At 43.4% G+C, this 144179-nt stretch overlaps 2 protein-coding genes across 4 annotated transcripts; both read left to right on the top strand.

The window, feature by feature from the left end:
- Positions 1-58059: 58059 nt before the first annotated feature.
- Positions 58060-67191, top strand: glrx2 (glutaredoxin 2). 3 transcript variants are annotated; one of them, XM_084307734.1, is made up of 4 exons: positions 58060-58151; positions 60128-60194; positions 63393-63569; positions 66299-67191. In XM_084307734.1, exons 2-4 carry the CDS (start codon positions 60129-60131, stop codon positions 66461-66463), a joined length of 408 nt encoding a protein of 135 aa, XP_084163860.1. In that variant the 5' UTR covers positions 58060-58151; position 60128; the 3' UTR covers positions 66464-67191. The 3 variants fall into 3 exon arrangements, with proteins under 3 accessions (XP_084163860.1, XP_084163859.1, XP_084163861.1); XM_084307733.1 differs by lacking the exon at positions 58060-58151 and adding an exon at positions 58162-58396; XM_084307735.1 differs by lacking the exon at positions 58060-58151 and adding an exon at positions 58206-58239.
- A 12192-nt stretch (positions 67192-79383) lies between these two features.
- On the top strand, positions 79384-129566 carry uchl5 (ubiquitin carboxyl-terminal hydrolase L5). Its single transcript, XM_084336688.1, has 11 exons — positions 79384-79556; positions 81396-81459; positions 81573-81678; positions 85884-86009; positions 89123-89184; positions 107678-107808; positions 110703-110766; positions 111059-111161; positions 119363-119476; positions 122926-123024; positions 126916-129566. The coding sequence occupies exons 1-11, from the start codon at positions 79481-79483 to the stop codon at positions 126958-126960; spliced, it is 990 nt and encodes a 329-aa protein (XP_084192814.1). The 5' UTR covers positions 79384-79480; the 3' UTR covers positions 126961-129566.
- The last annotated feature ends 14613 nt before the right edge of the window (positions 129567-144179 follow it).

The raw sequence follows: 144179 nt of genomic DNA, 5'->3' as shown, positions 1-144179 counted from the left end.
GAGAGCGTTGCTGTCGACAGGCTGGACTTCTCCACCCACGTCTGCCCTAACAACCAGAGTCTGCAGGTTCTTCCCGAGCAACATTAAGAAGGATCTGCCACTTTCTGACAAAATAAGCCACCCAAAACTCGTTGTGTGAATCGACGGATATGTCACGAATTGACAAGTGCAAGTGCTCTGCTGTGGCTGGTCTATCGGCTTTTGCTACCAAGCCCCCTTTCCGACTGGGGCAGAACACAGCAGCCCCAACTAATCTACAAACCCACCGAAGTCAGTCCCATGTAACCCCTGCTCCTTAAAAAGAGTTGCAGTGGCTTCCCATTGCTGCACAAATCCGCTTCGAGGTTCTCAACTTGGCGATCCGCACAGCGGCGCCCCCTCTGACCTCCGGTAAATGGTCTCTAACTAATAGGCCTGTTCCTGACTATAGGGATTTGTATAGTCGACTTTGATTGGCCAAAATGTGCAGGTAGTCTACGCCCCTACTAGTCGAGGTCAGCCCTAGTAAATAGTATGATGGGAGCCACCAACCAACGACATTCTCTGTTTCCGGGTTCTGTTCCTCCCAGAGGTGTATGTATTTCTGTAGCTTTTTTGGTGTTTTAAATTTTTTTTGTGTAATCAAAAGGTGCAGATGAGGGTCTGTATGCTCTATCAGTTATATATACATATTGTGACGAGCCTGGTGGTGTTCAGACTCGTCACGGGTAGAAAACAAACAAATTCAATTGTCCACACAAGCACAATTTCAATCAATAAAATATATTTATTGAATAAGGCAAATATAGTCCGATGGGCAATTAGAGTAGTCGTAATAGAGCCCATGGTCAAAAACACAAAACAGGCTTTCGTACAAAAAAGGGATTGTTCAATAGGGGGTTTCTCAGCCAGTCTAGGGTCCAGTACACAACGAACACCTTCTGACCTTCACCTCTCCTCTCAACTACCTCTCACCTCACAAAACTCTGTATCAATAGCTCTCTCTCTGTACTCCTGCTCCTTCCTCACCTCCACGCAACAATACTCTCTGTCCTAGTGTTTTATGTTATGTGTGTGTATAGTGTGTGTGTGTGTGTGTGGGATGTGGGTGATCTCGTGGTGCACATGTGTGTTCTATCAGTCCTCATCAGCTGCCTAATTGCTTCTCCTCCTCCCGTGGCAGTAGTATCTCCCATCTGCCACAATATATACATTACTATAAATATGGGCAATAAAACACTTTGAATCGGAATATATACTATGAGTACGTAAAGTAAACACAGTATACACAGGTGCAGTATGCACCTGGCATGATAGACACCACACGCTATACGTTGTAGTAGTTTAGGTGGTAAGAGCTTCTTATCGTCCATGCCTGTTATGTAGAGTTTGGCCCGAGTTAAACGAATGATACCAACTCACCGTTGACCGCCTGGAGTGGCTTTGTTGTCTGCACATTATAAGTCGCTTTGGATGAAGGCATTGGCTAAATGACCGAATGTAAATGAATGTACCGGGTACGTATGCAATCTGCATCGGGGCTGTTTTCGTCTCCATGGCAACCGGTGATTGATCCCCGGAGTTGTGCGTCGGGGAAGAGAGCATCATTAGCGGAGATGAAGAGAGAGGGAGACGGAGAGTTTAATAAAAAGGAGGGAGGAGGGAGGAATCATCAAACAGTTGACGGAGGTGAAGAGAGAGGAGAAGAAAAAAAGGTAGTCTGAGAGGCGGAGGAGGAAAAAACATGAAATGACGAGAGGAGGAAGGGGGTGGAGGGGGGGGGTTAGAGAGAGATACCATACCCCCGAGGGGGAACACAAAGGCAAAGGAAAATGGTTGGGTTTGTTTGGTTGGGTGGGTTGAGTGGTGATAATTGAGTCACAATGTTGACTTTGACTTTGACTTTGAGAAATGGGGAGACGGTCCAAAGCAGTCCGAGCGGATGGGAGAAACGACCAATGAGAGGAAAAACAAACCATAACATTAGATTAGATTAGATTAAAATGTATTGTCATCATACAGCACAAGTACAGTACAACGGAAATAAGTTTGGCATCTAACCAGAGTGCAAATGTAACAGTACAGGATATTAAACTGGGTATAACATTATAATATTATTATGTATATATAACTGTTACGATGCAGGTAGGAAATTGAGTTCCAATTGTAGAGGAAGGAATGAGACTGATGTAAGAACACAGGAGCAATGAAAGTAATGAACAAGGAAGACGCAAGGCGTCAACTGAGAATAGACCTTAGGCTAAATACAAAATATAAATTAACAGCAACAAGCAAGTCCAGCACTTGTTCTGAATCCGTCTGCACGCAGGACTGTCTGAAGCTCCGACAGGGAGAAAGGAAACAGGAGGTCATTATAAAGCCACATTCCTGACATACCACAGGCATCAATTAGTGACAGCATAAGTGACAGTCAGTGACAGCAACCAGTGGTGACAGTCAATCAGTGTAGTGACAGCGAACCAGAAGTGACAATCAATAAGTGCAAATACCAACAACAAGGTGAAGTACTCCAGAAAGACAGTAGGGTTCCTAGTCCTAGAAACCCAGAACGTTACAGTACCTCCCCCCGACGAACGGCACCTGATGTTCACCTAGGGGCCTCGGGATGCAGCCGACGATAATCGTCAATAAGGCTGTGATCTAAGATATCCCTTTGAGGCACCCAGGAACGCTCTTCTACCCCGTACCCCTCCCAATCCACCAAGAACTGAAACCCTCTACCCCTCCGCCTACAACCCAGGATCCTCCGCACCGTGTAGACAGTTTGACCGTCAAGGATGCGGGGCAGAGGAACCGCAGGAAGTGGCGGGGACAAGGGCGATGAGAGAAATGGCTTCAACAGGGACACATGAAACGTCAGATGAACCCTCATAGAGGCCGGAAGCAGCAGCCTGTAAGCCACAGGGTTCACCCGACGAACCACTTTAAAGGGCCCTATGAAGCGAGGAGCCAGCTTCCTGGATTCCACCCAGAGAGGGAGATCACAGGTGGAAAGCCAAACCCGCTGCCCAGGACGGAAAACCGGAGCCGGACGGCGCTTGCGGTTAGCCTGCCACTGAGCCTTAACAGAGGCCGTCCGAAACCGGTTCCACGTCCTGCGACAGCGAGCCACGTGGGCCTGGACCGACGGCACTTCAGCCTCCTGCTCCTGTTCGGGAAACAAAGGAGGTTGAAAACCATACTGACACTGAAAGGGAGACATACCAGTAGAGGAGGAGAGGAGGGTATTATGCGCCCACGCCAACCTCCTACTCCACGTCGCCGGACAACCGGCAACGTAGCACCTCAGAACCCCCTCCAGATCCTGGTTGACGCGCTCCGTCTGCCCGTTAGACTGCGGATGAAACCCAGACTACAGGCTGACGGAGGCGCCGAGGCTGGAGGCAAATGCCTTCCAGAACCTGGAGGCGAACTGAGGGCCCCGGTCAGACACAATATCCACTGGCAGCCCGTGGACCCGAAAGACGTGCTGCACCACCAGGTCAGCCGTCTCTCGAGCCGAGGGAAGTTTGGGAAGGGGAATGAGATGACAATCAATAAGTGCAAATACCAACAACAAAGTGAAGTACTCCAGAAAGACAGTAGGGTTCCTAGTCCTAGAAACCCAGAACGTTACATATAACTAATATATACATTAGTACAACTGAGTAATAGTGCTAATCAGATGTATGTACAGAGTTGTAGTATTAATATGTACAGTGATACAGGTATAAAAACACTATGGTAGTAAGTCATACTGGCCAGCAGGGTAACTAGTAAGAGTAGGTAAGGGATATGTACAGATATATATATATAGTATCTACAGATATGTAAATGGTAAGGGTGAATCTGCATTTTGCTTTGATAACCATATAGATCATGGAATGAACTCCCAACTGTCCTTAAAGCTTGAGATTCTCCCCTGTGATGCAGTGTAAAACCTTGATCTCTAACTATTGTCAAACAAGTTGTACATGTTTTAATTGATTGTTATGCTTACTTGTCTTATTGTTGTGATTTAATATGCTGTGTGATTTGATATGCCTTTCTTTTGCTTAACTCTGTATGTACATTTGCCGTGACTGTAAATGAGGGAAACCTCAGTTGCCTTCGAGTTTAAATAAAGGTTTGAAATTAAATTAAATGTGATTATGAGTAACAGAGATACATGAATACTCTGGTTTAAATGATAATGCTATAGTCTACATGTTTATGTGTCATCTGTTGGCCTAATAGCACGTTCATCTGTGAGGCGTGTCTGTCCAAAGGTTCAAGTATGACTAGAATGACCAATATCACAGCGGTTTGACAGGCTACGTTCATAGTAGTGCTCAATTCTGATTTATTGCTCAAATCTGATTTTATTTTTGTTTGGCTGTTCACATAATTTTTTTTATTGTGGCCAATATCAGATTCCACGCTCCTGAACTGAGCTGCATGTGCAAAATGAAGAATAAAGAAGATGGACGTAAAGAAGAACGTTGAACATTGAACGATGAACGTTACAATAAAGAAGATGGAAGTTTTTTGAAAGTTTTCATTGTAGAGTGACGTAAAAGTTGCATGATAGTCGCATGACTGTTCAGACTGAGGTCACATTGCAGAAGGTCAGACCTGTATAGGATTTAGGACAGCATGTTATGAAAGTGGCCCAAATCAGAATTGAAAAGATCAGATGCCATGTAATCTGTGCTGTTCACACTGTTGTGAAAAGATCTGTCACATATCAGCAAAGAAATCAGATTTGGGCCACTTTCGTCTGCAGTCTGAACGTAGCGTAACATAGAACACAGAACTCAGCGTGACTTTGGTTCAAATCAAGCTATGTACACCGTCATGGTAACTAGTAGGCCACTAAGGATTTGTATAGTCGACTTTGATTGGTCGAAATTTGCCGTAGTCGACTACCCTCATAATTTGGGGGTGGGGGGTCAATCCATTTGGGCTGTGGGGGTCCTTAATGTCTGAAGGAGTCGACTGAAGGCTTCTTGTCCTTGATATGTCTAGTGTGTGAAATCCTCTTTCAGTGCCTCTGTGCACGTTTTCTTAGGCAGTTAGCCTCGCTGGTATGTGCGCCATTAGCGTTAGCCACGCTTCTAGGCCTCTTTGCTTTTGGAAAGAATGATGAATATATATATATATATATATTCTTATTATAATCTTTTTTTTAATTAATTTTTTTTGCATTTGACTAAGAGTTGGCAGTCGACTACGGATCCTTTCGATCGATTAGTCGACTATTCGACTAGTCGAGGTCAGCCCTAGAAAATGTCTCTGTTTCCCGGTTCTGTTCCTCCCAGAGGTGTATGTATCTCTGTAGCTTTTCTGGTGTTTTAATTTTTTTTGTGCTTCTCTCGCCACTTCATCACAGAGTCAAACTTCATCTTTATGTTTTTTCTATACCTCCATCGACGGTTTGATGATGTCTCTCTCCTCCCTCTTTCATTAAACCATCCATCGCCGACCCTCACCCTCCTTCCTCTGTCGGCGGAGATCCTCAAGAGGAACGCAGAGGAGGAAAAACATAGGCTAGTACTATCAGAGGACAGCAACTCCTAAATCTTCTGTAGAATCTGAGAGGGGGTGGGTGGGTGGGTGGGTGGGTTGGAAGGGGGGGGGGTATGTCGATCGTTGATCTATAAATAAAGACACGCTGCGAGTGATCAAAACTGATCAAGCGATGTGTAATCCCCCCGCGGGAAATCGATGGCCTCGACAGCCTGCGTACAAAACAAAAAAAGGGGGATGCAAACACAATTTATTGACAACTTGGAAGTGGAAGCAGTCAGTCATATTTGATTAGTGCACTCCGTCTGCGATAAATCTATCTACGTTCCTTTCATATAATTGAAGAACCGCTTAACGAGACATCTGTCATTCGAAAGAAAAATGTGACACCTACTTTCACAAAACGTATTGCTAGGAATGACAATAAAGCTCACTATTGAATATCTGTGAAATTATACAATTGTGAGACCAGGCGGCTTGTACTTTGTGGAAACACTGAGCGATAAACACGCAGGAGGTAACAAATCAATGTTTTATATCAAACAGGGTTTACCAGCACCTGTATTCTGTTGGAGCGAATCCCTTTCAAATCGGCCTAATTTCATGGTTATTCTTCCCCCCGTTTGCAGTGAGCCCGGGTAACATGCTGCAGCCACCGCTGTTTCTCTGCAGACCCCGACGGTAGATATACTGTATTCCCGCACCGAGACAACCTGCTGGCCCGCTGGTCACCGTTGTGTGATTTCTTTCTGCTGATGTGCTTTACTGTGAGGAAGATTATTGTGCTGCTGATAAAGAGTTTAAGTCGCCGCAAGGTCAACCGTAATTCCTGCTCCAGATAAAGGCACAGGGAGAGAGAGAGACCTGCTGGCACTCGGCTTGGGGGCTCTGAAGCCAACTGATAAAATTGCGGTGGCCGGGGGGAGTTGTGGGGAGGGAGAGGGGGGGGGGGGGGGGCTGCGCGGGGGGATTCTTGAAACGGATAAGAGAGGAAGAGAAGAAGAGGAGGAAGATGAGGCACCGGCAGGCTCGCCGAAGCCAGACTGACTGTGTGACTCGCAGCCAGGAGGCCACCGAGGGAGGAGCGGCAGGGCGGACGTCCCCTTATCTACGGTATCTCTGTGTACTGCGCTGTAGATAATAAAACCCTCTCTCTCTCTCTCTCTCTCTCTCTCTCTCTCTCTCTCTCTCTCTCTCTCTCTCTCTCTCTCTCTCTCTCTCTCTCTCATATCATATCAATATATCCACAGCAGGGCATGACATGTCACGTGACGGATCATGACATTATTCACGGTAATTTATTACGCAGCTAGGCTAAAGTGCAAAGCCCAACGCGATGAAATATTCAGGGAGGTGGTATCTGTCCGCCGAGTCGGATCAAATCAAAACAATTCATCCGTATTTACCCCCAAGCGGGCGGATGGGATGTATGTATGTTTGTCGGAATATATACAATATATAGGCTACCGGTGTTTCGGCGATAGGGAGCGGCCGCATGGTTTTTCAGAGTCTGATTAAAACTTGTTAAAACTAATTAAGCCTAGGCTATATACATTTGTTCATAATTGAAAACACGGTTATCTGTTCTTCGGGTAGAACTTCTGGGATGGCATTTTCTTTTTGTCGTCTAATAAGCTGAAATTCCAGGGAGGGTGTCAGGAATGTATTTATCAGTTCATCAATTAGGCTAATCCGGCAACGCAACTCTGCCCCCTGCAGGCCTCTCCTCAGTGCTCTAGCTGGGGTACAAAGATGGAGGAGTTCAGCTAGATACTGAGGGGCCAGACCATTTAAGGCCTTGAACACAAACATACCAATTTTAAAATCAAGCCTGAAGTGAACAGGGAGCCAGTACTGGTCTGATGTGCTCACGCCTCTTTCTGCCGGTCAAGAGGCGTGCAGGCGTTCTGCACTAGCTGCAGGCGTCACAGGGAGAGCTGGTCTAGACCCACATACAGGGCATTACAGTAATCCAGCCTAGACGATATAAAAGCATGGATGACCCTCTCCATCAGGTCATTGGGAGAGAGGTAGGGCTTTACCTTTGCCAAGAGCCTCAGCTGAAAAAAGGAACTATGGCCATACGATGCCTGGTCATACGGCATTATTCAATATGCACAACTATATTAAAACAACTACTAGCCACATTGTTACTAGATAAACTACTCTAACAAGTTGACGCTTGATGCTGCTGTCGGACGTCAGGTGGAACAGGAAGTGAAGAAGTCATTGTCTCAATTAGGCTAATCCGGCAACGCAACTCTGCCCCCTGTAGGCCTAAAGGCAAAATTACACTAGATATGACCGATTTGCCGTCTGTCTGACCATGTGTTAACCCTTTTACTACCACACTACAGAAGGTTAACCCTTTCACTACCACACTACAGAGGGTCAACGCGTTCACTATCACACTACAGAGGGTCAACCCGTTCACTACCACTACAGAGGTTTAACCCTTGTTCTGCACATACAGTATACATATTCACTCACACATGTGGACACGCATGAACACACCATTGTTTCCCATATGTTGATTTATTTGGGGCGCCCGCACACAATATCAACACTGACCCCCACATTTTTTTATTTTAAAACGGGTAAAATAGTATTTCATTGCAGAGGTGTGTGCAGTGAAGCCCCTATTGCTCTGCTCTAAATCTCTTTTTTTATCTCTCTCTCTCTCTCTCTCTCTCTCTCTCTCTCTCTCTCTCTCTCTCTCTCTACTGATTACAGTACAGTAGTATTGGTGACAGTAGTGGTTACAGTACAGTAGTATTGGTGACAGTAGTGATTACAGTACAGTAGTGGTTACAGTACAGTAGTATTGGTGACAGTAGTGGTTACAGTACAGTAGTATTGGTGACAGTAGTGATTACAGTACAGTAGTATTGGTGACAGTAGTGGTTACAGTACAGTAGTATTGGTGACAGTAGTGTTTACAGTACAGTATTATTGGTGACAGTAGTATTGGTGACAGTAATGATTCCAGTACAGTAGTATTGTTGACAGTAGTGATTACAGTACAGTAGTGATTACAGTACAGTAGTATTGGTGACAGTAGTGGTTACAGTACAGTAGTATTGGTGACAGTAGTGATTACAGTACAGTAGTATTGGTGACAGTAGTGGTTACAGTACAGTAGTATTGGTGACAGTAGTGATTACAGTACAGTAGGGCTGTCCCCGACTAAGGATTTGGATAGTCGACTATGATTGGCCAAAATGTGCTGTTAGTCGACTATTGGTATTTGTAATATATATATATATATATATATATATATATATTTTCTTTTTTTATCATTTTAATATCATATTAATGTCTGAAGGAGTCGACTGAAGCCTTCTTGTCCTCTGCAAAAGCATGCAATTGGTCCACTGATGGATACATCTTGATATTTGTCTAGTCTGTGTTCATTAGATGGGTGAAATCCTCTTTCAGTGCCTCTGTGCCTGTTTGCGTAGGCAGTTAACCTCTGGTATGCGTGCCATTAGCGTTAGCCACGCTTCTAGGCCTATTTTCTTTTGGAAAGAATGATAAAAAAATAAATAAAATTAAAAATATTCCGACTAAGAGGTTGGCCAGTCGACTATGGCTCCTTTCGACCGATTAGTCGACTAATCGACTAATAGGGGTCAGCCCTACAGTACAGTAATGATTACAGTACAGTAGTATTGGTGACAGTAGTGATTACAGTACAGTAGTGATTACAGTACAGTCGTGGTTACAGTACAGTAGTATTGGTGACTGTCATGGTCAGGGCTCGGGCCTTCCTCTGCCCTCATCCTGCCGCGCCCATATATGGGCAGCTTCCTGCTGGAGCGTTCCCACGCTGCCAGACGAACATCAATCAGCATTTCTGAATGTGATTCCTGTCTGTTTGGGGAGAACAATTAAAGCACCCTAAACCGCTCCATTCTCTCTCCTCCTGTGTTTGCTATTGGGCTCCGCAAAAATCCCTCTCCTCACAGAACACTGCGACCATGACGTCGGACCCAGCAACACAGGACGTCGGGGAATGGAGCAACAATATCCAGGCCGCCGTCACGGGACATGCCATTCTGGTAAACCAACACTCACAAATACTCGACAACACCATTGCCCAACTCAGCGCTCTCACGCTCAGCTCCGTGGAGCGAGACAGACAATGTGAGCGTTTTGATGCATACATCACTGCCCAGCTAGGCGCCCCACCTGTGGTATTCCCACCTGTTGTATCCCCGCACAGGCCCATGTTCCCGCCCCAGAACGTTATGGCGGAGACGTCACTAAGTGTCGTGCCTTTCTTTTCCAATGTTCATTAGTATTCGGGCAACAGCCACAAACCTTCCAGAGCGAAAGATCCAAAGTCTCCTACCTGTCTGGTTTGCTCACGGGTCCCGCGCTAGAATGGGCAACCGCCCTCCACTTCAGTAGTTCCCCCCTCTGCGATTCGTACTCTGATTATGTCGGCGACATGCGAAAGGTTTTCGACCATCCCCCCGGAGGCTCGGATAGATCTGCCGCCTTGTTTACTATCCGCCAAGGTCATCGCAGCGTGAGCGAGTACGCAATCGAATTCCGTATCCTGGCAGCTGGTTCCGAGTGGAACGACGCGCCGCTGCGAGGGGCTTTCCGCCAGGGCCTCAGCGACGTCCTAAAAGATGAATTGGCGTCTAAGGAGAAGCCAACTTCCCTTGACGAGTTGATTAACTTAGCCAGAGATTTGGACACACGCCTTCGCGAACGCCGCCGTGAGAAGGCTTGCGCCGTCAGTAGTGTGCCGCTGCAGAGCCGCAGAGCCGCAGAGCCGCAGACCCGGAACGCGCCGTCAATAATGTGCCGCTGCAGAGCCGCAGAGCCGAAGACTCGGAGCCTATGGAACTCGACCGATCTCGCCTCCCTCTCCGCGAACGCCATCACAGACTCAGGACAGGGGCATGTTTGTACTGCGGGCAACTCGGCCACTTCATGCTCGGTTCGCCCAAACGACGGGGCTCGACAGTGACGCTGGGCGCATGTACGAGCCTTAATTATGCTCCCAGCTCCGGTCCAAATATGCAATTCAGTGCCACGCTTTATCACAATGGTCAATCGCTCCCTCTGTCCGCGCTGGTCGACTCAGGCGCAGACGAGAACCTCATTGATGCTGGGGTAGTGTCCCACTTCCACATTGCCACCGACGCCTTGCCAATTCCCCACGATGCTCAAGGTCTAAACGGGAGGTTGCTCTCGCGAATAACCCGCCACACCACGCCTCTCCGCCTTCAACTCTCAGGGAATCATAGCGAGGACATCCGTTTCCACGTCACTAATTCCCCCCATAATCCCATCGTTCTAGGCATGCCTTGGCTAAAGCTACACAACCCTGTAATAAACTGGCCAACGGGCTCAGTCACGAGCTGGAGTGCTCACTGCCACGCCTCTTGTCTACGGTCGGCTCGGTCGCCACTGGGAGTCGCTGGTTCTCCCGTTCCCAACGAACCTATTGACCTTTCGACTGTTCCTCCTATTTATCACGATTTAGAGGCTGTTTTTTGTAAACAACAGGCTCTCTCCCTGCCACCTCATCGCCAGTACGACTGTGCTATTGATCTGCTCCCGGGAGCTACGCTCCCCGCTAGTCGCCTGTTTAACCTCTCACGCCCAGAGAGGGAGTCCATGGAGAAATACGTCCACGAGTCCCTGGCCTCAGGCATTATTACCCCCTCCTCCTCTCCTGTCGGCGCGGGGTTATTTTTTGTGTCCAAGAAGGATGGCTCCCTTCGCCCCTGTATTGACTACCGGGGTCTCAACAACATCAAGAACAAGTACCCCCTGCCATTGATTAACTCTGCTTTCGAACCCCTGCAAGGTGCCACCATTTTCTTGAACCAGGACCTGGGGTCCGCCCTCCGCTGCGTGATGACCCGGGACCCCTCCGGCTGGAGCGCTTTCCTGCCATGGATTGAGTACGCCCACAACTCTCTGTCCTCCGCGGCCACAGGTCAGTCCCCCTTCGAGTCCTCTCTGGGCTACCAACCCCCGCTGTTCCCTGCACAGGAGGTGGAGATCGCTGTTCCATCAGTGCAGGACCACCTTCGCCGCTGCAGGAGGATATGGGAGGACACGAGGGCCGCGCTGCTCCGCTCCGCTGAGCAGAACCGTCGCTTCGCCGACCGCCACCGGACCCCGGCTCCCGACTATCAACCAGGTCAGATGGTTTGGCTCTCGTCCCGGGACCTGCCGCTCAAGTCTTTGTCCCGCAAACTCACCCCCCATTTTGTCCATTATCAACCCCTCAGTCGTCAAACTCCAGCTCCCCTCCATCATGCGCATTCACCCCTCCTTCCATGTCTCCCAGTTGAAGCCGGTGGTCTCCAGTCCCCTGTCTCCTCCAGCTCCGGAGCCTCCCACTCCGCTGGTCATCGACGACCACCCGGCTTACATCGTCCGGCAGCTGCTGGACGTGCGTCGTCGTGGCCATGGTTTCCAATACCTCGTGGACTGGCTACAGCCCGGAGGAGCGCAGCTGGGTCTCCTGGATTGATCCTGGATCCTGACCTCGTCCGGGACTTCCATCGGGATAACCCGGACAAGCCTGGAGGGTCGCCAGAAGGCGCCCGTAGAGGGGGGGGGTCCTGCCATGGTCAGGGCTCGGGCCTTCCTCTGCCCTCATCCTGCCGCGCCCATATATGGGCAGCTTCCTGCTGGAGCGTTCCCACGCTGCCAGACGAACATCAATCAGCGAGGCTGTGAGGGATTCCCTCATCAGGCAGCTCCTATATCACCTGACGGATCCTGTCGTCCCTCGTCGCAGTGTTAAACTGCCTACCTAGGTACGACCCTTCAGTCCGAAGACCTGCTAGACACTCTCACGTTATTATTCCCTGTTCTAACCTTCCCTCTCTTGTGCTCAAGGACCTCCGTTCCAGCGAGCCCGTCTGGACCCCTGGAGCTTGACTACGGAGTTCCTGCTCTCACCCCCGACACAGCCGGTGTCTACGTTCTCCCGCACTGCACAAGGAGTGCACCTGCTTAAAGAACATTCTCCCGTACTGCACAAGGAGTGCACCTGTACTAACCCCAAGAACATTCATCCCTGTCTGTTGTACATTTCTGAATGTGATTCCTGTCTGCTTGGGGAGAACAATTAAAGCACCCTAAACCGCTCCATTCTCTCTCCTCCTGTGTTTGCTATTGGGCTCCGCAAAAACCCCTCTCCTCACAGTGACAGTACAGTAGTATTGGTGACAGTAGTGATTACAGTATGGTACTTGTAACGTGTCTGGCTGTGTGACGTCAACTTGTTCGCTTGGAAATAACAGCACCACTGGATAGCTTAGCACAATAGCTTAACAGACATTGTCTCTGTTTGGCATAAACCCATTTATTATTTACAAAAATATACAATAAGGTCAAGGTCAAGGTCAACTTTATTTATATAGCACATTTAAAATCAACCGAAGTAAAACAGAAATACTAAAAGAAATACAAAATACAATATACACACAAAGTCATATAACTACAATAAAGTTTTAAAAAAACAATCATGACACGACCAAGGGATGTGTGGCTTACCAAGCCTCAGAAAGCCAATAAAAACAGGTGAGTCTTCAGCTGTGTTTTAAAACTCTGTAGGGTCTAGGCAGACATAATTTGCAGTGGAAGACTGTTCCATAATTTAGGGGCAGCCACCGCAAAAGCTCGATCGCCTTTAGTTTTTAGCCTAGACCTCGGGACATCTTAGAGTAGTTTATTTGCTGACCTCAGTGCTCTAACTGGGGTACAAAGATGGAGGAGTTCAGCTAGATACTGACGGGCCAGACCATTTAAGGCCTTGAACACAAACATACCAATTTTAAAATCAATCCTGAAGTGAACAGGGAGCCAGTACTGGTCTGATGTGCTCACGCCTCTTTCTGCCGGTCAAGAGGCGTGCAGCAGCGTTCTGCACTAGCTGCAGGCGTCACAGGGAGAGCTGGTCTAGACCCACATACAGGGCATTACAATAGTCCAGCCTAGACGATATAAAAGCATGGATGACCCTCTCCAGGTCATTGGGAGAGAGGTAGGGCTTTACCTTTGCCAAGAGCCTCAGCTGAAAAAAGGAACTATGGCCATACGATGCCTGGTCATACGGCATTATTCAATATGCACAACTATATTAAAACAACTACTAGCCACATCGTTACTAGAGAAACTACTATAACAAGTTGACGCTTGACGCTGCTGTCGGACGTCAGGTGGAACAGGAAGTGAAGAAGTCACTGTCTCAGGTTAAATCAAATTAAACCTGTAGCTACATCAGGTACAAACAATGGAGCGCCACTTAGTCAAGTCAAGTCAAGTCAAGAGTTTTATTTGTTCACGGCATACGAGTATACAATGAAATGCGGGTGGTCTTGCCCGCAACGATGTGCAATACAGTGGGTACAACATATAATAGAATTCAATACAATTTTTTTTTTGCAATAACAGGTAACAGGTAACATGGTGTGACATCAAAATCGGTATCTGTACATAGTTATTTACAGAGCATATAGGACATGCTAGGTAGCTTTGGTAGTGCAATACACTGTTACTGTTGCTAATACTGATTTAAAGTGGCCTTTCCTTTTGGCAATAAGTGTGAGTGTGTGCGCATGAGTGTGTGCCCGCTCATGTTGAAGTGTTAAAGTGGCTGCTAGTGTGTGAGCGTGCACAGCGTGCGTGTCGTGTGTGTGCTCATGTGTGCTTATGTGTGGATAGTTCAGTGTTCTGTGGTACTCAATGTTCATTGTTCAGGACTCTGATGGCCTGGGGGAAGAAGCTAAGCCTAAGCCTCTCTGTCCTAGTAGCTGGGGTTCGCAGGCGTCTGCCTGACCTCAGCAGCTGAAACAGGCTGTTATTGGGGTGGTGGGGGTCTTTCATTATTCTGCAGGCTCTGGATTTGCACCTCTTGTTGTATAGAACCTGCAGGGGAAGTAGTGCAATACCCGTGGTACGCTCGGCTGAGCGCACCACTCTCTGTAGGGCCTTCTTGTCCTGTGCCGTGCTGTTTCCATACCAGGCAGTGATGTTTCCGGTCAGGATGCTCTCTACAGCTCCTGAGTAGAAGGACTGGAGTATCTTCCCCGATACTCTGAACTTCCTTAACTGACCAAACACTTAGTGACCAAACATGGCACTGCAACTAAATAACAACACAGAAATACAATAGGCACATTTGTGACAGTAGGGATTACATTACAGTAGTATTGGTGACAGTAAATTCCTCCAGAAAATAGTACCCAGTTTGTTATTGAATGTATTTACGTTGTCATTTTCAGTTGTCATTATGTGTTTGGTCGCATCTGTGAGTCTGTGATCTTTCCTGTCCACAGATAATTCCACAAACTAGAGGCCGATCTGGAGGAAATGTTGCTCAGCTGCTGCCCCCAATCGCTCGTAATTATGTGGGGAAACACTGCGCAGACACACACACACACACACATACACCCACACACACACACACACACACACACACACACACACACACACACACACACACACACACACACACACACACACACACACACACACACACACACACACACACACACACACACACACACACACACACACACACACACACACACACACACACACACATAGTCACAGTCAGTCACTAGTCATAAATTATTGTTTGTGAAACTGTCCTCTTTAGGTTTCTAACCACCAATCTGGCACAATGTGTTTTGGGTGATACGGTGTTGAAAAGGTGGCGTGAGTCATAAGGTGTTTTAGTGATAGGCTGTTTTAGGCAATACGATAAGGTTTTTTGGGTGAAAGGGTGTTTTATGTGATAAGGTGTCTTTGGTGATAATTAAGGTGTTTTGGGTGATACAGTGTTTTGGCTGATATGGTGATTTGGGTGATAAGGTATTTTAGGTGATAAGGTGTTGTGGGTCATACAGTGTTTTGAGTGATAGGGTGTTTTGGGTAATAAGGTGTTTTGAGTGATAATTAAGGTGTTTTGGGTGATAAGGTGTTTTGGGTGATACAGTGTTTTGGATGATAAGGTGTTTTGGGTGATAAGGTGTTTTGGGTGATAAGGTGTTTGGGTGATAGGGTGTTTTAGGTGTTAAGGTGTTTTGAGCAATAGGGTTTTTTGGGTGAAAGGGTGTATAATGTGTTTTTGGTGATAATTAAGTTTTTTTTAGGTGATAAGGTGTTTTGCGTGATAAGGTGTTTTAGGTGATAAGGTGTTTTGGGTGATAAGGTGTTTTAGGTGATAAGGTGTTTTGGGTGAAAGGGTGTTTTAGGTGATAATGTGTTTTTGGTGATAATTAAGGTGTTTTTGGTGATAAGGTTTTTTGGTGATAAGGTTTTTTGGGTGATAAGGTATTTTGGGTGATAAGGTATTTTGGGTGATACGGTGTTTTAGGTGATAAGGTGTTTTGAGCAATAGGGTTTTTTGGGTGATAAGGTGTTTTTGGTGATACAGTGTTTTGGGTGATAAGGTGTTTTGGATGATAAGGTGTTTTAGGTGTTTTAGGTGTTAAGGTGTTTTTGGTGATAATTAAGGTGTTTTGGATGATAAGGTGTTTTGGGTGATAAGGTGTTTGGGTGATAAGGTGTTTTGAGCAATAGGTTTTTTGGGGTGAAAGGGTGTTTTAGGTGATAATGTGTTTTTGGTAATAATTAAGGTGTTTTGGGTGATACAGTGTTTTGGGTGATAATTAAGCTGTTTTGGGTTATACAGTGTTTTAGGTGATAAGGTGTTTTGGTGATAATTAAGGTGTTTTAGGTGTTAATGTGTTTTGGGTGATGAGGTGTTTTGGATGATAAGGTGTTTTAGGTGATAAGGTGTTTTAGGTGATAAGGTGTTTTGGGTGATACAGAGTTTTGGGTTATAACTTAAGGTGTTTTAGGTGATAAGTTGTTTTGGGTGATAAGGTGTTTTGGGTGATAAGGTGTTTTGGGCGATTTTTTGTTGTCATTATGTGTTTGGTCACATCTGTGAGTCTGTGATCCTTCCTGTCCACAGATAATCCCACAAACTAGAGGCCGATCTGGAGGAAATGTTGCTCAGCTGCTGCCCCCAATCGCTCGTAATTATGTGGGGAAACACTGCGCACGCACACACACATACACCCACCCCCACCCACCCCCCCACACCCCCCCCCCCCCCCCACACACACACACACACACACACACACACACACACACACACACACACACACACACACACACACACACACACACACACACACACACACACACACACACACACACACACACACTCACACACACACACATACACACACACACACACACACACACACACACATACACACACACACATACACACACATACACACACACACACACACATACACACACACATACACACACATACACACACACACATTCACACACACACACACACACACATATACACACACACACATACACACACATGCACACACCACATACACACACATATACGCACATACACATACACACACAGACACATACACACACCACATACACACACATACACACACACAGACACATACACACACACACACACACACACACACACACACACACACACACACACACACGCACATACATAACCATTATCTGAAGTAATAATAACAAATTAAAATAAATTAAATAAATTTTTTTTAAATCTAACCCTAACTAACCTTACTGTCATGCACTTGTCCTAATAAACTAACCTACACTGTAACACGCAACACTTTGATGAATATTGTTACTCAGCTGATAGAGTTGTACCCTTCCTGATGACCTGTCGTACAGAACTTGTAAGTCGCTTTGGATAAAAGCGTCAGCTAAATTACTAAATGTAAATGTAAATACACACAGACACATACACACACACACACACACACATACACACACACACACACACAGTCAAAAGGATTGTAAAACAGTCCTTTTTAGACTTCTAACCACCAACCTGACATGCTACCCAATCCAATTTGTGTCAACTGCTACACCACACACAGAAAATAAAACAGCAATTCATGTTGACAGCAGTCAGGATCATTCTTACTTGGCACATTGAGGTAACCTTACTAAAAACAAATGTCACCATTGATAGCGTAGCCCATCACAACCCAAACAAGCCACGTCCAATCTTCCCAGAGACATTTAAAAGCTAAGATGACATAAAGACAGGAAGCTGGGTACAGAATCAAATTGAATCCCACAGACATATTGCAGATTCGTGTCTCAGGATCTCCCCTGTTATCTTTCACCCAAAATGTCACTGCAAAAAAAAGTCAAAAGAGCCTGTCGGTTGACTTTTTAATAGGCCTTCTTTCTCCCAACTTTCAAAAAGGCATCATGGTAGTTTGATGCTAAATTCAGTGTTACCACAGTACCAGCCATTGTATGAATCCTTTTACCATGATACTGCCATCATACTGCCATGGTACTGTCATGATACTGTCATGATACTGTCATGATACTGCCATGATACTGTCATGATACTGTCATGATACTGCCATGATACAAGTTCAAGTTCAAGTTCAAGTTCTTTAATAGTTGTCATACAGAAGTACAGAATACTTTCATACAAAATGCTTCTTACTGTTACGCTCCAGAGACTGTGCTAGACAAGATAGTATCAAATAACATAATATAGCATGTAATTTAGAAGAAGAAAAATGAGGTCACAGTGTTCGGTATAGACATATGTACAATGTTCTGAGTTACCATATAATATACAATACTATGCAGTGTACTAATGTACAGTACTATCTAGTGCAAAGCAGAAATGGGATGAGGTACAATTTTAGGTACAATTTACAGTAAGGTGTACGAGTTGTAGTGCAATCCTTCATCAATAAATATAAAGTGTGGGGAGTGGGTGCTACAGTGTGTTTGTTTAAAGTGGGTGTGTGCTATAAAGTGTGTGGAGTGGGTGCTACAGTGTGTTTGTTTAAAGTGAGTGTGTGCGTGTGGATGTGTGTGCTATGTGCGTTTGGTGGTTGTTGTTGTGTAGTGTTCATTCATTGTTCGTTTAGCAGCCTGATGGCCTGGGGATAGAAGCTTCTTCTGAGTCTTTCTGTGCTCGCCTTGAGACTCCGGTATCGCTTGCCTGACCGCAGCAGTTCAAAGAGGCAGTTGTTCGGGTGACTGGAGTCTTTAATGATTCTCTTAGCCTTGCCCTTGCAACGCTTGATGTAAATGTTCTGGAGGGTGGGGAGCCCCCCTCCAATTGTGCGTTCGGCTGAACGTGTCACTCTTTGTAGTCTGCTTCGGTCTTGTGCAGTGCTATTCCCAAACCAGGAGGTGATGTTGCCGGTCAAGATGCTCTCAATTGTACATGAGTAGAAGTTCTTAAGGATCTTCTGACTGACTTGGAACTTCCTTAGGCGCCTGAGGAAGTAGAGGCGTTGTCGTGCCTTCTTCACAACACTGTCAATGTGTGTGGTCCATGTCAAGTCCTCGGATATGTAGGCTCCGAGGTACTTAAAGCTGTTGACTCTCTCAACCGGTGCCCCGTCGATGCTGAGGGGGCTGTAGTCCTTGACCCCCGACCTCCTGAAGTCCACAATCATCTCCTTTGTTTTGCTGACGTTCAGGGAGAGGCTGTTTTCCTGGCACCATCCCGCCAGGACCTTGACCTCTTCCAGGTAGGCCCTCTCGTCGTTGGCAGAGATCAGGCCCACCACCACTGTGTCGTCAGCAAATTTGATGATTGTATTGCTACTCCGCTGAGCCACACAGTCGTGTGTGTACAGGGAGTAGAGGAGGGGACTCAGAACACAGCCCTGGGGGGCCCCTATGTTGAGGGTGATGGATGAGGAGGTGCAGTTGCCTGCTCTCACCACCTGGGGTCTGCCAGTCAGGAAGTCCAAGACCCACTGGCAGAGGTCATAGCCCAAGCCCAGGTCCCTGAGCTTGGCTATGAGTATGGAGGGGACTATGGTATTGAAGCTGTAGTCGATGAATAGCATTCTCACATAGTTCCCCTGCCTCTTGTCCAGGTGTGATACTGCCATGATACTGCCATGATACTGCCATGATACTGCCATCGTACTGCCATGATACTGTCATGATACTGCCCTGATACTGCCATGATACTGTCATAATACTGTCATGATACTGCCATGATACTGTCATGATACTGCCATGATACTGTCATGATACTGCCATGATACAGCCATGATACTGCCATCGTACTGCCATGATACTGTCATGATACTGCCATGATACTGCCATGATACTGTGATGATACTGCCATGATACTGCCATGATACTGCCATGATACTGCCATCGTACTGCCATGATACTGTCATGATACTGCCCTGATACTGCCATGATACTGTCATAATACTGTCATGATACTGCCATGATACTGTCATGATACTGCCATGATACTGTCATGATACTGCCATGATACTGCCATGATACTGCCATCGTACTGCCATGATACTGTCATGATACTGCCATGATACTGCCATGATACTGTGATGATACTGTCATGATACTGCCATCGTACTGCCATGATACTGCCATGATACTGCCATGATACTGCCATCGTACTGCCATGATACTGCAATGATACTGCCATGATACTGTCATGATACTGTCATGATACTGCCATCGTACTGCCATGATACTGCCATGATACTGTCATGATACTGCCATGATACTGTCATGATACTGATACTGCCATGATACTGTCATGATACTGCCATGATACTGCCATGATACTGTCATGATACTGATACTGCCATGATACTGTCATGATACTGCCATGATACTGCCATGATACTTCTTTGAAAATACCTCTTTGAAAATACCATGATACTTCTTTGAAAAACCATACTTCTTTGAAAATACCTCTCTTTGAAAACACCATGATACTTCTTTATTATTATTATTATCATTATTATTTATTATTATTATTATTATCATTATTATTTATTATTATTATTATTATTATTATTATTATTATTATTATTATTATTATTATTATTATTATTATTATTATTATTATTATTATTATTATTATTATTATTATTATTATTATATTATTATTATTAACTCCACCAGGCAAAATGCCCGGGGGGAGATATTATAACATATGTCGTATGACATATATCATGCCAGTTAGGGTACCTTATTGTGTATACTGTTTACTCATAGTATTCAGATTATTTTGGCCATATTTATTGTAACATATAATATAACTAATACAGACCCTCAGCTGCACCTTTGATTACACCGTTTACTTGCTCATAATATTTAGCTCTTATGCTCTTATATTCAGAGTTAATTATATTGTTTACACTGCTTATTTTTATCTTTACTATAATTGTATTGCCTATATTTATGTCTTTCTACTATTACCCTGCCAATACCTGTACCTCCCCTCCCCCTTCCCCCATGCTGCTATGACACCCGGATTTCTCCAAGGGGATCAATAAAGGAATATCTTATCTTATAATCGGTAGCACGTGCGTGTGCATGTGTGTGTGTGTGTGTGTGTGTGTGTGTGTGTGTGTGTGTGTGTGTGTGTGTGTGTGTGTGTGTGTGTGTGTGTGTGTGTGTGTGTGTGTGTGTGTGTGTGTGTGTGTGTGTGTGTGTGTGTGTGTGTGTGTGTGTGTGTGTGTGTGTGTGTGTGTGTGTGTGTGTGTGTGTGTGTGTGTGTGTGTGTGCATGTATGTATGTATGTATGTATGCCCAGCATAACAAGGCTGTGGTGGAGGAAACCTGCCACGTGATGTGACCCCTGGAATATTTCATTTGCATTAATTTCCATCATTGCTATTGAAATACTTATTCATATCTCATAACTGTTTGTCGTAAAGACTTATGCGAGGTGTCAATGAACACAGTACAGACTACTACTTTCATTGGTTGAGGTTAGTGTTATTAGCATTAGCATGCTAAAGCGAGAAGGTAAGAATGATTCCGGCTGTGTCTCTTTGTCTCTCACTCACTTCTTGTTTATGCGTTAGAATGCTATACGCACACATAATAATGGTGATTGTGGGTGATAAGGTGTTTTAGGTTATAAGGTGTTTTGGGTTATGTCTACAACATTTGTAACATGTGATGAAAAAGTAAACAAATAATTAACTGTATTAGACATTTGTTAATGATGAATAGGCTTCACTTCAGATTGGCCCCCACAATAGCATCTGCAAATGATTTATAGATGTTTTATGAATGTCTTAACAAATAATTTGTTGAACATGAAAAATAAATGGAGATACAGTATAGTCGTTTTTTCATATCCATTTTTCAAAGCATCTACAAATGTGTTACTACACATTAAACAACATTATTTAATGATGAACAAATCAAGTACAAACAATGTTGATAATGAGTTATAAATAATGTAGAACTAATCTGTAAATGTTATACAAATATAGTTATAAATGATTTAATAATCATTTATGAATGTATATAAATGGTTTGTTCATGATTAGTTCATTATCCACTAATGCGTTATAAATACTTTGTAAATGTTATACACATATAGTTATAAATGATTTAATAATCATTTATGAATGTATATAAATGGTTTGTTCATGATTAGGCCATTATCTACAAATACCTTATAAATGTATTATAACAGGGTGTTATTATAAAGTGCTACCGTATTCTTTTAAACAAACCTTGTTTTTCGCCCATAAAAACTCTAATTTTCCAAAAGGATTAGGTTCATTGATAAAAAATATGGAAAGCATAGCCCCAGCCTCAGAGTTCGCTATCTTTCATTATGTAGCTAATACTACAAAACAGCCCCAACAAAACACTCTGACCCTAAGGAAATTAATGTTGGCAGATAACCTGAGAGGGCGGCGAGTGGCCAATCTTTTTCCTGCCAGCTTTACACCGTGTAACAACAAGAGCGGAATCTAAAAGGCGCTGAACCCTCCTGTATCCATACAGGCCCGGCCGCCGCAGTGATCAGTCATGAGTCATGTGTGTAATCACGGACGATGTGGAATCTGTCACACTTCGGCGCTGAACCATGATTGTCCACGGCGAGGGGGGTGAGGGGATGGGGATGGGGATGGGGGGCTACAAGATTCATGGGGGGGGGGGCCTCTGGCACCGCGGTACCTTCTGTCCTGATTACGCGTCCGGGCAAATGTATGCAGCAAACGGATATTAAATCAACACAGCTTATTGTCATGCCCCGCGCGGCCGGGAACCAAAGCCTTGTGGCGTGGGCAAAATATATCTGCAGCCTCTCCCTGAGCACTTGAGGGGGTTGGGTGGGGTGGGCGGGGGGGGGGGATTACATTTCTATAGGGCCTGTGGATGAGTTAGCCAATATCGCTGTCCGAGGCGATGATTAATGGTGATGGTCCCATGAATTGTACTGTCCGGGAAATATATTGCCACTGTGTAGTATCTGTTGTTTTGCTGTTTGCCTCCGAGGTCAGCACTTGGATAAGCAGTCGACGAACGATGGAACCAGCCTCCCCCTAAATTAAAAATTGATCCCAACAGTTCAATTAGCCAGAGTCTATCAAAACTGTTGGCTACTTATCGCATATCGATTATTGAAGACACACGCGCTTTGATGTGAGATGATGAAGCCGCTTTCGGACGAAGACAAAAAGAACAACCTTAAGGGGTGATCTCCAAACCGCGTGTTATCTCATCGCATTTAAACTAATCCCGTCTGTCCCCTCCCCGGAAAGCCGGCTCCGCTCGACGCAGCTGACTGAGTAATGAGCGTTTGAGCGCGTACAGGTATAGGTACCCTCCCCGGTGGGACTCAACGCTTGACTTGTAGATGAAAGCCGCGCTGTGAGAAATCACAGTGACACGTACCTCGCTTATCTGCATGGTAAGAGCTATAGATTTTAGTGTTAGCTTATTGAAGAACTGACTAATAATGAATGATTATGCACTTTGCCAGTTGCCTGCTGTGCAGAATCTCCACACCGCCACTAGATCAAACACTCCGGGAGAGCTGTGCTTTGATCAATGAAGAATGCGATTGAGAGTTTTTTTTCTTCTTCTTCTTCTTCTTCTTCTTCTTCTTCTTCTTCTTCTTCTTCTTCTTCTTCTTCTTCTTCTTCTTCTTCTTCTTCTTCTTCTTCTTCTTCTTCTTCTTCTTCTTCTTCTTCTTCTTCTTCTTCTTCTTCTTCTTCTTCTTCTTCTTCTTCTTCTTCTTCTTCTCCCTTTCTTAGCCTCACGCTGTGTGGCCTGAAGCGACTGGCAGCCGCGGACAGGAAGAGAAAATGTTACCAAAATATTTAGGAGTCGGAATATGAGGAAACAAACCGCCCCCAACCCACCCACGTCTTCCCTCTAAACACATTAGATAACCAGCTACAGAACCGGCTATATATATGCTATATAAGCACAAATTCAAATGTATTAAGCAATGTCAGCGCCTTTTCCTGTTCTGAATAAAAGGGACATCGTGCCTGGAGGGCCAGTACCACATCTGGGGAATAGTCAACTCCACTGAAAATACCAAAGCGTGTCAAATTAAATCGAAAGTAAGTTTGGTTTTCGGGATGTGCTCCACTGTAGAACCGTATTGGAATTTCACAACAGGGGTAGACATTTTAATTAAATTAAATAAAGAGTGTCCTTTGTGATTTATAATGCAATGAAGTTGAACAAAATACTCAACAGTTTTACAGAGCGTGATACATCTTTTACAGAAATTATTCACGCAAGGCACAGAAGACGTGTTGCGACCACAGGGGTTTATCCTTGGGATGTGCAAACCCAGTGCCCACTAATGAAAGATTTATAAGGTTTTTCAGCCCCCCTTCATTGTCACTGAAACGTGTATTCCTTGTGCAAGTATTCATTAGTCATTTGTATTTAAGTATTTTCTTTAGAAGGCTAGAGTTTCCATTATGAGTTTAAATCAAAACAAACCCCAGAATAGATTGAACGTATTGGTAAGCTACCTCCTTATACTACATTATTATTGGAATCATTATTGGAATGGAATTTTGGAACCTATGGAACCCGTTCTAGTGACTGTCTGGTCCTTAATGTCCCCTGGGTTTGCTCGGAACAGGGTGAACTCATGGAATTAACTCCAACAGTCCTTAGCCCTATCACTAACGTCATTTAAAATCACACTACCACTAACGTTGGGTGAATTTCACCCAATGCAATATACCCCATAAAACATACTTCCCATCAAAATATCTTAAAGTACAACAATACATGAGGTACAAATTGAGGTACTCTTCTTTTATTTTTCAATGTGAAATACCACAAAAAATACAAAAATATGTATCGTGTGGGATGCTATAAAACTATGTAAAATTGGTGAAAAATGTAGTCATCATTACTAAAATAATTCCTAAAAAGAAATGAAAGGAGCTGTCAACTTCTCATTTGGTCCACCCATTTATGGGACTTGTGAGCCTTCTCTGTTGAAGGCACAGTCTCCATACATTGGGAAAGATAAACAAAAGATTGCTTTTTTCGAGAGGGGAAAATTGACCAACTTGACTATAAAATATGTTTGACCATATGAATTCCATTGAAAATGACCACTAGGACAGCCGGAGGTGTAGCAGGGACAGCAGGAGGTCTAGCAGGGACAGCAGGAGGTGTAGCAGGGACAGCAGGAGGTGTAGCAGGAGGTGTAACAGGGACAGCAGGAGGTGTAGCTGTAACGCCTTGGGTTCTCTGGCCCCGCCTGAGAACCACCCACCATTCTGACATCTGTCACTTGGCTTCCCTGTCACTTGTCTCCCTGTCACTTGTCACTTATTGTTTGGGTCTCCTGATTGGTTGTCACGGTGGTGCGCTTGGTATGTCTGGAATGTGGTCTTATTTAACCCCTGTCTTTCTGCTTCCAGTTGTCAGATCTTCTCATTCTCCTGCAAGGTACACGGCGGTACCGCAGACACTGGACGTTGCTGTCATTATTGTTATCATTATTATCTTCTCTCCTAGACGCCCTGCGTCAGTGTTACTACCTGTTGGAATTACTCTAGGTGTACCGTTCTACAAATAAAGAGAACCACCGTTAATGAGTAAACACCCTCTCTGCTTCTACTTATTGCTCCACAACTGGAACCTACCTGTCTCTGCCGTAACAGTAACAGGAGGTGTAGCAGGGACAGCAGGAGGTGTAGCAGGGACAGCAGGAGGTGTAGCAGGGACAGCAGGAGGTGTAACAGAGACAGCAGCAGGTGTAGCAGGGACAGCAGCAGGTGTAGCAGGTACAGCAGGTGTGGCAGGGACAGCAGGAGGTGTAGCAGAATGTGTTTGAAATACACAAACACTAATGTCGGCTGAAAATATTTGACCCTCTATCACTAACGTCGGGTGAAAATCACCCGAATGCGTAGCCGGTAGAAAAAAAACATGAATGGGAGCAGGGAACCACAACAACATTCAATGACCTCAGTGAGCATCCTGAAGGTACCCAAGGACCCGCCCTCCTCAAGCAGCAACACAATGAGAATCACATGAATTAAATTGTCAATGTTAGTGTACTAGGGTTAATGCTTGAGATTCTCCCCTCTGTTGCAGAGTTTAAAACCTTGATCTCCAACCTTTGTCAATCAATTAAGTTGTATGTGTTTTAACCTCTTAACAGGCACCCAGAAAATTGGCCATTTTAGTTTTAGTTTTTGAGGACTGTATACTTTTTAGCTTTTTTGAAAAGCGTATCTTTATACTTTATACTTATAGCACATGCATAATAAGCCTGGTCTCTGTTGAAAGATAACATTCGGAAGTTTCTTACACTATAAAGAAAAATCACTTTTAGTGCTAATGAAATAGAGTAACATAGGTCTGAACTTGAGTTGTACTTGAACTTGTGTACTCACGTTTTTCTGTAGTAGTTGCAATATCCAAAAAAAGAATATCCAAATAAATTTGTATAAACTGTGTACAAAAGAATTAGTTCTCCAGTATTCCATTTCCTCATTGACGGTAATGCATTCTGTGTGTTTTTCACTTCCGGTTTTCGCTTGTCAATTTTCACCTAGATCCCCGATTCGCACAACCCCACGTGGGGTATCATTGGAAAGCTACACTCATATCGGCATCTAACTCGAGAACCGCTGAACGGATTTGGTCGGGTGAGGTCGTATTCAAACGGCAACAAATTGGGCCTTAATTCTATATATTATATGTTTTATAAAGAATGCAGACCCAAGCCGCTAGGCGCTCGCAAAGTGCTGTGTCGCGCCGGTGGGCAAATCGTCCTAAAGAGGGCCCGGGCCATGGCTGTTGCCAGGTAGGAGGCTTGATTTGTTATCCTTACTCTTTGCCTCGTCTTGTTATGATTTTATATGCTTTTTGTATGCTTATTTCTGTATGTACACTCGACATGACTGTAAATGAGGGAAACCTCAGTTGCCTTTTGAGTTTAAATAAAACTGGCCATCAACAGTGCTGACCAGTCACTGAACGCTGATTTCATTTGTATATCATGACCTCAAGTGTTCAAACATCAGATTACAACAAAATAGGGCTGCAACAACTAATCGACTAATAACAACTAATGCATTATGAAAATAGTTGCCAAATATTTTTTATAATGGATTAATTGGTTTGGTTCTATGTTATGATGTACCTCCATGGCCTTTTGTTGAAGCCATTTGATATAGCAAAAATAACACTTTGTGCATTTATTGTTAGGGATTGTAATGCGACCCCAATTGCACGACACAGACAGGTAATCAGAGTTAGCCAAAACAAGGGCATAATTTATTCACAACAAAAAAGCGGCACTGTCCCTTTAAGGGAGAACTCAAAATACACAGGTGAATCTTCTAGAGTCCATGAATGAAATTAAAGTTCTGGGTCTGGTCCTGTTCAGACTCACCAGAACACTTGCCGACGGGCAACACAGCAAATGGAGGTTCATGAAAAAGGAGTGAGAAACATAGGCATCCTCCTGTGGAAGCCTAGAGAGCGATAACGATGCCTCACACCACAGAACACTGCATACAGTACGTGCAACTCAGCAAACGGGACCCACAAAAAAGGAGTGAGATCATAGGAATCCTCTCGTGGAAACATTGAGAGCGATGACGATGTCTCACACCAGGAACGAGGCCCACGGAGAGAGAGTAGGGCAGTAGATGGCACGACGTCTCAACCCAGAGACGCAGCGGTAGATGGTAGCAACGGTGAATGGCACGACATCCGAAGTGGGAACATAGGGATCCTCCCATGGAAGTCTAGAGAGCGAAGACGATGACCCACTCCAGGAAACGGCGATAGGTGGTAGTGTACAGAGACGACCTGGCAAGGAGTGGAAGTCAAGTCAAGTCAAGTCTAGAGTTTTATTTGTCACGGCATACAAGTATACAATGAAATGCGGGTGGTCTTGCCCGCAACAATGTGCAATACAGTAGTAACAACATATAATAGAATCCAATAAAACAACATTGTGCAATAAACAGTAACATAGTAGGGCATATCAGTATTTGTACATAAGTTATTTACAGAGCATGGAGGACATGCTAGGTCCTGTGGTAGTGCATACACTGTTAGCTACGGATGAGGCACTGGGTCTTTCTGTACATTGCTATTTTATACAATCTCAGGTTATACTATACTATTTTTAAAGTGACCTTTCCTTAGTGGCCATAAGTGTGGGCGTGTGCAGCATGAGTGTGTGCTTGCTCATGTTAAAGTGGCTGCTAGTGTGTGAGCGTGTACAGTGTGAGTGCTCATGTGTGCTTTTGTGTGGAGAGTTCAGTGTTCAAGGCTCTGATGGCCTGGGGGAAGAAGCTGAGCCGAAGCCTCTCTGTCCTAGTAGCTGGGGTTCACAGGCGTCTGCCTGACCTCAGCAGCATGAACAGGCTGTTGTTGGGGTGGTGTGGGTCTTTCATTATTCTGCAGGCTCTGGAGTTGCACCTCTTGTTGTATAGAACCTGCAGGGGTGGTAGTGCAATACCCGTGGTACGCTCGGCTGAGCGCACCACTCTCTGTAGGGCCTTCTTGTCCTGTGCCGTGCTGTTGCCATACCAGGCAGTGATGTTTCCAGTCAAGATGCTCTCTACAGGTCCGGAGTAGAAGGACTGGAGTATCTTCCCAGATACTCTGAACTTCCTTAACTGTCTCAGGTGGTAGGCAACCAGCAGTACTAATACTCTCCCAAGAAGCCGATTGCCGACCACTCACAGGTGCGCGAGGAAGAAAGTTCGGCACGCCCCCTCGTTGGGCAGCATGCAGTCCTACCCAGCCTTCACATTTATGTTTATATTATTATTAAAACCATTCAACTCATTTCAAACCACAGAATGCACTTTTATCAACACTTGCACTTTTTTATAATTGTTTATATCAACACTTTGCCTGTCCTTTGTTTTAAATGGACAAAAACCTTTATTTTTACATTTGTATTTATCTTTTCTATCAGTAGTAGCCTAATCAGCAGCAACCTTGATTAAAAGATGTATTTCTGAATGAAGTATTCATCTTTATAGTTAGCATATACCTAAAACGACCTCAAGCTAAATTTAAAAGCTGATAGAGCCGTTGAATAATCTGATTGCTCTACATCAGGGGTGGCCAACCCGCGGCTCGCAGCCGCATGTGGCTCTTTGCCCGTCAATGTGTGGCTCTTCCATCCATAAAAAAAATAATATAGTATATGATTTAAGATCGCCTCCAGAATGTATAGAAGGGTTTCTCGTCCACGACAGACTCGGTGTGCGCGCATCAAGGAGGCAAAAAGGAACGTAATCCTGTCAGAACAACGGGCAGACTACAATATATTAGCATTTGGTTGCCATGCTAGCAATCAATTGTGCCGCTGCAACTAGAAACACTGGCCTGGCCTGCTTCTAAGTTCAGTGGCCTGACTGCATAAATCTTATTTTTATTTTTTAAATACGTTTTTATTTTATTTTTGAAATCTTTTTTTTTTTGGGAATCATCTGGCGGGTATTGCTAATTGGCTTGAACAAAGTATGTTTATAAACAAGAAACCCATTTGTTGTGTTCTGTAATGCATGTGAAAGCTGTACTTCCCAAGAGTCTCCACTATGGGGCGTAGTTGATACAATGCCATGTTATGCCTACAGGAAGTGAGAAGAAGAGTACACGTTGCTTGATGATGAGAGAAGAAGAGTCCTTCCTTGCTAGAACAGGCTGTACCCTGCTATACCATGCTTGTACCTAATCTGCTTAACTAAAAGGATAACGAGTAACCTGCTTCCTGAGTCTTATTACTACACCTCTACCTACATACAAAATACTATGTACGTACTACATAACACCATTGTAAACCTTTACAAATATATTTATGTTGATATAGTGTTGGTGACTAATAGTCAGTTGCTCAATATTCTGTTTCAAGGACAAATATCTGGTGACGGAACTCGGGGGATCTGAGTTGCAATGCTAAGCTAGTTTTGGCTAGCGATTTTTGTTTAGGGTGATGGTGGAGGAGGTGCAGTACCCACCCTCACCACTTGTGGTCTGCCTGTCAGGAAGTGAGGACCCACTGACATGTGGGTGGAGTTCAAGCCTGTAGGCCCCTGAGCTTGGGGTACTATTAGTCCATGGGCCAGACCAGATATCGGTGCCACTCAGGATGACTAAACTTACATTATAATTTTTTCAAAGATCTATGTCTGTAGATGATATTTTGGTATGATAGCCGTTCCAGAGTGGTAGCTTTATCATAATTATCAAGTCATGAAGTATACCCACCCCCTCAGTAAACCTGTAAAAACTGAGGTTACAAGCCTAGGTGTCATCTTGGACTCAGACCTGACCTTTAAGTCTCATATTAATAAGGCCATGAAAACTTCATTCTTCCACCTAAGAAACATAGTGAAAGTAAGACCTTTCGTAAATAAAAAGGATGCAGAGACACTGATTCATGCTTTTGTCTCAAGCCGGCTTGACTATTGTAATGCACTGTTCACTGGTCTTCCCAAAGCAACCATTGGGAAGCTTCAGCTTATCCAAAACTCTGCAGCTCGATTACTAACTCATACAAAGAGAAGAGAACATATCACTCCAGTCCTAGCCACTCTGCACTGGCTTCCAATAACTCATAGAATTGATTTTAAGGTCCTTTTCCTGACATATAAAGCTCTTAATGAGCAAGGCCCAAAATACATAGCAAATTCCCTAGTTAGTTATCTGCCCTCAAGAACGCTACGGTCATCCACTACAGGTTTACTAGACACACCCAGAAACCAAAAGAGGATAGGAAGTATGGCATTTGCCAACTATGCCCCAAAACTATGGAACACACTACCAACACACATCAGAAACGCCAGCTCCATACACATTTTTAAAGGAAAATTAAAAACGTACCTATACAGTCTAGCTTACAAATAGTGTACCATGCCTTAGGGAAAGCGAGTATCTTATTGAAATGTTTTTATTATTATGTTTATATTTTTTATGTATTGATCTTTTACTGAAATGTTATTTTACTGTACTTTGCCTATTGCCGTACTTTTATTACTGTTGTCTTATTAATGTGATGCTTTATTTTTAGTACCCGGAGCTGCAAACTGGCTAACGTTATGAGAGCTAACGTTGCTACCTGCTGTACCCGGAACTGCTGGCTAACTGACGTTATGAGAGCCAACGCTGCTACGTACTGTACAAGTGCATTGGTTTAGTGCACTTCCTACTTCCGGTTGCTGCTAAACAAGTACAAGTGCATTGGTTTAGTGCACGTTATGAGAGCTAACGTTGCTACCTACTAGATATTGGTTTAGCATTGGTTTAGTGCACGTTATGAGAGCTAACGTTGCTACCTACTAGTTATTGGTCTAGTGCACTTCCTACTTCCAGTTGCTGCTAAACAAGTACAAGTGCATTGGTTTAGTGCATTTCCTACTTCCTAACTGGCTAACGTTATGAGACATAACACAAAGACGCTATGGCTTGGAAAAGCCTGATGGATCCATGAGGCTTGGATAAGCCTTGTGGACCCAACTCTTTAGATGAGGGAACGGGTACACACGCACACAATACGCGACCACTGATGGATCCGTAAGGCTTGGATAAGCCTTATGGACCCAACTCTTTAGATGAGGGAACGGGTACATACGCATACAATACGCGACCACTGATGGATCCATGGGGCTTGGATAAGCCTTATGGACCCAACTCTGACCACTAATAAAAACGTAACTACACTGACGTTATGAGAGCTGACATTGCTACCTACTGTACAAGTGCATTGGTTTAGTGCATTTCCTACTTCCGGTTGCTACTGAACGGACATGTTTGTGCGGACCTGTTCTCCCAAACTGGTCAGCAAATTACTGTTTTCATTTTTACGTTATTATTATTATTATTATTATTATTTTTTAAACATTGATCTTAACTGATCACTGTGACTTTATTGCTTTTATCGTTATATATGCCTATGTTTGTGTACAGCACTTTGAGCTACATGACATGTATGAAAGGTGCTTTATAAATACTTACTTACTTACTTACTTACTTACTTACTTACTTACTTACTTACTTACTTACTTACTTACTTACTTACTTACTTACTTACTTACTTACTTACTTACTTACTTACTTACTTACTTACTTACTTACTTACTTACTTACTTACTTACTTACTTACTTACTCAGGAAATTGCATTTCAGATGCTGGTGCATATCCTGTTTAGACTCACATAGAGGACATCTGTCAATGTTTCACAATATTGTGTTTGGTATCATTTTAAAGGGGACTATGTCATCTTTCATTCAAGCTAAGATGTGAATCTTTCTGACCAATATCGAGGTCACTGGAGCTCTTTGAACAGTCAACAACACACATTTTTACACGATTTTCGCCTAAATGATATACTATCTTTTAGCCTTGTGTCATCTAGGAGCAACAGGGGGACAAAATACAAAATCTACAACACTCTCAGTACCATAAGGATTCAGGAAATGTATAATATGCCTATACTATTTCATTGTTACAGGTCATTGTGAGCCTTAAATTAGAAGAGCAGTATTAGGCTCCTATTAAACTATACAGAACAGCCACTATAGTCTGGAAACATAGGTCCACCTGCATAGGGTGGATTTTTTTTCACCACCTGTTTTTTATTAATCGTTGAAGTGTCTATTTTAAGATTCTGACAGGTAACAGGTTGGAGTAATGTCCCATGGGGTTTATTTTTAACCCTTTATTACACCTATCCTGAACCAAAACCTGAAAAATAAGAAAAAGAAAACAGCATAACTTTTGTTAACAACATATAGAAACAAATTGAACCATTTGTAAAAATTGTTATTTTTAAGATTCAAACACATCTTGATAAAATTTCAGGACAGAAAAAGCTAAAAATGCTGAAAGAAAACATATATCACATCTCTATTTTCCCTTTTTACTAAAATGTAGTGCATTGGACAAGATCGATTTAGGTTAATATTGGTTTTTGTGATTTATTTATTGTTAAGGTTCAAACTATATGTTTTCATATACTGGATATCATGGACTGGATATCTTCTTTGTTGACACAACATTCAAGTATTTTTTTCTATTTGTATGTTGTACCCTAAACTACTAATCATCATCATCACTAAAACAATTGTCAAAGTCTATTTCTTCGATCTTCATCTCTTCCTCCGCGCCATCACACTCGTACTCTCCATTCTCCTCATCCATGTTATTTTTTGCATAATCTGCCTCCTTATCAAGAGCGTCTTGCTCTTCTGACTCCACTTTCTGGGCCATACTTATATGGTATGGAAGTGAGCTGTACAACATCCTCACTGAACAACGTCCTCACTACTGTAGTTCCCCTGCCTCTTTTTTAATTTAAATTTTTATTATTTATTTGTTATAAATCTTTATTTCAACAACAATAAACACGAAACAAAGCAAACAGCAGTGACAAACAGAAAAGTACAACAAAGACTAAACGAATTGAAAGAAAAATATTATTAAATAAAATAGAAATGTATAAGTGTATGACAGTAAATTCACCTTAGAAAACATTAAAACGATTGCATACATTCTTTGTTTTTAATGCTTTTTTTATTGTGAGGTAGAAAAAGTTGGCACAAATTGTTCCATTTCCTTCATAAATACAAATAATTTAGTTTTGGGGCTTGTTCATAAACATGTGGAATTTGATGAAAAGTCAAATTTGATTAACGAGGAAAAATGCGTAATTCTCGTCTTTGTCTCTATCTCTTTGGGCGATATGCAAACTGCAGGGGGGGGGGGGGTATCTTAACTTATCTTAACTATCCCTCATCTAGAAAATAAGTAGTACTTAATCAGAGACATCATAATCCAATCTAATCCTGAAATGCATCCGGGATTAAATGCATCCGGGATTAAATGCTCCCATGTGCTGAATTATTATTATGAGAATGTCAACATTAGTATAGATCTGTGTTAGGCCTGTCCCCGACTAAGGATTTGTATAGTCGACTTTGATTGGCCAAAATTTGCCATTAGTAGACTGGTAGTAGACCCCCCATGAATGCAATAAAAAATTTAAAAGTATAAATATATATATATATATTTTTTTTTGGATCATTCCATTTGGGCTGTGGGGGTGCTTAACTCAATCCCCACCAATAAGCCTTGAGTGCCAATAACAGATATACTCGTTATTAGATCGTTTGATATTTTTCCTTTGATCCCCGCTCTACAGACTTGCCCGGAGCGCTCTGAATCACTGTGGCACAGCCACATACGCTGGAACTGCAATGTTGATCGAATCTCACCAGATGGCAGTATCGTCTACCATTTGAACTCGGATAGGAAGGCAGCAGTATTGTCAATGAATGCACCGAGGCATCGAGGCTTGCTCTGTGGGGGAGGAGCTCTTCCAAAGCAATCGCAAGCAGATCTGCTCGCCTCAAAACCTATAGTGTCCAGTAAACACGTGTAATTACATATAAACTTGTAATCGTGATCGCCGATGGGATCATTGGAATTATTCTTTTTGGATTACCATGTGCTTTATTGCACATAAAGCGTCCTATCTCGCAATCTATGGAAAAAGACTGGATTATTTTGGAAATGGCCGATGTTCAGCGTGTAATAAACTACAAACTACAGTGTGTAGAAACAAATGCCTTTGTACATGTTGTACTGCAAATAGTGTCTGTCAATTGAGCCATACAATTTTCCCCATAGCTATAATATAGAATATACAAATAGCTCTGCAAAGATCATGAAATATCACAAAAACAGTCACGAAAAGTAGGCCTACTGATCGCAGGATGTGCGGCCAGCGTGGCAGTCAATGAGTTAATGTCACTGCTCCGGAAGGTTGGAGATCTCCTCCTTGAAGTGGATGGCTCGCTAATCCACCCTTCCCCGGAAGTTCGCAATCTGGGCATCATACTGGACTCCACCCTCTCCTTTCATTCCCACATAAAAACAATAACCAAATCAGCTTTTTTCCATCTCAGGAACATTTCCCGACTCCGGCCATCTCTCCCCGACTCCGTAGCAGAGACTCTCATCCACGCTTTTGTCACCTCCCGTCTTGACTATGCAAACTCTGTCCTCATAGGGCTACCCAGTAATGCCCTGAACAGGCTACAATATGTGCAAAATTCTGCTGCCAGGGTTCTCACCCGCACCAAGTCCTGGCACCACATCACCCCCACCCTCATCCACCTCCACTGGCTTCCAGTCAAGTCCCGCATCAATTTCAAGATCCTCCTCATCACCTACAAAGACCTTCACTCCCTTGCCCCCCGGTACCTAGCGGACCTCCTCCATCCCTACATCCCGCCCCGGAGGCTGCGGTCCTCTGACTCCGGTCTCCTCTCCATCTCCACCACCAACATGTGGACTGTTGGTCCCAGAGCCTTCTCTGCGGCCGCACCCACCCTCTGGAACTCACTCCCTCCAAACATCCGTAGTGCTACATCCCTGCACTCCTTCAAATCCCAACTCAAAACCCAACTTTTCACCAAATTTGTAAATGACTGATTTCCCTTTTTTTCTTTCTTTTTTTTTCTTTCTTCCTTTTGATTATTATTTTGTTCTTACGTTGTTCCCTGTCCCTCTCCCTTAGCTGTTAGGCACCTTGGGTCTCCTGAAAGGCGCTATATAAATTTAAGATATTATTATTATTATTATTATTATTATTATTATTATTATTATTATTATTATTATTATTATTATTATTATTATTATTATTATTATTATTATTATTATTATTATTATTATTATTATTAATGTCTCAAGGAGTCAACTGAAGGCTTCTTGTCCTCTGCGAAAGCATGCAATTAGTCCACTGATGGATACATCTTGATATTTGTCTAGTGTGTTCATTAGACGGTTGAAATCCTCTTTCAGTGCCTCTGTGCCCGTTTTCTTAGGCAGTTAGCCTCACTGGTATGCACACCATTAGCGTTAGCCACGCTTCTAGGCATCTTTGCTTTTGGAAAGAATGGTAAAAAAAAGTGTATTATCCTTTTTTTTCTTTTTTGCATTAGACTAAGAGGTTGGCAGTCGACTACACTCCTTTTGATCGATTAGTCGACTATTCGACTAGTCGAGGACAGCCCTAATATGTGACCGTATGTATATATGTATTGTGACTTACATTTACATTTAGTCATTTAGCTGACGCTTTTATCCAAAGCGACTTACAAGTTCTGTACGACAAGTCATCAGGAAGGGCACAAATCTATCAGCTGAGTAACAATGTTCATCAAAGTGTTGAGTGCTACAGTGTAGGTTAGTTTATTAGGACAAGTGCATGGCAATAAGGTTAGTTAGGGTTAGATCATAATTCTTTCATTTTTCTTTTTTTCATTTCAGATAATGATTGAAGAAGTGAGTCTTTAGTCGACGGCGAAGGATTGGATGGGTTTCGGATGTCCTAACTGTGGTGGGCAGTTTGTTCCACCACTGTGGGGCAAGGACTGAGAATAGGCGGCTTCTCCTTGATGACCCTCCCGGAGCTCGGATAGGAGTGGGTCTGAGACGGTCAGAGGATGCAGAACGTAGGGGTCTTGAGGGTGTGTAGTTAGAGACCATTGACCAGAGGTAGGCGGGAGCGGTTCCCTTTGCCGCACAGTATGCCAGGACGAGGGCCTTGAAGCGGATTTGTGCGGCAATGGGGAGCCAGTGCAGGTCCCTAAGCAGTGGGGTGACATGGGCTGACTTCGGTAGGTTTGAGATCAGGCGGGCCGCTGAAATCTAAATGAGTTAGGCTTGGTGGCAGTGGCCGGAAGGCCAGCAAGCAGTGCGTTGCAGTAGTCGAGGCAGGAGATGACTGTTGATTGGACGAGGAGTTGGGTGGCGTGAATATTTTAGGCAACCAACTTGTGTTTAGCGTTTCTCTGATTGGCCAATACGCCCATGTGACCACGGCAGCGCGAGAGAGCGGCAGCGCGGAAATAGGCTGTCTATTGCCTCGCGCTGCAGCGCGGAAATAGGCTGTCTATTGCCATTCTCTAAGTCAAACTCTAACCTTAACCAGCTCCTTAACAGCGCCTAAACTTAACCCTTCTAACCTTAAGCAACTCCGAAACAATGCCTAACCTTAACCAACTCCGAAACAATGCCTAAACTTAACCGGCGAAATGAATGCACGTTAAAAAATATTGCCATTCTCTAAGTCAAACTCTAACCTTAACCAGCTCCTTAACAGCGCCTAAACTTAACCCTTCTAACCTTAAGCAACTCCGAAACAATGCCTAACCTTAACCAACTCCGAAACAATGCTTAAAGTTATGCCTAAACTTAACGGCGAAAGAATGCGAATGCACGTTAAAAAAAATAAAATAAAAAAATTTAAGGGAATCGAACTAGCGAGCAACTTCTGGATACTGAATAAGGGGCGGTTACTGGCATATAATGAGCTCCGCTCTGCCGCTCTGCTGCTGCCGCGTTGCCGCGGGGGCGTGGCTAGACGCAAGTTGGGCGTGGTTAGACACAAGTTGGTTGCCTTTAATATTTAGGCAGTTGGGTGGCTTCTTTTGTCAGGAAGGGGCGGATCCTTCTGACGTTGCTCAGGAAGAATCTGCAGGTTCTGGTTGTCGCTGCGATGTGAGCGGAGAAGTTCAACTGGTCGTCGAGGACAACACCAAGGTTCTTGGCGGTCGGGGATGCGGTCACAGCTGCATTCTCGACTGATGGAAAGGTCGTCAGGGGGGAGGATTTGGCCGGCAGCTGGTGCAATTCTGTTTTGCTTAGGTTCAGTTTGAGGTGGTTGGTCGTCATCCAGGCGGAGATGTCGGACAGACAGGCCGAGATCCGCTCAGAGACGTGGATATCTGAGGGAGGGAAGGAGAGGAAGAGTTGAGTATCATCGGCATAGCAATGATACGAGAAGGCATGAGACATGATAATGTTACCCAGAGATTTAGTGTAGAGGGAGAAGAGAAGGGGTCTAAAGACTGAGCCCTGGGGGACACCCGTCCGCAGGGGGCGGGTGGCAGACAGGGTTCCTCTCCATGACACTTGGTAGGAGCGGTCATTGAGATATGATGTCAGCCATGTCAGCGCAGAGCCAGCCACTCCCATTCCTGTGAGGGATGTGAGGAGGATCTGATGGTTGACTGTGTCGAAGGCTGCAGATAGGTCTAGGACAGGGGTCGGTAACCTGCAGCTCCGGAGCCGCATGCGGCTCTTTAGCCACTCTGCTGTGGCTCCGTTACTTTAAGAAAATTTAAGTTTTTTTTACATCTCTGGAGAGCGAGGTCCTACTGTGACACTGAAATGAAAATTTCGTCAACTAAAATATTTCGTCAACTAAAATATTTCATCAACTAAAATATTTCATCAACTAAAATATACGTCACACCCCACGCCTCTCCTTGCCGTCTGCAAGTGGCTAATCTTGAGTTACCGACCCCCCAGCAAGCTAACCATAGATAAATCCAAAAAAAGGAAAGTCAGAGGAAAATAGAGGGTTTAATTCAGCGTGGACAGATTAATTTGCTTTCACGATTAATGATGCAGGCTTACCTGTATGCCTGATATGGTGAGAAATTTGCAAACAACAAAAATTTACTTTTTATTTTATAAATTTTCCACAAATAAGGGAAGGACTCAAATAGAGCTGCATAGTTCTGTGTTTTATTTCATAGTAGGTCTACAGATGCCAGTCTTTTTTCAAAGTGGACTACTTTTTATTTTATACATTTTCCACAAATAAGAGAAGGACTCAAATATACCTGCTTAGTTCAGGATTTTATTTCAAAGTAGGTCTACAGATGCCAGTGTTGTTTCTCCTCTTCTGTGTTTTATTTCAAAGTAGGTCTACACATGGTAGTCTTTTTTCAAAGTGGACTACTTTTTATTTTATAAATGTTCCACAAATAAGGGAAGGACTCAAATATACCTGCATAGTTTGGGGTTTTATTTCAAAGTACTGCAGGTCTACAGACGCCAGTGTTTGTCTCCTCTTCTGTGTTTTATTTAAAAGTAGGTCTACACATGCCAGTCTTTTTCTCCTCTTCATAAGAGTTTGATGTTTTCCTTTATAACAAGTAAAAACAGCAATAAAATGTCAAGATTTTTCTTTTTGTTGTTTTATAGATCCATTAATACAACAAACTGTGTGCTAAGTATAAAGTATAATAAATCGCAAATTACTTTGGGTATGCAATCGTCAGGCATTTTATGCTAAATGTGGGGTATGCTTGGGGATAACTATAAAACGTTATACACTGTGTTATCCTCATTTTAAGGGTAAATTGGTTTTGTGGCTCCAGATGAATTTTATTTTGTGGGAGGGGGAAAATTGCTCTTTTGATAGTAAAAGTTGCTGACCCCTGGTCTAGGAGAATCAGGACAGAGGAGAGGCCTTTCGCTTTTGCTAAGTGAAGTGCCTCTGTGACCGCAATGAGGGCCGTTTCTGTGGAGTGACCGGTCCTGAAGCCTGACTGATTAGGGTCTAGGTCTAGGAGGTCATTCTGTAAGAGATAATCAGTGAGTTGGTTGTCAGTTGATAATCAGTGACTTAGAAAGATATTCACAATCACATGTTAAGTAAATATTGTTTATTTGTTTGAACTATTTTGGTTTGTTGTTGCTTTTTATACAAAATAAATTTCTATGTATTTTAAATTTGTCACATGTTAATAATTTTTTTAATGCAATTCAATTAAATTCAATTTGAGCTCAGCTGGTTTGTTGAAATGGTGCAAACGGCGTCCAACATCGAAACAATAAACATTCTCCAAAAGGTGATTGAAGGTGGACTACTATAATTTTGTGAGAGTCAGAAAAGTGAATAATTTCCTATGGTATATTTTCACAACTGAATAAACAAACTGTCCTCAGAGGAAAATGGGATCCTTGGAAACACTGTTTGACGTTAAAAAGCTTCCTGAAAAGTTACTGTTTGTTGTTTACAAAGGCAGGGCCCGCAATTTTGTTAACATGTTCATACTTTTTGATCGAATATATTCGTGTACTTCTTTCACCGCTGAATAAAAACGCTTTACAGCGGGTTTGGTATCTAAGCAGGTAGGGGCACACGCCGTCGCCATGTGCTTGTAACACCGTGGGTTTGAATCTGTCTCTACTCACAACCTCTCTCTCTCTCTCTCTCTCTCTCTCTCTCTCTATAACATATTTCCTAACTCACCCAACTATTTAATAAAACAGGAATTACTCACTAAATACTCGAAAGGGTAATCAGTCCAGTGGAAATGAACTCCTCTGATCACCGTCCTACAACATCATCTGTTTGTTTACTGCTGTTGAAATGATGCTTCAACTGGATTCACGTGCCCTAGAGAGCCATCCGCTGTTAGAGTTGAGTACTGCATACTGCTGAAGATGCCTGTTGTTCCTATTTAATTCTATAGTATTCAGATTCCTATGGAAAAAGTATGCATTTTCAACCACATTTGTAAAATAGGCCTAGTGTGGAAATATGATGCCATTTAAAAAGGCTCTGTAATCAAACACGTTTAATAATACAACTGGACAAGCCGAGTTAAGCTGGATCCAGACTCAGTCTGTGGGGGTTTATGGTAGTTAGTTGTGAAATAACTGCCATATACTGTATGTATGCCCTTGTTGAAACTTGTAATATTCATAATATATCTATCACTTTGCCTTCAGATTCATCACTAATGATAGATACGACACTTCATCACTGTGTCCTTTATGATGTTTTAGAGCGGTTTTGAAGGTGGGTAGGGATTCACATTATTTTACGGTTGTGGGTAGGGTGTTCCACATTGTTGTGGCATAATTGTGAAACGTGTTTAGTAATGTGTTTAATAAACACTTCTAGCCAGGACATATAAGACATATATATGTATCATGTTTCTTTTTTGTTGGCTGGGTTGCGCATGCGGATTAAGGGAGAGGTGGGCTATCGCGTCATCGGTTCAGGAAAGATCCGTACTGGCTTGTAAAGACGGGAATGCAAGGGTGGCGTTGATTGATTGATTGATTGCATCTTCAGATTTGTTCACTCTGGGACCCGTTTTCAGAAAATAACATATTCAGGCTCCCAGAACGCGATTCTGTCTGGACGAAAAGCTGTTGTATCTACAGTATGTGGGGAGCAAAGTCAGTGTGCAGCATTGGCTGCTAAATATGTTGATGGTTGTCATACAATAAGAGAACAAACTCTATAGTAAATGCTTCTGTTTCTGTAAAATGATTACCTCATTTAATGATTATTTTTGTAATTTAATTAGTTGTTGTTGATTGTTTTTTGTTATTAGTAATGTAATCTTTTTGATTACTTGTATGTCATTACTTGTATGTTAAACTTGCTTTGTAAATAAGCCTATTTGAATTAATTTGAGAGAGAGAGACAGACAGTGAGAGAAAGAGTGTGTGTGTGTGTGTGTGTGTGTGTGTGTGTGTGTGTGTGTGTGTGTGTGTGTGTGTGTGTGTGTGTGTGTGTGTGTGTGTGTGTGTGTGTGTGTGTGTGTGTGTGTGTGTGTGTGTGTGTGTGTATGCGAGTGAGTTCTTTGTGCATTTAGCAGCATGCCATAGCCTGAGGATCAGTGTTGTGACTTAATGTCAAATCTTCTTTTATTTATGTATATATATTTTGTACTGTATTATACATACTGTATTATACTGCTAATTTGCAGTTGAAGTTAACCTTTTTATTTATTATTATTATTATTTATCATGTCATAAATCCTATGTTTTGTTTTGACGTGAACATTTTACATCATAATATGTTGTAAACTGCTTTGGCAACACTGTTCATTATTTGACATTCATGCCAATAAAGTACCTTTGAGAAAGAGTGTGTGTGTGTGTGTGTGTGTGTGTGTGTGTGTGTGTGTGTGTGTGTGTGTGTGTGTGTGTGTGTGTGTGTGTGTGTGTGTGTGTGTGTGTGTGTGTGTGTGTGTGTGTGTGTGTGTGTGTGTGTGTGTGTGTGTGCGTGCGTGCGTGCGTGCGTGCGTGCGTGCGTGCGCACGCGTGCATGCGTGTGTGCGCACGTGTGCATGCGTGTGTGTGAAAGAGAGAGATAGAGATAGACATAGAGAGATTGACAGCACAGCAGACCTTTTTTTGTAGTTTCTCTGTTGCTTGCTGCCATATTTAGTGTTATGGATTTCGCCATTCAAAACTGCCACATAATTATATAACTTACTGCTGTGGACTGCTGCCAGACATCCAACTACTAGGAACCTAGTAGCTGACTCCCACCTAAATGGACAATATACTTACCTTATGCATACCGCACCTTATGTGAATACTATACTTCATCAGATCATATATTTAGCATTTTTTGATTATATATTAGATTAGATTTAGATTATTGGATTATTAGATTATATATTGCATATATTTAGCATTTCGTTTTTTTTTAGATTATATATTAGATTGGATTCAGGTCTGGGGAATGGGCAAGTTATTTGTCCTCTAGATCACAGAAGGTGTATCTAAATGGCAGCCTGTCCAGTAGCAGAGGTCTAGAGTGTGGCGTTCCGCAAGGAAGTTGCCTAGGACCTTTACTCTTCTCTGTATTTACTAATGACCTATCTTGGGCTACCAAATGTGCTACAACAGTTCTTTATGCAGATGATTCAACATTGTATTACGCTGCACCATCATGCAATGTACTTAATGAAGTTTTGAGCAGAGAACTTAAAGTTGCGCATGACTGGGTAGTATGTAATAGACTTGTCCTTAATATCTCCAAGACTAAATGTATTATGCTGGGAACAAGGCACAGGTTATCTACAAATCCAAAGCTTCATTTAAACGTGTGTAATTCGGCAGTTCCACAAGTTGAAAGTACTAAACTCCTTGGAGTGATGCTGGATTGCACTCTGTCTTGGTCTCAGCATATTAATTATATTGTTTTAAAAATGGGAAGAGCAATTGGTATTTCCAGGAAATGTGCTTATTTTGTTGCCCGTCCCCTTTTATGTCAGATAGTGCAAAGTTTAGTTTTATGTCATCTTGACTATTGCTCTGCGATGTGGTCATCTGCTGCCAGTGGTGACCTCAGGAAGCTCCAGGTGGTCCAGAACAGGGCAGCACGGTTGGTACTGGGCTGCTCACTAAGGTCTAATGTGAGCCATATGCATGCCCGCCTCTCTTGGCTTAACGTTGAAAATAGATTGTCTTTTAATATACTTGTGCTGTTCAAGTTGGTCATGAGCAGTAAAACTCCTGTTTCTATACATAATCAGATTGTTTTTAGTAATACTGTGCACAAGCATTACACTAGAGGTTCCAGTAGTGGGCAGCTTGAATTGCCAGGTCCTAAAACCAACGCTTTAACACTTTGGCGACCAAAGTCCTGCGGCGATTTATAGTCCAGAGGACCGAGCTTTGTCAACAAACCGATGTACTTTCTAACAGCTATATATATACTTTATAGTATTGCTATCTGTCCATTCTCATTTTCACTTGAGTGCATAAACCGTGCCTTCATAATGGCTTAAAGAAAATAAAAATCCATCGGTTGGTTGTCATTTTATAGCGCCGTGAATATAAGGTTTATCGCAGTTTTCGCCTCGTCTTTTTTCTGAGGAGCTAGATAATAGGCTAACGGCTAGTCACGTTATATCAAACGCCATTTCTGTTGTATATATACGAATGAAATAAAACAAACTGCGTAGCATCCGGACTATTACAGAGTATCTATGGATGAAATGGGGGCGGCGGGGGACGCCGATTACTATTATTGATTAGCAATACAGTGTGCGTTCAAGTAGCCATTTTCACTGATCGATCACGTTGCATTTTAAAACAAGCTCCAATCCGGCTGTAATTTGGGTGAATAGTATCCTACCGTCAGCCCATGTGATCGTCGGCAGCATTTCGTCATAATACATCGGCATCTGGTAGATCGATATGTCCATTGGCTGATCATAAATCCCATTATTCCAGGCTGAAATCTGCGCTTCCAAACGTGATCAAAGATGGATGATGTTCCTTTGGGATCCAGGCTCAAATGAAACGCCCACAGACAGTAAAAAAAAATTCCCAATCGGCCTCAATGATACTGCAGTGGAGCGATGGCGCCCCTAAGAGGATCTGGCCGGTATTGCATGTTGCCAAAATCAAATATGCGGGTAGGTCCCCAGAGTCGATCGGGGACGTTAATACGGTTATTAATATGGAATAAAACAATAACAACTTGCCACGAGTTAACTCGTGACTCTGGTCCACAACGCATGGCACCGTAACACGTATAAACTTGTGTTAAGTGTTAAGGAGATCTTTTATTTTTAGAGCATTAACTCTTTGGAATAACCTGCCTCAAAACCTCTGCTGCATTTACAGTAGATTCACTTTTTTAAATAATCTTAAATTGTTTTTAAGACTGTAAAAAAAATTGTTTTTGTTTTACACTGTAATGTAATTTTAGCTATCTTAATTGTTACAGTAGTTTCATTATGCATTGTGTGTACTGACTTTTAATAATTTTGTTTTTGCAATAATAATTGTTTTTGTATGTTTTTTTGTGTGTGGACCCCAGGAAGACTATGGTTGCTATGGCACCAGCTAATGGGGATCCCTAATCAAATCTAATCAAATCAGTCCATAGCATCAATGCCTTCATCATGCAGGAACTGCTGACACACTCCAGCCACATGAGGCCGAGCAGAAGGAACCCAGGGTTATGCCACATCAATGTGGAACGCCCTACCCACAGCCGTAAAATAATGTGAATCCCTACCCACCTTCAAAACCGCTCTCAAAAAGCACCTACAGTCCTACACAGTACATTTTGCAGAGTACATTTTACTCAAACTGAGTAAAATCTTACTCAGATTGAGTCAAATGTACTCAGTTTGGGTAAAATTTACTCTGTGAAATTGACTGTGTACGGGAGGCTGCAATTAGAAACTGGCCCCGGTAAATGTCTGAACCGCACGACCAACCCACACCTAATGTACAGTTCCCTACCCCTTGTATGTATATATTTACTGTTAGGATCTGTTTAACAGTACTGTATATTTGCATATCTTGTATGTCACAAATGTAACAGTATGTCATAAATGTCATTAGATGATTCGATTCGATTATTATATCTGTATATCTGTATGTTGTGTATGTCATAAATGTCATTATGAATTGAAAATGGGGGACCCTGATGTAAACAAGACGAAAGTCATTCTCTGGTCTGCATCCCCTTAACAATTGTGTGTATTGAGCTGTACTGTACTGTACCCATTCTGCAATCTGTTAATAAACTTTTCAATCAATCAATCAATCAATCCACTGCACCAGCATATGGTCTGACAATGGGTCTGAGGATCTCATCCCGGTAACGTAATGGCAGTCATGGTACCTCTGGCTAGCACATGGAGGTCTGTGCGGCCCTCCAGGGATATGCCTCCCCAGACCATCACTGACCCACCGCCAAACCGGTCATGCTGGAGGTCAGGATGTTGCAGGCAGCAGAACGTTCTCCACGGCGTCTCCAGACTCTGTCACATCTCAGTCTGTCACGTGTGCTCAGTGTGAACCTGCTCTCATCCGTGAAGAGCACAGGGAGCCAATGGATCTGCCAATCCTGGTGTTCTCTGGCAAATGCCAATCGGGCTGCACATTGGGCCCTCATATACAACCCTCATGGAGTCTGCTTCTCACAGTTTGAGCAGAAACGTGCTCATAGTGGCCTGCTGGATGTCGTTTTGTAGGGCTCTGTGCTCCTCCTGTTCCTCCTTGCACAAGGACCAGATAGCGGTCCTGCTGCTGGGTTGTTGTCCTCCTACGGCCCCCTCCACGTCTCCTGGTGTACTGGCCTGTCTCCTGGTATCTCCTCCATGCTCTTGACACTGTGCTGGGAGACACAGCAAACCTTCTTGCCACAGCGTGCATTCATGTGCCATCCTGGATGAGCTGCACTACCTGAGCAACGTCTGTGGGTTGCAGACACTGCCTCACAGGATCTCTGGGTAACAGAGGGTACTGTATATTTGCATATCATATATGTCACAAATGTAACAGTACTATATACCTGTATGTATGTATGTCATGTATGTCCCTACCCTATGCCATAAATGTCATGATGTCATGTATGTCATAAATATCACTATGAATTGAAAATGGGGGACCCTGATGTAAACAAGACAAACGTCTTTCTCTGGTCTGCATTCCCTTAACAATTGTGTGTATTGAGCCGTACACTGTATTGTACCCATTCTGCAATCTGTTAAATAAAGTTTTCATTCATTCATTCATGCTACTTCTAGACGCACTGGCAAAATGCAAAAGTAACCAACGATCTGCCAGAAAGGATGAGAACAGGGAAATGGTCTGTGGCCACCACCTGCAGAACCATTCCTTTATAGGGGTTCGTTCCACCTGTTGTCTGTTCCATTTGCACAAAACACCAGCAGGTGAAATTGATTCACAATCAGTGTTGCTTCCAAACTGGACAGGTTGATATCCCAAAAGCGTGATTGACTTGGAGAGGAGTTACGTAATGATTATGTGTTCCCTTTTTTTTTAACAGTGTATGACTCCCAAAACATGCTGTGACTGTGTATACAGGCTAGCACGTCTCTGCTCTGCTGCGGGCGACGTTTCCAAAAAAGGGCTAATCTACAAACAATGTGCACCGAACACAGCTCGACAGAGAACCGCCTTCGAGTCAAGGAAAATATAAAAGAAGGAATGGTTAACGCGTCACCGTGTAGCGCTTGAACGCACACCCGCGCCAAGTGTGGAATTGAAAACGTTCAGTTCGGTCTCCATTGGGTTGAATGGGATCGCCATCTCCTCGTTTATGATCTGTCCTTTGATTTAAACTGGTTATTACCTCGGATGTAAGAATCATTGACAATTTGTTGCATATCTAACTTTTGATATAATGGTTGAATGAATGAACACTTTATTTAACAGATTGCAGAATGGGTACATTACAGTACGGCTCAATACACACAATTGTTAAGGGGATGCAGACCTGAGAAAGACGTTTGTCTTGTTTACATCAGGGTCCCCCATTTTCAATTCATATAGACATTTATGACACATACACAACATACATGACATTTATGGCATAGGGACATATAGGTATTTAGTACTGATAAACGGTATTCAAATATACAGTAGCCTACTGTTACCCCTAGATCCTGACAGAGTATATACATATGATGGGGAGGGGACTGTACATTAGGAGGGGGTGGGTGGGTGGGAGGGAAATATACATACGGCGGGGAGGGAATATATACATGCGGTGGGGAGGAGACTGTCTATTAGGAGGTGGTGGGGGTTTTGGGCATTTACGGTGGCCAGTTTCGAATTGCAGCCTCCCGTAGGTGCTCTTTAAGAGCGGTTTTGAATGTGGGTAGGGATTCACATTCCTTTACAGCTTTGGGTAGGGCGTTCCACATTGATGTGGCATAATTGCGAAACGCGTTTAGTCCCTTGTTTGAGCCGAATCTGGGTTTAACATGATTTGTTGAGCTTCCTCTGGTGTTGTGGGCGTGGTATTCACTGACCTTTGGGAAGTATTTTGACATGTACATGGGTACCTTAGTCGTATAGTGTATCTTGTAGACCGGTCCAGGCCCATTGCAAGTTGCTGTACTCTGTCGTCTACTCTAAGCCATCCTAGGTTGTCAAAGTGGGCAGGGGTGAGGTGGGTTCTGGGGGTAAGGTCAAGTAGTAGTCTGACCAGTTTGTTTTGTGATGTTTGTAATCTTGTTTTAAGTGCCTTTGAGGTGCTTTGGTACCATGAGGTGCAAGCATAGTCGTAGTACCCTTGAATGAGTGCTCCTGCTGCCAGAGTCTTCAGGGTATTCTTGTTTACCTGAGAGGAGATCCGGTACAAGAATCTAGTTCGTTGGTTGACTTTTTTTTATTACATTGGATGCCATTTTGTCACAGGTTGATGTGTATTTCCACATATAGCTGGTATAGTTTGTGTATTAGACCTATTTCATCCCACGTTTTACTTCTTACTGATGCACTGCTCTGTTGTATGTTAAATACTCTGTTGTATGTCCGTTCTATTTTATAATTTTTAGCCTATTTTTAAACTGAATCATTTTGAACTATTTTTATTATTTGTATTACGGAATGAAACTGTAAACAGAAAGGCCTATTGGGATGCTAGATCCTAATGTGAAACACTGTGATTTACCTTACCTTGCTTGCTTGCTATGCTCGCTTATGCCTATATTTTTTTTACTGTTGTGAAGCATTTTGAACTGCAACTTCTGTATGAAAAGTGCTATACAAATAAAGTTATTATTATTATTATTATTATTATTATTATTATTATTATTATTATTATTATTATTATTATTATTATTATTATTATTATTATTATTATTATTATTATTATTATTATTATTATATTACATATCCCATAGGCGTCAATAGGGAGGTGTAGTCTGATGGTTGTTCCGTATAGGGATTTATCATTGGGAAAATGGATTATCGGCTATTGTAACAATTCTGCCGCATGGGAATTGAAAAGCTTTAAATTTTTGCACAAAATGAGTTCCCTTCTATCACTAACATTATTGTTTAAACCTTTTTGGTTGAAATAAAATGTTGTGATTTTTTTTATGATTAACACTTTAATCGCCATGGGTTAAATTCATAATTTAAAAAGAAAGCAATACGCTTGGACCAGCACTCACAGATTTTGGTATATTTAATGGCAGCCTGAAACAAACATGTTTCGGAACAATTATGTTCCTTCCTCAGTGTTGATGGCTAGCAAATGTTCTCACCGACAATATTGTTTTTATACCAAGAAAAGCAGGAAGTGACATCATCCACAGGTGTGTTGAGAATTGCTATAAGGTCTAATTTGACCCAGGAAGTACTTTGATGCCAAGAGTCCATTCTTAAGTCGAAATTACCTAAATATACAAAAATAAAAAATGTAGATCTAAATGTAGATAATAGATACATAAACATAAAATTGTTATACTAGAAACAAAACCAAAATTAACATCTAGTATGTATGGCTAGATAGGTACATTCTAATGCCTTATTCATTTTAAATATAAACAATAAACATTAAACAAGAACCCTAGGGTAAATAAGTCCGCCCTTTGGCGTAAAGTCAAACTCTTTTTTTGAGCCTCGTAATCAAGAGGAAAACCGATGAAAAAATTAAAGTCGAAATTACCACAATATACAAATGGTAAATGTAGATATAAGATTAAAAGTAAAATTAAAAGTAAAATTGTTGTTATACTGGAAACATAAAACATAAATCAAAATAGCAATAACATCTAGTATGTATGGCTAGATAGATATACTCTAATGCCTTATTCATTTTATATAAATAAACAATAAACAATAAAAAGTAAACAAGAAACCCATTGGGTAAATAAGTCCGCCATTATGTATGGCTAGATAGATACACTCTAATGCCTTATTCATTTTATATAAATAAACAATAAACAATAAAAAGTAAACAAGAAACCCTTGGGTAAATAAGTCCGCCATTATGTATGGCTAGATAGATACACTCTAATGCCTTATTCATTTTATATAGATAAACAATAAACAATAAAAAGTAAACAAGAAACCCTTGGGTAAATAAGTCCGCCATTAGGCGTAAATTCAAACTCTTTTTTTGAGCCTCGTAATAAAGCGGAAAAAAAGGAAAAAAAGGAAAAAACTACACCTGTTCGGTGTGTCTGAAGGTTATTAGACTTACTAATGGCTCTTTAAAATAGATCTATAGTCTAATCATTAATACTCCCTTGTATACTTAGATACTTGTTGCTTAAAATAAACTTATTTATTTTGGGCTAAATTGATCTTACTCGTATTTACTGAACCCGGCATACTTCTTTCTAAGGATACTAAAACTAATAATCGGCCTTAATGGGAAAAGTAATTAAAGGAAGCAGGTCAAAATGTTCTCTTCATTCATACCTCTTGGTTCTAGTTAAAGAGGTGAATAAAATAACATTCCCTTTGCAAAAGTAGCTTATGTCTGTCACCTCCCCTGGCGGGCCTATGAACTAACTCTAGACCCATATAATGGAGATCTTTGACAGCATGCTTGCAAGTATTGAAGTGTCTAGCTACCGCCGATTTGACATCTGAATTTCTGATTGAACACTTATGTTCACTGATTCTTAATTTGAATGGTCTCGTTGTTTTGCCTACATATGAACAATCACAAGGACATTTCAGCAGGTATACTATGTTGGAGGAATTGCAGGTAATACGCCCTTTCACTGATATCCGTTTGCCCGTTTTTGGGTGTGTATAACTTTTGTCTTTGATCATCCCTTGGCAATGTACACAAGATTGACAGGGAAAGTTCCCATCTGGGATGTTAGACATAAAGTGAGTTGGTTTTACCTTGGGAAAATCCGTTTTCACCAGCAGATTTGAGAGATTCGCTTGTCTTTTGTAATAGTAATTGGGCGAATGTTGAAACGCCGTTCCAATTAGAGGATCCGACTGTAAAATATGCCAGTATTTATTGACAATGGTACGTATGTCTCTAGTAATCGGGCTGTAAGTAGACACAAAGGCCACTTTATCAGAGTGTACCTTATTCTTCTTAGGGGCCAGTAACAAGGATCTGTCAATCTGCTGAGTTTTGTGCAGGGCTTTAGCTGTTAAAATAGCACTGTATCCTCTGTCATGAAAATGCTCCCGTAGGGTTTCGGCTTGGGCCTTGAATCTGACCTCCGTGTCACAGATTCTCTTATACCTGAGTATTTGGCTGAAAGGTAGACTATTTTTTAAAGCCGGGGTATGGTAGCTAGAGAAATGGAGAAACGAATTTCTGTCTGTCTCTTTTTTGAAGACCTCTGTATGTAATGAAGTCCCACTTGGGGCTTTGTTGATTAAGACGTCCAAAAAGGGTAGCGATTGTAAATCAAACTTCAAAGTAAATTTTATCGTTAATCTACAAGAGTTGAGATATTCAAGGAAGTCATGGAGCTCAGACGATGTACCTGACCAAATAAATAAAATAAATAAATTCATAATTTACCATCCCTCGCCAGCTCTATTTGTCTATGGAGAAGTTCCCCTTCTTTGCAGGGCTATAACTTTTTTAATTATATTGCTAAATTGCCATTATTATGGCCCATTCAATGTCCTATATGTATTGTTCAGGGTGTAGCAACGTTATACTTTTTCATTCACATATTCATACTAAAATATGGTCTAAAGTATAAGTATGTTTTTATCGTTTTCTGCAGCTTTCTTCAGAACGTGATTTATAGCCCTAAATGCATTATATTGATGATCAAATACAGTTTGGTAGGAATCTGTGCGAGATAAAAAGTTTCAACTGGACGTGGTTCTAGACGTTTCTACGCATCATCTGATGATGACCGGATGGGCGGGGGATCGTTTATAATTCCGTGGGCAGCGTTAGATGATTCATCCAGAGTGGGTCATATGTTCATCAGATCAGTTAGTATAGAATACGTTAGAAAATAACGCTGAATCTTACCGTGGCTTCCTCGCGCCGCTGGCAGATGAGCGTGGAACAGATTTTTTTCTATTATGGGATGTAGAAATGCCATTTCCAGGTTGTATAATAGTATATACGTCCAAATAACGTTGTTTATTGAGTTAGGGCGAGCGATCTATTATCCAGTGTTTCAAGATGGAGTCGCGGGAGCTATAGCGAGTGGCCGGACCACATATGGATGAGTACTACCGGTTCAAAGGTTAATATCCGGTTGGCGATCTGCCGATCGGCCACCAGATGGCGCTCTTGGACCGCTAGAGAGTTGAGAGGAGATCAGCAGTGTGTCTCAGGACTCCGGAAAGGAAATATGATTTCGATGACAGATTTTTGAAATATTGACATCAAAGACGAGTTACGGCGTCTTCGGCAGAATGAGCATGGCTCGGAATGACGTGAAAACTCGTTCCCGGCGATCATAGTGTTAATTGCGAATATTTTCATGTTGAGCTATAGATTGTGGATGAATAAGCACAGAAAGGTACACCATGCAAATGTTAATGCTTTATTTGTTTTAACACTATGCCGTCCGTCCACGTATATATACGTGTTTTGAAAAAGCGCGATGTGGACCAGAGCCACGAGTATATACGTGACGAGTTGTTATTGTTTTATTCCATATTTATAGCGCTTCTTAGGTACCCGATCCACTACCAGCATCTTTTCAGATATTTGATTTTCGAAACATGCAGTACCGGCCAAACCCGCTTAGGGGCGCCATCGATCCACTGCACTATCATTGTGAATTTTAAAAAGAATAAAAAAGTACAATTCTGTGGGCGGATCATAGTTCCTTGATCCCAGCAGAACATCCTCCATCTTGGATCAGTTTGGCAAGCGGTTTTTTCAGCATGGAATAATGGGATTTATGATTAGCCAATGTGCATATCGATCTACCAGAATCTGAGGAAATGCTGCCGGCGATCACATGGCCTGACGGTAGGATAATATTACCCCAAATTACAGCTGGATTGGACATTGTTTTATAACGTAACGTGATTGGTCAATGAAAATGCTATATTGAACGCACACTGTATTGCGGATCAATAATAGTAATCGGCGTTCCCCGCCGCCCCCATTTCATCCATAGATGCTCTGTAATAGTCCGGATGCAGTTTGTTTTATTTCATTTGTATATATACAGCAGAAATGGCGTTTGATATAACGGCGCCAACGTTTAGCCTATTATCTAGCTCCCGGGAAAAAAGCCTAGACGAAAAGTGTGTTATACCTTTGTGGTGTCTCCATTAGGCCTGTAGGCGGAGCTCTAACCTAGAGCATGGGTTACACCGGGCTGGATGTGCCCCGGTGTGACACACAAGGTAGAGTGGATGACTGAGCAAGGTAGCTCTTGGTATGGATGTGAATAAAGACAGACGCTGGTACTAAAGTGTCCATTACTCGTTCTTACTACGACATAACATATTGGCGACGATGATGTCGATGTTGAACCTAAGCCAACCGGCACCTTTTCTTCAAAACGGCGGAGAGCCAGCCATTCCATTCACGGCATGGATCCGCACGTTCGAAAATTACCTGCTAGCCATGTCGGAGAAGGAGCTACCTGACGCGCGCATGCGTGCCCTGCTCGTCCATTGTTTGGAAGTGGAAGGACAGAGACTTTTCTATACAATGTCGGTGGCAGATGATAAGTACGCCACAGCTTTATCAGTTATTAGAAAGTTCTTTACACGGAAAGTTAATGTAGTGGCGGAGCGCTACCGTTTTCGTCAACGTAGCCAACGCAATGGCGAGAGCATGGACCAGTACGTTGCCTCTCTAAAAGAGCTAGCTACAACTTGTGAGTTCGGGGTGATGGAAGAGGAAATGATCCGGGACCAGCTGGTCGAAAAGACCAACTCAGCACGCATCAGGGAGCGATTACTACTGGAAGTTCCACTGACACTGCCCAAGGCTGTAATGATCGCTGGTCAGATTGAAACTGCGGTGTCGGAGGCAAAAGTCATGCTTCAGGGACAGCCGGAGAGCATGGTAGAGGCGGTCCAGTTCTCACGCTCGCGACAGTACAAGTCACAGCGGGGTAATTTTAATGCGTCACCGCAACCCTTGCCTACACAGTCTATGCAGGGTAAGACATGTTACAGATGTGGCTCTCCTCAACACATCGCCAGCTTTGATCGATGCCCTGCTAGGGATGCACTGTGCAACACATGTAAAAAGAAGGGACATTTTTCAAAAGTGTGTCTGGGTTCTAACAGAGTGAGTGAGGTAACCGAGTCTGAGACTGTACCTGAAGTGACTGTATTGTGCATGGTAGATGGTGCACGTTCGGTTGAAAAGATAGTGTGTACAGTGCAGGTTAGCACAGATGAACGAGACGGTCAGGACATTGAGCTCATGCTAGATACAGGTTCAGCTGTGTCTATTTTGCCCAGAGCGAGTTACATGCAATTATTCCCTAATGCATCTCTTACAACACCAAAGCTAAGTCTAGTCAGCTACGGAGGTAATGCAATCCCCGTTCATGGATGCTTGAAGGCTATTGTAGCTTTTGGTGACCGCTGCACTGAGGCAGAAATTTACATTGTGCAGAATGGGTCTCCAGTGTTAGGGAGGGACCTGTTTACTGCGTTACAGATGCAGATACTAGACGGCAAGGTCACGTCAGCTCAGTGCAACCAGACAAATTCAGTTGCGACCAGTGTTGAGAAAAATACACTTGGGTGTGCAAAGGCATTCACACATCTGGTGAAAATACATCCAGAAGTCAGACCTGTACAACAACCACTACGTAGGTTGCCATTCTCAGTTAGAGCAGCTGTATCCCAGGAGATAAAGAGACTGGTAGAGCAGGACATAATCGAGCCTGTAGAGGCATCTGAATGGATCTCACCCATAGTCGTTACTACAAAGAAAAACGCAGAATTACGCCTCTGTGTGGACCTGAGGGAGTCAAATAAGGCAGTAGTCATAGATGGGTTTCCACTACCCCACATGGAGGAACTGTTTACAGAATTGAGGGGCGCGACACTGTTTTCGACATTAGACCTTCAGAGTGCTTATCACCAGGTTACACTACACGAGGACAGCCGTAGCTTGACGACATTCATTACTCATGATGGACTGTTTCGCTTTAAGAGAGTGCCGTACGGACTGGCATCGGCACCCAGCTGCTTCCAACGGATGATGTCAATAATCCTTAAAGGTCTGTCAGGGGTCCAGTGCTATCTCGATGACATCATTGTCACAGGTACATCAGTGGAGGAGCACGACAGGAACCTGACGGCGGTGCTGCGACACATAGACGACGCGGGGCTCAAGCTCAACTACTCCAAGTGTCACGTCAGGAAAACAGAGCTGACTTTCCTGGGGCACACAGTGTCAGCAAAAGGACTGCAACCTGACGCATCTCACGCTGCTGCTGTGTCTGAGCTACCCCCACCTACAGATCTTATCAGGCTGAGGTCATTCCTGGGGCTCACAGGGTGGTATTCAAAATGCATCCCAGACTACGCCGTTGTCGTGGAGCCGCTGCGAGCGCTGCTCCGAGGGTCAGCAACATTCGACTGGACTCCTGAGGCTCAGCAGAGTTTTGAGGCAGTTAAAGGACTCATAGTTGATAGCCCTGCACTCTCACTCAGAGAGAAAATATTCTACTGTGGAAAAAGAGGCGCTGGGCTGTGTGTGGGCAACGGAAAAGTGGAGGACATACCTGTGGGGAAGACACTTCACACTACGGACAGACCACAGTCCCCTGACCACACTGCTCTCTTCGAAAGGTCATGGTAGAGCGGGCATGCGCGTAGCCAGGTGGTCCGCTAGGCTAATGTCATTCTGCTATGACATTCAGTACAAGCCCGGCAGAGAAACCGTCACTGCGGACTGCCTGTCCCGTCTCCCACTACCCGGCTCAGAACCTAGCCAGGAGGAGGACGTGGAAGTGGTAGCCCTTGTCTCTAATCTCTCAGCTATCACGGCGGCGGAGTTCAAAGCTGCATGCACTGCCTGCCCGGTGCAACTGAAACTACGTGAGATACTCACCTCCAGATGGCCTAAATCCGAAAAGGATCTAGGCCCGGACCTACGGATGTTCTTCAAACTACAGAACGAACTCTCTCTACACGATGACTGTGTCGTGCGAGGCCCATATAGACTGCTCGTCCCAGAGAGTCTACAGCCCAAACTGATCTCCCTGGCTCACGACACTCACCAGGGAATCGTGAGGACAAAACAGAGACTCAGAGAAGTATACTGGTGGCCTGGCATGGATGCCCAGATTGAGTCGGCTATCAAAGCATGCAACACATGCCAGTCACATGACAAGTCAGCAGTCACACGCACCTCTCCACTGCAGCCTGTGCCCTATCCTACTGGGGCTTGGGAGAAACTGGCAATTGACGTGGTGGGGCCCTTTGATAAAGCGCCCCTGGACTGTCGTTTTGCAATCACATTAATAGACTACTACAGTAAGTGGCCTGAGATAGCTTTTGTGCCACAGGTTACATCATGGACTGTGACAATATTCCTATCTACAGTTTTCAGCAGAGAGGGCAATCCGAAAGAGCTTGTCTCTGACAATGGCTCTCAGTTTGTGTCTCTGGAGTTTGAGGCGTTTCTCCAAGACAGGGGCATAGTGCACAGGAAGTCATCTGTGTATTATCCACGGGCAAATGGGGAAATAAAACGCTTTAACCGCAGTTTGAAAGACAGCTTGCAGACGGCCTCGCTGGAAGGCAAGCAATGGAAGGAGTTTACAACAGACTTCTTACAGGCCTACCGGTCTACTCCTCACTCTGCGACACAGCACTCACCAGCAGAACTGTTGCATGGTAAGCCTATGCGCACCAAACTCCATGTGGCTGGATTTCAGATTCCACAAGCCACACCACACTCGTCGGAGGACATAGCCGCCAGAGTAGCCGTGCAACAGAACAGAAGCAAGGCGGATCAAAGGCGAGGTGCGAAGAGTGTGTCATTCCCATGTGGCTCATACGTTCGGGTTAAGAAACCTGGCATTCTTCCTAAGACTCAGTGCAAGTTCTCCAAGCCACTCAAGGTAGTGGGGCAGAAGGGACCGCACACCTACATGCTGGCTGATGGACGCTGTTGGAATGCTTCCCATCTGGCACCGGTCTCTCTTTGGAGAGGAGAGGGGGACGGCGAGGGGTCGCCTTTGGACGGTGACATTACAGCAGGGCCACCTTCTGACACACACACAGAACCTGTAAGACTCTGCTCCTGTGTTGTAACCCAACCCCCTCCAATGTACAGTAAATGACCAAGTATGGTTGTCAATATTCCAATGTACAGTTTTGCTTGTACAGTTGTACAGTGTCCCCCACCCACCCACCCCTCCTACCCAACCCCCCCCCCCCAATCACCTCCAATGTACAGTGTCCCCCCCCCACCTACCCAACCTCCTCCAATGTACAGTTTCTACGTCAAATGTATATACTCTCTTTTCTGGACTCTTTTTGTATCACAAACAATACTGTATTTGCAAATCTGGTATGTCATAAATGTATAGATGTAGCAGTACTGTCTATCTGTATGTCGTGTATGTCATATGTTATGATGAATTGAAAATGGGGGACCCTGATGTAAAGAAGACGAAAGTCTTTCTCTGGTCTGCATCCCCTTAACAATTGTGTGTATTGAGCTGTACTGTACTGTACCCATTCTGCAATCTGTTAATAAAATGTTCAATCAAGAATGGAGTGATTGACAGTGTCAAAGGCCTTTTGTAGGTCCAGCATGATCTGTTAATACAATTTTCAATCAATCAATCAATCAATCAATCAATCAATCAATCAATCAATCAATCAATCAATCAATCAATCAATCAATCAAGACCCTCGTCGCGGGCACTGCATTCCGTTCTCAGAATGGATTTGACTCGAGAGAGATCATCAGCAGGCTATATATGATATTCAGACTCTAGATCTATTTGCAGAGCCAGATGAGATGAGGCAACCTGTGCGATTGGCTCTTGACAACTAATTTTGCACGTACTGTATAGGCTACAGACAGTATGTGTGTATGCGCGCACTGCGGGAGGTGGCCAGAAGCGCGCAACTAGCCAACTACTATTATTACTACTATATTAATACAGTTTGATCCATCGCAAAGCGCTCCAGCGCTTGAATACGGCCGGGGGATCCGCTCTATACAATGCAGACCCACGGCTCTCGTATTATAATGAGCCCGCGAGGCGTGTTATTATTAGAGTTAATAATATTGTATATTGTTTACACTGCCTTTTTATTCTATTTTTACTTCTCCACTGTACTATAATTATGTGACCTGTACCTCTGATTGATTGATTGATTGAAAACTTTATTAACAGATTGCAGAATGGGTACAATACAGTACAGCTCAATACACACAATTGTTAAGGGGATGCAGACCAGAGAAAGACTTTCGTCTTGTTTACATCAGGGTCCCCCATTTTCAATTCATCAGGACATATATGACATACAGATAGTCAGTACTGCTACATCTATACATTTATGACATACCAGATTTGCAAATACAGTAGGCTACTGTTTGTGATACAGAAGGAGTCAGGAAAAGGGAGTATATACATTTGACGTAGAAACTGTACATTGGAGGAGGTTGTCTTCTACTACCTGTACCTCCCATGCTGCTGAATTTATATTATTTTATGAATACAACGTTTAACGTTCGCTAACGTAGAGAAACGTCAGACGTAATTCGAGATACGTCAGACGTACTTCGAGATACTTCCGTACTTTCCGCCAATCAGCGCATTGCCCTGTCACAGGAGTAATAATCCTGTGGCAGGGCGGAAGTTCCAATCTGGACCGAGGCTCCGAGTCTGCAGCTGGACCCTATTGATCTATTCTGACGCGACGACCCTTCCCACATTTATAGTCTCCTTGCTTCGAGTTCAACATGTTCTTGGGAAGAAGATCTGTTGCGGCTTTGCGTCAGGAAATCACTTCCGGTCCGGCGGCGTTCACGTAAATCAAGGTATGGCATTCTTCTCGGTCCACTGACTTGTAAACAGAAGAGGGAGAACTTCAACAGAGGCAGGGCAGCGATAAGACAGAGACGAAAGGTTAACTACATGACGGGGTGCATGCCAGACGCATGTTTCTTCACCTGGGCCAACAGCTCGGCTATTCTCTGTCCGCTTGCTCGGTGTTGTTGTTGACCATGTTTTCTCGAGGAGGATGCCTTCTTCTTCCCAGACTGGCATGGAGCGGCTGTCGAAGGTCATATCTTAATATAGTAGCAGGACTAGCTCGCATGACGTTACTTCTTAACCTGTTACTAACCTTATACTGTAAAGGTAATTAGTAACACGTTGTGTTTATAGTTAAGCGTGGTTTGCTGATTGTTCTTATGCAATAACATACCCGGGGATTGATTGATTAAACTTTATTAACAGATTGCAGAATGGGTACAATACAGTACGGCTCAATACACACAATTGTTAAGGGGATGTAGACCAGAGAAAGACGTTTGTCTTGTTTACATCAGGGTCCCCCATTTTCAATTCATCAGGGAGAAGCTAAACTGGCTAACGTTAGATTCGATTCGATTACAATGTAATATGTATTGTGGATTACATTAGATTATATATTAGATTAAAATGTATTGTACTCTACTTGTGCTGTATAATGACAACTAGTAAAAGGTTTGGCATTCAACCAGAGTGCAAATGTAACAGTAAAGTGAATGAATGAATGAAAACTTTATTTAACAGATTGCAGAATGGGTACAATACTGTAAAGACTTTCGTCTTGTTTACATCAGGGTCCCCCATTTTCAATTCATAGTGCAACAGTATTAATGTACAGGTTATTAAACTGCATATAAAATATGTAAATTATCAGATGATCAGCTAATCGGATGCAGAGTTGTAGTATATAGTAATATGTACAGTGATGCAGGTATAAAGACACTGGGTAGTAAGTAGGGATGCTCGATATTGGCTTTTTTACCGATACCGATATTCCGATATTGTCCAACTCTTAATTTCCGATACCGATATCAACCGATATCAACCGATACCGATATATGCAGGGTTTCCCCCCCCAAAAAACTGAATAATTTCAGGTAACTAATAATTTCACTGGATATATATATAACAAATATTGTTATTGTTTTTTTCTTTTTTTAAACCGATACCAATATTTTCCGATATCACATTTTACTGCCGATATCGGCCGATAATATCGGTCGGCCGATAATATCGGACATCCCTAGTAGTAAGTCACATGGCCAGCGGTGTAACTAGTAAGAGTAGGTTATGCTTCTACTGTGCTGCCACCCACCACTGCGTCATTTGTTTATTTGTTTATTAGCAAAGGATCCCCATTAGCTGACGAGACGTCCACTAGTCTTCCTGGGGTCCAAGACAACATTAAAACATTACAACATATACATTGCAATTAAAACATAATACAATTCAAACATAGCAAGACATACCAAATAAGGAAACACAACATAGCAAGACGTACCAACTGAGGAACCACAACAACATTAACACACAAACATATTGCGGACAGAGAGTCAGAGGCACGTTGACCTGACGTCCTGACGCGTTCACCTGGTACCGTGTAACGTCACTAGTACGGGGGCTGTGCAACCAGTGGTTAACTGGTGTCCGTCAAATCCTAGATTAGCACTTAAGCCATAGCCTTGTAGTAGGCTACCATGGAGACGACAACAGATCAAGACGGTAAGCACGCAGGCTATAGCTGAGAGCGAGACGATGGACACGGTTACTCCCAGACCAGGCGTTCTTCAGTGTATTATTCTGTTGATGCTTATTGTAGACTTCACACTCGTCTGTTCCATTGGCCTCTTCAAGATCCTCAGGTTATTATCGAACCTATGGATTAGAGAGATTTGGCACACAGGACGCCGGTGCTAAAGACATCCAAACTGCCCACCTGTTATTGATTTAATTTATTTCTGTCGTTCGTTCTTCCTTTCAGGATGGGGAATTTCACCTCCTCTTCATCCAACGGGCTGTCCAGCTCGGCATGTGCACAATATGTTCAGGTAAGTGAAGGTGAGGCGGTTTGCTTATTAAAGTAGACACTTCTCAAAGACGAGTCCCAGGTTAGATAGTCACAGGTTAGGCAGGATTGCAGGCACGTGCTGCACAGATGAGGTTCAAAGGTGGCTCGGAATCCTGTCCCTTTGCCCTGACCGTGAGAAAGCCCTCTTATAACATATTATTTTTGGGCTGTACAGCTGAGATAATATATTCCTTTATTCGGGTGTCATAGCAGCAGCGCGGGGGGGGGCATACAGTAGAAAGACATAAATATAGGCAATAAAATTAGATCTGAATATAAAAATATGAGAACAAATAAACAGTGTAAACAAAGGTGCAGGTGAGGGTCTGTATATGCCCTATCTGCTAGGCTATATTATATGTTACAATAAATAAAGGCAATAAAGAATTTAAATCTGAATATATTCTATATGAGTAAGAGTAAAAGTAAACAGTATACACATGGTGCAGTATACACAAGGCACCCTAACTGGCATGATATACGTCATATGTTGTAGTCCGTGCAGGTGTTGGTGGTGAAGAGTCAGACACTTAGTGGTCAGACATTCCTAATAGTTCTCGAGTTCTGCAGCCGTTAGTTCTCCAGCTGCTGGCAGCAGTCCATGCCCACAATTGTGGAGCGTGAGCTTAGCTCTTATGTTAGGTGCAGCAGCAATGTCCCCCTTTTTAAAGCTTGAGCCCCATACCACCAAAACATCTGTGCATGTATGGTCCTGCTAGGGTGGGGAGTTGAGGTAATAGCCTATACTTTCTGTATTTCAGCATTTGCCACCCAGGCATGAGAGTGAGAGAGATCTATAATATTGATCTGTAGAACATATATTTTCTCTTGTTTTTTCATGTTCTCTCTTCAGAGAGAGCTACATGGTTTCTGTTGCGGCAGAACGAGTTGTATTTTCAGCCTCTTGGCTACAGGTGACCATTCAGCCCGAGCTGCTCTTGCCAATGCCCAAATGTTTTTTTAATTCCAGTGTTGGAGTTGTGCCTGAAGTTCATTAGGCATTTACTCTCTCCAGTGTGATCAGGGGCTCCTTTGCAGCCCTGGACACTTAATGAGAAATGTAGTCCCATTTAGGAAAAGAGGCTTTAGTCTTTCCCTCCACAACGTTTCAGCCTCTGAAACAACTTTCCCAATTTAGGGTCCGGACCAATGTACAAATGCTAAGATTTTCTGCTAACCCTCAACCTCTCCCAAAGACCAGAACAATGGTGCTTCCCTGCTAATAGGGAGGTGTAGTCTGACGTCACTGGTTGTTCCAGCCGAATAGGGATTTATCATTGGGAAAATGGATTATCGGCTATTGTACCAATTCTGCCATATGGAAATTGAAAAGCTTTACATTTTTGCACAAAACGAGTTCCCTTCTATCACTAACATTATTGTTTAAACATTTTTGGTTGAAATAAAATGTTGCGTTTTTTTTATGATTAATTGCGAATATTTTCATATTGAGCTATAGATTGTGGATGAATAAGCACAGAAAGGTACACCATGCATTGCCAGTGTTAATGCTTTATTTGTTTTAAACGAGGCGATTTAGAAATGGGCAATGGGGAAATACATTGGTTGGACAGAGGGTGGAAGATGAAAAACGGCAATGACGTAACCACTACACCTCCCTATCCTAACCCTGTTTTAAAAAACCAAAACAAGGGTGCTTCCCTGCTAACTCCAACACTGTCTTAACACTTTGAGTGCCGTTCACGTAGATCTACGGTTCTGTCATCCGATCGTTGAGTGCCGGAAACGTAGATCTACGTTTCTGTCACGGTATTTCTTTTATTATCTATATCCATTCATAATTCAGCGGTGCACCTTGTGCATACTGTTCTGTGTGTGTCTAAGCTGGCAGACGGTATTATACCGCCCTCTAACGCCTTTGGCCAGTAATGCACCCGGTTAGAAATGGGTTTGTTTATTTTCTATACCAAGCTGCGGCGTGGGGGCGGGTCCTAAACATTCCGGCAAAACACACGCTTATAGGGATGGCTTGGACAACTGATCCCGCCCGCCCGTTGAAGAGCAATGCCCAATAACGTCGGAGGGACGATCGCTGTGGATAACTGGAATGGTGATGAGATTATTGGATTTTTTTTTTCATTACTTCAGAGACTAGGTAAGGACACCATATATGAAAGCTTGCGTTGATCTGATATTTATTTCTACTGCGATTGAAGCTATGTGTTTATGTGTCTGGCTGTTCTGCCGTTGGGATGCAGGAGGGGGGGGGGGCGCCGGTCTAAACCACATTGCATGGAGCGTGCACCACAAAGGATAATAGTGATGATCTAGCGTTGATTTCAGGAAGATCCGATAATCAGGCGAAAAATTACAACATGTTTATTGAATTACACAAAAACGCCGTTTTCGTGTCTTTTCCCTGGAATTGCTCAGAAGCGGCCGGACTATGTTCATATTCAAAACGGTATCAAACGGAAATGTACGGATGAAAAAATAATCTGTTTTTTGCACGTTGACCAGAAGTATCTCAATGAGACTCGACGGTGTTATTAGACCCATAGCGATACTATAAAATATAGGTTTAGTTCTACAAACTACGTTTACATGGGTTTAATGGGCTGCACGGAAGTGGTCACTTCCCGGAAGGGGCGTGGCACTCAATGTGGTAAAAGCCAAAACAAGGGTGCTTCCCTGCTAACTCCGACACTGTCTTAAAAACCAAAACAAGGGTGCTTCCCTGCTAACTCCAACACGGTCTTAAAAAACAAAACAAGGGTGCTTCCCTGCTAACTCCAACACTGTCTTAAAAAAACAAAACAAGGGTGCTTCCCTGCTAACTCCAACACTGTCTTAAAAACCAAAACAAGGGTGCTTCCCTGCTAACTCCAACACTGTCTTAAAAAAACAACAAGGGTGCTTCCCTGCTAACTCCAACACTGTCTTAAAAACCAAAACAAGGGTGCTTCCCTGCTAACTCCCAACACTGTCTTAAAAACCAAAACAAGGGTGCTTCCCTGCTAACCCTAATCCTTGCTCAAAAACCAAAACAAGGGTGCATGGTCTAATTGGTCTATGCCTTTTTAAAACATACTTTTTCGTGTGGGGAAATGCACTGGAATCAGGCCTGTGAGCCATTTTGGTTCCAGACCCTTTAGTTCAAAGAAACCTTTTATTTAGTTGATTAATGATTTTCTTTCTTTCCCCTTTACCTTTTCAGGAGGTGGTGTCTCATAACTGTGTCGTCATATTCTCCAAGACGACCTGCCCTTACTGTAAAATGGCCAAGAACTTATTCAATGAAATTGGAACAACGTACAAAGTCATTGAACTGGACGAGCACAACGACGGGAGGAGATTACAAGAGGCCTTAGCTCAGATAACTGGCGCCAGAACGGTAATAATAGTCCCTTGTTGCATTTCATTTAGTTAAAGGTGCTATACATAACATTCGGCCACTAGATGTTGCACTAGAGCACCACCATGTCATTTATCCAATCGGGTGCATTCCACGTTGGGGAAATGGGAAGTAGGGATGGGTACATGCACGCAACATGTAAACGACAACATTCAACCTGCCAAAATGTTTTAATCAATATTTTTTGGGAGGGATAAAGCAATAGTCTTATTCCACACCTTTCTAAAAGATCTGTAGATGTATTCTTTTTTATTAGTGGTTTGTGTTTGTACATTTACAAATAGTCTCAACAACATGTTGCACACTTTGTGTAGCGTACTATTAATGAGCAGAGATATATAATCATATCATATATATATCCATGAGAGGAGAGACCTGCTGCAGACAGAGTGGCGGTAATTATTACAAATGGTAACTGACTGTTTTTTTTTTACTGACAATACACATTAACACATTAACTGCCACGCTTCTATCCATCAATGTATGATCACTGCCACCAGTCTAAGCCTATGGAGATGTTCACCTTCTTTGCAGGGCTATAACTTTTTAAATTGTATTGCTAAATTGACATTACTATGGCCCACATCGATTATCTATCGTTCAGGATGTAGGAACGTTATACTTTTTCATTCATAGATTCATACGAAAATACCATCTAGAATATAAATATGTTTTTATCGTTTTCTGCAGTAATTCCTAGAACGTGAGTTATAGGCATAAACGCATATATAGATTATCAACTGCCGTTTGTTGCTGATACACGTTATATTAAAAATTTCAACTGTACATGATCCTAAACGTTATGACTGATCATGCGCGGATGAACGGGGGGGGGGGGGGGGGGGTCGTTTATAATTCCGTGATCGTCAGTAAATGCTTTATGTAGTATGGGTGATATATTGATCAGAGCAGTTTGCATGAATAATAATAACTCACGCTGAAAATGACGTCGGCGTCCTCTTACCGTTCGCCGATGAGACTGGAGGAAAAAGATCCCACTTATTTGACGGTGATCTCCTAGATCCATTTTTCCGGTTTGTATAATCATAATAAACGCCCAAATCATATTGATTATTGAGTTATGGCAGCGATCCATATACACAATGTGTGTCTAGAGTCCTGCAACAATATGTGAGTGCCGGACGCATTTGCCCGGTGCACCGAGATCACAAGGGATCCATTTCCCGTTGTAACTCGCCGATCATCCACCAGGCGGCAGTATTGAAGCGTTGCAGAGTTGTGCAGGCTCCCACTGCATCAGACCAGGCTCCGTGAGGGCATTCTGAATACCATGGCGAAAAAATTAAATATGATCTCAATAACGTCGTACGCCGTGGAATGGCAGAATTAGCATGACCTTGAAACACGTTGTACGACGGTTTTGGCGCAGGATGTGTTAAGCATCGGGTATATTGCTGTGCATTGTTATGACATAATAAAATCGGTAGCGCCTGTGTGACTCCCCTCATTGCTGCTGCCATGCACTTTAAGATGTGTTCTAAAAATAGATTTCACTGAACAATTACTCTCAAGCACTACTAGAGTAATTCATGCGAATTCAATCTGGGAAAACATTTCTCGTGCACATCCCTAGACAGTAGGTGGTTAGGTTTAATTCAGTCAAGACACATTAGTGAGAGACCAAGAGTGCAGAGCAGGTTTGGCTCATGGGAAATTTCACTTTTCTTTTTTTTTGATCCACTCTTTCTCCCATTTTTCTATATTTTCTCCCATCCCAATTTCGTATCATCCAATTCAACCCTCCCCTGTCACGGACGCTGTTTCTTGCCTCCCACAAGCCGGCTGCAATGTGGACTAAGTCATACATAGCACAAGTCCCCTCCGGTACTTGAGGTAACAGCAGTCGCATCTTTTCACCTGCGCAGCTCGATCTCTCAGTGGCGAGGAGTAACGCGTGGGAGGCTCACGCTGCCCCCGACACTTCCTGATTCTACTGCGCAGGCGCACCAACCGACCTGTAGGAGTCGCTGTCCACAACGCCCGATCCCCACCCATCAGTTTCCCACCCCCTAATACGGCCAATGTGTATTAGTACGGACGACCAGCTAAACTGAAAGCAAATGTGGAGCGCTGGGCTCGAACTGACGAGCCCAGCGTCTCCAGCATTTCGTGGCGAGCGCCTTGCCCACTACGCCACGTAGCCGCCCGGGGGAAATTTCACTTTTCATCAACATCATCTTGTATAGGCTCTGTCTCTGTGTCCTATACCTAAGGTAACCGAATGGAATGGGTTATTATGACAGGTCGTTGGACATCGTATGGTCTCAATCCAGACTAGTCTCTGGAGACTTCCGGAGCCAAAACCTCGTCTTTGTTTATAAATGGTAAAATAGTCTGTATAGGCTATTTCTATCTGCTCACATTGTCATAGGAAGTAGACTGAGTAAAGGCAGCAGTAGTATAGTACTAGTGCTAAAAACGAATGCAGACTGTGTGCAAAGGTTTTTTTCAATACAGGAGAGCACATATGATTTGAGATGTTTGTAAATTTACTGAGAAAGGGATTAAAAGGACAGAATATTGCGATATATTGCTGTATTGGTTTTCTCCCCCCTTCCCCACCCCTACCCGGCAATGTCAACTAATTCAAATTTCAAATCATTTTAAAATATACTGTATATTTTGCTCACACACCTGCCTGAACATTGTGTAATGCATTGTGTTATTTATGATTATTGTGTTTCCAGGTGCCGAGAGTGTTCGTCAACGGGAACTGCATCGGTGGGGGTTCTGACACCAAGCAGCTTCACCAACAGGGCAAACTAGTGCCCCTGATAGAACAGTGTGCGCCTTGCTGTGCGGGGCTCAACTCCATAGGCTCAGGCAGTGGCCATTTTGAAGCGGCTAAATGACTAACCGTTCTTGCGCTCGTCTCTCAGCCTGTATGTCTTGAATGTCTGCTTGATTTTGTGCTACGAATTGTACATTGCTTGAGTACCGTTGTGTTGTTTATTTATCGGAGCACATGGGCTTCTCGTTGTTAAGGCTACCTCTTTTATTCAGAGTTGTACCCTGTTATTAAAACCGCCATATTTTAAAGAATCAAACTGTATGACTCTGTATTTTCCATACTGTATCGGTTGTTTTTGATTGAAATCCCAATTTTAAGAGAGGATCTTCTCATTTACAATCACTGTATATACATCGGACTCTAGTGCTTAGAGACTGATGTTTTGTCTCGGTGTGTGAAGTGAAACGACGCAAAGAATGTCAACTTTAACCTTTAAGCTGCTTTTTGAAAAACTGGGCTTTTGAGGTGATATCACTGTGCCCAGGCAGCAGTGGTTCGGCAAAAAATATAGTATATATATTATATAGTGTGTGTGTGTGTGTGTATATATATATATATATATATATATATCTGCTTAGAAAACGAAAATGTCTAATTTTCTTTTTCTTTCTCCACGTGGTAAATACACTGGTCACAACATGTTTACAGGAACGTTTTGGGAGTTTTATTTGGAGTGTATTTCGTGACTAACTAGGCTACACTGGCACACCTACTTCCAGTGAATGACGCTAAGCTAGGCTAACGTTGCGGCTGTTCCCTAAACCTAATGCATGCACAGAGAAGAAAAGCCAAGGGTATGTATCTGCTTGTCTAACTCTAGGGTAGATGGTAAATAAACTAATTTCTAATTTCCTAAAGATTTGGTGTGTTCCTTTAATACATCTTGCCAGTATGGCCATGACATTCTATTCAAAGTGGTCTTATAAAGTATTAAATTTAACTTGTTGAAACCAGTGGGAACCCTGTTTAATTTGAGGGTATTGAGAGCTTACAGCCCACTTTGTTCACGGTCCCCCGGTTTCAGGTGAGTCCAATGGTATTTTAATAGAAGTAGTTATCTTTTTTGTATGTTGTCAGAAATTGCTATTAAGAAAAGTCTGCATCCTGGAGACTTGATTTGTTATTGTCAAGTTGTCATTACTGCATTTCATTGTGCATGAGGATTCAGCTCTGGCTACCCTTAGAAATTATGCTGTGGCGGTAGATCACGGTTGACTAAAGTTTTTACAAATCTGAAAAACCTTTCCCTGGTTATTATGCGTCCTTGCCCAGTTGGCGTGTCATACGTTTTTTCTGTGGCTTTCAAGGGGATGCTTGATTCATTTACCCTTATCAAGAAATCTCTGAATTGTAATAGCTATCCAGCAGAACACTTGCACATAATGAGAATGTGCAGGTGCAAATAGAGCACACTACTATCACATAATAGTACATAGTGCTAATCAGATGTAGAGTTGTAGTATTACTATTACTAAGTAGTACTCATTTATATATTTTATATCCAGTTTAATCACCTGTACACATACTATCGCACTTTACTTAAAGGGGACATGTACTATAAATGTCATTTTTCAGTCTCTAGCATTGTATTATAGTAATTATAATATATTAGGAGTTAGTATCAATGTGTTTTAGTGTCTAAATACCATATTGGCGGATTGCTCTGATTCAGCTCAGATAATTTCCTGCTCCAGTAAATTAGTCCATCCTGATTTGAAGGCCTGAGTCACGTCATTCAGGCTCTGGGTAGAAGACAGTGATATGATTGGCTCTGTGGTTGTAGCTAATGCCCGCCCACAATCTACTTCCTCATACTGCGAGGCAGTGAAACCCGACACCTCTGCATACTCTGGAGGGAGATAGAGAGGGAGAGAGAGAGAGGGAGGGAGCACTTGGGGGGGGGGGGGGGGGGACCTGCCGCGCCACACGGGAGAGGGGAGGAAGGGAGGCCCCCCCCCCCCACAAGCTGCCGCAGGGAGAGAAAAAACGAAAGGAAGAGACGGCCTGTCTTTTGGCCTGTCTTTTTTCTCTCTCTCTCTCTCTCTCTCTCTCTTGCACCCCCCCCCCCCACAAGCTGCCGCAGGGAGAGAAAAAACGAAAGGAAGAGACTGCCTGTCTTTTTTTTCTCTCTCGCACCCCCCCCCCCCTCTCTCTCTCTCTATCTCTCTGTCTACCAGTCGCAGACTGTGTGGACTGACTGTCACTCAAAGTGCTTATGGGCGGAGCCAGGCCATAACAGCCTGAAATCTTGAAGCTGGAAAATGATGGTTTTGAGTACTTCATTAGAAATATAAAACAATGCATTTTTTTGAAAAAAAAACTTACAGATGTCTTCAATAGACTAACAGGAATTGTGTAAAGTTGCCCAAATAGTGCTAGGAATAGCAGTACATGTCCCCTTTAAATGTTCACTCTGTTGAATACAAACATATTTTCGTTGTAATGTACTGTATCATTTAATTTGTATTTGTGCCGTTCATGGCAAAGCACAGCTCCACAAAAGCACAACAGGCAACAGCACTTTCATAATAAAAAGCACTTTGCACATTCCATAAACAATTTTCACATTCCATGTGTGAAAGGGAGCAGGGAGAAGACAATCTTATTTTGCCTGCCCCTTACTCAAAAAACACTAAATAAACAATAGAAATAGATGGTCTGTCTATATTTAACACGCAATACTTACAATAACATGAGCAAAAATAATACAATAAAAATAGTCATAGGCAAAGTTATTACCCCTCAACTTCATCACAATACATTTTTAATCTAATCTAATCTAGTACAGTAACGGTGTGCGCAGCGTCACTAAACAAGCGCCCCCAGACAGTACTCTAGTCTACTGCATCACCGCAGCGTCACTAAACAACCGCTCCCAGGCAGTACTCTAGTCTCCACTGCATCACTGCAGCGTCACTAAACAAGCGCTCCCAGACAGTACTCTAGTCTCTACTGCATCACCGCAGCGTCACTAAACAAGCGCTCCCAGACAGTACTCTAGTCTCTACTGCATCACCGCAGCGTCACTAAACAAGCGCCCCCCAGACAGTACTCTAGTCTACTGCATCACCGCAGCGTCACTAAACAACCGCTCCCAGGCAGTACTCTGGTCTCCACTGCATCACTGCAGCGTCACTAAACAAGCGCTCCCAGACAGTACTCTAGTCTCTACTGCATCACCGCAGCGTCACTAAACAAGCGCTCCCAGACAGTACTCTCTGCTGCATCACCGCAGTGTCATTAAACAAGCGCTCCCAGGCAGTACAGTAGTCTCTACTGCATCACTGCAGCGTCACTAAACAAGTGCTCCCAGACACTGTACTCCAGTCTCTACTGCATCACCGCAGCGTCACTAAACAAGCGCTCCCAGGCAGTACTCTAGTCTCTACTGCATCACCGCAGCTTCACTAAACAAGCGCTCCCAGGCAGTACTCTAGTCTACTGCATCACCGCAGCATCACTAAACAAGCGCTCCCAGACAGTACTCTAGTCTCCACTGCGTCACTAAAAAAGCGCTCCCAGACAGTACTCTAGTCTCTACTGCATCACCACAGCGTCACTAAACAAGCGCCCCCGGACAGTACTCTAGTCTCTACTGCGTCACCACAGCGTCACTAAACAAGCGCCCCCAGGCAGCACTCTAGTCTCTACTGCATCACCGCAGCGTCACTAAACAAGCGCTCCCAGACAGTACTCTAGTCTCTACTGCATCGCCGCAGCGTCACTAAACAAGCGCTCCCAGGCAGTACTCTAGTCTCTGCTGCATCACCGCAGCATCACTAAACAAGCGCTCCCAAGCAGTACTCTAGTCTCTACTGCATCACCGCAGCGTCACTAAACAAGCGCCCCCAGGCAGTACTTGTACTCTGTGTGAGGCGGGGCTTCGGGGCTTGTACTCTGTGTGACTATGCGTGGGCGGGGCGTCTGGGCTTGTACTGGGAGCATGTCTATGTTCCCCGGGTCCAATGTTCCCCGGGTTCTATGTTCCCCGCTTTGATTGATTGATAGATTGAAAATTTTAGACCACCAGCCCTGATTCCAAACTCTAACCTTAAACAGTTCGAACGAGGGCCTAAGCTTAACCGTTCGAAACAAGGCGGACATTAATAATTAATAAAATAATAAAAATTTATAAAATGTTCAATCTATTAATCAATCAAAGCGGGGAACATAGAACCCGGGGAACATAGGACCCGGGGAACATAGGGATGATCCCCTTGTACTCTGTGTTGTTTCCTGTAAAACCCGGAAGTAGTCAGTTTGTGCTGTTTATTTTTACAAGAGGACTCTACAGCATTTGCATTTCTGTGTTCCGTGTTGCGGGTTAAGGTGAATGAATGAATGAAAACTTTATTTAACAGATTGCAGAATGGGTACAATACAGTACGGCTCAATACACACAATTGTTAAGGGGATGTAGACCAGAGAAAGACGTTTGTCTTTCAATTCATAGTGACATTTATGACATACACAACATACATGACAGGTATTTAGTACTGTTACATTTGTGACATACGATATGCAAATATACAGTACTCTTACCCATAGATCCTGACAGAGTATATACATATGATGGGGAGGGGACTGTACATTAGGAGGGGGTGGGTGGGTGGGAGAGAAATATACATATGGTGGGGAGAGAATATATATACGGTGGGGAGGAGACTGTACATTAGGAGGGGTTGTGTGGGTGGGAGAGAAATACGGTGGGGAGAGAATATATACATGCGGTGGGGAGGAGACCGTCTATTAGGAGGGGGTGGGGGGGTTTGGACATTTACGGTGGCCAGTTTCGAATTGCAGCCTCCTGTAGGTGCTCAAGCGGTTTTGAATGTGGGTAGGGATTCACATTCCTTTACAGCTTTGGGTAGGGCGTTCCACATTGATGTGGCATAATTGCGAAACGTGTTTAGTCCCTTGTTTGAGCCGAATCTGGGTTTAACATGATTTGTTGAGCTCCCTCTGGTGTTGTGATCGTGGTATTCACTGACCTTTGGGAAGTATTTTGACATGTACATGGGTACCTTGGTCGTGTAGTGTATCTTGTAGACCAGGCCCATTGCAAGTTGCTGTACTCTGTCGTCTACTCTAAGCCATCCTAGGTTGTCAAAGTGGGCAGGGGTGAGGTGGGTTCTAGGAGTAAGGTCAAGCAGTAGTCTGACCAGTTTGTTTTGAGATGTTTGTAATTTTGTTTTTAGTGCCTTTGAGGTGCTTTGGTACCATGAGGTGCAAGCATAGTCGTAGTACCCTTGAATGAGTGCTCCTGCCAGAGTCTTCAGGGTATTCTTGTTTACCAGAGAGGAGATCCGGTACAATAATCTAGTTCGTTGGTTGACTTTTTTTTATTACCTTGGATGCCATTTTGTCACAGGAAAGACTTGCCTCTAGGATGGAACCTAGGTATGTAATTTCATCTTTCCTTGTGACAATATTGTCACCCACTGTAACTGAGAAGCCGTCGGTCTTGCTGAGTTTGTTATTTGATCCGAAGAGAATGGACTCTGTTTTACCCAGGTGTAATGATAGTTTGTTATCAGCGAGCCAGGTGCAGATTCTGCCGAGTTCAGAGCTGAGGGTTTTTTCAACCTGTAACTTGTTCTTGTCAGAGACCAGCAGGGCTGAGTCGTCCGCGAACAAGAACAAGTTGCAGTCACAAGCTGACGACATGTCATTTGCATAAATTAGGAACAGTAGCGGTCCTAGTATGCTTCCTTGTGGAACACCACAGCTCACTGTGAGAGGGGGGGATAGAGTACCGTTTACCTCCACCATCTGTTCTCTCCCCTCAAGGTAGGATTGCATCCAGCTCACTGATAAACTATCAAAACCAATTGCTTTTAGCTTGTCAATCAGAATGGAGTGATTGACAGTGTCGAAGGCCTTTTGTAGGTCCAGCATGACTGAGGGGTACAATTCCCTGACTGTATTGAGAGTATGGTATTATTAAACCACTACTTAGTTATGTACTTTAATTACTGGCCATACAGTACATGAATATATCTGGTGAACACCCACACAAGAATATGGCAATGACACATAAAGTTCTAGTTAGAGGGATTTATTATTATTAGAGCAAGCAACGGTAGGTTACAGATTGAGAATTATACTTGTGCTTGTAAGGCGAAGAACACTTAAAGTAGGTCAAGAGCGTAAGTCCATGAGAATAGTAAGATGGGTGTAACTGACGCCACCTGTAGCATAGCAATTACATAAGGCACACTAGTAGTTGTACAGTGTCCCCCACCCACCCCTCCTACCCAACCCCCCCCCCCACTCCTACCCCCCCCCCCCCCCCCCCCCCCCAACCACCTCCAATGTACAGTCCCACCCCCACCTACCCAATCCAATGTACAGTTTCTACGCCTAATGTATATACTCTTTTCTTTCTGGACTCTTTTTGTATCACAAATACAGTACTGTAATTGCAAATCTGGTATGTCATAAATGTATAGATGTAGCAGTACTGTCTATCTGTATGTCATGTATGTCATATATGTTACGATGAATTGGAAATGGGGGACCCTGGTGGAAACAAGACGAAAGTCTTTCTCTGGTCTGCATCCCCTTAACAATTGTATGTATTGAGCTGTACTGCACTGTACCCATTCTGCAATCTGTTAATAAAGTTTTCATTCATTCATTCATTCATTCAGTCAGCTGGAGACGCTGGGGGGTTCCCTCCGGTTGTAAGCCGGCAGGGTAGAGGAATGTTCGGGTGCAAAGTCTGGGTCAACGCGGAATAACGAGGCTCCAGATACAGGAGCCAGTGCAGTACTCCCTTGGTCCGCAGACAAAGCAACAGCTATAATCCAGTATGCCCGACAGCATGGATGAAAGCTAGCCAGCCTCTGGTCCTAGAGGCGGGCTCGAGGGTGCTCCTCACAGGGGTAGATCCCACACGATAGTGGGGTAGACGGTTCTCTGCTCCAGCAGTCACGGTACCAAAGCAATATAATCCAGCCAGAAAAGGCTCTGCATTCGCCGGTGTAGGTTCTCCGGTGTACATATCCAACGGTTCTCGTCTAGGACTCCTCGGGTGGTGGCACGAGTTTAGGCCGCCCAGCCTGGATAAGTGCACTAGCTATAGGTACGACGAACCGGTGGTAATGCTGGTCACTGAAGAACGGTAGCCGCACGATACACTATAAATGATAGACTATTACTTCACATTAGAATAAGTCGAACTCAACGATACTGCGTTAAACTCTGACACTTTAGCTATATATTCGCACACGGTTCTCAAGGCTCTATTCAGGGGCAAAGAGGCCCACTTCACGGCACGTTGTCTCGTGGTGAAGGCTTCAACGTTTAGGATAAGAACACTGCTGTATCCACCTGCAACGTATTTATACGTAAGGTGAATAATCTAGTGCCAACCTCAGTTCTGTCTCGTATTACTGCGCAAACCTGGACATGTTGAGACATGCCTTGGCGTTGCCTTTGAACTTGCCATTGGGGGTATGGCCGTTGGCGCCTAGGGGTCGCTGTCCAATAGGAGAACGAATATTATGGTCTGGTTTGTACCCAGGTAAAGGGATATTCCGTGTATATATACAAAGAATATACAAGGGATATCAAACGATATACAAATATTATACAAGGGATCTCAAGCAATAAATATATATATTCGGTTTAATCTGACCCTTTGTAACAATGACCATGCCGCAGTAGGTTATGGTTAGGGTTCAAATAAACAGCACAAACAACACAGTACTGTCCTAACCCAGTTGTACAGTAAATGAAAGTAAATGAAAGTATGGCTTTGTCAGTATTCCAATGTACAGTGTCCCCCACCCCCCCACCCCCTACCCAACCCCCCCCCCACCAAACCCCAACCCACCTACCCAACCTCCTCCAATGTACAGTTTCTACGTCAAATGTATATACACTCTTTTCTGGACACTTTTTGTATCACAAACAGTACTGTATTTGCAAATCTGGTATGTCATAAATGTATAGATGTAGCAGTACTGTCTATCTGTATGTTGTGTGTGTCATATATGTTATGATGAATTTAAAATGGGGGACCCTGATGTAAACAAGACGAAAGTCTTTCTCTGGTCTGCATCCCCTTAACACATCCACCGCCATAAACGGCGTACGACGTGTTTGATGTCCATGCTAATTCTGCCAAACCACGCTGTACGACGTTATTGAGATCATATTTCATTTTTTTGCCATGGCATTCATAATTCCGCCACCCAGCCTCTGCTGATACAGTGGGAGCCTGCACAACAGTGCAACGCTTCAATACCGCCACCTGGTGGATGATCGGGCGAGTTACAACCGGAAATGGATCTGGTGATCTCGGTGCATCTGGGAAATCCGTCCGGCAGTCACATATCGTTGCGGGACTCTAGACACACATCCGTGTATATGGATCGCTGCCATAACTCAATAATTGATATGATTTGGGCGTTTATTGCGCCATACAAACCGGAAATGGATCTAGTCGATCGACGTCAAATAAGTGGGATCTTTTTCCTCCAGTCTCATCGGCGAACGGTAAGAGGACAGTAACGTTATTTTCAAGGCGATTGTACATTTCTTTATTTACAAACCATCTGATCAATAAATCAACCCATACTACATAAAGCATAACTGACGATCACGGAATTATAAACGCCCCCCCCCCCCCCCCCCCCGTTCATCCGCGCATGATGAGTCATAACGTTTAGGATCGTATACAGTTGAATTTTTTAATATAGCGTGTATCGGCAATAAACGGCAATCGATAATCTATATATGCGTTTAGGCCTATAACTAGCGTTCTAGGAATTACTGCAGAAAACGATAAAAACATACTTATATTCTAGACGGTATTTTCATATGAATGTTTGAATGAAAAAGTATAACGTTCCTACATCCTGAACGATAGATAATCGATGTTGAATGGGCCATAGTAATGTCAATTTAGCAATACAATTTAAAAAGTTATAGCCCTGCAAAGAAGGTGAACATCTCCATAGGCTTAGAGTGGTGGCAGAGATGGGCATGAGAGGGGCAAACTGCGTGGCAGTTAATGTGTTAACAATTTTATGTATTGAGTTGTACTGTACTGTACCCATTCTGCAATCTGTTAATAAAGTTTTCAATCAGTACAAGCCCAGATGCGTCTATTCTTATCCCAACCCATGTTTGCGATCTGATTGGCCACTGTCGTTTCTGGTCATGTGACATGTGCGCCCAATCGCGTGACGCGACCATTTCCGCCTCGACCAGCAGCAAACTACCTAACGCCTACGATCCACACTCTAACCTTAACCAACTTCGAAAGAGTGCCTACGCTTAACCGGCGAAAGAACTTGCCGTCACACGATATCGCCCTGCTCTAAGACAAACTCTAACCTTAACCAACTTTGAAAGAGTGCCTAAGCTTAACCGGCGAAAGATCTTGCCGTCACACGATAGGCGTGACCAGAAACGTCAGTGGCCAATCAGAGCGCAAAACGCGAACGCGGAAGCAAACATGGGTTGGGATAAGAATTTAGGCAGCCCCGACGCCTGAATACTTTCCACAACAAAGTCGTGTTTCCGCGTCTCTGATTGGCCAGGTCATGTGACATGTACGCCCAATCGTGGGACCGCAAGTTTTTGGATGGTTAAGCTTAGGCGCTCTTTTGAAGTTGGTTAAGGTTAGAGTTTGTCTTAGAGCATGGCGATAGAACGCCTGCCCTGATTCCAAACTCAGTCTAACCTTAACCAACTGCGAAAGAGTCGCCTAAGCTTAACCAGTGATGATTGATTGATTGAAAAGTTTATTAACAGATTGCAGAATGGGTACAGTACAGTACAGCATAAACTAGGCCTGCGTTAGGTAGTTTGCAGGCTGTTCGACCTGGAAATAGGCGCAGAACTTGCCGTCCCACGATTGGCGCACATGTCACATGACCTGGCCAATCAGAGCGCAAAACTCGAACGCGGAAACACAAATTTGTTGTGGAAAGTATAGACGCAGCCCCGACGTCCCGCCTCACACAGAGTACAAGCCCTGAAGCGCCGCCCGCGTGAATATTAAAGGCAACCAACTTGTGTTCAGCTTTTCGTTCAGCGTTTCTCTGATTGGCCACACGGCCAATCAATCAATCCACTAGCACACGCCCTTGCGGCGCGGCAGAAGCGCTGGTCGAACCAGCGGTGTTCTGTTGTGTGACTGTACTACAGCGGTGTTCTGTTGTGTGACTGTACTAAACTCTTCCACCACATGACCGACATTTGACATACAGTACACCTCCTATCTATGTTGGGATTATGTTTGGTCATGACAAAACAATAAAAATCGCTACTGTCTGTTAGTAATGCTGCCACCACCCACTTCAATGACAGAGCTCTCAAATCAAATCAAATCAAATTTATTTATAGGGCCCGACAACACACGTTAATGTCCCCATGGGCCGTACAGGTCTTCTTTAAACAAGTCAAGAAGACAACATAACAATAAGTCAAGAACAGAACAAGAACACAATATTTGCGAATGCATAAACTATATCTTAAATTATGGCGATGTGTCTAATATGACTGTCGCGAAGTCATTGATAAGCGACAGCCATATTAGACACATAGCCATAATTTAAGATATAGTTTATGCATTCGCAAAATATGAGAGCGCGCCGCTGTCATTGAAGGGCTTCCTACAACAGAGCACCGCCGCTGCTGCTGCTGAAGCTGTATCAAGCCGGCGGCGGCGCACGAAAGCCGGGGATAAACCACCGCGTCGCCCCGCTGGCGCTTCAGGCTCAGCAGCCTCCACGGGCGAAATAACATATAACGTTACAGTTCCACACTGATGTACAGTGAGTGTCTAATATGGCTGTCGTGAAGTCATGCCTCTCCCTCTGACAATATCATAATGATGTGTTTTCTATATTATATCCACAATCATTCATCTAAAAAATTGTATGGGCTTTGATTAAACATGTAACCTACACCTACTGTAACTTACTGTACCTCTGCTTCCTACAGCACAGCAGGTAATGGCGTTAATCAATGGAACGCGAAACATAATAACGTTACGCTTTCTAGTTCAGCGCATTTCATAACTGTATGGGCTTTGTTTATACACGAGTGAATCTGGTAGTTGGTTGTTAAAAACGCGAAACATAATAACGTTACGCTTTCTAGTTCAGCGCATTTCATAGCGCTCCACTGCTACCGCAGCCCAACACAAGTGCGTTGGAACAGCAGCCACAAGTTGGTTGCCCGCGCTGCCGCTCGCGCTCCTTGGATTTAATTTGGGACGTGGGACGACTGCGCTTGCCTGCGCGTGGGGGCGCGGCCAATCAGAGAAAAGCCGAACACAAGTTGATTGCCTTTAATATTCACGCGCCCCGCCCGCGTGAATATTAAAGGCAACCAACTTGTGTTCAGCTTTTCGTTCAGCGTTTCTCTGATTGGCCACACGGCCAATCAATCAATCCACTAGCACACGCCCTCGCGCAAAGAGAGACGCGGCAAAAGCGCTGGTCGAACCAGCGGTGTTCTGTTGTGTAAACACTTTCACCACATGACCGACATTTGACATACAGTACACCTCCTATCTATGTTGGGATTATGTTTGGTCATGACAAAACAATAAAAATCGCTACTGTTAGTAATGCTGCCACCACCCACTTCAATGACAGAGCTCTCATATTTGCGAGCAAAATATGAGAGCGCGCCGCTGTCATTGAAGGGCTTCCTACAACAGAGCACCGCCGCTGCGCTGCTGCTGAAGCTGTATCAAGCCGGCGGCGGTGCACGGACGCCGGGGAAAAACCACCGCGTCGCCCCGCTGGCGCTTCAGGCTCAGCAGCCTCCACGGGCGAAATAACATATAACGTTACAGTTCCACACTGATGTACAGTGAGTGTACATATGGCTGTCGCGAAGTCATGCCTCTCCCTCTGACAATATCATAATGATGTGTTTTCTATATTATATCCACAATCATTCATCTAAAAAATTGTATGGGCTTTGATTAAACATGTAACCTACACCTACTGTAACTTACTGTACCTCTGCTTCCTCTACAGCACAGCAGGTAATGGCGTTAATCAATGGAACGCGAAACATAATAACGTTACGCTTTCTAGTTCAGCGCATTTCATAACTGTGTGGGCTTTTATACACGAGTGAATCTGGTAGTCTATGATACACAGCGTGGATCGGATTTCAGAGGGAGAGGCATGACTTCGCGACGCGTGAATATTTCGCGACAGCCATATTAGACACTCACTGTACATCAGTGTGGAACTGTAACGTTATATGTTATTTCGCCCGTGGAGGCTGCTGAGCCTGAAGCGCCAGCGGGGCGACGCAGTGGTTTTTCCCCTCCGTCCGTGCACCGCCGCCGGCTTGATACAGCTTCAGCAGCAGCGCAGCGGCGGTGCTCTGTTGTAGGAAGCCCTTCAATGACAGCGGCGCGCTCTCACATTTTGCTCGCAAATATGAGAGCTCTGTCATTGAAGTGGGTGAATGAATGAATGAATGAAAACTTTATTTAACAGATTGCAGAATGGGTACAATACAGTACGGCTCAATACATACAATTGTTAAGGGGATGCAGACCTGAGAAAGACGTTTGTCTTGTTTCCATCAGGGTCCCCCATTTTCAATTCATATAGAAATCATATAGGGTGGTGGCAGCATTACTAACAGTAGCGATTTTTATTGTTTTGTCATGACCAAACATAATCCCAACATAGATAGGAGGTGTACTGTATGTCCACTGCTACCGCAGCTGAACACAAGTTGGTTGGACTTGGAACAGCAGCCCAACGCGTACACAAGTTGGTTGCCGCGCTGCCGCTCGCTTGCTCCTTGGATTTCATTTGGGACGTGCGCTTGTCTGCGCGTGGGGGCGGGGGGGCGCGGCCAATCAGAGAAAAGCCGAACACAAGTTGGTTGCCTTTAATATTCACGCGCCCCGCCCAGACGTTGAGCTTGCGGCTCTGCAGATATACCCTACTCCTTGCGGCTCTGCAGATATACCCTACTACTCACTGCATCACCGCAGCACTGAAACTAGCTTGATTTGCTAAACCGCTGTTGTATTTTTATATGTAGCTACACGTCGGTCTGATTTATCAAATCTACAAACATGTCTGGAAGCGCAGGCGAGTGGTGTCTTATGGAAAGCGACCCTGGGGTCTTCACAGAACTGATCAAAGGTTTCGGTGAGTGTGTTCATAACGCAGCCTATTGACAATTTAACGTGGGCTAGCTAGCCCGGCTAACACCATAGCTAGTTAGCTGACAGGGACGCTTGCACCAAACCGAACTTATGAACCGTCTTTATTATAAGAATGGAAGCTGTTGTGAAATAATACATGATTCCGTAGCGTGTACGCGGATGGTGGGCATTCAATGCATGCATCCTTTTTACTGCATGTACGCGAAAACACATTGTTTTGACAGCGGTATGCTAGCTAGCTAGCTAACTGGCTAGCGTTACTCAGCGTGCAAGATGCGCGAGGGCGGGGACAAATCCAAACACACGGTGATGACATTTCTGCGACCCATTCACAAACACTAGTATTGCTCCTTTATGTATCACCGCTTTGATTGATTGATTGAAAATGTTATTAACACATTGCAGAATGGGTACAATACAGCTCGGGGATGCAGACCAGAGAAAGACTTTAGTCTTGTCTATCTACCAGACTACTACTTGACCTGACTCCTAGAACCCACCTCACCCCTGTCCACTTTGACAACCTAGGATGGCTTAGAGTAGACGACCGAGTACAGCAACTTGCAATGGGCCTGGTCTACAAGATACACTATGCGACCAAGGTACCCATGTACATGTCAAAATACTTCCCAAAGGTCAGTGAATACCACGATCACAACACCAGAGGGAGCTCCACAAATCATGTAAAACCCAGATTCGGCTCAAACAAGGGACTAAACACGTTTCGCAATTATGCCACATCAATGTGGAACGCCCTACCTAAAGCTGTAAAGGAATGTGAATCACTACCCACTTTCAAAAACACTCTCAAAAAACACCTACGTGAGACTGCAATTCGAAACTGGCCCCTACAAATGTCCTAACCTAGTTGTACAGTAAATGACCAAGTAAGGCTTTGTCAATATTCCAATGTACAGTGTAAAATGTGTGTGTGTCCCCTACCCAACCCCCCCTCCCCCCCCCCCCCCCCCCCACCTCCAATGTACAGCCCTCACCCAACCCCACCCCACACATCCAACCTCCTCAAATGTACAGTTTCTACGCCAAATGTATATACACTCCTTTTCTGGACACTTTTGTATCACAAACAGTACTGTATTTGCAAATCTGATATGTCATAAATGTATAGATGTAGCAGTACTGTCTATCTGTATGTCATGTATGTCATATATGTTATGATGAATTGAAAATGGGGGACCCTGATGTAAACAAGACGAAAGTCTTTCTCTGGTCTGCATCCCCTTAACAATTGTATGTATTGAGCTGTACTGTACTGTACCCATTCTGCAATCTGTTAATAAACTTTTCAATCAATCAATCAATTGTTTACATCAGGGTCCCCCATTTTCAATTCATCATAATATGACATACATATAGACAGTACTGTTACATCTAGACATTTATGACATACCAGATCTACAAATATACAGTACTGTTTGAGTACAAAAACAGTCCAAAAAGATTACATTTGAGGGGGAAGAAACTACTTTGGAGGAGGTTGGGTAGGTGGGGGGGGGCTGTACATTGGAGGAGGTTGGGTAGGTGGGGGGGACTGTACATTGGAGGAGGTTGGGTAGGTGGGGGGGACTGTACATTGGAGGAGGTTGGGTAGGTGGGGGGGACTGTACATTGGAGGAGGTTGGGTAGGTGGGGGGGGGGGACTGTACATTGGAGGAGGTTGGCTAGGTGGGGGGGGGGGGGGGGGCACTGTACATTGGAGGTGGTTGGGTTTGGACATTTACAGGGGCCAGTTTTGAATTGCAGTCTCCCGCAGCAATATAGATATAGTCAAGCAAACACATTTTTGCTTGTCTTTTATAAGGTTGCAAAGGATCCCAGGTCGAGGAGATATGGAGTATGGAGCCAGAGAACTTCGACAACCTGAAGTAAGGTTAAACAAAATCTTCAAGCCTCGAGTCAGTCTCCTACAAATACCATGTCATTGATATACAGTGGCGATATACAGTATGGCTTAGGTTAAGTATCTCCTCTCTTCCAGGCCGGTTCATGGATTGATTTTCCTATTCAAGTGGCAGCCAGGAGAAGAGCCAGCAGGATCAATTGTTCAGGATTCAAGACTTGACAATATCTTCTTTGCTAAACAGGTAAGTTATCAACCAACCAACTGTGTTGTTGTTGGTGAGTGGCTGTGTGAAGTGAACAACAGTGTGGTTGCTGGGGGTGTTGCAACAGAGTGTCACTGTTGGAACTTAGGCTTTTGGAGTAGACCTGGGTCCAGGTGCATCTGTTCCGATTAGGGTTGGGTATCAAGAACCGGTTCTGACTGTATTGAGCGTAAAGGTTGTCTGCCAGGACCTGCTGCTGAGTCCAAATGTCATATTGTGGGGATGTAGAATCGGGGTGCAGGGGGGTTTGCAGCTTAAATACAAGCAATCTATCGGCGTCGACTAGAAACTCACTTCTCAAGTTCAAGGTATTTATTTGTCAAATACACAACAGTATAGGGACATTGCAGGTAATGCAATTCTTGTTTAGAGCTCAGACTCAACAGTGCACAATTAAGAAACATCAATGAATACAAGCATGGTAGCAATAAGTAGCAATAGTAAAATAAAATATAAAATGAGGTAAGAAAGTCAATTATTTACATAAAGTGTCTCTGTCTTGTGTGTATGTGCATGTTGGTGTAGGGTGGTGCGTGTGTGTCCAATAACAATAAGGCATAACAAAAAATATTGTTTGTTTCCTGTTGGTTGTCAGTTAAGGGGAGACACTGCAGGTGAATAGGCAAATATACTTTTTTTGTTGATTTTGTTATATTTTGCTTCCTAAACATGTCTTCTATGAAACTAGTGACAATAAAACGTCAATAACACACATTTAGTTGTTTATTTTACTTCATTTTGCTTTATTGCATCCATAAATGTGCACATATTTAATGGGGAAGTGCCTCATTTGCATATATAAACATAAAATTCTGAAAACTTGCAATATATTTTTTCTTAGTTTATATGTACATAACAAACTGGGAAAGTTTCATAGTGATATCTATTCAAATATTTTTTGCCTATTAGGGGGTACTACACTGTACTACACTGTTTGTAGCCTGTGTGTAGTTCTGTTCAGTTCAATAACATCATTATTATTATTTTTCAGTTATCAGGCATGTGTTTAGGTTGTCTATTACTAATGGTTTGATTAGGTATTGTGTTTGTAAATATCTGTTTAAAAAAAAAAGTATGGCATTTTACAATACAGAACTTTGAGGGCGTTTTCCCAAAAATGAGTTTTAAGAGTTTTTCCTCATACTCTGAGCCAGAAATCTCCACTTCAGTAACACTCACATACACCAAACCTTCCAGTTCTATTCATATCTATGTTCTGAAGGTATTTACAGAAGGGTTTGTTGATATCGCATTCATACCCTGATTTATATCACATTTTATTCCTAAAAACATGGCGAAATATGGAATTTTACCATAAAAATGGACTGAATGGAGTATTTTCTGATTTATGGAGTGATAAAAAGAGATATCCAAAATCCCCTCTGTAATAACCTTTGGCTCTAATATGTCAACAAAATGAAACTATAATTTTGAAAATGGCTTTATCCAATGTTCAGATTTCTGTCCTGGAATTATATGCAAATTATTGCATATTTAAGTAGATCGTGCCTCATTTGCATATTTAAACATACAATTTCAGAACTTGTAATACAAAAAAGTCTTGTCTTAATATACGTAATCAACTGGGGAAGTTTCATTGTGATATCTATTAGTTAAATTTTTTACCCTATTCACCTGTAGTGTCTCGCCTTAAGCCCATGGGTAGGTAGGGAATTTCTTTATTTAATTAAAATGTTCACAACAACATGGATGCATGTACTCTGCCAGCATGTTTAATATCCATAATACTAAAGGTTTGACTAAGATTTCTATGAAACTTTATTAAAAAAAAATAAAACGTTGTTTTTTGTTTTTAATATTTTTTTTTCAAAACTCATAAAATATATTGGGTCGCACCTAAATCGGCAGGGTCGGTCGGCAACCGGAAACAAACCATTATTTTTTTAGGCCTAGGTAGTAATAGTAGTACGATAAATCAAATAAAAGATCATGATTCTTCAATCAACATCTATAAAAAAAAAAACATTAACCTTCTTATTGTCTTCTATCATGCACTCTTCCACTAAATAATCCTCCTTGCCTATATTAGTACCTAGTACCTACTATACTAATATGTCTCTACTACTATGCACTCAACACTGCAGCACCCAAGTTTCAACAGTGTTTGACAAACACGTTACTCAGCTGAAAGAGCTGTACCCTTCCTGCTGACTTGTCGTACAGAACCTGTAAGTCACTTTGGATAAAAGCGTAGGCTAAATGACTAAATGTAAATGTTTGCTTTTCAAGTCCCTACCTCTGGTCATTTGTTTTTACATTTACCCCCCCCCCCCTTCTCATAGTCTAATAGACTGCCGTTAATTTTTGCATTGAATAAAATTCATGCATTTCTCAAAATCGTCAGCAGCCTGAGTCCACACGCATAATCCAGATTATAATACATAGTCTTGGAGTTGTGCCTGTCCCTTTGGTGATCGTTTAATTTCCTGTGACATGTTTGTCATGGAACCTTTCTAATTTAATCTTGCTGTCTTCACAGTAGGAAATGAACACCAGCCACAAACGAATTGTTGGTAAACGATACTGATGATACATTTTCAGTTTTTGGCCGATAACTGATATTCACTGATATGAAAATTATGTGGTCTATATAAAATAAATTCCTATGGTAATCCAGTTTTTTACGTGTGGAAAGAGATGAGACATGAAAGCAGTGTAACATGGAAAATAATGTGTCTTTATTTCGGTTTCTACTGTATTTCAATGCTTTTGTGCACGTGCAAAATCTGCATGGCAACAAAACACCTGTACAGCTAGACACAAAAATATTTAATTTCAAACCTTGGTAATTTATACTCTAAAGGCAACTGAGGTTTCCCTAATTTACGTTACGTTGAGTTTCCCTCCAGAAATAAGCAATCAAATAAAGTATAAAAAATCACACGACATATAAAAACACCACAACAAGAAAACAAGACTCGGGTAGACAAAAGGAAGGGATAACAAATCAGTTAAAACACATACAACTTGATTGACAAAGGTTGGAGATCAAGGTCTTAAACTCTGAAACAGAGGGGGAAATCTCAAGCTTTAAGGACTGTTTGAGTTCATTCCATGAGCTAGAGGGGCATCGTAGTGAAATGCAGATTTACCCTGTTCAGAGCAAACTCTGGGTCATTAGAACGGGTTCCAACATTCCATTCCAGTAATCAAGTCAAGTCAAGGGTTCCTTTCATTAATCCCCTTGTGGGAATTCAATGGGGAAATTAAATCATATAAGGAGGTAGCTTACTAGTAAGGGCCTTTCAAAATGAACAAATACCAGTGTTTTGTTGTGCTTCTCTGTCAGAAGACCAACCAGCCTTCTCATAAAGGACACAGTGATGATGATGAGGGTTTTATATAATCATTGGTTGTTAAAGGTGCTATAGATCAGGGGTTCTCAACCGTTCTGCTGCCAAGGCACCCCTGTGTTCAATAAAATATTCCAGGGCACCCCTACCCCTACATACGATAAAGATGTTTTCGGTCCTGTCTTTTTTGCTACAATGATGACAAAAGTGCTTGCTTTCAAAATAATGTTTATTTAAGAAACCGGGAAACACATTTGTGTGTATATGCAGGCTATATAATGCATTATTAACGGGTGTTTCAGGTCTAAATGGCTTAGTACTGTTGACATTACACTGCTTGTAGTAGTAAATCAAATAGCATATTTTTTTAAATAAGATTACTAAAGTGCTATCTGTTGCAGCTGCACACTTTTCCACAAAAATAGCATATTTGGATAAGTGTGACCATTTCTCAAACTGAAAATCATGTATTTTTTTTTTAAATACAGAAAAGGATCACTAAAGTGCTATCTGTTGCAGCTGCACTGTTCTCCATACAATTAGCATATTTGGATAAGTTTGACCATTTCTCAAAAACAGAAAATCATGTATTTTTTTTAAATACAGAAAAGGATCACCAACTTACCATTTCTCAAAAAAATTGTGGTTTCTAAAATCTCTGTGGATGTATTATTTATATATAAAAATAATACATACAAATGTTATATAACACCTTTTAACATCAGCCTGTCTCCGCTCACTGGACCGATGCAGATAGATGAAGAAATCACCGTCATCATCAGCCAATACATCGCAATTATATTGTGATGATGAGGGATGTATATCATTTAACTGCACTAATGGCACGTCTTCCTCTCTCTCTGTCCTCAGGTCATAAACAACGCCTGTGCCACGCAGGCCATAGTCAGTGTGCTGCTGAACTGCACCCACTCTGACATGCTCCTCGGAGAGACGCTCACGGAGTTCCGGGAGTTTTCACAAAGTTTTGACGCTGCGGTACGTTCATGTTGTTATTCTTCTTCAAAGCGATCAAAATAAAGTCCTAGTGTCTTCCCTAAAGATTTATAATTTATTATTCAAAGATTTATTATTTACAGATTTATTTATTAATCTGGCAGGCTGGGGTAGACGAGGCATACAGAGACATAAGAGAGTGAGGGATTAATTGATTGATTGAAAACTTTATTAACAGATTGCAGAATGGGTACAATACAGTACGGCTCGATACACACAATTGTTAAGGGGATGCAGACCAGAGAAAGACTTTCGTCTTGTTTACATCAGGGTCCCCCATTTTCAATTCATCATGACATTTATGACATACACGACACAACATACATATACAATACTGTTACATCCAGACATTTATGACATTTACCGGGGCCAGTTTAGAATTGCAGCCTCCCGTAGGTGCTCTTTGAGAGCGGTTTTGAAGGAGGGTAGGGATTCACATTATTTTACGGCTGTGGGTAGGGCGTTCCACATTGTTGTGGCATAATTGCGAAACGTGTTTAGTCCCTTGTTTGAGCTGCACCTGGTGGGAGAGAGTGAGAGAGAGAGATTAGAGCCATATGAAATCCACGTTCATGGAATCGCGGACGGAATTGCGGAATTGACCAATAAAAATGGAATCGACTGTAAAACATGGAATATTGCAGAATTTGCCATAATCTGGACTGAAATTCCGTGTTCGGGAGAATATGGAACGTTTGGTGCAACACGAACATGATCGGGGACCAGGGGAGGAAACTAACTTTTTGGCTTACCAGCCAACTGGCGAGTATCTGATTTTTTTTACCAGCCAAACAGATTTTTTACCAGACAAAAAAATCGCTAATTGTGATAATTACTTCTTTGTATGTCAAGCCGTGTCAATGTTGTGTATGCATCTGGGTAGGCACACTGTGCCTTTAAGACAGCACGGTGGTCTTACGACAGTGCTGTGAAGTACCGTCAAGTGTTGTGGTAACGTCAGTTGGGTTGGTGTGCTGTTGTGCACAGTGCACTGGTTGAGCTAGCCCCTTTCGTGACTGCGATGTGCAAGCCAGGGGCTTTTGAGCATGAAATAAAATGTCTAACCTTACGTCGTAGTCCGGTGCTTTTTTGGAAACATTATAGTCATAACAGATACACCTAGCTGGCTGCTTTGAGCACACAGGGCTAACGTTAGCTAGCAAGCAGCTATAGCTAAAACGCTAACTAGAAGCTAACCACTGTATACAGTTCCAGTAGACTAACATTACACCTCTGTGATTTAAATGTGTCCTTAGTAACTTATACTCGAGGGTTGTACTAGGGTTGGATGCAGTTCCCCGTTGGTCAGTCTGTCTGTTTTCCATCTTCTGCTGTGTTTAACGTTATCTGTTTGCGAGTGCTCCTGATGGCTATAGTACCGCGGGACTTTTATTATTATATGTCCGCGGGTTGGCCAGTACTGCGCAAACGTTTATTAAACATTATATGTCCGCGGGTGGTCTTGTGCAGTGCTCTCGTGGCACTGTCAACTAAAGCGAACACTCAGAAGACGCGCACCGTTTGCCAGTGCAGTGATTGCAGAATGTTTTATTTTTTTGTATACTCGCCAGCAGGGGAGGAAACTAACTTTTTGGCTTACCAGCCAACTGGCGGGTATCTGATTTTTTTTACCAGCCAAACGTAAAAAATACCAGCATTTGGCCAGTAAAGTGGCCTAATTTCCTCCCCTGTCGGGGACGCTACAGCGTGTAACCCACAACACGGAGAAATATCCAAGCGTCTGGCTGCTTCGGTGCGTCGTTAACGCTAACGTCGGAAGAAATTCCGCACTAAGCCCTAAATTCAGAGCAGTATCCTAATGACTTTTATGCTTCAGTCGATAAGGTGTTTTGCAAATTCTGTCAACATACCGTGGGGACTGGACCCGCAAAAACACGTGCGAAGATCACTTCAAAAGCCATGTCAGGAACAAGGACCGTGCTTCCCAAAACACACAAACTCTCTAACAATGATCTCTGGTGGTGACCACAATAGATACAGCTAGAGGGCGGGGCTAATCACTGACAGTATTGTGATTTAAATAGCTATGTAACGTTACAGTACATAGGACTATAGCTGGGAATTTTAGCTTCTTGCTAAATCTGGTGCACCCATCTATTTGCAAATGATTGTCAGTAAGTAGGCCTACAGACTGTCCTTTATAAATGAAATAAACTAAAGGTGCATAAATTATGCATTACTATATTCCATCACAATAGAATAGATATAGCTAGGCTACTGACATTGTGATAAAAGTAGCTAGCTGTATCTTGTTTACACTTGAAATGTGTATTTTTATTTCACTATTTGAAAAATATTGTGTAAAATTGAACTGTGTTTCTGAGTTGCAGCCCCTAAAAACATTGAATGGACTGTTTTATCTTATTAAATTGTGGACATTTATTCATTCCCACTTATTAGACACTATTTCTGATTGTAAAATGGGCGTAAAAGGCAAAATACAGAATTCTGAAATATTAAAATGGAAAAAACTTATTGGAAAATAATTAAATGGATTTCACATGGCTCTAATGAGAGATCAACCTCTACCTCTACTGTCTTTAACTATGAACGAACACAATCTCTAATTTATCATCTTTAGATAATAAAGTTTGAAAACACTGTTCCTCTGAAAACCTGATTCTTCATGTTGGACTGACACAAATTGTTCTATTTAGCTACGCACTGAACTCTTGTTTTCCTGTTCAGTGATGGCATGTAGATTTAGTTTTGCCGTGATGCATTATATAACGTTACTGTGTATTTTTTAAGATTAATGACCTGCGTCGTTCAGTCGATTGCATGATTTAGGGAGTGGCCAAGGCCATCCATCACGGCTGGAGATTATCCCTTGTCTGCTGGTTGGTGTGTTTTCAGAAACAGCTTTGCAAACACAACATGCCATCACAGTGATTGGCTATCCTGACTGAATTCACTTCATCAGCCCTGTCCCAACAACCAGACACGGATACGTTGCGAAAACGAATCTAAAGAACGAGTTTAGATGGATCTACCACGGAGCAGAGAGGTTGCCTCCGTAGTCTGTGATACAGTCGGTATCCTTTTCATAATCATGTCTTTCTCCGTTTCCCCAGATGAAAGGTTTGGCTCTAAGCAACTCAGAAGTTATCCGGCAAGTTCACAACAGCTTCGCCAGGTAAACATAAATGTATTCCCTGATCACGGCTTTCCCTAAACAGTGATATAGAGGCACGGCGCCACTATAGAATTGCAGAATGGGTACAACTCAGTACGGGCTCTCTGAGCAAAGGAAGGAACTGAGATATGAATGAGTAATGCTTGCTATGGTCCGGTAAATACGCTGATGTTATTGAACGTGTAACTATATAATGTTAATGCCACAAAACGAATGCCTTTGTTAACACTTTGATCGCCGGGGTTAAATTAATATTTTACCATCCCTCGCCAGCCCTATTTAACATGGAGAAGTTCCCCTTTGCAGGGCTATAACTTTTTAAATTGTATTGCTAAATTGACATTACTATGGCCCATTCAACGTCCTATATCTATTGTTCAGGGTGTAGCAACGTTATACTTTTTCATTCACATATTCATACTAAAATACGGTCTAAAGTATAAGTATGTTTTTATCGTTTTCTGCAGCTTTCTCCAGAACTTGATTTATAGCCCCAAATGCATTATATTGATGATCAAATACAGTTTGATAGGAATCTGTGCGAGATAAAAAATTTCAACTGGACGTGCTTCTAGGAGTTACTAAGTATGATCTGATGTTGACCGGATGGGCGGGGGGTCGTTTATAATTCCGTGGGCAACGTTATATCATTCATCTAGTGTGGGTGATATGATCATTAGAGCAGTTAGTAAAGAACACGTTGAAAAATAATGCTGGATCCTACCGTATCTTCCTCGTGCCGTTGGACGATGAGCGTGGAACTGAAATATTCCTATTATGGGATGTAGAAATACCCGATCCATTTCCAGGTTGTATAATAGTATATACGTCCAAATCATGTTGTTTATCGAGTTATTTGCAACCGATCGACATCCAGTGTGTCAAGATGGAGTCCTGCTAACGATAGCGAGTGCCCGGACGAAATATGGGTGAGCACCACTTCATCCGCATCACTTCCTGTTTGGGCGATCGGCCACCAGATGGCGCTCTTGAACCGTTGGAGAGTTGAGAGGGGCTCACCAGTACATATAATGTCTCCGGGGGAGAAATATGATTTCGATCACAGATTTTTGAAATATTGATATCAAAGACGCTGTCCAGCGTCTTCGGCAGAATAAGCATGGTGGGGAAAGACGCTGAACAGCGTCTTCAGCGATTAAAGTGTTGATCGTAAGTAGTAACTTTGATGCAGGTCGCTTGACTGAAACTTTTTTCAAAGTTTGAATGTGTGGACCAGATTGACGCGACACAAATTGATGGATATTTATCGGCACATTTGAGCTTATAGGCCGATGGCAGTCAACAAGGCACTTATCGGCCGATACCAATACCCGACCGATATATCGGTGCACCCCTAATTTCTTATTTCTGTGTGATGCACCAAGGTGCCCAGCCCACATGGGCTTACAAGATACTACATATTAACTCTTTCAACGGCAGTCACGAATATAGTCGGGTTAACTCGCTGACCGCTCGGCGCCAATCACGAGTATTGTTACAAAGGATCAGATTAAACCGAATATATATATTTATTGATTGATATATATTGCATAATATTTGTATATCGTTTGATATCCCTTGTATATTCCTTGTACATATACACGGAATATCCCTTGAGCCTACTACAGACCATAATATTTCATTCTCCTATTGGACAGCGGTCCACCGGCGCCAGGGACCAGCCTCCGGAGTCAGGTTCAAAGTCACCGTCAAGACATGTCTGGACATGCCCGGCCTTGCCCAGGGATACGCGACAGAAATGAGATTGGCACTAGTTTGTTCACCGTGCATATAAATACGGCGCAGGTGAATACAGAAGCACTTAGTCTAAGAGTTACCCAATAAGTTGAAGCCTCACCCACGATACAACGTGCGGTGAAGTATGGCCTGTTTGGCCCCAGAATAGAGCATTGAGACCGCGTGCGAATTAATAACTGAATTGTCAGAGTTTGGCGCTATACCGTCGAGTGCGACATATTTCTATTAAGTCAATAATAGTCTATTTGTGTATAGTGTATCGTGCGGCTAAAGTTCTACAGTGACCAGCATCTCCAACGCTTCCTCGTATTAGCTAGAGTTCTTATCCAGGCTGGGCTGCTTTCATTGCGCTTTCACCCGAGGAGACCTAGACGAGAACCGTGTGGACATGTACACTGGATTAATCTACCCGACGACTACATAGCCCTTTGCGGCTGGAATATATTTGCTTTGGTCCTGTGATTTATGGAGCGGAGAATCGCAGACGCCTGCACGTGTTGGATTTACCCCGCGAGGAGCCAAGTCGAGTCGGCGCCTCAGAGAGCCTGAGGCCGGCTAGCTTTCTTCACTGTGGAGCTACAGTCTACGGAGAACAGCTGTATTCGTCTGTGGATCAAGAGGCTATTGCACCGGCTCCTGTACCTGGAGTCTCCTTAGTCATCGTTAACCAGACTCTCTACTACCGACAGATCTTCTACCCCTGCTGGCTTACAACCAGGGGGACCCTTCCAGTATCTCCCGCTATATTACTAGTGTACCATAGATATAATTCCCTAAGATTCAGGTTGTATAATTACCTCCTGCGTAACCAGAGAATGGACATTCATTGTTGATTTGCCTACGCACATTCCTTTGCCTTACAAGTGCATTCAAAGTATAATCGAGAAGTATTATGTACCTTTTGCTGCAATAAATACTTAAAGACAACTTTGATTGGAACCGGTTCATTGTGGGAAGTGTTCATTATATTTAGATATCATGTACTGTATGGCCAGTAATTAAAGTACATAAAGCGGTAGTGGTTTAATGATACCATACTTATCAATACAGTCAGGGAATTGTACCCCTCAGTTACAATTGGTCCTTCGAACCGGATGGGTAACTAGTGTAATATTAATATAGTGGTATTAATATTGACATGGCCTATGATGAACACTCCACAAAACGGTTCTCCTAAAGTAGATCGCCCGCAGTGCAGACGGCAGCCACCTCCCTATCTAGAGGCATACACTGTCAGTCCAATACCTAGCTTTAAAAGGAAGTTAAATACGGATAGTAAAATTATGTCCAACCCTACCGACCAGGCTACCCCGCCAGTAGAGACCCTAGTGGGTTCTAACGTAACTGACCAAGCTCACGGGGGGGAGCAGGAGGGACATGACACGACTTTACCCCCCGACAACGCCAACGTCGAAGAAGTAGTCCCCGGAGAGCTCCAGGATAAAGAAAGCCCTCCCGGGACGGAACCCGACCCACCACAAGAAGAGACGCGCACCCAGGAGATGGATCTCCTCGGTACGCGACAGGAGAACGGATCTCCAACGAGTACTGCCGGGAGCCGATCGCCTCGACCGGCGTCTTCCCCCAGCGAGGCGGACAAGATGCTGGCACAGGCACTCATCGCCACCCTGGCAGCCTCTACCGAACGCGATCGACTTCAGGGTGAACGCGATCGACTCCAAGCGCGACAGACGAGCGAGCGCGAACAAGCTGCAGACGAACGAGAGCGCCTTCACGCGCAACTCCAAGCGCAAGCCCTCCGTGAACGCGAACATTCTGCAACCGAGCGAGAGCGCTTCCAGGCGCAACAAAGGAGTGAAGACGACCGCATAAGACTGGAGACCAGACGCCTCCAGACGGAAGAGAACATTGAGAGAAGCCGCGCCGATGCGCAGCACGCCGCAGCCAATGCGCAGCACGCCGCAGCCAATGCGCAGTGCGACGCCGCCAATGCCCAGCGCGAAGCAGCGCGCGACGCCGCCCATGCCCAGCGCGAGGCAGAGCGCGACCGGCTGCAGGCGCAGCTGATGGACAAATTGATCACCATGGCGACACCCCCTCTCTCCGCACGGAGCTCCCGGAGATCGTCACGACAAGGGTCTAGGACACATTCCCCTACCTGACCAAGCGACCCGGGACCCCGCCAACAGGAGGATCCTGTCCACGTCTCCGAGCCCCCTCCCCGGCCGGTCCATACGAGACCCAGCAACCGGGAAGAACCGGACCACGCCGAGAGACTGAACAGAAGACTCCAGGTCCTAGCAGAGGAAGAGGAGGAATGTCAAGCCGACCAGCAGCAACGTACTCTGGACCAGGAGGCCCAGTACAGCCCCGACCAGCAGCAACGTACTCTGGACCAGGAGGTCCAGTACAGCCCAGACGTCAGCCCCGAGGCCCTGCGCTACAAACCCCAGACTCAACTCACGGGTGAGTTTGACGCACCGCCAGCCCCGAGGAACAGAACCTGGGTACCCGACCTTCGGTACCCACCAAGTACCAGCCCAAGACGACACGCAAGAGGAGACTCGCCTAGGAGGCCTCTCCCCCAACGCTCACCGATGTGCCAGTCATCCATGGCATCGTACCATGGCACACCGACGTTCCCGGACTTCACACACGAGAACAGAGCACAGTACACAGAGCTACGAATGTGCTTAGAGACTATGCTGTCCGACGTACCAGATGAACCGTACAAGTATGCTATCCTACTCAAGCACCTGAAGGTGCCCAGAGCGCACAATATAGCGCTGGCATATTCCAGCTCTACTACCCCATACACTGCGGCTCTAGTAGCCCTCGACCAACGTTATGGACGCATATGGGACTACGTGATACAGGAGATAAGAGACATTGACCGTCTCCCCCCAGCCAGAGACAACAGAGCATTAGATGACCTCGCTATCAAGGTACAGTCCCTGGTAGGGATGCTGGGGTCCCAAAAGGAAAAAGGGATCTATGAACTGTACGCTAACTCTAATGTAGAGAGGATACTAGAGAAGCTCCCTCCCGCCCGACAAGAGCGTTTTCGGCGGCAGAGAGACTACCGCGACCCCAACGGTCCAGAGGCATCCCTCCTAGACCTATCTGAGTTCCTCGCCAGGGAGGTCAGTAGCCTACGACTCGACACGTTCGTATGGAGTGGACCAAGCCCAAGACTCGGACCTCGGGGATCAACGGATAACCGCCGGCTGGTGACCGTTATGCACCAAGCCGAATCAGCACGAATATAGTCGGGTTAACTCGCTGACCGCTCGGCGCCAATCACGAGTATTGTTACAAAGGATCGGATTAAACCGAATATATATATTTATTGATTGATATATATTGCATAATATTTGTATATCGCTTGATATCCCTTGTATATTCCTTGTACATATACACGGAATATCCCTTGAGCCTACTACAGACCATAATATTTCATTCTCCTATTGGACAGCGGTCCACCGGCGCCAGGGACCAGCCTCCGGAGTCAGGTTCAAAGTCAACGTCAAGACATGTCTGGACATGCCCGGCCTTGCCCAGGGATACGCGACAGAAATGAGATTGGCACTAGTTTGTTCACCGTGCATATAAATACGGCGCAGGTGAATACAGAAGCACTTAGTCTAAGAGTTACCCAATAAGTTGAAGCCTCACCCACGATACAACGTGCGGTGAAGTATGGCCTGTTTGGCCCCAGAATAGAGCATTGAGACCGCGTGCAAATTAATAACTGAATTGTCAGAGTTTGGCGCTATACCGTCGAGTGCGACATATTTCTATTAAGTCAATAATAGTCTATTTGTGTATAGTGTATCGTGCGGCTAAAGTTCTACAGTGACCAGCATCTCCAACGCTTCCTCGTATTAGCTAGAGTTCTTATCCAGGCTGGGCTGCTTTCATTGCGCTTTCACCCGAGGAGACCTAGACGAGAACCGTGTGGACATGTACACTGGATTAATCTACCCGACGACTACATAGCCCTTTGCGGCTGGAATATATTTGCTTTGGTCCTGTGATTTATGGAGCGGAGAATCGCAGACGCCTGCACGTGTTGGATTTACCCCGCGAGGAGCCAAGTCGAGTCGGCGCCTCAGAGAGCCTGAGGCCGGCTAGCTTTCTTCACTGTGGAGCTACAGTCTACGGAGAACAGCTGTATTCGTCTGTGGATCAAGAGGCTATTGCACCGGCTCCTGTACCTGGAGTCTCCTTAGTCATCGTTGACCAGACTCTCTACTACCGACAGATCTTCTACCCCTGCTGGCTTACAACCAGGGGGACCCTTCCAGTATCTCCCGCTATATTACTAGTGTACCATAGATATAATTCCCTAAGATTCAGGTTGTATAATTACCTCCTGCGTAACCAGAGAATGGACATTCATTGTTGATTTGCCTACGCACATTCCTTTGCCTTACAAGTGCATTCAAAGTATAATCGAGAAGTATTATGTACCTTTTGCTGCAATAAATACTTAAAGACAACTTTGATTGGAACCGGTTCATTGTGGGAAGTGTTCATTATATTTAGATATCATGTACTGTATGGCCAGTAATTAAAGTACATAAAGCGGTAGTGGTTTAATGATACCATACTTATCAATACAGTCAGGGAATTGTACCCCTCAGTTACAATTGGTCCTTCGAACCGGATGGGTAACTAGTGTAATATTAATATAGTGGTATTAATATTGACATGGCCTATGATGAACACTCCACAAAACGGTTCTCCTAAAGTAGATCGCCCGCAGTGCAGACGGCAGCCACCTCCCTATCTAGAGGCATACACTGTCAGTCCAATACCTAGCTTTAAAAGGAAGTTAAATACGGATAGTAAAATTATGTCCAACCCTACCGACCAGGCTACCCCGCCAGTAGAGACCCTAGTGGGTTCTAACGTAACTGACCAAGCTCACGGGGGGGAGCAGGAGGGACATGACACGACTTTACCCCCCGACAACGCCAACGTCGAAGAAGTAGTCCCCGGAGAGCTCCAGGATAAAGAAAGCCCTCCCGGGACGGAACCCGACCCACCACAAGAAGAGACGCGCACCCAGGAGATGGATCTCCTCGGTACGCGACAGGAGAACGGATCTCCAACGAGTACTGCCGGGAGCCGATCGCCTCGACCGGCGTCTTCCCCCAGCGAGGCGGACAAGATGCTGGCACAGGCACTCATCGCCACCCTGGCAGCCTCTACCGAACGCGATCGACTTCAGGGTGAACGCGATCGACTCCAAGCGCGACAGACGAGCGAGCGCGAACAAGCTGCAGACGAACGAGAGCGCCTTCACGCGCAACTCCAAGCGCAAGCCCTCCGTGAACGCGAACATTCTGCAACCGAGCGAGAGCGCTTCCAGGCGCAACAAAGGAGTGAAGACGACCGCATAAGACCGGAGACCAGACGCCTCCAGACGGAAGAGAACATTGAGAGAAGCCGCGCCGATGCGCAGCACGCCGCAGCCAATGCGCAGTGCGACGCCGCCAATGCCCAGCGCGAAGCAGCGCGCGACGCCGCCCATGCCCAGCGCGAGGCAGAGCGCGACCGGCTGCAGGCGCAGCTGATGGACAAATTGATCACCATGGCGACACCCCCTCTCTCCGCACGGAGCTCCCGGAGATCGTCACGACAAGGGTCTAGGACACATTCCCCTACCTGACCAAGCGACCCGGGACCCCGCCAACAGGAGGATCCTGTCCACGTCTCCGAGCCCCCTCCCCGGCCGGTCCATACGAGACCCAGCAACCGGGAAGAACCGGACCACGCCGAGAGACTGAACAGAAGACTCCAGGTCCTAGCAGAGGAAGAGGAGGAATGTCAAGCCGACCAGCAGCAACGTACTCTGGACCAGGAGGCCCAGTACAGCCCCGACCAGCAGCAACGTACTCTGGACCAGGAGGTCCAGTACAGCCCAGACGTCAGCCCCGAGGCCCTGCGCTACAAACCCCAGACTCAACTCACGGGTGAGTTTGACGCACCGCCAGCCCCGAGGAACAGAACCTGGGTACCCGACCTTCGGTACCCACCAAGTACCAGCCCAAGACGACACGCAAGAGGAGACTCGCCTAGGAGGCCTCTCCCCCAACGCTCACCGATGTGCCAGTCATCCATGGCATCGTACCATGGCACACCGACGTTCCCGGACTTCACACACGAGAACAGAGCACAGTACACAGAGCTACGAATGTGCTTAGAGACTATGCTGTCCGACGTACCAGATGAACCGTACAAGTATGCTATCCTACTCAAGCACCTGAAGGTGCCCAGAGCGCACAATATAGCGCTGGCATATTCCAGCTCTACTACCCCATACACTGCGGCTCTAGTAGCCCTCGACCAACGTTATGGACGCATATGGGACTACGTGATACAGGAGATAAGAGACATTGACCGTCTCCCCCCAGCCAGAGACAACAGAGCATTAGATGACCTCGCTATCAAGGTACAGTCCCTGGTAGGGATGCTGGGGTCCCAAAAGGAAAAAGGGATCTATGAACTGTACGCTAACTCTAATGTAGAGAGGATACTAGAGAAGCTCCCTCCCGCCCGACAAGAGCGTTTTCGGCGGCAGAGAGACTACCGCGACCCCAACGGTCCAGAGGCATCCCTCCTAGACCTATCTGAGTTCCTCGCCAGGGAGGTCAGTAGCCTACGACTCGACACGTTCGTATGGAGTGGACCAAGCCCAAGACTCGGACCTCGGGGATCAACGGATAACCGCCGGCTGGTGACCGTTATGCACCAAGCCGAATCAGCACGAATATAGTCGGGTTAACTCGCTGACCGCTCGGCGCCAATCACGAGTATTGTTACAAAGGATCGGATTAAACCGAATATATATATTTATTGATTGATATATATTGCATAATATTTGTATATCGCTTGATATCCCTTGTATATTCCTTGTACATATACACGGAATATCCCTTGAGCCTACTACAGACCATAATATTTCATTCTCCTATTGGACAGCGGTCCACCGGCGCCAGGGACCAGCCTCCGGAGTCAGGTTCAAAGTCAACGTCAAGACATGTCTGGACATGCCCGGCCTTGCCCAGGGATACGCGACAGAAATGAGATTGGCACTAGTTTGTTCACCGTGCATATAAATACGGCGCAGGTGAATACAGAAGCACTTAGTCTAAGAGTTACCCAATAAGTTGAAGCCTCACCCACGATACAACGTGCGGTGAAGTATGGCCTGTTTGGCCCCAGAATAGAGCATTGAGACCGCGTGCGAATTAATAACTGAATTGTCAGAGTTTGGCGCTATACCGTCGAGTGCGACATATTTCTATTAAGTCAATAATAGTCTATTTGTGTATAGTGTATCGTGCGGCTAAAGTTCTACAGTGACCAGCATCTCCAACGCTTCCTCGTATTAGCTAGAGTTCTTATCCAGGCTGGGCTGCTTTCATTGCGCTTTCACCCGAGGAGACCTAGACGAGAACCGTGTGGACATGTACACTGGATTAATCTACCCGACGACTACATAGCCCTTTGCGGCTGGAATATATTTGCTTTGGTCCTGTGATTTATGGAGCGGAGAATCGCAGACGCCTGCACGTGTTGGATTTACCCCGCGAGGAGCCAAGTCGAGTCGGCGCCTCAGAGAGCCTGAGGCCGGCTAGCTTTCTTCACTGTGGAGCTACAGTCTACGGAGAACAGCTGTATTCGTCTGTGGATCAAGAGGCTATTGCACCGGCTCCTGTACCTGGAGTCTCCTTAGTCATCGTTGACCAGACTCTCTACTACCGACAGATCTTCTACCCCTGCTGGCTTACAACCAGGGGGACCCTTCCAGTATCTCCCGCTATATTACTAGTGTACCATAGATATAATTCCCTAAGATTCAGGTTGTATAATTACCTCCTGCGTAACCAGAGAATGGACATTCATTGTTGATTTGCCTACGCACATTCCTTTGCCTTACAAGTGCATTCAAAGTATAATCGAGAAGTATTATGTACCTTTTGCTGCAATAAATACTTAAAGACAACTTTGATTGGAACCGGTTCATTGTGGGAAGTGTTCATTATATTTAGATATCATGTACTGTATGGCCAGTAATTAAAGTACATAAAGCGGTAGTGGTTTAATGATACCATACTTATCAATACAGTCAGGGAATTGTACCCCTCAGTTACAATTGGTCCTTCGAACCGGATGGGTAACTAGTGTAATATTAATATAGTGGTATTAATATTGACATGGCCTATGATGAACACTCCACAAAACGGTTCTCCTAAAGTAGATCGCCCGCAGTGCAGACGGCAGCCACCTCCCTATCTAGAGGCATACACTGTCAGTCCAATACCTAGCTTTAAAAGGAAGTTAAATACGGATAGTAAAATTATGTCCAACCCTACCGACCAGGCTACCCCGCCAGTAGAGACCCTAGTGGGTTCTAACGTAACTGACCAAGCTCACGGGGGGGAGCAGGAGGGACATGACACGACTTTACCCCCCGACAACGCCAACGTCGAAGAAGTAGTCCCCGGAGAGCTCCAGGATAAAGAAAGCCCTCCCGGGACGGAACCCGACCCACCACAAGAAGAGACGCGCACCCAGGAGATGGATCTCCTCGGTACGCGACAGGAGAACGGATCTCCAACGAGTACTGCCGGGAGCCGATCGCCTCGACCGGCGTCTTCCCCCAGCGAGGCGGACAAGATGCTGGCACAGGCACTCATCGCCACCCTGGCAGCCTCTACCGAACGCGATCGACTTCAGGGTGAACGCGATCGACTCCAAGCGCGACAGACGAGCGAGCGCGAACAAGCTGCAGACGAACGAGAGCGCCTTCACGCGCAACTCCAAGCGCAAGCCCTCCGTGAACGCGAACATTCTGCAACCGAGCGAGAGCGCTTCCAGGCGCAACAAAGGAGTGAAGACGACCGCATAAGACCGGAGACCAGACGCCTCCAGACGGAAGAGAACATTGAGAGAAGCCGCGCCGATGCGCAGCACGCCGCAGCCAATGCGCAGTGCGACGCCGCCAATGCCCAGCGCGAAGCAGCGCGCGACGCCGCCCATGCCCAGCGCGAGGCAGAGCGCGACCGGCTGCAGGCGCAGCTGATGGACAAATTGATCACCATGGCGACACCCCCTCTCTCCGCACGGAGCTCCCGGAGATCGTCACGACAAGGGTCTAGGACACATTCCCCTACCTGACCAAGCGACCCGGGACCCCGCCAACAGGAGGATCCTGTCCACGTCTCCGAGCCCCCTCCCCGGCCGGTCCATACGAGACCCAGCAACCGGGAAGAACCGGACCACGCCGAGAGACTGAACAGAAGACTCCAGGTCCTAGCAGAGGAAGAGGAGGAGGAAGAGGAGGAATGTCAAGCCGACCAGCAGCAACGTACTCTGGACCAGGAGGCCCAGTACAGCCCCGACCAGCAGCAACGTACTCTGGACCAGGAGGTCCAGTACAGCCCAGACGTCAGCCCCGAGGCCCTGCGCTACAAACCCCCGACTCAACTCACGGGTGAGTTTGACGCACCGCCAGCCCCGAGGAACAGAACCTGGGTACCCGACCTTCGGTACCCACCAAGTACCAGCCCAAGACGACACGCACGAGGAGACTCGCCTAGGAGGCCTCTCCCCCAACGCTCACCGATGTGCCAGTCATCCATGGCATCGTACCATGGCACACCGACATTCCCGGACTTCACACACGAGAACAGAGCACAGTACACAGAGCTACGAATGTGCTTAGAGACTATGCTGTCCGACGTACCAGATGAACCGTACAAGTATGCTATCCTACTCAAGCACCTGAAGGTGCCCAGAGCGCACAATATAGCGCTGGCATATTCCAGCTCTACTACCCCATACACTGCGGCTCTAGTAGCCCTCGACCAACGTTATGGACGCATATGGGACTACGTGATACAGGAGATAAGAGACATTGACCGTCTCCCCCCAGCCAGAGACAACAGAGCATTAGATGACCTCGCTATCAAGGTACAGTCCCTGGTAGGGATGCTGGGGTCCCAAAAGGAAAAAGGGATCTATGAACTGTACGCTAACTCTAATGTAGAGAGGATACTAGAGAAGCTCCCTCCCGCCCGACAAGAGCGTTTTCGGCGGCAGAGAGACTACCGCGACCCCAACGGTCCAGAGGCATCCCTCCTAGACCTATCTGAGTTCCTCGCCAGGGAGGTCAGTAGCCTACGACTCGACACGTTCGTATGGAGTGGACCAAGCCCAAGACTCGGACCTCGGGGATCAACGGATAACCGCCGGCTGGTGACCGTTATGCACCAAGCCGAATCAGTACCGCAGCACAAGAACCACCACACCCCCTCGACGAAAGAGGACCAGTGGAAGATTGAGTGCCAGTACTGTGAGGGAGAACATCGGCTGTACCAATGCGACACTTTCGGGAAGCTGACCACGGACGAGGTGAGTCAGTGGATCAAGGACCACCGCCGCTGCTTCCGCTGCGCGCGCAGCCACCTAGCAGCTGAGTGCCGCTTGAAGAAGAAGTGCAGCAGGTGCGGTGGCACCCACTTGGAGGTCCTGCATGACATCAACAGGCGTCAGCCAGGACAACAGAGTGGGCCCGTCGCGGTAATGTACCATGCCGAGGCGGTGGCACCAGTACCGAAGAGCCACCAGACCGCTCCCTGGTGTCCCGACTGCTACAGCAGACACTGGGAGTCACGGTGCGACTCGCACCAGATAGATTCTGTGTCACCACAGACAGGTGACAACCCCCCGGCAAAGGAGGTATGGAAGATCGACTGTACGTACTGCCGAGGAGGACACTGGCTGGACCAGTGCGACGTGTTCCCGGAACTGACCATCGCCGAAATGGAGCAGTGGATTGCGTCTGACCCCCCACAAGCCGGTCACCGCCGATTCTTGTGCGAGGATAACATGATAAGAATAGCCCGACGAGGCAACCGACCAACAGGAGTGCTCCACATAGACCCCAAGCAGAGCGGGACCCCCCGAGTGCTCCTCAAAGTGGTCAGAGTGCTCCTGAGCTGCGAGGACAAGGTCCTGGACACTTACGCCGTCCTGGACGATGGGTCTGAAAAGACTCCTTCTCGCTTCCGCAGCAGCCCAGTTGGGCCTGCGGGGTGTCAAAGATACCATGACCATACGCACCATCAGAAGGGACCAGAAGACCATAAAAGGTGAAAAGGTCTCCTTCAAGATAGCAGCGGTGGACCAGCCCGAGAAGCAGTATAATATAACCAACGTCTTCACCAGCCACGACATAGGCCTGTCTCAGTACACCTACCCCATCCCACAGCTGATGGCTAAGTATGTGCACCTACGTCAACTACCTATACCGCTTATCGACGGCGCCACACCGACCCTGCTCATCGGCTCCGACCACGCAGACCTCATTCTCCCAATTGAGGCGGCCCACATCGGACCCAAAGGATGCCCAGTCGCGGTTCAGACCCGACTGGGATGGACGCTCCAGGGCCCCCTCTACGGACTTGACAGTCAACCCACGTCTACACGCTGCCTACACACAAAGGCGAGCGACACCGGCCACTCCCTCGTACAGCAGAGGCTATTGACAGCGAGAGGCCCGTGAGAGAACCGTGGGCACCAGAGGGAGTTCGGAACTCCACCCCCCTCAGCTGCGCTTCAGACGTAGCTGACCTCGAACCCAGCACCCCGAGCGACTCCTTGACTGGGCGGCCGGGACCGGCCCCTCCTCAGACGGGGTACAGAGCAAACAAGAGAAACAGACGGAGGAGGAGGAGGCACAGCCAAGCACAGATCAAAGCAGTCTCAGGCCCGCTTCCTCCTAAGCCCCCCTTCATCCCGTCCAGTCGTCATGACCATAGACCAGTCACTACCCCGAGCTGCGTGGCCGGCCGGCCGCGTAAGCAAAGTGACCACTGGTGCCGACGGAAAGGTCAGAGTGGCAGAATTGCTCGTCCAAGGGCGGACCTACAACCGACCCGTGGCGAGGCTGATAGAACTGCCAAGGCTCCCCGATACTATCGATGACGACCATGACCCCATGACTTTGTGAACTGACCGACCCCTCACAACAGACATTGAGTAGTGGACAGTGCGGTTAATCTGTCTCTGCTTAGCTAATTAGGTGGGACTAATTAGGGGGCGGCTGTTACAAAGGATCAGATTAAACCGAATATATATATTTATTGATTGATATATATTGCATAATATTTGTATATCGTTTGATATCCCTTGTATATTCCTTGTACATATACACGGAATATCCCTTTAGCCTACTACAGACCATAATATTTCATTCTCCTATTGGACAGCGGTCCACCGGCGCCAGGGACCAGCCTCCGGAGTCAGGTTCAAAGTCACCGTCAAGACATGTCTGGACATGCCCGGCCTTGCCCAGGGATACGCGACAGAAATGAGATTGGCACTAGTTTGTTCACCGTGCATATAAATACGGCGCAGGTGAATACAGAAGCACTTAGTCTAAGAGTTACCCAATAAGTTGAAGCCTCACCCACGATACAACGTGCGGTGAAGTATGGCCTGTTTGGCCCAAGAATAGAGCATTGAGACCGCGTGCAAATTAATAACTGAATTGTCAGAGTTTGGCGCTATACCGTCGAGTGCGACATATTTCTATTAAGTCAATAATAGTCTATTTGTGTATAGTGTATCGTGCGGCTAAAGTTCTACAGTGACCAGCATCTCCAACGCTTCCTCGTATTAGCTAGAGTTCTTATCCAGGCTGGGCTGCTTTCATTGCGCTTTCACCCGAGGAGACCTAGACGAGAACCGTGTGGACATGTACACTGGATTAATCTACCCGACGACTACATAGCCCTTTGCGGCTGGAATATATTTGCTTTGGTCCTGTGATTTATGGAGCGGAGAATCGCCGACGCCTGCACGTGTTGGATTTACCCCGCGAGGAGCCAAGTCGAGTCGGCGCCTCAGAGAGCCTGAGGCCGGCTAGCTTTCTTCACTGTGGACCTACAGTCTACGGAGAACAGCTGTATTCGTCTGTGGATCAAGAGGCTATTGCACCGGCTCCTGTACCTGGAGTCTCCTTAGTCATCGTTGACCAGACTCTCTACTACCGACAGATCTTCTACCCCTGCTGGCTTACAACCAGGGGGACCCTTCCAGTATCTCCCGCTATATTACTAGTGTACCATAGATATAATTCCCTAAGATTCAGGTTGTATAATTACCTCCTGCGTAACCAGAGAATGGACATTCATTGTTGATTTGCCTACGCACATTCCTTTGCCTTACAAGTGCATTCAAAGTATAATCGAGAAGTATTATGTACCTTTTGCTGCAATAAATACTTAAAGACAACTTTGATTGGAACCGGTTCATTGTGGGAAGTGTTCATTATATTTAGATATCATGTACTGTATGGCCAGTAATTAAAGTACATAAAGCGGTAGTGGTTTAATGATACCATACTTATCAATACAGTCAGGGAATTGTACCCCTCAGTTACAAGTATAGTCGGATTTTCGTCGTTATTTATTTTATTCGCTATATCCATTCATTTTCATCCATCCAGCCTGATGTTATCATTGGAAATCGGTCTGAGCTCGCAAAAGGGCAAATACCGCCGCCTACGCCTTCCAGCTGGTATTGCACTCCATTGGAAATGGTCTGGTTTCTTTTCTGGGACGATCCGCCCGTTCATGTGTAACACTCGGTAATGTGGGACGGACCTCCACAAGCAGTATTTGGAATGGCGATCAGATAATTGGATTATTTCTTTTGCATTACATCAGATACAAGGTAAGAACACTATATATAAATTTGATCGTTGATCTGATATTTCTTTCTACCCCGATCGAAGCTGTCTCTGTGTGTGGCTGTGTGCCGTTGGGTTGCAGGAGGTGGCGGGGGAGCCCGCGCTACTTGGGCCATTTCATTCTTGCATGGGGAAGGATAATAATGATAATCTAGCATTGATTTCAGGAAGATTCGATAATCAGGTGAAAAATTACAACGTGTTTAGTGTATTCCACTAAAGGGCTATTATCGCGTCTTTCCCTGGAATTACTCAGAAGCACCCAAACTATAATCATATTCAAAACGGAAATGTACCAATGAAAAAACAATCTGTTTCGTGGATGTTGACGGGAAGCAACGCACTGACAGTTGACGGGTGTATTAGACCCATAGATATAATATAAGATATATTTTAAGCACTCGCAAGTGAACAAAGCGCCCCATTGACTTACAGCGCTGGCGTAATAGCGCCCTCTGGCGCCCCGACCCGTGGCGCAGAATGAGTTAAGCTGCAATGGTGTCGAAAATAAAGAAATAATAATTTTTTATGAATAAATAAAAGCTTTATAAATAGAATTTATTTGTCTTTTATAATCATTCATCCAAAGTACATTTTACTGAATAGTACATACATTTTTTAATTCATCATATGATTAAAAAAATTTGTGTATAAGGGGCAATAAAACATAAAATTAATCTAATTTACAATCTCTCCCAAATCACATACAGTAACAAATACAGTCTTAACACTTTCAGAGCCCAAGCTTAATCTTGATTTACAGCTTGAATGCCCACCATCCACTTCAATGTTAGCGTTAATAACGCCTAATCTATGTTTTAAATTATGGCTATGTGTCTAATCTGCCTGTCGCTTATCAATGACTCGTTTTCCAGTCAACATTGTCGAAGCGGATTGTTTTTTTATCTGTTCATTTTTGTTTTATAGCATTTTGAAAAGCACTAGTTTTCAAGGAAAATATTAATATTCCATGATAATCGCCCTTTTCTGGAATATTCTAGAATACACAAACGTTGTAATATTTCGGCCTATTTATGAATCGTTTTCAAATAAACGCTAGATTATCGATAGTATATGTGTACGTATGCACGCTATATAGGCGATCTGAAAAATCGATTCTCTGATTTCCTCAAAGTGATCGCGCACATACAGACCCATCACACATAGGGCGAATGCTGAGATCTCAGCGAATACAATTCTGATTATCCCAAGACTTGTAAAATAGATTCCTTACCTCAGATCAGATGTTCTCCAAAAAGATCATTCCAATTCCTGATCGCCATTCCAAAAATTTATCGTTTTTATTGATCCAACGCTACATACTGTACATATGTGTTCCACGCTGTTCTGAGGCTCCACAATTAATCTGATCGGCTCGGGTTACATGCCTGAGAAGTAAAATGTGGATTCCGGATTTTTCTTTTCTCATCCATTTTCATTGAGTCCATTCCAAAAGGGTGCATTACCATCTGGGAGACGATAGGGGGCGGTTTTTTCACATCTGATCTCCTACAGGGGCTGCATACCAACGGGAGACTCGGTTGATGAAATATGAATTCAGATCGCTAATAAAAAAATAAAACACTAATTGTCGTGGTGGGCATTCAGGCATTGGGTTGATAAAACGTCTTATCACGTGGTGGGCACTGAAAGTGTTAAAGGAACACGGCAACTTTTTGGGAAATAGCTCATTTGCCATCTACCCTGAAGTTAAGACAAGCAGATACATACCCTTTTCTTCTCTGTGCATGCATTAGGCTTAGGGAACAGCCGCACCGTTAGCCTAGAAGTAGGTGTGCCAGTGTACCCTAGTTCCCAACAGTCACAAAATACACTCCAAATACAACTCCAGAACTTTCCTGTAAACATGTTGTGACCTGTGTATTTACCACGTGAAGAAATAATAATAATAAAAAAACAAATGTATTAGACATTTTCGTTTTCTAAGCAGATATATACTCTGAATTTTTTTTTCAAAAAGCAACAGGGCTTTTGACGTGATGAAATCACTGCGCCCAGGCAAAAAATTGTTCAGAGTATATATCTGCTTAGAAAACGAAAATGTCTAATTATAATATTTTTTTCTCCACGTGGTAAATACACAGGTCACAACATGTTTGCAGGAACGTTTTGCAGTTGTATTTGGAGTGTATTTCGTGACTGTTGGGAACTAGGCTAAACTGGCACACCTACTTCCAGTGAATGACGCTAAGCTAGGCTAACGGTGCAGCTGTTCCCTAAGCCTAATGCATGCACAGAGAAGAAGGTTATGTATCTGCTTGTCTAACTCCAGGGTAGATGGCAAATAAGCTAATTTCCCCAAAAGTTGGCGTGTTACTTAGTCTATCTATGCTTCTTGATTGTATATTAAATCATAGTCTTAATTGTTTGTTTTGCACAATACATGATGGCTACAGTCTTAATTGTTTTGTTTTGCATAATAAATGACAGCTATAGTCTTAATTGTTTGTTTTGTATAATGTCGAAGATGTCGTTTGTATAAAGAATATTCAATCATTGCCTTTTGTGTTGGTACAGAAGTCATTAGTTTGCTATCGAATCCGGCTGTCAGCGTTGCCTCCGGCTTGGGCCGGCCATCATACTGACTCAATTGGCAGTCAGCGGGAGGGGAGTCGGTGGGTGGTAATCTGGTCGTTGTAAACAGCGACTCCTACAGGTCGTTCAGGGCGCCTGCACAGCAAGGACAGGAGATGTCGAGGGTAGTGTGAGCCTTCCACACGTTACGCCTCGCCAATGAGAGTCCGCGCTGGCAGGTGAAAAGAAGTGGCTGTCTCACTCCGCATGTATCGGAGGGGACATGCGATAGATTCTTCAACCCTCCCTACGGCGACCAGTGGGGGGCACATGCGAGCAACGATCAAGACAGGGGAGGGGGGAATTGGCATGACTAAATTGGGATTGGAGAAAAACAGAAAAAAGGAGAAAGTGGATACAAAAAATAACGAAGTCATTCGTTTGCGTTTGTGCATTGTTTAATTGCAGACAACAGATGTTTGAGTTCGATGCAAAATCATCAGCGAAGGACGAGGATGCGTTCCACTTTGTGAGCTATGTTCCCGTTAACGGTAGACTATATGAGCTGGACGGGCTTCGAGAGGGGCCCATCGACCTGGGTAAGCGGCAGCAATTAGTGGAGCTATAAAAGTCCACCAGGAATGTCATTATTTATTCATTGGACCATACTTAAAAAAGTTCAAAACCATGCAATGTAATTATTTATTCATTGGACCGTACTTAAAACCTATGCAATGTGATTATTTATTCATTGGATCGTACTTGAACATTTTAAACGATACAAAACGCAGGAATCAGCCATTTTTACATTAGAGGGGCTTTTTAAGAGACCTTTCACCTAGCGTTGAATAGCACTCTTAACACGTTGATTGCCAGCGTGGCATGCACTATTTATCGTTGAATGCCACCACCCACTTAAATGATAGCGCTCTAAACGCATAATCTATGTCTTAAATTATGGCTGTGTCTAATCTGCCCGTCGCTTATCAATGACTTGTTTGCAGTCAACATTGTCGAAACTGATTGTTTTTTAATCGGTTCATTTCCGTTTTATAGCATTTTGAAAAGCCCTCGTTTTCTTGAAAGTTTCAGGAAAATATATAGATTCCGTGATAAACGGCATTTACTGGAATATTCTGGAATACACAAAAAACTGAAATTTTTCGGCCTATTTATGAATAGTTTTCAAATAAACGCTAGATTATCGATAGTATATGTGTACTTATGCACGCTAGAGAGGCGATCTGAAAAATATATTCTCATTTCCTGATCAGCACCCCCCCCCCCCCCCCCACCAGTCTAATCCAATGGGGTGCAGTACCACAGGGAGAGACAATAGGGGGGCGGTATTTTCCCAATGGAGCTCAGAGAGTCTGCAGCACTAGCGTGAGGCTCGATTGATGAAATATTAATTCAAATTGCTTATAAAAAAAAATACGACAAACAAACGCTATATAGCGTTGGTGGCATGCAACAGTCGGCATGAACTAACGACAAAACACGTCCGTGGCACTCAAAGTGTTAATTCCGACCATTTCACCATAAACTGACTAAACTTTACAATGACTCAGCAATTAGGTTTGCTACAAATGCCCCCTTTTCAACACATCACTGTGACATCTGTAAATTGGCCATCGTTACTCTTTACCCTCTTTGGTCTGACCCTTCCTTATTTGAATCACTTACTCCCTATAACACCAGAGCTGCTCACAATCTCTTGCTAGATGTTCGCCATATTAACACTTCTTTAGATCAATCATCCTTCCAATTTTCTGCTCCCAGCAGTTGGAACGAGATGCAAAAGACTTTTGAAAATGAACAAATTGATCCCCCTCACCACTTTTAACACTTTCAGTGCCAGCAGGGGGCGCACGATTTAGTGCTTGAATGCCCACATCCACTCCAATGTTAACATCGCCTAATCTATGTTTTAAATTATGGCTATGTGTCTAATCTGCCCGTCGCATTATCAATGACTCATTTCCAGTCAACATTGTCGAAGCAGATTGTTTTTTTATCGGTTCATTTCCGTTTGATAGCATTTTGAAAAGCACTCTGTTTCACGGAAAAAAGAAGACATTCTATGATAATCGCCCTTTACTGGAATATTTTAGAACGTTGTCATTTTGCGGCCTATTTATGAATCGTTTTCAAATAAACGCTAGATTATCGATAGTATATGTGTACGTGTGCACGCTAGTGCCGCGCGCTGAAAATCGATTCTCTCAGTTCCTGATCACTCTTAAGAGTCAAACAGCCATATCACATAATCACATAAAAGCTTATATCTCCGTGAAAACGGGTCTGATTATCCTATGACTGGTAACATAGATTCTTTACCTGAGATCAGATGGTATCCAAATGGATTATTCCAATTCCTGATCGCCATTCGAAAAAATCGATCCTTTTATTGATCCCACGAGTATACTGTAAAAACACATACCGTACTTTTCGGACTATAAGCCGCGGCTTTTCCCCCCATTTTTCGACCCTGCGGCTTATATAACGGTGCGGCTTATATGTGGACAAAACCTGAAAATCGAAATATTGCTTTTTTTACTGCATTGAAATGTTATTTATCTGTTCCCTTATTTACTTAATAAAACTTGTAAGTTAATTCTTGTTATTTGTCTGACAGTATTGTGTCCCAATGGGAGTCATTCTCTGTAGAGGTGGGAGTCATTCTCTGTAGAGGTGGGAACTTTTAGCTAAATATAAGAACGGCCATGCACCACCACCCACAGATCGAGCAATCAATCTGTCAATCCTTTCCGTGTCGGGTGAGGTTTCCCGTGTTGAATCAAATTAAGCCGCAGGCTCCACTCCTTACATATGGTAATTAAACATTAAAACACATGCAGCTTATATATGTACACATCATTAAATTTAGCTGCTGCGGCTTATAGTCAGGTGCGGCTTATAGTGCGAAAAGTACGGTAATCCCCGCTGCTCTGTGGCTCCAGAGTGGAGCTGATCGACCCCGGCTGCATGAGTGAGAAGTAAAATGTGGAGTCCGGATATTTTTTTCTCATTCATTTTCATTGAATCCCATCCAAAAGGGTGAATTACCATCTGGGAGACGATAGGGGGCGCTTTTTCACATCTGAGTGCCTGGAGTGGCTGATTTTCCAACGGTAGACTTGGTTGATGAAATATGATTTCAGATCGCTAATAAATAAAAAAACAAGAAAATACGAGAATTCTTGTGAGTGGGCAGAAAACTCGGGTTGGGCAATCAAAGTGTTCGGGCAATCAAATCGCAGAGTTGTTTACGCACACCTGCAACTGTCACCCAGCCTTTTAACTGTAATCTGACTGTTCTGCTTCATTTATTACATACCTTGTAATTGTATTTGTTTGTTTGATGTGTTTTTTAATTATGCGTTATGTTATTGTGTTTTAATAATTAGTGCTAATGACCCAAGTGCTAACAATTAAACACAGGCCTCCACATAATGACGTTTGTTTCCCTCTCTTTCATACTTTGTTCCAGGTGCCTGCAATCAGGATGATTGGATCAATGCCGTCCGACCCGTGATCGAGAAAAGAATACAGAAGTGAGTATTCGCATTCCTTTTTATTTAGTTTTGTGTATCCAAATGCATGCTTTACTAGTGTTGTCACAATACCAACATTTTGACTTTGATACCGATACCAGTCTGAGTATCGCGAGAACGTGAGTCGTGGCTTTAGGCAGAATCACAAAATATTTGTGCACGTAGCGTAGCAAATGCTGCGGTCACAAAATGGTTAGGAAAAGTTAGACTTACGTAGTACCTACTTACTGGTCACAGGAGTCTTCAATAATGTTTGCATGGTAATCCATTTTGTGAATTCACCATTCATCAGGTACAGTGAAGGAGAGATCAGATTTAACCTGATGGCCATTGTGTCTGAGAGGAAGATGATTTACGACAGGAAGATCGCAGAGCTCCAGACCCAGCTGACTGAAGTAGGTACTGCCGCCAGCGGTCAAACTGAACACTTATCAAACTGATATTTGATGACCTTCTCCTTGAGGTGTTCACATGTGGAATTATATCACTTGAGACTTTCAGGTCTTGACCCCTTTTCAAAGTTACTGTTGCTTACAACAAATGTTTAATTTAATTTAATTTCAAACCTTTATTTCAACTCGTAACGTAAGACACTGAGTTTACCCTCATTTACAGAGATAACAAGCTTACAAAACAAGACATGTTTTATCAGCAATTTTATACATAGACACAATAAATAAGGATTAAAAAATCGGTTACAAGTCGACACACAGTGGTCGGATTCCGACATACTTTTAAATGCAGCAAAAGAAGGAAGAACCTTCAGTTGGAGGGCATTCCAGGTGTAGGAAGCATCATACGGAAAAGCCGTTTTCCTTGTTCAGAGCGACTAAGCTGTTTGGTCAACCCTTAGTTCAAACATAGCCTAGTTATAGCTCTGACTTACACATTGCTAAAATGGTGCAGTGGTTAGCACTGTTGCCTCACAGCAAGAAGGTCCTGGGTTCGAAGATGTTGATTATATGTGCACTGTCCCTGGGTAAAAAAATCTAAATAAACTTAAGATAGAAGTGGTTGACCATATAAATTAATTACAACATAACCCTAAGTAACAATTAAATATTTATCCAGACCCTTAATACATTGTCTGCCATGCATTGTACCCATCCTTAACACTTTAATCGCCGAAGACGCTGTCAGCGTCTTTCCCCGCCATGCTTATTCTGCCGAAGACGCTGGACAGCGTCTTTGATATCAATATTTCAAAAATCTGTGATCGAAATCATATTTCTCCCCCGGAGACATTATATGTACTGGTGAGCCCCTCTCAATTCTCCAACGGTTCAAGAGCGCCATCTGGTGGCCGATCGGCCGCTCGCCCAAACAGGAAGTGATGCGGATGAAGTGGTGCTCACCCATATTTCGTCCGGGCACTCGCTATCATTAGCAGGACTCCATCTTGACACAATGGATGTCGATCGGTTACCAATAACTCGATAAACAACATGATTTGGACGTATATACTATTATACAACCTGGAAATGGATCGGATATTTCGACATCCCATAATAGAAAAATGTCTGTTCCACGCTCATCTCCCAACGGCGAGAGGAAGCTACGGTGAGTTTCAGCGTTATTTTTTAATGTCTTCGATACTAACTGCTCTAATGTTCATATCACCCACACTAGATGAATGATATAACGTTGCCCACGGAATTATAAACGACCCCCCCCATCCGGTCAACATCAGATCATACGTAGTAACTCCTAGAAACACGTCCAGTTGACATTTTTTATCTCGCACAGATTCCTACCAAACTGTATTTGATCATCAATATAATGCATTTAGGGCTATAAATCAAGTTCTGGAGAAAGCTGCAGAAAACGATAAACACATACTTATACTTTAGACCGTATTTTAGTATGAATATGTGAATGAAAAAGTATAACGTTGCTACACCCTGAACAATAGATATAGGACGTTGAATGGGCCATAGTAATGTCAATTTAGCAATACAATTTAAAAAGTTATTGCCCTGCAAAGAAGGGGAACTTCTCCATGTTAAATAGGGCTGGCGAGGGATGGTAAATTATGAATTTAACCCCGGCGATCAAAGTGTTAACACTTTCAGTGCCGGCCGTGTTTTCCTTTTTACCCTGTTTAATGCCACCATCCACGGCCAATGTTAACGTTAATATCGCCTAATCTATGTTTTAAATTATGGCTATGTGTCTAATCTGCCCGTCGCTTATCAAAGACTCATTTTCCAGTCAACATTGGCAAGGCAGATTGTATTTTTATCGCTTCATTTCCGTTTGATAGCATTTTGAAAATCACCCGTTTTCTGGGGGAAAACAACCCATGCCTATGATAATCGCCTTTTACTGGAATATTCCAGAACGTTGTCATTTGTCGGCCTATTTATGAATCGTTTTCAAATAAACGCTAGATGATCGTATATGTGTGCGCACGCACGCTCGTGCCGTGCGCTGATAATCGCTGCTCTTATTTCCTCATGGCTTTTACAGTCAAAACAGCCATATCACATATCACATAAACGCTTATATATCCGTGAAAACGAGTCTGATTATCCTAACACTGATAACATAGATTCCTTACCTGAGGTCAGATGGTATCCAAATGGTTTATTCCAATTTCCGATCGCCATTCAAAAAAATCGATAAATGTATTGATCCATCGTGTGTACAGTATAACACATGATCTGCGCGGCTCAGAGGCTCCAGAATGAACTCTAGTAGACCCCGGCTGCATCAGTGAGAAGTAAAATGTGGAGTCAGAAATCCGTTCTCCCATTCACTTTCATTGAGTCCATTCCAAAAGGGTGATTTACCATCTGGGAGACGATAGGGGGTGCTTTTTTCACATCTGAGCGCCGGCGGTCCCTGGATCTCCAACGGTAGGCTCGCGTGATGCAATATGATTTCAGATCGCAAAAAAAATACCAGAGAATACTCGTGACCGTAGCATTCAACGGTCGGGGCGTAAACCCGAGAAAAGCCGTGAGTGGCACTCAAAGTGTTAAGCCCAGTCTGCCAGTGCTGTGACCCTATGCAGATGTTTACCTTCTTTGCAGGGCTATAACTTTTTTAATATTATAGCTATATCGACATTACTATGGCCCATTCAACATCGGGTATCTATCGTTCCGGATGTGGGAACGTTATATTTTTTCATTCATACATTGTTGTGTTAGTACCGTCGAGAATATAAGTATGTTTTTAAGGTTTTCTGCAGTAATTCCTAAAACGCGAGTTATAGGCTCACGCATATGATAGATTATCGATTCTTTCGCTATATTAAAAAATTCAAATTGTTATGATCGGTATACATTATGCTTCATCATGCATGAAGGAAAGGGGAAGGGGGGGTCATTTATAATTCCTTGATCGTCCGTAACGGCTTTATTTAGTATCAGTTGATATGTTGATTAGATGGATTGCTGTGAAATGAATAAACAATCGGGCTGAAAATAACGTTATATTCCTCTTACCGTTCGCTGATGAGACTGGAGGAAAAATATTCCAATTATTTGACGTCGATCTGCTAGATCCATTTCCCGTTTGTATGACGCAATAAACGCCAATCATATTGATTATTGCGTTTCGAAAGCGATCCCATGCACTCGAGTGTGTATCTAGATCCATGTTACAATATATTACTGCCGGAGGAATTTCCTCGATGCACCGAGCGCCACTTCCGGTTTGGCTTGGAGTGTAACTCGCCCGACATCCACCAGGCGGCGGTATTGAGGCGTTGCAATATCAGACAGGGTCCAGCTGCAGTCCCGGAGGGAGGCTGGATGAATTATGAATGCCATGGCGAAAAAATTAAATATTGATCCCAAAAACGAATTTATTCCTTGTTGGCGCACAACGCATGGCGGGCAATAACGAATTATCACGTTTTTGGTGCACAATGTGTTAACACTTTGGTTGCCAACAACGAGATTTCTCCTCCTAACTCGCCAATTGGTTGCCAATTGGTTGCCAATAACGAGTTTTCTCGTTATTTAATCGTTATTTCTTTTATTGGCGATATCCATACATTTTTCATCCATCCAGCCTGACGTTATCATTGGGAAAGGCTCTGAGCTCGAAAAGGGCAAATACCGCCCCCTATCGTCTCCCGGATGGTATTGCACATCATTGGATTGGAGTCGATGGGACTTGCATCAGAAAAAAGAACTTCTGGGGCATGCAACCTGATACTAGTGCATTCATTGAGGGGACTGGAAGCAGCGTCGATTATCTGTTTAGGAGTTGGATCAATAAACGCGATCGATTTTTGGAATGGCGATCAGGAATTGGATTAAACTTTTTGCAGAACATCTGATCTGAGGTAAGGACTCTATGTTACCAGTTTTGGGTTAATCAGTTTTTTTTCACAGTTTTCACAACGTGTGTGTGTGGCGTTAGGCGCTGAGCGCGGCACGAATAAATAATTTTTCAGCACGCTTTTGTATCGTGCATAAGAACACAAATACTCGATAATCTAGCGTTTATTTGAAAACTATTCATAAATCAGCCGGAAAATGACAACGTGTTTTGTGTATTCCAGTAAATGGCTATTATCGCAGAATCTTTTTTTCTTTTTAGAAATCTCCAAAACTATACTCGTATTCAAAACGGTATAAAACGGAAATGTACTGATGAAAAAACAATCTGTTTCGTACATGTTGACTGCAAGCAAGTCATTGATAAGCGACGGGTGTATTAGACCCATAGCCATAATTTAAGATATCGTTTAATCGCTCGCAAATGTGCTCATCCTCCCATTGATTAACGTGCTGGCATTCCAAGCGATAATTCGTCATATCCGGCCGGCACACAATGTGTTAAGCGTAAAGGATACAAAGCCACAGAGAGGCATTTTCTGATAATAAAGCATGACTGTTGCACAAAGTGTCTTTACTTCACCAACTGTAGGCTATTTTTCCTCTCAATAGATATAAGATGAGACATAGAAGATACACACTGATATGAAACAAAAGGAATGTCCATTTGAAAATCCTCTCAAATATTTAAAACAGGGTTCGCTGTTATGTAATAATGTATGTATTATATAGCTTGCATAGAAACCTCTCAATACATGAAATATGAGGTATATTCCAGCTGGCTTGTGTAGCTAGAATCTGGTAAACATGGCAATTGAACTCTGCTACTTTGTTTATTTCATTTATCCTATTAATTAATCAAGTTCTGGAGAGTGTACAGAGCGAATTGAGACCACGATGCTTCCAACACACTTACTCACTTTCGCTGCTCTGACCTCATGGTGAGACCAGCTTAGCCTTCTCGTGATACCAGAAGTATGTCTAGAACGAATGAGAGTTAAACAATTCAAATAAATCAAAACAACTACAGACTGAGGTGAAATGGTTGGCCATTATAGATTTAAACTGACCAATGAATGGATACTGACCAAGAGTTTTAAGGCGCTTTGCAAAACATTCCACGTGTCGGGGGGGCACAGAAGCTAAAAGTAGACTTTTCCAATTCAGTGCAAACTCTGGGAACCTTAAGTGTAAGCCAGTCACCAGAGCGAGCATGTTAACACTTTGATTGCCTAAGGCTAAATTCATGATATACCATCCCTTGCCAGCTCTATTTGTCTATGGAAAAGTTCCCCTTCTTTGCAGGGCTATAACTTTTTAAATTCTATTGCTAAATTGCCATTATTAGGGCCCATTCAAGGTCCTATATGTATTGTTCATTGTGTAGCAACGTTAAACTTTTTCATTCACATATTCATAGTAAAATATGGTCTAAAGTATAAGTATGTTTTCATCTCTTTCTGCAGCTTTCTCCAGAACGTGATTTATAGCCCCAAATGCATTATATTGATGATGAAATACAGTTTGGTAGGAATCTGTGCGAGATCAAAAATTTCAATTGGACGTACTTCTAGAAGTTTCTACGTATCATCTGATGATGACCGGATGGGCGGGGGATCGTTTATAATTCCGTGGGCAGCGTTAGATGATTCATCCAGAGTGGGTCATATGTTCATCAGATCAGTTAGTATAGAAGACGTTAGAAAATAACGTTGAAACTCACCGTGGCTTCCTCGCGCCGCTGGCAGATGAGCGTGGAACAGATTTTTTTCTATTATGGGATGGAGAAATGCCCGATCCATTTCCAGGTTGTATAATAGTATATACGTCCAAATCATGTTGTTTTTTCGAGTTATTTTCACCGATCGATGTTCACTGTGTCAATACGGAGTCTCTCTAACGATAGCGAGTGGCCGGACCACATATGGATGAGCACTACCGGTTCAAAGGTTAATTTCCGGCTGGCGATCTGCCGATCGGCCACCAGATGGCGCTCTTGAACCGCTAGAGAGTTGAGTGGAGCTTTGCACTGTGTCTCAGGGCTCCGGAAAGGAAATATGATTTCGATGACAGATTTTTGAAATATTGACATCAAAGACGAGTTACGGCGTCTTCGGCAGAATGAGCATGGCTCGGAATGACGTGAAAACTCGTTCCCGGCGATCATAGTGTTAAGGTATAAAACGGAAATGTATGTATGAAAAGATTATCTGTTTTGTGCATGTTGACTGGAAGCAACTCATTGACGATCACTGTGTTATTTAGATCTATTGCTATTATATTTTATATATTTTAAGCACTCGCAAATAAGTCCTATCCTACATTGGATAAAGCACTGGCATTGAAGGGCCATCAGCAGAGGGCGCTGTTGGCCCCCAATTAGGGCTGGGCGATATGACTATATTATAAATATCGGGTACAGTTCATTAACGATACACTTTTTAAACGTATCGTGGATATCGTGATGTTTTGCCCAAGAGGATTGTGTCGCGTCAATCTGGTCCACGCGTTAAAACTTTTGAACAACAACGCCGCCCCACACACACACTACTGCATCAAAGTTACTACTTATGATTAACAAATGCATTCGTTTTGTGGCATTAACGTTATATAGTTACACGTTCAATAACATCAGCGTATTTACCCGAACATAGCAACCTAGATAGATAGCAAGCATTACTCGGTTCATATCTCAGCCCATGCTGCGTAAGTTGTGCCCATTCTGCGGTCTGTTAATAAAGTTTTCAATCAGACAGATGTATGGAAAGGCTTTTATTATAACATTCGTTGCAGTAAAATCATTATGCCTCGTTTAGTCATCCTGCGGAGCTAAACGTCGGCGGCGGGGAGCTAACGTTGTTGATGTTATTGAGTTCTCGTCAAAATCAATGGCGGACAAAAGCGGAAGTAAAACATGAATACGCGCTTGCCGATTGGTGCTAAGAACAGCAGGGCGGGTGCAAGCGGTGTGACGTAATTGGCAGACTCGACTGTCAATCAAAATTATTCTGTTTGCCGTCTGAATGAATGAATGAATGAGTACTTTATTAACAGATTGCAGGATGGGTACAATACAGTACAGCTCAATACAACAACAGTGGACTGGAGGATGAAGACCAGAAAAAGACTTTCGGCTTTTTTACATAAGGGTCCTCCATTTTCAATTCATCAAAACATTTAGAGACATACAAATATACAGTAGTTTCATAAAAATGCTAAAATGCTATTGATTGATTGATTGATTGATTGATTGATTTAAAACTTTATTAACATATTGCAGAATGGGTACAGTACAGCTCAATACATACAATTGTTAAGGGGATGCAGACCAGAGAAAGACTTTTGTCTTGTTTACATCAGGGTCCCCCATTTTCAATTCATCATATTTCATATCTAAATCATATGCTTAGATTGCTAAATATATGCAATATATAATCTAATAATCCAATAATCTAAATCTAATATATAATATAAAAATGCTAAATGCATGGGTATTTTATTTTGTCTTTAATGTTAGCTTGCAAACTCAAATACTGTCTTGGTAAGCCTCATAATGAATTGTTTGGGGGGAAAAAGAAAAACATTGTGATGTGTATCGTGTATCGCCGAAAGGTCAGAATATATCGTGATATCATATTTAGGCCATATCGCCCAGCCCTACCCCCAATAAGTTAATACTTATATTGCAACCAAAATCTTTATTTTTATTTTTTAATTTTTTTGGTCCTTTTCCCCCTCCATTTTCCTCCGATTTTCTCCCATCCCGTCGTATGCCAATTCCCAGTCCCTTCCTGATCGCTGCGCACTTACCCCCCACAGTCAGATCATCTGGGAGAGTGGAGGCTACCACGTGCTTCCTCCGACACACGTCCAGCCAATCACCGCTTCTTTTCACCTGGCAGCGCGGATTCTCATTGAGAGGGCGTAGCGTGTGGGAGGACCACACTATCCCCCTCACGTCCAATCCGCGCTTAGCAGGCGCCCCGACCGAACTGTAGGAGTCGCTGTTTACAACGACCCGGACCCACCCCGCCAGCTTCTCCCACCCTCTGATACAGCCAATTGTATCAGTGCAGACGGCCAGCCAAGCTGGTGACAACCCCGGAGCTGTGAGTTGGATTCGAACAGGCGAATCGAGCTCACAGCTCCGGGGCTGGTGACGAACGCAATCTCCGCTCGGCCACCTAACCGCCTCGCAACCAAAATCTTTGTAACAAACAACTTCACCCCAAAGGGTAGGAATGAGTTTTCGTATAGTTTCGTCTAAATCCTCAGCTTCTTATAATATTTTCTCTTTCCAGGATGAACCAATGGATACAGACCAGAACAGCACCCTTCTCAGTTCCATCCAGTCAGAGATCGCTAAGTACCAACTCCTAATCGATGAGGAAAATCTGAAACTCAAAAGATATAAGGTGGGTCTGTCTTCGAGAGCCGTTGTGAAAAAGATGTACGTCAACATAATGTCTTTTCCCTAAATGACAGAATCCGAGCTGTACAATAATACATTGTAATGGTGGTTAAAAGGATTGACAGTATGACACACACTCACATTTTTAGGAGAAGCATTTCTGCTTTAATTTGACACATTTTGATAATGCCTTACTTCTGTCAGTTATAATATACAGTCTAACCGATCATACACAATCAATGGGTCTCATTCACCAACGGACTTAAGACAAAATATCAGACAAAATGTTGTCCTAGCTCCAGTTTTGGGCAGATTTTGGGATTCACGAACGGTGCCTTCTCCTCAATTTGGTCTTAACTAAGAGAACGAAGAGCAGTCGTAAGTCGGACAGACTGGTGTGCGCCGTGTTCTTGAGGGCTTTATTTGGGAGGAATCATGATGATTGCGTTCATGTCAACTCTACAGACATCCTTGGAATAAAATAATCATAATAATAAATCGGACATTATTTGTATGATAAAACATTTTGTTTTGCATTTACAGTCATGCCTCAACGATGCATTGTGATAAATAATAGCACTACACAAACACTGCAAATGACGGTGAATAAATAACTAAATAAATCTGATAAATATTGTTATTTATTGTTGGTTTTATTTAATTTTTTGGACATTGCTTATTGTATACATTGTAAGAGCCAGTGGATAAACATTCCACTGCTCATCTTCCCCGGACAACAGACATGATGTCCAAGTCCGACAGCGATTAATTGCAGGGATGTAGGATGAATAAGCATGATTTTGACTTACTTGATTTTGTCACTATTGGATACAGTTTACAATTTCTCTCAAGAACAAAACACATCACTTCAATAATACTCAAACAAGGGTGTCAAAGAATAAGCATGGCACCGCTGGTGTACTGTACGCAGCGCATTGTCATCATACAGCACACTATAGTGGAATAGACTGTATTAATATTCCATATTTATACCGTCTTGTTTCGTGCTCCTGGCCACCTGCCTCAGCGCACACTATACGTGCAACGAATTACGCACGTAGACTATCAGTACGAGCGTGTGTGTGTGTGTATGCGAGCTGAGGCAGGTGGCCAGGAGCGCGAAACAAGACGGTATAAATATGGAATATTAACACTATGCCGTCCGAGAACGAGTATATACGTGTTTCGAAAAAGAGCGCTGTGGATCAGAGCCACGAGTATATATACGTGACGAGTTGTTATTGTTTTATTCCATATTTATAACGCTTCTTAGGTACCCGATCCACTACCAGCATATTTTCACATATTTGATTTTCGAAACATGCAGTACCGGCCAGACCCGCTTAGGGGCGCCATCGCTCCACTGCAGTATCATTGTGAATTTAAAAAAAAATTCAAGTACAGTTCTGTGGGCGGATCATAGTTCCTTGATCCCAGCCGAACATCCTCCATCTTGGATCATTTTGATTTGATTTTATTTTATTAGGGATCCCCATTAGCTGGTGCGATAGCAACCAGCTAGTCTTCCTGGGGTCCACACACAAAAAAACACACAAAAACAATCACTATTACAAAAAACTAAATTATTAAAAGATCAGCTTGGCGAGCGTTTTTTTCAGCGTGGAATAATGGGATTTATGATTAGCCAATGTGCATATCAATCTACCAGAATCCGATGACTGGTGAGGAAATGCTGCCGGCGATCACATGGCCTGACGGTAGGATAATATTACCCCAAATTACAGCTGGATTGGACATTGTTTTATAACGTAACGTGATCGGTCAATGAAAATGCTATATTGAACGCACACTATATTGCTGATCAATAATAGTAATCGGCGTTCCCTGCCGCCCCCATTTCATCCATAGATGCTCTGTAATAGTCCGGATGCTACGCAGTTTGTTTTATTTCATTCGTATATATACAGCAGAAATGGCGTTTGATATAACGGCGCCAACGTTTAGCCTATTATCTAGCTTCCTGCAGAAAAGCCTAGACTAAAAGCGCGATAAACCTTATATTCACGACGCTATAAAATGACAACCAACCGATGGATTTTTATTTTCTTTAAGCCATTATGAAGGCATGGTTTATGCACTCAAGTGACAATGAGAATGGACAGATAGCAATACTATAAATGATATATAAAGCTCTTAGAAAGTACATTGGTTTGTTTACAATCCGCTGTCCTCTGAGGCCTAAATCGCAGAGCCCCGCCGGTCGCCATAGTGTTAATACAGTCTATTCCACTATTTGTTTGTTTATTTGTTTATTATATCGATCCCCATTAGTCTACACCCATGGGTGAAATACTATTCTTCCTGGGGTCCGAAAGCTATGATGACAATACATTTGAATCAAATCTAATTCTGATCCGTCGCAAAGCGCTACCTGTTGAATACGGGGCAATGCTGACCCTTGTTTTGCACACGGCCCTCGTAGTATAATGAGCTGGAGAGGCGTGTCTGTATTCAAATGATTATACGAGAACCCGCATTCCAGTTTGTGAATGAGTGACGCTCAGGGGTTCGCAGCTGTGATCATTTGGCAAGTTAAGACAACCTCTCCACACGTTGGTGAATCCGGGGGTAATTGTAGTCTGCTTTCTCTTACGACCTTCCAAGGAGGTTGTTGTAAGAGAAATCTTAAGACAATGTTGGTGAATGAGGTCAAATGTTCTTTCAGTTGCAATTGGATGCAATGATGATCTGACAAATTCATAGAAAGGGTTCTATATTGTTGAAGCACAATATGTTTTCATTCTATAATTTCTGTAGATACTATATATTAGGGCTGCAACGATTAGTCGACATAATCGACGATGTCGATTATAAAAAATTAATATTATTATTATTTTATTTTTTTCACTACCTATCTTTGTGAAAGTGGCTTCTCAGCTCTGGTCCAGCCAGCTGAAGACTTCTTAGCTTAACATAACAGACCGACAGTAAGTTTGGGGGAACTAATGGGATAACTGGGGATGTTGTTTGGTCCTGACAAGAGTCTCAAAGCAACTCTGAGGTCATGCTCAATGTCCAATCTGTTCGTCTGCTCTGTCTTCAGCTGGACCAGAGCTGAGAAGCCACTTTCACAGAGATAGGTAGTGCAAAAAAATAAAAATATATATTTTCTTTATTCTTTATATAATTGTTTTTCGATTGTCGACTGATCGAAAAAATAATCGGCAGATTAGGCGACTACCAAAATAGTATTTAGTTGCAGCCCTACTATATATATATATATATATATATTTCACATTACATACTCTGACATTCATCTGCTGTTTTCTTCTGTTGTAATGGTTAATGATGCCCATATGTTTATTTTATTTATTTATTTGTTGTTGCTTTTTGTGCACTGGAACTGGGCTACCACGCTTTACCAAAATAATTGCCACCAACAAAGTATCCAGTATCCTGCATCTTAGATCCTTTTGATCTTTTCTCCCTTAGGTTGAAAATATTCGACGAAAGCACAACTACCTACCCTTCATCATGGAACTACTGAAGACGCTGGCGGAATATCAGGAGTTGACACCTTTGGTGGAGAAGGTGAATTTATTTGGAAAATAAGAATTCTATTAATAATAAATGGGCTTCATATAGTGGTTTTCTAGAGCTCAAAGTAGCTGTACACTAAGGGACGGGGGTAGTGAGAGAAACGACAAACAAGCATAACACAAACACACAAGGAAGGATGGGGAAAGGGGTTGTTGGGGAGGGAGGGGGGTTTGGTATAGTTTGAGTTAATTTATAGTTCACACTTATATGACATTATCTCAACACAAACAAAACAAAAAAGTATTAACCTTTAGAAGCTATGACCAGCATTTACCTTAAAAGATGCTTCTTAGGGTGGCTCTCAGTGGCTCGGGAGTCGTCTGGCAATCCGGAGGTTCCCGGTTCGATTCCCGGGCAGCGTGTTGATGTGTCCTTGAGCAAAACACTTAACCCCTAATTGCTCCAGATGAGCAGGTTGGCACCTTGCATGGTTGCCTCTGCCATCGGTGTGTGAATGTGTGAGTCAATGGGTAAAATGTGATTAACAAAAATTGTAAAGCGCTTTGGATAAAAGCGCTATATAAAAAAGCAGCCATTTACCATTCTTTATCCAGTTTTCCTCTTGAGTCCTTGATTGCTTGGGGGAGGGAGTTCCAGAGCCTGGGAGCTGCCCTGGAGAAGGGCTTACATGCAGAAGTGGTGGAAGTTATGTAGAGAATATTTTGTAATTTTACCAGCTGTGTAGATTAACAATTGGGTTAAATTATTTTTGAGAAGTAATGCTGTTGGAAAATTACTTGAGATATGGCATAGACCCAGTTTTCTTTTCTTCTTTTAAATGAAATTTAATTTAATTAATTCCAGTGTGATATCCACTAGAGGGCAACGTTAATATGTTGCATGCATGAGATTTATATGATCAATTATAACTTCTTGTTTACAAAAGGCAGTTTCTAAGATTGAAGCTAATATTACAATCCTCTATCACTAATTGAGTACCTCAGACGAAGAACTATAGTTAGTGTTGTGTTCACTCATAGTTAAAGACAGTAGAGGTCAAGTACTTTATTATCTAAAGATGGTAAGTTACGAGTGTTGTGTTCACTCATAGTTAAAGACAGTCGAGGTTGAGTACTTTATTATCTAAAGATGGTAAGTTACGAGTGTTGTGTTCACTCATAGTTAAAGACAGTCGAGGTTGAGTACTTTATTATCTAAAGATGGTAAGTTACGAGTGTTGTGTTCACTCATAGTTAAAGACAGTCGAGGTTGAGTACTTTATTATCTAAAGATGGTAAGTTACGAGTGTTGTGTTCACTCATAGTTAAAGACAGTCGAGGTTGAGTACTTTATTATCTAAAGATGGTAAGTTAGAGTGTTGTGTTCACTCATAGTTAAAGACGGTAGAGGTTGAGTACCGTACTGTTTGCACTATAAGCCGCACATGAATATAAGCCGCAGCAGCTAAATTGAATGATGTGTATGTATATAAGCCGCACTGGACTATAAGCCGCAGGTGTTTTAATGTTAATTACCATAATGTAAGGGTTCATGCACAGGGGGGATTGTCGGGAAAGAGATGGCTGTTTGAGGAAGCTCTCATTTATTAACATTTTTGTTTAAACAGTAACGGTAGCTAGGTACTAGGGGTGGACAGTATAAACGGTATACGGTATAAACTGTATGAATTTGCTCTACGGTATGGATTTTGACTATACCGTGTAACCGGTAGTGCAGCTCTAAAATAGCAATGACGTCATGTAACCACAGCGCGACTATTTCACTCGCATTTGCCCCTAAAAATAGATAGAATTAGTCATAGATAATAGATATGTGCGAACTGGAAAAAGTTATTTAGGAGGCTTCGCGCAGTGGGCGTGCCACCCCCTACCGCACGCATGTAAACACGGGTCTAGTAGTCTAGTGGGACGGGACACGGGAGCTGTCGGGAGGACGGCGGCGTCTTCCTGAGCTAACGTTAGCTTAGCTACCGTTACAAAATGACCCAGTCAACTACCGTAATTCCTCTAATAGTAACCCCGGCTTGTATTTGTTTCAACTGTAGCGGGTACCAGGCTTGTATTAGGAGGAGGCCTGTATAAGAGGGAGGCCTATATTTCAAATTTTCAAACGGATCATAATGAATAAATCAACATTTTGTGTCAGTTTGAACCCAGTAAAATGTACTGGGTTCATTTATTGAAACCAAGTACTGTATGCAATAGTAAACAGTGCAATTACAGGTGGTCACTGGTCATTTCAACGTTTTCAAAGTGAAATCAAGTAACTAGCTCAGTATGCAGCTCAGTATATTAGTAACCCGGCTTGTATTAGGAGGCCGGCTTATAATTGCTTAGCTCAAGAGCGCACCCGGCCATTAATAGAGACCCGGCTTGTATTTGAGACCCGGTTACTATTAGAGGAATTACGGTATTCACTTTTAGTTTAATACATGATGGGGCATTGTCTAACCGAACGGTATCTAGTCGGCCAGCTACCGATAGCTCCTGACATCAACAAACGCTCCACAAAGTCTAGTACTAGAGACGTGTGTGCTACCTGTTAGCTCACGTTAACGCAAGTTAGTTCACCGTTCAAAACGAAATGTCCCATTGAACTAAATAATTCACTGAGGCGTTGTATTAACGTTATATATCCGGCTACAGATAGCTCCTGATATCAATGTCTTATAACACTGATTCGATGCGTATTCGAGCTGAGGGCTTGCTAACGTTATACCAATACAATAGGGTCCAGGTGCAGCGCCGGAGAATCCTGGCCGTAGCTCTGCTCGAGGCTACTCGAGTATAGGTCCAGGTGCAGCTCCGGAGAATCCTGGCCGTAGCTGGAGGCTACTAGAGTACACACAGACAGTGGAGCTTGTTGCGTGGTGGCGATGTCTCGCAGATAATACAAGTACAAGTCTAATTATATAATATATATATTTTATAAAAAAAAAAAAAAAAAAGATTATATAAAATATTTTTTTTTATCAAAAACGATGATACCGTGATATATACCGTTACCGTCTATGCTTCAAATTATACCGTGATATAAATTTTAGACCATACCGTCCACCCCTACTAGGTACTAACGATAGCTACTTAGCCAACACTAGGTAGCTACTAACGTTAGCTCACGGAACGATAGAGCCAACACTAGGTAGCTACTAACGTTAGCTCACGGAACGATAGAGCCAACACTAGGTAGCTACTAACGTTAGCTCACGGAACGATAGAGCCAACACTAGGTAGCTACTAACGTTAGCTCACAGAACGATAGAGCCAACACTAGGTAGCTACTAACATTAGCTCACGGAACGATAGAGCCAACACTAGGTAGCTACTAACGTTAGCTCACGGAACGATAGAGCCAACACTAGGTAGCTACTAACGTTAGCTCACGGAACGATAGAGCCAACACTAGGTAGCTACTAACGTTAGCTCACGGAACGATAGAGCCAACACTAGGTAGCTACTAACGTTGGCTCACGGAACGATAGAGCCAACACTAGGTAGCTACTAACGTTAGCTCACGGAACGATAGAGCCAACACTAGGTAGCTACTAACATTAGCTCACGGAACGATGGAGCCAACACTAGGTAGCTACTAACGTTAGCTCACGGAACGATAGAGCCAACACTAGGTAGCTACTAACGTTAGCTCACGGAACGATAGAGCCAACACTAGGTAGCTACTAACATTAGCTCACGGAACGATAGCTACTTAGCCAACACTAGGTAGCTACTAACGTTAGCTCACGGAACGATAGAGCCAACACTAGGTAGCTACTAACGTTAGCTCACGGAACGATAGCTACTTAGCCAACACTAGGTAGCTACTAACGTTAGCTCATGGAACGATAGAGCCGACTGGTTCTTGTGTAAGTGTTCAATTATGTATCAATCACTAATGACAATTTTATGTTCTTAAACTTCCCAGGCAAAGGAGAAACAGAGTGCCAAAAAAGCGCAGGAGGCAAAGTGACCACAGACCTTGCACACTGGGTTTCTCCCCACAATGATCCGACAGAGCACGCCGCATCACCTCACAACCAACCAATCAATCTGTACTGCCTACCATCCGCCTCACTCACCTCGCCGCCATCTTTTTTTCTAAGATCGCTACGAACGCATTTCAACGAGCAGATGACGACTTAATTCACTTCACATGTATTTGAAAACCACAGCGGGCGAAAAGTCACGGGGGAATCGTGTGGGTTTGTAATTTCCGATATTGTGTTCTTGTCGTTTTGACTTATTTTCGGTTGTCAAGTCTTTTTTTTATATATTATATATATATATTTTAACGTTGAAGTGAACGTCTGCATCCGTACCTCAACAGTGCGTCAAAACTGTGACCAATGTGGCGACGAAGTGAAACAGGGCGAATGGTCAGCAGCTCCTCCCCAGAGACGTGTGCCCTGCCGCGACATTCCAGCGGAGATCCCTGACACTCGATGAGAACACGCATATACACACAGGGCCGGGCCGTACGGAAGACATTCATGTCACAATCACCACAAGATCTCATTCACTAACGACTTATGACAAAAAGGGCTTTCTCTTAGGGCCATTTGAGACCTTTTCGGGCAGATTTCGGGATTCACCAACCATGACCATCCCAATAAGTATAACACATATATAGTTAATATTATATTATAATATATTGTCTATATTCATGTCTTGCCCGAAAAGGTCTCAAATGGCCCTAAGAGAAAGCCCTTTTTGTCGTAAGTCCGTTGGTGAATGAGACCCATTCTCTATTGGTATATATCAGGGCTATTCAACTAAATTGTTCAGGGGGCCATATTGTCAGAAACCCAAGGGGCCAGGGGCCGGACTGCCACGGCGCCTCCCCGTGCTATGAATATATGTACACTTGACACAACACTCAACCACATTTTCACAACTTTTATTTAACTACATTGCAAAAGTAGTATACTTTTCAAAAAAAGTGCTTCATTTATGTGCCACATCTGCAACATCTCCTGCAAAAAGTGCTTCATTTATGACTGTGCAACAACTGCAACATCTCCTTCAACATTTCAATATAAAAATAAAATAAAAAACAAACGAGTGCATGATGTGCATCTGAACATTCTAACATCAACACTTGAACAAAAAAACACATTTATAGTGCAGCTGAGCTTATGAAAAAGTGCTTCATGTCTGTGCAACAACAGCAAATCACAGCATCTTATTGTCCACTCTTAACTCTCAAACATCGGGGGTGGGGGGCAGACAGGCCTAGCCTACATACACACATCTAATGAGAGAGATTGCACTTCTTTGACTGGGCAATGGCAGAGAAAGAGGGTTCATAGGAAGTGAGGGCTACCCGCAAACAGTGATGCAAATGCTCATTTGTCAAGGAGGCACGGTTGCTTGTTTTAATGGCATTCATGTGAGAGAAACTGGATTCACAGGTGTATGTTGAGCCAAACATTGTTAGCACAGATATTGCCAGCGTTTTTATTTTGGGGAATGTGTTGACATGAATACACTTTATCCAAAATGTTGTGGTGGATTCATTCTCAAGTGCCTGCTTCAGAGCAGATGATGCTTGCATGTCAATTCTTTCAAGTTGCAGGAGACCTTCATCAATGTGAAGTGATGCAAGGAACTCTTGTCCTTTTGTGGAAATAGCTACATTCAAATGGGTTGCTCACAAAATGCATTAATTCTCTGGGCATGTCAAATTCATCAAATCGACTTGCAAAGTTTTCCCTCAATTTATCAATGAAATCTGTCATTAATTGAGTGACTTTTGGCTCAATTGTGCGCGTGAACGTTGACATTAAAAGAAAAAAGTAAAAAAAAAATTATCATGTAATCTTTTGCGGGCCGGTCAGAATCATCCGGCCCGCGGGCCGCTAGTTGAATAGCCGTGGTATATATATTGATATATATATTTAATATCTGCTCACGTATGTATATATATGTGAAATCACAGATTATGTAATCCAGTTGATCTCATTAAAGTGTGTGGTAATGTGTGGTGACATAAAATCAAAAGCGCAATGCAAAATGCAATTTTCAAATTACATTCCCTCCCATATTTAATCCAAGACTTTTAGTGACAAATGAAAGGTGATTATGTGCTTGATCAATGATCAATTTAGACAACGGAATTGCGTATCTCGATATCATGTTTTCGTCCCCCACGATATTCTATTGAAATGCGGTAAATGAGCGTATTTTTTGATTCTAGCCCGGTCCTGCACACACAGGCGCTCGTACCCATGCACACAGTTCCATTAGCTGTCCATGTCATGCTCATGGTCACAGAACGCCTTCAGCTCTTCCTCACCATGGAAACCGTGCAGCACCAGGAACCGCTGAAGGAGCAGAGGACTCTCTGAAACTACCCCCTCCCCCACCTGTTTGTCCATCAGCTCTAATGCATGATAGAAGGAAAGATGTGTTCAAAATAATGTGCCGTCTTATTTTCATAATAAAATGTCTAGATGTTTGAACAGGAATCACTGTAGATTTCTTTGATTTGATTTGTGAACCTTCTTGGTCTTTTGGGGTTGGGGGTTTTATCACCCAAAAGTGATTGTGTTCAGGGTTCCCACTCGTACTGGCAATTCAGAGACTAGATTTCCAGTCATGGAAAACCTGGAAAATGTAAATAAAATTAACAAATATCCTTGAAAAATATCTGTTGACCTGTAAATGTTTAATTGTATTTGAGCCCCTCAGTCAGATCGCCTATGTAAACCTAGGTGTGTATTTAGTTTGAAACTAAACCTTTATAGCGGCGCCACCAAGGTTATGCCCAGGCTCCCTTCTTTTGTTCCTGCCCTGGCATTTGACAAGCTCATGCCTATTCCCCTCTTGTTTTTTGTGCTGTAAAATCCTAGCCGTAATGACTACAAAATGTACATTTTGTGACGTACTGTAGCAGTCACCTGTAATTAACCTGAGACAGTTATTAGAGATGGTGTAACTGTCACCTGTAATGAACCTGAGACAGTTATCATCAGCAATGGTGTAACAGTCACCTGTAATGAACCTGAGACAGTTATCAGTGATGGTGTAACAGTCACCTGTAATGAACCTGAGACAGTTATCAGCAATGGTGTAACAGTCACCTGTAATGAACCTGAGACAGTTATCAGAGATGGTGTAACAGTCACCTGTAATGAACCTGAGACAGTTATCAGAGATGGTGTAACTACAGTCACCTGTAATGAACCTGAGACAGTTATCAGTGATGGTGTAACAGTCACCTGTAATGAACCTGACAGTTATCAGAGATGGTGTAACAGTCACCTGTAATGAACCTGAGACAGTTATCAGTGATGGTGTAACAGTCACCTGTAATGAACCTGAGACACTTGATCATGAACCCAGCATTATTAATAAAGGAAGAATAAAAAAAAAATACTAGGCCTACTAAAAACATACTACCATAATAAAAAAAAATACTACCATACAAAAAATTTATTTGACTATTATGCACTTTGCTACTAAGTAATATACCTTGCCTATATTACTACCTACTATGCTAATATGTCTACACTACTATGCACTCAAGACTAGCACTGAAGTTCAAAGAACTTGTAAATTGCTTTGGATAAAAGCGTCAGATAAATGACTAAATGTAAATGTGCTGGTACATTATATGATTGTCAAGAAAAGCTACTGGAAATGTGTCTCAAAAAGTGTGAACCTTCACACTGTTGTTTGCCCGGTTGGGCCTGGTCTGGCTCATGCTTGGACATTGATGAAGAGATTACCACCCAGTGTTATTTACATTTAAGTAATTTAGCTAACGCTTTTATCCGAAGCGACTTACAAGTTCTGTACAACAAGTCAGCAGGAAGGGTACAACTCTTTCAGTTGAGTAACAAGCACTGTGGTCGGTTACTTAGTTGATATATATACCTTTTGTTTATTTTCTTCCAGGACATTATGAAACGGTGCGAAGTTGCATTTTGTTTGGTCATCAGAACCATTTAGCTCTATACCTGGCCTATGGATACAGTTGGAACAGATCTTCTGTGGCCTATAGACCATAGATATCTATAGAACACTAGATAGCTTAAGGCGGAGTCACCAGCGTCACTGAACCGCCGCCATCTTGTGAGGGTCAGCCTTGAGTGAGAGTGAGTGAGCTGCACAGACAAAAATACTCATAACTCGCTGAAATATTGACGGATTTACAAACGGGTTGGTTTGCTATAAACATCAAAGATGTAGTTATGATACTGCATACTTATAAAAAAAGATCTTTTTAAAGATGTTTTTTTTTTACAAACCGCTTGAATCATAGCCACGTTAATAATGCTTGTAATAAACCAAACCGTTTGTAAATCCGTCAATATTTCAGCGAGTTATGAGTATTTTTGTCTGTGCAGCTCACTCACTCTCACTCAAGGCTGACCCTCACAAGATGGCGGCGGTTCAGTGATGTCGCTCTCCATTGGCCGGCAGCGCGGGCAAGCTATCTAGTGTTCTATATATATCTATGCTATAGACCAGGGGTTCCCAAACTTTTCAGGCCGGGGCCCAGAAAATAAGGCGTCAGAGAGCCGCGGCCCAATGCACATCGTCTGTTTTTTTTTTTTTTTTTTTTTGCCAGGCGACCGATTTTTTAAGCCAAATATCACTTCAATCCTATTAAGTTAGTTCAAGTTAGTTATTCATTTATATGTGCTATTTATGAGAGGGCTAACTTGTTGCAAAATAATAATGATAATAATAATAGCCTCATTAAAATACTATTGTTGCTTCGGTTGTTTTCAGCGTTTTATGTGCATAATCTGTTATTTAGTTTGAAATGTTCGTTGAAATAAGTAGATTTTTCGTTTTTGTTTATTTATTAAGTTAATATAAAACCATATAGTCACATTTTAGAATACAATAGAATATAATTTTAGAATACAACTAGAAACACTGTCCTGGCCTGCTTCTAAGTTCAGTGGCCTGACAAAAAAAATTAAAATAAAAAAATAAAAATAAAAAAATAAAAAAAATATATTTTTTTTTTTTTTTTTTTTTTTTTTTTTTTTTTTTAAATCATCTCGCGGCCCACCCGTGGCTGCTCGCGGCCCACCTTTGGGTCGCGACCCCGACTTTGGGAACCACTGCTATAGACCACTACACTTCCGCGTTACATTGAAATCGGCCATGATGTACTGTAAGTGGTTGCCGATACGGCTGTGGGGGTGCTAGAGACATGATCGAATAGACGTTTATGCGCCTCAATCTCCTGAACACGGCGTGACCCATTCCTAATCGATCAGAACTAAATCGGCAGAGAAAAAGCCCATTTTAAAGCACCTATTCCGCATGCACATGCGCAGAGTGATCATGGAGTCAGGACGAAGTGAGATGACGCAATAGGGGGTATCTGCAGAGCCAGGCTGGACGGGTTGGAGGCGGGGCTTCGTGGTCTGGACAAGTATTAGTGGTCTGGACAAGTATTTGCACTACTGCGCACCATTTTCAACTTCACTTTCGTCTCGTTGATTGATTGATTGATTGAAAAGTTTATTAACAGATTGCAGAATGGGTACAGTACAGTACAGCTCAATACATACAATTGTTAAGAGGATGCAGACCTGAGAAAGACTTTCGTCTTGTTTCCATCAGGGTCCCCCATTTTCAATTCATCATATGACACACACGACATACAGATAGACAGTACTGCTACATCTATACATTTATGACATACCAGATTTTCAAATACAGTACTGTTTGTCTATACATTTATGACATACCAGATTTTAAAATACAGTACTGTTTGTGATACTAAAAAAATCCAGAAAAAGAGTGTATATACATTTGACATAGAAACTGTGCATTGGAGGTTGGGTAGGTGGGGTGGGGCTGTACATTGGAGGTGGGGGGGGGGGTTGGGTAGGGGACACACACACTGTACATTGGAATACTGACATACATTTGACATAGAAACTGTACATTGGAGGAGGTTGGGTAGGTGGGGTGGGGTTGGGTGGGGCTGTACATTGGAGGTGGGGGGGGGGGGGGGGGTTGGGTACATTGGAATAATGACAAAGCCATGCTAGTTTACATAGATCCCCCATTTTCAACTTACCTTCCCCCATTTTCAACTTAACTTTCGTCTCGTTTACATTAGGTTCATAGACAGTAATGTTACATCTAGACATTTATGACATACCAGATCTAGTAATAATAGAGTAAACTTGTACATAGACAGTACTGCTACATCTAGACATTTATGACATACCAGATCTAGTAATAATAGAGTAAACTTAACTTTCGTCTCAGTAACAATGTTCATAAAGTGTTGAGTGCTACAGTGTAGATTCGTTTATTAGGACAAGTGCATGACAGTAAGGTTAGTTAGGGTTAGATTTTTTTTATTCAGATAATGGTTGAAGAAGTGAGTCTTTAGTCGACGGCGAAATAATAGAGTAAACTTAACTTTCGTCTCGTTTACATAGGTACATAGACAGTAATGTTACATCTAGACATTTATGATTAGCCGACGCTTTTATCCAAAGCGACTTACAAGTTCTGTACGACAAGCCATCAGGAAGGGCACAACTCTATCAGCTGAGTAACAATGTTCATAAAGTGTTGAGTGCTACAGTGTAGGTTAGTTTATTAGGACAAGTGCATGACAGTAAGGTTAGTTAGGGTTAGACTTTTTTTATTTAGATAATGGTTGAAGTAGTGAGTCTTTAGTCGACGGAGAAAGATTGGACGGGTTTCAAAAAATTGACTCTTTATACTCACGTGCTCCAGTCCACACGCATGCGCATACACATTGCGCACTCCAACACATAGCGAGAGAGCCCCCCCCCCCTCATCCGCAATACTTGTCCAGACCACTAATACTTGTCCAGACCACGAAGCCCCGCCTCCAACCCGTCCAGCCTGGCTCTGCGGCTCTGCAGATACCCCCTACTCAGATGACGCACGAATGAATGTGGACTGTTCCATCAGAGGGCGGAGCTTCGGTGGTAATGTGAATGGCTACAGACCGCTGCACTTAAATATAAACATTAGTCTACCTGGAGACTCAATGAGGTAATTGTAGATGTCGCCAGTGTGCGAACCATAGCATGGTCTTTGGGTGAGCCAGATAAAAAATGTTGGGGGGGGGGGGGGGGGGGTTCGCGGCGCGCGGACAGTTGGAGGATACCTCTTGAATCCTGTCATATATTCAATCAGTTTCAGTAACTACAGAACACATAATACTAGACAACTCACTTGTTGAGGTCCGGCCGTCTGGACGGTCTGGACGGTCTGGGCTTCCACGGCACGGTCACCGGGCGTTGTAATACTAATAATAGTCCCCACCGGAGCAGCACCAAGCAGGTGTAATTGTAACGGCGTCGCCTGTATGATCCCGCGGCCCGCCTCCTGCTGCTCTGTCAGCTTCAGGCATGCGTTGTTCATGGGACGGAGTTGCACTCCGTGCAAGCCCACATAAGTACTCGCTATTTGCATATCAATAGCACCGGTCGTCAGGTGTGTTAAATACGTTCTCAGATACATTCACACCTAACTTTTTGTGAATGACATGTGTTACATTCCATTCGTAGAGGCAATTAGGAACTGTCTGTAGTCTGCTGCTCAAGCAAGGGGACATTTATGGGTATTTGCGGGAGGGTGCGTGCAATCCCAGTTGATTTCAATAACGCACCACTGGTCAGCTTCACTGTCTTCGTGAAACCAAAATTGGTTAGGCTTACTTGTTTTCGTTTAGACATTATGCATTCCTTTTTTTTTATTAATAGTTTGAAACACAAAACAGCTCAACATAAATACAGTACCATACAGACAAAACTAAACTCACAAACAATAAACAATACAATACAGTACAATACAGACAAAACAAAACTCACAAACGGTACAATACAGACAAAACATACTAACAAAATGGGGGGGGGTGGGGGGGGGGTGCAGATCAAACACTCCTGCTTTCAGTCATAAGTATTCTCCAAATATGTCCTTATATAGATCCAGGGACCGTCCTCTCCATGGTCATGTTCAGTGAGCGTTGAGGCTGCTCGTTCCATTGTCAATAGGTCCATGAAATCCCTCATCCAGGTGTCCATACAGAAACAATTTGGCTTTTGGATCTTCCAGTTCATCATGATAGTACGCTTAACTGACATATGTGCTAGTGTAATGATGCGTTGCGTAAGTGCTGATTGTATACCAACTACCCCTATGCCCAAGAGGCAGACTTTTGGACATAAGGGTATCTTAACACTGAGAATAGAGGATAGTCTTAAAATGACCTTGTGCCAAAAACTCTTCACTGTGGGGCAATGCCACAACATGTGGATGAGTGTTCCTACCTCCCCACATCCATGCCAGCACAAATCTGAGATGGCTTGATCCATTTTTTTAATTTTACATGGTGTAATATAAGCTCGATGAACTACCTTTAATTGTATCATTTTATATCTTACACATTTTGATGATGTTGTTGTATTTTTTAAAACCGTCTCCCATTGTGGAGCAGTCAAGGAGACCTTCAAATCCCTCTCCCACTGCTGTTTAATGGAGGCCAGGCCATCTGATGAGCTAAGTGAGAGTAACCTATAGATCTTAGATACTGACCTCCTTTCTGAAGCGATCCTTCTTAGTTTGTCATCCAAATCCTTATGTATCCCCATATCTCTATTTTTCATGGATACTGATCTTACTACAGATCTCAACTGAAAGTACAACATGAATTCACTATCTCTTAAATTATACAGATCTTTCAATTCATTAAAAGGTATCGTCTCTCCATCCTTCACAATCTGTCCTAGTTGATGTATTCCTTTACCCTGCCATGAAGTATTTACTAGTGTGCTGCCCCCAGCCATTAACAGGGGGTTAGACCATATGGGGCATGAAGGTAAAGAGATCCCTTTGAAGGCTAGCCGTTTCTGTAGGGTTTTGATTATCTCACATGAAAATCTTATTATCGGGTTATCCATTTTAAAGTTAGGTTTGGGGTGAAACCATAATGATACCAAGGATACCGTCTTACTAAGTTCTGATAAAATATTCTCCTCAATCCATTTCCAACTGCCTATTTCGGTCTTGCATATGTAACCCCATGACAAGGGGAATCTGGCATTATAAGAGAGATAGTATGAGTAAACATCCGGAATACTAAGTCCACCGCTATTTCTTGGTCTCATCAATTTCTTGTAGCTGATTCTAGGTGTCTTCTCCCTCCATAAGAAACCTGTAAATAGCTTATTTATCTCTTTAAACCAATACGAGGGGAATTTGAGTGGAACAGCTGATATTAGAAATGATATTCTAGGTAAAATATTCATTTTTATTATCTCTGCTCTACCCCATAATGAAATGGGTAACACTGTCCATCTCTTAATATCCTCCCTAATTGTCTTCAAGAGGTGTGGACCATTAGAATCAAAAATCGTGTCTATAGGTGTCCGGATGTTTATTCCGAGGTATCTCATACCTTGTGATCTCCACTGTAAGGGGGCAGAACCAATATGTGAAGGATGAGTCAGGTTATTCAGAGGAATAGCTTCACTCTTATTAAAGTTCACCTTATATCCTGAAAACTCCCCAAATGCTTTAATCAGCTTCATCACCTGTGGGATTGATTGACAGGGTTGTGTTAGTGTTAATAGTACATCATCTGCATACAGATTAGCTTTAAAGTCATGCCCCCCAATATTGATGCCCGTGATTTTCTCCTCTGCTCGTATGGCACATGCCAGCGGTTCGAGGGCGAGGATGAAGAGTGATGGAGAAACCGGACAACCCTGTCGGGTGGACCTGAATAGCTGAAACGGTTGAGATATAATGCCATTTGTTTTAATTGAAGCTAGTGGTTTGTTGTAGAGCGCCATCACCCAATGTATGACCGTGGGTCCAAAACCGAATCTGGTAAGAACATAAAACAGATAGTGCCATTCTATTCTGTCGAAAGCTTTCTCAGCATCCAAGGATAAAGCTACCGCTGGTTGTTGTAGGTTGCCCGCTTTTGACATGACATGAAATAGTCTCCTCATATTATTAGAAACGTGGCGGCCTTTAATAAACCCTACTTGATCAAGGTGGATCAGTGAAGGCATGACTGTCTCTATGCGCATGGCCAGGATCTTAGCAAATAGCTTATAATCGCTGTTCAATAAACTTAAGGGACGATAATTACCCATTTGTGAGTGATCTTTATCAGGTTTAGGTAACAAAGAGATAGTAGCCTGGCACATACTCTGAGGCATGGATTGATGAACTATTATGTCATTGAATACTAGTGTAAGCAGTGGGGTTAGCCTGTGTTGAAACTGTTTGTAAAACTCTAAGGTGTATCCATCATTCCCTGGTGCTTTCCCTGTTGAAAGGAGGTTCATGGCAGATATGATTTCTGATTCTCTGATAGGACCCTCTAAATGCTCCCTTTCTACCTCTTGTAATGTGGGTAAGGATATGTCCTTAAAAAATATATCCATGTCTTCCTGTTTTTTAGATTATGCATTCCTGAGTGACCTTATTTACTGGCTGTCAAAACGATCACTGTGTCAACAAGTCACACAGCACAGGTTACAAGTGGGTCAAGTTTGATTTGTACCGTGCGTGCGTGAAGGCTGCAGCGCCGCCGCGCTCCGAATGGTAATTGCAAGAATAGCATGCATGTTGCCATATTACGTGTGAATTAGTGCGCAAATCATTAATCATACATCCAAAATAGCATACGCTTATTATTATACACGGTGATGATACAGAAAATTACAGAAAAATTAGAAATGCATGGCAAAAGTAGCATTTATTTTCAGTAATTTAGAGACCCCCAGGGGAGCTTTAGAGACCCCCAGGGGAGCTGATGTCTGATCTAGGGGAGCTATAGCGGACCGAGCTCCCCCCGTGGATCGCACCCTGGATGTCGCCATAAGACTCGTCTGGCCATTTAGTGGGATCATTTTTTCATTATCCTGTTCGGCTGAAAGGACACTGGCCACCGAAGCTCCCCCCTCTGATAGAACAGTCCACATTCATTCGTGCGTCATCTCGCGTCGTCCAGACTCCATGGGCAATCTGCACATGTGCATGGAGAATAGGTGCTTTAAAATGGGCTTTTTCTCTGCCGATTTAGTTCTGATCGATTAGGAATGGGTCACGCCGTGTTCAGGAGATTGAGGCGCGTCTATTCGATCATGTCTCTAGCACCCCCACAGCCGTATCGGCAACCACTTACATCACGGCTCTGATCCACATTCATTCATATGCTCCCCCCTCAGAATCCTGGAAGTGTTGCGGTGGTCTCGGGAAGAGTTTGTAGATCATTACCGCCACCTACTGGCTCATCAGTAGAATGACAGTTTCCCAAGCTTTGCAGTTGAGATTTTGGGGGGAAATTTATAGTTGTCAGATATTTTTAATACTGGTCGCCTATTTGCAGGAATGTTTTGCCCTTTAACTGAGGCTCTGGCAAGTTATATAATACATGCGCTTTTGATGTCATGTCATGTAAACATACTATGTTGCCAACAGTATTTTATCTTTACACTTTTCCTCCTTGTAGCCCACTCTGGTATCTTTACTGACGTGTTTCCCATTTACATTTACCTGTCCAAGTTGAAATATATATATAATTTATATATCCACTGACGCAAGAATTACCCCATGTATCATTAAAGGGGAATGCCACTCATTCTAATAATTCACATACAGTATCTTCTTCCTGTGCCTCAGGACAGTTCAGTCATTATTTGTGAGCACACACCACCATAGGTGTAGATTTAGGGGGAGGTTGCAATATTGAGAAGAGGTACATTTCCCCCTCCAGAAATATAGCTAATATGAAAGACAACCCACTCCCCAAAAGAGGTAGAAAATAATTGGGTCAAAACATTTATATATCCTTCTTACCTGTAACTATATATTATCCAACAATTTCAGACAGCCCTACAGGACCGTACCATCTCAACCTTGCAGACGTGCCTCTCACTCACGTTCAGTCAAGTCATTTCCACCATGATTTGATGCAGAAAAAAAGCACAAATTGGTGCAGAAAGGTACACCAGAATGCAGAAAATTAAGTGTTTGACACTCAAAATGTCCTGGGGAAGGACCGATGTTGAAAACAAACCTACGCCATTGTGCACCACTCTCTTAAAGCTAGAAATCTAACAAAAAAAGCTGAACCTTTCAAACTGGGATGTAAAATCTAGGGCTGATCCATAGACAATGGACGGGGGGTTGTGACTTTATGAGGCCATAACATGTTTGTGTGAGCTCAAAATTAGCTTTTAATTCTGGTTTGTACCTTCCAGCAATGCTAACGTATATAAAACATGAGTGTAAGTGCTTCACACAAACATTGTATGGCCTCATAAAATCAGAGAGAGCCACGTTCATTGTCTATGGAGCAGCCCCAGATTGTACATCCCAGTAACATATAGGGATGGGTAACGAATTAGGTACTTTTAAGGGTACCGACCGAATCACCTTGGTACTACCGAGTACCGATTCACGTGAGATCCACCAGTGCACCATTTCGGTACTGTTAAAAAAAAGTGTACTCGCACAATACACGCTTACCTAGGATTTGACTTGATTCAACAACAAAACAGTCTGGGCAATGGCAAACCGAAAATGGTCGCAAGTGTGGTTACACTTTACAAAGCTAGATGCAGACAACGCTCGCTGCAATATTATATATTATATATATATTAACAAATTGTTCTAAATAAATAATAATGATAATAAATAATTTTAAGTTTGGATTTTTTTTTTTACAACTGAGGTAGGTAGATGACATTTTTAGAGACTAAAGTACCGAAAAAAGGTGAATGTGAACGGTACCCAACCCCAGTAACATCACAGATTGCTGTAGGAGAGAGTGGTGCGTGTTCACTGACTGAACCGTCCCGGTGCACAACAACGAACATTTGTGAATTATTCAAATGGACGGCATTTCCCTTTAAAAAGAATGACACTCAAATCAAGAATTAGCTATAGACATGAGCTACTCTCATATATTTTTTTTACAAGATTTGTATTTATATTGCACTTTACATTTGACAATCTCAAAGTGCTACATGTTAAAAACATTTAACCAAATTGTCTTTGCCAAAAAAATTGGGTGCCCAGGCACTTGCCCATGTGCCCCTTAATGACCAAAGTGCCCTTTTATGGCATGGCTTATTATTTACTTTTAATTAAAAAAAAATTTATATATATTTTTTTGTAAAGAGCAATGCCCATGGTCCTCATCAAGAATAATTTTTATAATATTATAAATAAAAATTAATATTTTAATGCCTGTCTGAGGTGCATGGTTTTCTGTTATGTTGCGTGACACGTCGCCCTCCCTCTTGGAATGACGGGCCCATTAGCCAATAGAAATCTATAATACATTTAGATAAATTCCAAACTATTCTAGGCATAATCATAATAGTATGATGCAGTTTGTTGTAAGATTCCGTGTTACATTCTCTGAATATTGGTTGCTAATGCTATAGTTTGGTTGCTAATGCTATAGTTTGGCTGGTTACGTTACGCTGTAGTTGGTGTTCTAACATTTTGATACATGTGCCCTTTTAAAAATGTGAGCACCTGCCCCTCTAAAGGTCTCTGCATGGCCCTGGTTGGCAGTTCCAGAGCGGAGGTTACGTGTGGCGGTTTGTGGAGTGAGGGGTTCCTCGAGGTAGGGAGGAGCATTGCCATGGATGCACTGGTAGGTGAGGAGGGAGATCTTGTACTCAACCCTGAAAGAGACAGGAAGCCAGTGGAGCGATTTGAGGATGGGGGTGATGATGATAATCAGGAAGCCAAGAAATCAGAGTAAGACTCAAACTTGTGATGTCATCAGGTATATAACGTCTGGAGTCGCTCCTTTGACGATGCACAACATTTTGGAGTTTTTAACTCTTTCAGTGCCACTCACGAGATTTCTCGTGTTTTTTTATAGGTGGTTGCTAGCCACTCACGAGATTTCTCGGATTTTTTTATTTTTTATTTTTTTGCGATCTGAAAAATTATTGCATCACCCGAGCCTACCCGAGTATAACCGAGCTGCGCCGACGATCACTGTGGAAAAAAGCGCCCCCTGTCGTCTCCCAGATGACATAAGTGATTTTGGAATGGACTCAATGAAAATGAATGGGGAAAAAAATCCGGTACTCCACATTTTCCAGTTCACTGATCCAGCCGGGGTTACCAGAGTTCATTCTGGAGCCTCAGATCCCCGCGGATCATAGAGATCTACTGTGTCGCGTTGGATCCATACACGTATCGATTTTTTCGAATGGTGATCAGGAATTGGAATATACCAGTTGGATACCATCTGATGTCAGGTAAGGACTCTATGTTATCAGTGGTAGGATAATCGGAGTAAGTTTGATGAAGTTATAAGCTGTTTTGTGAAATGTCTTCTTTCGGTTTCACTGTAAAACTCCGTGAGGTAATCAACGGAGCGATTATCAGTGCGCGGCCGTAATGTGCTTGCGTGCACGTATAATATTGATCATCTAGCGTTTATTTGAAAACGATTCATAAAAAGGCAGACGAATATCAACGTTGTGGAATATTCCACTAAAAGACGATTTTCATAGAATGCTCCAGAATGAGCTGTTTTTTATATCAAAACGGGGGCTTTTCTAACTGCTCTGAAATGGAAACGACGCGATAAAAAAACAATCTGTCTTCACAGCACTGACTGGAAAATAGTCTTTGATAATGCGATGGGCAGATTAGACACATAGCCATAATTTAAAACATAGATTAGGCGATATTAACGTTAACATTGGCGCCGATGGTGGCATTCAAGCGGTAAAACGGAAAACCAGGCGTGGCACTGAAAGAGTTAATACTCAGATGACCTCTATAGTGTTCTCAGTTCTGAAACAGAAGGTGTACCCGTCGTACACACGGATCATTCCCCAGGGTGCCCTCAGTGTCTTGTCCCCAGTTCATTGTCTATGGAACAGCTCCAGACTTTATACCTGATGACATCACATCGCAATTTATACCTGATGACATCACATCGCAAACTCAACAATTTGAGTTTAAAGGACCGTGGGTCCTCTTTTTTGGACACGTGGGTTCCAAGTCATTCTTGCCTTGATCCGAAAATCAAGGCGCCCTTTCTGTTTATGTAACCTTTTGCTGTTACTGAAACATGACAGTTCTTTTCTGATGCTTCACCGCTGTCATAGGTCTCCATTGCATCTGAAAATGTTTCTTAACTCTTTAATTGCCAGACCCGAGATATCTCAGGTTAACTCGCCATGCGTTGGACACCAGACCCGAGATATCTTGGGTTTTTTATTATTCATCCACTGACCTCGTGTTGCCATAGGAAAGGATTTTGAGATTGCCAAAGTGCAATACCGGGCACATCCTTCCAGATGGCAGTGTCGCCCACCCTTTGAAACCTTATATCTAACTCCTCTGTGTTACACTAAAATGTGTCCGGGCGCTATATTTAGACAGAGCCAAGTAAGTCACTTCATCTGGCACACTCGATCCATAAATTGTGCCAAATTATGTCTGGGACCAGATGGACACCAATACTGGAAATCGCGATCAGACAATTGGAATATTCTTTTTGGAATACCCCCGGTAAGGACTATCTGACATCAATTTCAGCTTGATCCAACAATGTTTTCATATCGATCCAGCTGATCGGCTTCTGTAGTGTTCAACATGAATGCCGTTACTGGCCATCAAAGCATAAAAAAACGACCCCCCCCCCTTTCATGCATTCATGATGAAACATAATACCTATTATATACATTTGTTTTGGAAATAGTAGCGCGTGCAGGCAAGAAACGGCAATGCTTATAGTAGAATTCACGTTGCGCCCTATAACTCGCTTCCCAGGAATTATCCCGGATCATTCTGAAATTATACTTATATTCACCACGGGCAACGCGCAAACGTATGCATGACAAAAGTATCTCTTTTTTGCATCTTGGACGGAAGAAAGTCACTGTCAAATGACCATAGTAATTGTCCCCATAGCTATAATATAGAATATAGATATAGCTCTCCAAACATAGTGACGCACAGTGAAAATATGTAATGGAAACCTGGCACGTTAGATACAAGGCCAAGACTAATAGCTGGCACTGAATGAGTTAAGGTGAGACAGTACCCCCGAAATCGCCTTTTTGCTCTTTTTACAGACGATATTGAGATTTTGTCAAACTAGTGGCAATAAAATATCGAAAAAGGACAATTAGTTGTTTATTTAACTTAATTTTGTCTGATTGTGTCCATAGATCACAATTACAATACAGAACTTTGAGGGCGTTTTCTCAAAAACAAGTTTGTATGCATTTACATACACAAAGACATATAAATAATAATACATTTTTATAGTAGCCTACCTACACACACCAAACTTTCCACATTTCTTCCCATCCATATCCTGCTTCTAATTACAGAAGGGTTTGTTGATATATAGTCGGGTGGAGAGGAATTATTCCCCATACTGCTGTTACTGCTACAGTATATCACAATGGCAAAACCTTTCAGAAAACAAGTGACACATAGGATGTTAGCCTGGCACTTTAGTCAAATGTGGTGACTTTCTTCAGTTTATTTCTATCACCCAAAAGTGATCGTGTTCAGGGTTCCTGCTCGTCCTGGAAAACGAAAAAGATACTAGGCCTACTAAAAAAAATACTAGGCCTACTAATAAAAATACTAGTCCTACTAATAAAAATACTAGGCCTACCAAAATAAATACTAGGCCTACTAATAAAAAATACTAGGCCTACTAATACAAATACTAGGCCTACTAAAATAAATACTAGGCCTACTAATAAAAATACTAGGCCTACTAAAATAATACTGGACCTACTAGAAAAAATACTAGGTTTACAAAAAATTACCATTGTAGGCCCTACTGTCTTCTACTATTATGCACTCTACTGTGCCTATATTACTTCCTACTATGCTACTATGTCTATACTCCTATGCACTCAAGAGTGTAGCACAGTTAATGTGGTGTTTTTCAGATACACTGAAAGCAGGGGTGAATCCGCAGAAAAGAACTACCAAATATTCCTATTCTAAATAGTTCTATTCTATAGTTTTGGGATTTGGGAGAGAGTTGTTAATTTTCATTATACAACGGCATGCAAATTTCTCGATTCTGATTGGCTGAAACAGTCATTTTACACGTCTTTATTGGCAACAATCCACGCTGCTGGCCCAGGACCCGCCCACAACCGACCCACATCACATCACTCCGCCGGATCACAAGAAGGTGGC

Source organism: Notolepis coatsorum (genome assembly GCF_963971535.1).
Source record: "Notolepis coatsorum genome assembly, chromosome: 2".
NCBI lineage: Eukaryota > Metazoa > Chordata > Actinopteri > Aulopiformes > Paralepididae > Notolepis > Notolepis coatsorum.
Note: the sequence above shows the minus strand (reverse complement) of the source record. Positions and strands in the feature narration are given on the sequence as shown.

What these genes read in the sequence shown, in the direction of transcription:
- glrx2 (XM_084307733.1), top strand. Translation starts at nt 58,272, where the DNA reads ATGTTTCTTCACCTGGGCCAACAGCTCGGCTATTCTCTGTCCGCTTGC. An exon ending in GCATGGAGCGGCTGTCGAAG is followed by an intron (nt 58,397 to 60,127) that starts GTCATATCTTAA and finishes TCTTCCTTTCAG; the next exon opens with GATGGGGAATTTCACCTCCT. An exon ending in AGATAACTGGCGCCAGAACG is followed by an intron (nt 63,570 to 66,298) that starts GTAATAATAGTC and finishes TTGTGTTTCCAG; the next exon opens with GTGCCGAGAGTGTTCGTCAA.
- uchl5 (XM_084336688.1), top strand. Translation starts at nt 79,481, where the DNA reads ATGTCTGGAAGCGCAGGCGAGTGGTGTCTTATGGAAAGCGACCCTGGG. An exon ending in AGAGGGGCCCATCGACCTGG is followed by an intron (nt 107,809 to 110,702) that starts GTAAGCGGCAGC and finishes ACTTTGTTCCAG; the next exon opens with GTGCCTGCAATCAGGATGAT. An exon ending in TGACACCTTTGGTGGAGAAG is followed by an intron (nt 123,025 to 126,915) that starts GTGAATTTATTT and finishes TAAACTTCCCAG; the next exon opens with GCAAAGGAGAAACAGAGTGC.